This window comes from Ranitomeya variabilis, chromosome 6, assembly GCF_051348905.1.
Source record: "Ranitomeya variabilis isolate aRanVar5 chromosome 6, aRanVar5.hap1, whole genome shotgun sequence".
Taxonomy (NCBI): Eukaryota; Metazoa; Chordata; class Amphibia; order Anura; family Dendrobatidae; genus Ranitomeya; species Ranitomeya variabilis.
In genome coordinates, this window is record NC_135237.1 from 352,895,831 (window position 1) to 353,040,009 (window position 144,179).

Here is a 144,179-nt window from a genome sequence, read left to right on the forward strand (position 1 = left end):
TGAACTGTAAAGATAATGGTGCAAAATATGGGAGTCAAACAGAGCAACAGAATTAAGAGGGAGTTCTAGAGAAAAAGAACACTTATCAGTCTGATGAGGACTTGCTTGAAAGGTCGTCTTCTCCAACGTAGGCGCCGAGAAACAGCGGCACTTGTCGTCCCTCTGTTGTCCGCTGAGTAGTCTCTAGTAGCCCACTGCCTGGGGAACCTGTAGCACAGCTCAATGGTTCCAGGCATGGAGCAGTGAAGGTAACCGCCCCCGAACTCTTCTTGTGTTCCACCTCCTTACAGGTGCATTATACCCTATGAGGGGGGTGCATTATACCCTATGAGGGGGGTGCATTATGCCCTATGAAGGGGCTGCATTATACCCTATGAGGGGGCTACATTATATTCTATGAGGGGGCTGCATTATGCTATATGAGGGCTGCATTATATTCTATGAGGCATGAAGGTGTAAACATTATGTTTTGGGGGTATTTCTCTGCTAAGAGCACAGGATTACTTCACCGCTTCAATGGGAAAATGAATGGAGCCATGTACCGTAAATCCTGAGTGACAATCTCCTTCCCTCCGCCAGGACATTACAAATGGGTCGTGGCTGGATCTTCCAGCAAGACAATGACCCAAAACATACAGCCAAGGCAGCAAATGATTGGCTCAAAAAGAAGCACATTAAGGTCATGGAGCAGCCTAGCCAATCTCCAGACCTTAATCCCATAGAAAACTTATGGAGGGAGTTGAAGCTCCGAATTGCCAAGTGACAGCCTCAAAATGTTAATGATTTAGAGACGATGCAAAGAGGAGTGGACCAAAATTCCTCCTGACACTGAGTCCTGACATGTGCGCAAACCTCATCATCAACCACAAAAAATCATCTGACTGCTGTGCTTACCAACAACATTTTTCCACCAAGTATTAAGTATTGTTTGCTAGAGGGATCAAATACTCATGTCTCACTGCAAAATGCAAATAAATTGATATAATTTATACAATGTGATTTTCTGGATTTTATTTTTGATATTCCATCTCTCAATGTTAAAATTAACCTACCCTTAAAATTATAGACTGTTCATGTCTTTTTCAGTGGGCAAACATACAAAATCAGCAAGGGATCAAATACTTATTTCCCCCACTGTATCTCTAATGTCTCCACTAAAAACATTCCATCTTTTCTCTCTGATTTTGGGGAGGTGTTCTCTGAAAAGGGGTGTCAAGAACTGCCTCCCCATTGTCCTGTGAACTTGCTTCCAGGTGCAAAGTTGCTCAAGACAAATTTTATAATCTGTCAGGTCCTGAGAGACAGGCCATGATATACTATATAGAGAGTCTTACCAAGGGACATCTTAGATCCTCATCATCGCCTGTTTCAGTGTGGTTTTTCTTTGCTAAAAAGAAACATGTGGGCCTACGTCCCTGTTTAGGATATGTGCGTACGTTGCGTATTTGCTTGCAGAAATTTCTGCAAGGTTTCTGCATCTCTTGGCAGAAAAATGCAGCTGAAAATAAGCACGTTTTTTATGTGTTGTTTCATGCGTTTTTGTAAATCCATAGAGCTAAATAAAGATATATTATTAAAAAAAAGAAAAGAATTGTGATGTCATTGCCTAGTTCAACCTTTTCAGACAGATACCCTCATTAATATTAAATAAAGACAGACACACACACCAGCCTATGTAGGAGCATTAACAAAATTAACCTACATATGCTGTAACCAAAAAGCAACTGTCAGAAATCTTCGTGAAATGCAATATCTGTTTATTTTTCAAAAAATTTAAAAAAATTATGTGGGCTCCCGCATAACTTTACAGTAATAACCAGCTGAGTGCTGATGTTAATATTCTGGGAAGTAGAAAATTGCCAAAGGTTCCCAGGCTATTAATATCAGCTCACAGCTGTTTGTTTAGTCTTTTCTGGCTAGTTTACAGGAGAACCCCAGATAAAAATTAACATGGGGTCCCCCTTTAAAATCGAACCAGCAAAGGCTAGGCAGACAGCTGCGGGCTGATATTAATAGCCTGGGAAGGGGCAATGGATATTGGCATCCCCCAAGGCTAAAAAATCTGCTCTCAGCCACCCCAGAAATGGCGCATCTTCCCACTTGCCCTGTAGTGGTGACAAGTGGGGTTCATATTTCTGGGGTTGATGTCATCTTGGTATTGTCAGGTGACATCAAACCCACAGGTTAGTAATGCAGAGGCGTCTATGAATCACCTATCTATTAGTAATCATATAGTTACACACCCCCTGAAGAAGTGTGTACAAAACACGCGTCGGGGTGGAGGGACACAGCATCGAATCCACACATTCAGTAAGTCATTAAGGAGAGATTTTTGCAAATTTGGAATTATTCATGTATTAGCCATGTTGGTGATCATTGATAGAGGCATATCAGGCGTGATAAGAATAAGGACATAAATTGACCAAGCTGATTCACAAGTTGCTCTGATATATAGCCTAACTATACAAGAAGGTTATGTGGACATATCAGCTAAGGGGCTGTAGGGATTCGTTTGGTTTTTTTTCTCTCAGTGACTTTCTGTAATGCTATATAGCAAAAGAATATTCGATTTAATGTGTATAATGGATTCTTTAGCCAGGTGTCTCTCACATCTGAGGTCTTGATTTGTATTTTAACTTTTTGATTTACTTTAAGAAATTTGCAATAAAAATAGTATTTTAATTATATTTGTGATTATATGTGCTTTTTCCGTTCACTTCCCTTATTATAGTGAGCAGAGTGTTTGTCCTATAGTTACATGGTAAATAAAGACACCGCTAGAAAAAAGTCCTTTATTTGAAATAATCACACAGACTCGTTTATTGAATCTAAATTTACCATATTTACTGAATGCCTAATCCCTGACGCCCTTGTCTCCTGCAAACAAACAAAATATAATAAACTAACATATAATACTATCCTATACTATTTACCGAGTGTCCCATGGCGATCTCACGTGTAGAACAGTCACATCTGGAGATGTGACCGCTCTACCCAACCTCTGGCGATACACTGACAGAAGGTGATTGCTCCCGCAGTGTATCCCCGCCGTGAGAGTTCACCAGAATTCATCAGCTTTGGTGCTCTCACCTAAGACACTACTGCTGTGTGAGAACTTTCCTGTCACGATCCTTGTTTGGATCTGTGGCAGATCTGGCCTCTCAGATTAATTTTTTTTTCCTTTCAGGCTATTGGAGTTTAATGCAGTTTTTCCCTGGTGGCCGCTTTTGTAATTACATTGCTGCCTAGTCTGCTGATGTGAGTGATGACTACTCCCACCTTTCATCAAAAGGTCACCTGATGCAACAGCTGACTGTTGGTTATACGGGTCCTTCTGGAGACCAACCCAGCTGGAGAAGGAGCTTGTTGAGTGCTGTGCTCTCCTTACTCTGCTGTGCAGTGCATTGCAGCAGAGAAAGCTAAGTGTTGTGTTTATTGTTGCTTTGTCCTTTTGTTGTCTGTAACTTTCTCCTGTGTTGTATTAGTGCAGCGGTGGGACCAGTGCTCTCACCTGCCAGTTCCCTACTTAGGGATATGAGCAGGGCAAGTGAGGGATTAGGTATCCTGCTCGGCGATGGGGTGAAAGAACCCATATAGGGATGATTGTAAGAGCAGGGCACATCCTCAGGTGAGTGCAGGAGGTGTCCAAGTCCCCGTTCCCTACTGACAGGGCCCACCATTGTTAAAGTGTCCCCGGTATACCCTTGTATGTTTCGCAGTTTTGTGACCGACCTCTCGTTGGGTCGGGTCACACTAGGACAATCACTTCGTGACATTATAACCAACCATCCCATTTTTTCTGGTGAGCCATGGCTCAAATGCAGGCCTTTGCCCAACTACTTGAGACCCTCACTGAGGAGTTTAAGGTGCAGTGTGGTGAGGTGGTGCAGACGCTGCAGCAGTTGGTGGGGTTTTGGGCTTCAGCCCAGGTGCAGTTTCAACCAGAACCCAAAATATCTCTTCCTGACAGGTTCTCTGGAGGGAGAGATACATTTTTGCTTTTTCATGAAGCCTATAAATTGTACTTCAGGTTCCGCCCTCGTTCATCAGGGAGTGAGGAACAGCGTGTGAGGATTATAATCTCCCTTCTTAAGGGTGATCCCCAATCCTGGGCTTTCTCCTTGCCAGCCGGTTCTCCATCTTTACGGTCGGTGGATGAGTTTTTTGCGGCATTGGAGCTTGTGTATGGGGATCCAGATGGCGTCTCCCTGGCAGAATCCCAAATGTGTAAAATCAAGCAGGGGGGTTGGCTGGCTGAGGAGTACTGCTTAGAGTTCAGGAGGTGGGCCACTGACACACAGTGGAGTGACCCTGCCCTTAGGAGCCATTTTAGGCAGCGTCTGTCTCCAAGGTTGCAGGATTCTTTTGTGCAGTACGCCGCCCCCAGGTCATTGGAGGCCACCATGTCCCTTGCCATCAGGGTAGATAGACGCTTGATGGAGAGACATACACCAAATGTGTCCCCTGTAGTCCTTGCTAGTGAGGGGGACACACCTGAGCAGGTGGACGAACCCATGCAGGTGGGAGGAATTGGTTCCCAAATGGGGTTGCCTGTGGTTCTCTGTGGTGTGGGGGCATGTTTTTACTGTGGGAAGACTGGTCATTTCATCAGTGTCTGCCCAGCTCATGGCCAAAATACCTGTACTACCTAAGAAGTCGCATCCCCCTGGTCGTGTGGAGGGAGATGACCAGGGAGTGTATATTTCCTCCATTGCTTCCCCTCAGTATACCTTGTCTGCTGAAGTGGTAGTTGGCGGGGTAACTGAGTGTATACCGGTGCTTGTGAACAGTGAAGCAGGTGTCATTCTGGTGGATGCTCATTTTGTCCAGACCCATGACCTGAGGTGTAGGACACTAGCTAAACCCCTAAGCGTCCAGGCCATTGACTCTGTACCACTCAGCCAGGGGTGGGTGGCCCAAGGCTGAACTGGATGGACAAATGTCTTTTTTCGGCCTTGCTAACTATGTTATTATATACACCTGCGTATAGGGACTCGTCATGAGGCATTTCTATCGTGCTATGTCTTGGGGGGTAGCCAACACCCATTGTTTTAGGACTCCCTTGGCTGAAAAAACACAACCCGGTCATAGATTGGCGGTCAAGGGAAGTGGTCAGCTGGGATCAGTCTTGTGAGGGCTGCTGCCTGGGGCTACTGTCTCTGCTGTCCTTCTACAACCCACTCCTTCTTCTCCAGTGGGGGCAGCAGAGGTGCTGCCAGGGAGTACGTGCAGGACTCAACCCTCACCACAAGCTAACCCTGAGTGTCGGAGTCCTCTTAGGAGGAGGGGTCAGGGGAGGGTGGTGGTTCCCTCTGAGCATTGTGGGGGTGTGAGGGTGGTGACACAGGGGGCACCTCTGTTGTCAATTCCTCAAAGAATTTACCGTCTTGTGGCAAACGTATGCATGGAATTAAACGTTCAGATCCGGACCTGTGTGTGAATGAGTATGTATGGGTGTCCACCAAAAACATCAGGTAGAAGTGTGCAACTGGGACCTGGAGCTCCAGGGTGATTGGGCCATATATCGAATGTCAGCCATTTTTAGCCCAGGGACTTTTCAGTTGGAGATACTTCCAGTTATGCATTTCCATACCTCATTCCCCAGGTCGGCACTCGGGAGATTTGTGGCGCCTCCGGAGCCTACGTTGTTGGCATTACCATCACGCCGCATTTGCTATAAACCTGAGGGTCAGGTGACTGCCGAGTTGAACTCTGGTGGATAGAAGCATCCTCACCGTAGGTTGTTGTCTGGTGAGCTCCAGTGTTGAGAGTCCAGAGGCCCCTCATTGAAAGGGGGGTACTGTCACGATCCTTGTTTGGATCTGTGGCAGATCTGGCCTCTCAGATTAAAACTTTTTTTCCTTGCAGGCTATCGGGGGTTTGCAGTAATGCAGTTTTTTCCTGGTGGCCGCTGGTGTAATTACATTGCTGCCTAGTCAGCTGATGTGAGTGGTGACCACTCCCACCTTTCTTGAAAAGGTCACCTGATGCATCAGCTGACTGTTGGTTATACAGGTCCTTCTGGAGACCAACCAAGCTTGAGAAGGTGCTTGCTGAGTCCTGTGGTTCTTCAGCTGAATACTGACATCTGGTACCTTACTCTACTGTGTGGTACATTGCAGCAGAGAAAGCTAACTGTGGTGTTTATTGTTGCTTTGTCCCTTTTCTTGTCTGTAACTTTCCCCTGTGTTATATTAGTGCAGCGGTGGGACCAGTGCTCTCAGCTGCAAGTTCCCTACTTAGGGATAGGAGCAGAGCAAGTGAGGGATTAGATATCCTGCTTGGCAACGTGGTGAAAGAACCGGTAACATGTAATCTTCGTTCATCCCAAGACCTCCTACTCTCCTCCACACTTATTCATTCCTCACACAATCGCCTCCAAGATTTCTCCCGAATATCCCCCATCCTCTGGAATTCCATGCCTCAACACGTCCGATTATCCACCACCCTCGGATCCTTCAGACGGAACCTGAAAACCCATCTCTTCAGGAAAGCATACAGCCTACAATAACCGAGCCGCCGCCTCACCACCGCCAGAGCCACCGCCGCCGCCTCACCCCTACCTTCTGTCTCTTTCCCACTATCCCATAGAATGTAAGTCCGCAAAGACAGGGTCCTCCCCCCTCTGTACCAGTGTGTCACTGTAAACCTGTTTACTGTAAATGATATCTATAACTCTGTATGTAACCCCTTTCTCATGTACAGCACCATGGAATTAATGGTGCTATATAAATAAATAATAATAATAATAATAATAATAATATAGGGACGATAGTAAGAGCAGGGCACATCCTCAGGTGAGTGCAGGAGGTGTCCAATTCCCCATTCCCTACTGACAGGGCCCACCGTTGTTAAAGTGTCCCCGGTGTACCCTTGTGTGTTTTGTCATTTTTTGACCGACCTCTCGTTGGGTCGGATCGGGTCACGATAGGATAGTCACTTTGTGACATTTCCCACGCAGTGGTGCTGTAAGTGAAAGCACTGGAGCTGATCAGCTGATGAACTCTGTTGCACTCTCACGGCGGCTCAGTGATACACTGCGGGAGCGATCACCTCCTGTCAGTCTATCGGCGGCGGCCGGGTGAGATCGACGTGGGACACTTGGTTTTAAATGGACTATGGCGGAAAGGTGAGTATATGTTGGTTTATTATTTTTGATTGTTTGCAGGAGACACAGGCATCGGGGATTAGGCGTTCGGTGAGTATGTATTTTGTATGTGAATATGTAAATATTTAGATTTTTTTTTTACAATTAAACACAGGCGCCGGATGATGACACTCTTCTCCCATCATCGGCTCATTCTGTCTCTGTTATATGTGACAAAACACGTAGCCAGATGGGAGTACACACGTTGCATGGCTACACAGACACACACAGACAGACACACAGACAGATACATGCACATATTCTCCACCCACACACAGAGACACACACACATATTCTCTGCCCACACACTCTTCCTCCTTCTGACATCATTTTCCTTTGACAAATCACAGCGTTTTTTATAGCAAATCTGCAGCAAATATGCAAACCTTTTTACAACTGCATTTTTGCTGCTGATTTGACTGACTCAGTTGAAGTCAATGAGTCAAAAATGCTGCAAAAACACAAAAAGAATTAACATGCTGCAGAAAATAAAACACTGCAAATACGGATGGAAATTTACTGATCGTGTGCACAACACTTCAGGATAGTCATTGAATTACCTTGCTTTAGTATTCCATTGCGTTTTTGGAGCATTTACACCCATAAAAAAATGCTGTGAAAACACATAAAAAACGCATCGTGTGCACATAGCCATAGACTTTCGTGAGTTAAACTGGATTAATATCCGGGACCCAAATACCCTCCCACTCATTCCTGATTTCTTCAGATTATTGCGGCAAAATGGTTCTCCAACTTGGATCTCAGGGGAGCCTATGATCTGTTTAGGATTCAGGAGGGGGATGAGTGGAAGATGGTTTTTAACACCCCAGAAGGGTATTATGAAAATGTTGTCATGCCTTTTGGTTTGACTAATGCTCCTGCAGTGTTCCAACATTTTGTTAATGACATATTCTGTCACCTTGTGGGTAGATTTGTAGTAGTGCATCTTGACGATATTTTGATCTATTCACCCGATCTCAAGTCTCATCGGGTACATGTCAGGCAAGTGTTACAGGATTGACAGAATAATAAATTGTTAAGTTGCAGAAATGTGTATTCGCCAACCAGGAGGTTAAGTCCTTAGGTTTCCTGGTGTCAGCAGCAGGTTTCCGCATGGATCCTGATAAGGTCTGAGCGGTCCTGGAATGGAACCTCCCAGAAAATCAGAAACCATTACAACACTTTTTGAGGTTTTCAAGCTATTATCGCTAATGTATCCAAAACTTCAAACCCCTTACTGACATGACTAGAAAAGTTACTGACTTCTCGAGGTGGTCCGGCAGCGCTTGGCAGGCATTTTCTTCTTTGAAGAGATGTTTTTCCACTGCACCAGTACTCATACAACCCGATGCTTCTCAAACATTTATTTGGGAGGTTAATGCTTCGGAGGTGGGGATCATGGCTGTATTGCCTCAAGGGTCATTGCCTAGTAAACGGCATCCATGTGCCTTCATCTCTAAAAAGTTGTCATCGTCCGAAAGAAACTATGATGTAGGCAATAGGGAACTTTTGGCCATTAAGTTGGCATTTGATGAATGGCATCATTTTAAGGAGGGGGCAGCTCATCCGGTCACAGATTGATCATAAATACTTGATATACTTAGAATCTGCAAAATGTCTAAATCCCAGGACCTCGCCCCCATTAGAAGAAGCTACGGCGAAACAGCGCTTGTCGGGCGCCGGGGATCCGCACCTGCTCGCTACCACCCGCGTCAGGCACCATTGTATTTCCATCCACATCACAGGTAAATTAACCATTCGTAGGAACTTTCCTTTATCAGATTGTCTATAGTGGGTTTACTTTCTAGTGTGTTAGCAATGTATTTTGCACTACTGGATATATATATATATATATACACTCACTGAGCTAGTAAAATACCACCTATATGGGATACTCCCTACATTGGTAATATACTGGTTAAATTTTAATGGACAATTATATATGAGTATTGTGTGCCTATTTGTGCCGCCCTTTACCTTTATATCGCCATCTATTCAACTATACGTGATATTTTGGGGTTAATTCCACTTTGGTAACCCCTAGTGGTATGGTGCAGGTCCGTTTCCCCTAATTTTCTCTGGTGGTAAAACCTCTCCCCCCCTGCCTTCTTTTCTCCACCGTTTGGTGTACTGTAGTGTACTGTTTTAATTATTGTTAATAAACATATTACTTTTTAACATTACCCCACTCTCTTCACTTCGTTTTTTCTTTGTGATGCTTTCACAAATGAATATGTGAGTTAATCACATTGCATTTGCAGAGCCCCTGATGTACCTAAGCAGTAGAAAAACCCCACAAGTGACCCCATATTGGAAAGACCCCCCAAGGAACTTAACTAGATGTGTTGTGAGAACTTTGAACCCCCAAGTGTTTCACTACAGTTTATAATGCAGAGCCTTGAAATTAAATAAAAATAATGCCCCCTCCCTGCGTTATGCTTCCCTATACCGCCAGAACACTGCGATCATCTTTGATCGCAGTGTGCCGGGGGTTAATGTGCCAGGAGTGGTCCGTGACCGCTCCTGGCACATAGTGCCAGACGTCAGCTGCGATAGTCAGCTAACACCAGGCCGCGATCGGCCGCGCTTGCCCACAATCAAGGCACCCAGTGCCATAGACAGCAAGACAACCCCAAAACATCTTTGAATTTCAACCATATTTGACTGTAGGTACTGTGTTCTTTTCTTTGTAGGCCTCATTCCATTTTCGGTAAAGAGTAGAATGATGTGCTTTAACAAAAAGGTCTATCTTGGTCTCATCTGTCCACCAGACGCTTTCCCGGAAGGATTTTGGCTTATGTAAGTATATTATGGCAAACTTCAGTCTAGCTTTTATGTCTCTGTGTCAGCAGTGGGGACCTACTTGGTCTCCTTCCATAGTGTTTCATATAATTTAATTGTCAATGAATAGTTTGCGCTGACCCTCAATCTGCAGAATAGCTTGAATTTATTTAGAACTTGATTAGGGCTGCTTATACACCATCCGGACTATCCTGCGTTGCAACCTTTCATCAATTATTCTCTGCCGTCCACATCCAGGGAGATTAGGTACAGTTCCATGGGTTGTAAACGTCTTGATTATCTTGTGCACCATGGACAAAGGAACATCAAGATCTCTGCAGATGGATTTATTACTTTGAAATTGTTGATATTTTTCAACATTTTTGGTTCTCAAGTCCTCAGACAATGCAAAGATTAAGTCAATTTCTTCCCTTTTTATCTGGTTTCAGGTGTGATTTTTACATTGCTCACACCTGTTGCTTGCCACAGGTGAGTTTGAACGAGCATCACATGCTTGAAACAAAGTTGCTTACCCACAGTTTTGGAAAGGTGCCAACAATTTGGTCCAGCCCATTTGGGGGTTTTATGTGAGATTATGTTCAATTTGCCTTTTTTCCTCTGTATTTTTTGTGTTGTTCCAATACACACAAAGGAAATAAGTATGTGTATAACAAAACATATATAATTGCAATAATTTTCTAGGAGACATATTTCATTTTATGGAACAATTTTAAGGGTACCAACACTTTCGGCCATGACTGTATTTATCAGTGACCATAAGAAATTGTACAATTGCTCACTTCTCAGATCAATACTACAGCTAATTTAAAGTTATCTATATAAAATCACTATATCACAAAACATCAGGTCAATCCAAATCATTTAGGTAGTGAAGATTGATGAGCATCATTAGAAGTCAGAGTGAATAATGTGCTAATGTCCTTAGCAGGTTTTGTCCATGGCTATATATCAGTAAGGTTTTCTAATGGTATAATATTAAACAATATGCCAATTTATTGGCAGAATATTGGCTGTGCTGCTGTATTGGGGCCATTGATTTTGCGTTTAGTTGTGTTCTCTTATCATATATTCCATAAACTTTCTATACAGAAAGTTTTACGGTTTCAGAAAAAGGGGAACAAGGTAGTATGCCCACTGGACTCATGGACCGATGTGAGAGAATTAATTCTTAATGCAATATGGCATGTCAGTGCTATATAAATAATGGATAATAACAAAATAAATAAGTACAAGATACAGTCGCTGGTTAATGTGGGCATATGCAGAGCGCTAGAAAGCAACGCTGACAAATTTAGACCATTCTTTGCTACCCACAATTATTTTTCTTGTTCTTTATCCTGGGAACTGGATAAGGCAATCTGATATCTGCATGAATAATACAGTACAAGAGGTTTTGACACAAACTAAACAAAAGAAACACTACCCACCAACTTGTTAATTTATTGATTGGTTGCTAAGCCAAATTCCTTTGAAACTAGGGGCCAATTCCGTACCTAGATTTGATATTCTAACCATGGTATGAAAACTAAACTGCTTTTAATCAACTAACTTTGTCATACCACTAGCAGATACATTCCTTCTTGGGATAATGTGCCCCATGCAGGTATATTTGTCCCCCATCCAGGTATATACAGTTGTGCTCAAAAGTTTACATACCCCGGCAGAATTTTTGCTTTCTTGGCCTTTTTTCAGAGAATATGAATGATAGCACCAAAACTTTTTCTCCACTCATTTTTTAGTGGTTGGGTGAAGCCATTTATTGTCAAACTACTGTGTTTTCTATTTTTAAATCATAATGACAACACAAAACATCCAAATGACCACGATCAAAAGTTCACATACCCCATGTCTTAATACCGTGTATTGCCCCCTCTAACATCAATGACCGCTTGAAATCTTTTGTGGTAGTTGTAGATAAGGTTCTTTATTTTCTCAGATGATCAGTGGTTGGGTGAAGCCATTTATTGTCAAATAACTGTTTTCTCTTTTTAAATCATAATGACAATCCAAAACAGCCAAATGGCCCTGATCAAAAATTCACATACCCTGGTGATTTCGGCCTGATAACCTGCACAGAAGTTGACACAAATGGGTTTGAATGGCTACTAAAGGTAAAGGTACTGTTACACTAAACGACTTACCAACGATCACGACCAGCAATACGACCTGGCCATGATCATTGGTAAGTCGTTGTGTGGTCACTGGGGAGCTGTCACACAGACAGCTCTCTCCAGCGACCAACGATCAGGGGAACGACTTCAGCATCAATGAAACTGTCTTCAACGATGCCGAAGTCCCCCTGCAGCACCCGGGTAACCAGGGTAAACAGCGGGTTACTAAGTGCAGGGCCGCGCTTAGTAACCCGATATTTACCTGGTTACCATTGTAAAAGTTTAAAAAAACCACTACATACTCACATTGTGATGTCTGTCACATCCCCCGCCGTCAGCTTCCCGCACTGGCTGTGTCAGCGCCGGCCGTAAAGCAGAGCACAGCGGTGACGTCACCGCTGTGCTCTTCTTTACGGCCGGCACTGACAGTCAGTGCGGGAAGCTGACGGCGGGGGACATGACAGACATCGGAATGTGAGTATGTAGTGTTTTTTTTTTTTTTACTTTTACAATGGTAACCAGGGTAAATATCGGGTTACTAAGAGCGGCCCTGCGCTTAGTAACCCGATGTTTACCCTGGTTACAAGTGAACACATCGCTTGATCGGCGTCACACACGCCGATCCAGCGATGACAGCGGGTGATCAGCGACCAAAAAAAGGTCCTGATCATTCCCTACGACCAACGATCTCCCAGCAGGGGCCTGATCGTTGGTCGCTGTCACACATAACGAGATCGTTAGCGGGATCGTTGCTACGTCACAAAAAAGCGTGACGTTGCAACGATATCGTTAACAAAATCGTTATGTGTGAAGGTACCTTTACATCCTCACTTGTGACCTGTTTGCTTTTAATCAGTGTGTGTGCATAAAAGCTGAGTGAGTTTCTGGGATCCAGACAGACTCTTGCATCTTTCATTCAGTCACTGACGTTTCTGGATTGTGAGTCATGGGGAAAGCAAAAGAATTGACAACGGATCTATGGGAAAAGGTAGTTGAACTGTATAAAACAGGAAAGGGATACAAAAAGATATCAAAGGAATTGATAATGCCAGTCAGCAGCTTTCAAACTGTGATTAACAAATGGAAAATCAGGGGCTCTGTAAAAACAAACCCACGGTCAGGTAGACCAACAAAAATGTCATCCACAAATGCAAGGAAAATTGTTCAGGATTAGTGTTGAGCGATACCTTCCGATATGCAAAGGTATTGGTATCGGATTGGATCGGCCGATATCCAAAAAATATCGGATATCGCCGATACCGATACCCAATACCAATGCATATCAATGGGACACAAAATATCGGAATGGTTCCCAGGGTCTGAAGGAGAAGAAACTCTCCTTCAGGCCCTGGGATCCATATTCATGTATAAAATAAAGAATAAAAATAAAAAATATTGATATACTCACCCCTCCGACGGCCCAGGTTCTCACCGGTCCAAGCGTCTGCCTCCGTTCCTAAGAATGCAGAGTGAAGGACCTTCAATGACGTCGCGGCTTGTGATTGGTCGCGTGACCGCTCATGTGACCGCTCACGCGACCAATCACAAGCCACGACGTCATCGAAGGTCCTTCACTCCCTGCATTCTTAGGAACGGAGGCACCGCTAAGAGCCAGGGTCCGCCGGAGGGGTGAGTATATCAATATTTTTTATTTTTATTATTTATTTTTTACATGAATATGGATCCCAGGGCCTGAAGGAGAGTCTCCTCTCCTCCAGACCCTGGGAACCATACGCACCGCACACTTCCAAATCCGATTTCCGATATCGCAAAAATATCGGAACTCGGTATCGGAATTCCGATGCAGCAAATATCGGCCGATACCCGATATTTGCAGTATCGGAATGCTCAACACTATTCAGGATACAAAGAAAGACCTACAAATAACATCAGCTGAAATACAGGACTCTCTGAAAACTAGCAAAGTGGCTGTTTCAAGATGCACAATAAGGAGACACTTGAAGAAAAATAGGATGCATGGTCAAGTTGCCAGAAGAAAGCCATTACTGCGCAAATGCCACAAAGTATCTCGCTTACAATACGCAAAACAGCACAGAGACAAGCCTCAAAACTTCTGTAATTTGGAGTGATGAGACCAAAATTGAACTTTTTGGCTACAACCATAAACTTTACATGTGGAGAGAGGTCAACAAGGCCTATGATGAAAGGAACACCATTTCTAGTGTAAAGCACAGAGGTGGATCACTGATGTCTGGGGGATGTGTGAGCTACAAAGGAACAGGAAACTTGGTCAAAGTTGAAGGAAAGATAAATGCAGCACATTATCAGCAAATACTGGAGGCAAATTTGCACTTATCAGCCTGGAAGCTGCGCATGGGATGTACTTGGACGTTCCAACATGACAACAATCCAAAACACAAGGCCAAGTTGACCTGTCATTGGCTACAGAAGAACAAAGTGAAAGTTCTGGAGTGGCCATGTCAGTCTCCTGACCTCAATATCATTGATCCAATCTGGGGAGATCTCAAGCATGAAGTTCATGCTAGACAGCCCAAGAATTTACAGGAACTGGAGGATTTTTGTCAAGAAGAGTGGGCAGCTTTACCACCTGAGAAAATAAAGAACTTCATCCACAACTACCACATAAGACTTCAAGCTGTCATAGATGTTAGAGGGGGCAATACAAGGTATTAAGAAATGGGGTATGTGAACTTTTTATCAGGGTCATTTGGATGGTTTGGATTGTCATTATGTTTTAAAAAGAGAAAACACAGTAGTTTGACAATAAATGGCTTCACCCAATCACTAACCATGAGTGGAAAAAAAGTTTTGGTGTTAATATTCATATTTACTGAAAAAAGGCCAAGAAAGCAAACAGTCTGTGGGGGTATGTAAACTTTTGAGCACAACTGTAGTGAGCAGCGACTGTAACCATGCTCTCATCACTGACTGACAGCCAACTCAGTACTGATAAGCTGCTGAGTCACTGTCAGTCAGTGCTGGGACGTATTTACAACTGCCACTCACTGTGTACTGAACAATGACTGAAGCTCTGCCTCTGTGAATGAAAGTCCGAGGTTGCTTGATGGAATAAAATTAATTTCCTCGTGGTAGTTGGATTTTTAGTGTGGCAGCCACACAACGTCAGAATGCTAATAAACTGCAGATTAACCCTATATCTGCAGATTATGAGTGGTTTTTTTTTTTGCCACACATGTTCACTTTAACCCCTTAGCGACTGCTGATGCGCATTAAAATGGCAGTCATCAAGGGTACTTATTCCCTCATTGCCATTTTAAAATGATGATGGGGAATAGCACCTCCAAGCGGCGGCGATTCCCGAGGGTGTCAGCTGTACATGACAGCTGACACCCTGCAGTATTAGACCCGGACGGTTTTGTGACCAATTGGGGACGATTAACCCAATAAATACCGCAGTCAATCACAACAGCGGTATTTATGTTGTTGCAAGGGGGTCACAAGACTGCCTTAGTAACCATCGGATCCTCACCATGAGAATCAATGATTAACATGGTACCCTGAGGTCATGTGATCACCCGAGGGTACAGTTGCCTATGAGATTATGAGATTCAGCAATAAGTTGAGTGTCTCATGCACAGTCAGTGATGCACTGACAGTCTCATACACTGCAGTACTTGAGTACAGCAGTGTATGATACAAATGATCAAACTGAAAATTATATATGTCCCACAGTAGGATTAAGTAAAAAAACTTAAATAAAACATGTAAAAAAGTAAACAAAAAAAAACACAAAAAAAGTGCACACAAATCACTAAAATATGTTACGCCACTAAAAACGCAGTGTTTGTTATAAAGAAAAAATAAACAAAAAAAAGTACATATACAGTGCCTTGCGAAAGTATTCGGCCCCCTGGAACTTTTCCACCTTTTCCCACATATCATACTTCAAACATAGAGATAACAATTGTAAATTTTTTATGAAGAATCAACAACAAGTGGAACACAATTGTGAAGTTGAATGAAATGTATTGCTTTTTTAAAAATTTTTGTGGAAATTCAAAAACTGAAAAGTTGGCGTGCAATATTATTCGGCCCCTTTAACTTAATACTTTGTTGCACCACCTTTTGCTGCGATTACAGCTTCAAGTCGCTTGGGGTATGTCTCTATCAGTTTTGTACATCGAGAGACTGAAATTCTTGCCCATTCTTCCTTGGCAAACAGCTCGAGCTCAGTGAGGTTTGATGGAGATCGTTCGTGAACAGCAGTTTTCAGCTCTTTCCACAGATTCTCGATTGGATTGAGGTCTGGACTTTGACTTGGCCATTCTAACACCTGGATACGTTTATTTGTGAACCATTCCATTGTAGATTTTGCTTTATGTTTGGGATCATTGTCTTGTTGGAAGACAAATCTCCATCCCAGTCTCAGGTCTTTTGCAGACTCCAACAAGTTTTCTTCAAGAATGATCCTGTATTTGGCTCCATCCATCTTCCCATCAATTTTAACCTTCTTCCCTGTCCCTGCTTAAGAAAAGCAGGCCTAAACCATGATGCTGCCACCACCATGTTTGACATTGGGGATGGTGTGTTCAGGGTGATGAGCTGTGTTGCCTTTAAGCCAAACATATCGTTTGGCATTGTTGCCAGAAAGTTTGATTTTGGTTTCATCTGACCAAAGCACCTTCTTCCACATGTTTGGTGTGTCTCCCAGGTGGCTTGCTGCAAACTTTAAACCACACTTTTTATGGATATTTTTTAGAAATGGCTTTCTTCTTGCCACTCTTCCATAAAAGCCACATTTGTGCAGTGTATGACTGTTTTTTGTCCTATGGACAGACTGTCCCACCTCAGCTGTAGATCTCTGCAGTTCATCCAGTGTGATCATGGGCCTCTCTGATCAGTCTTCTCCTTGTTTGAGATGAAAGTTTAGAGGGACGGCCAGGTCTTGGTAGATTTGCAGTGGTATGATACAGTGGTATGATACTCCTTCCATTTCAATATGATCACTTGCACAGTGCTCCTTGGGATGTTTAAAGTTTTGGAAATCATTTTGTATCAAAACTTCCCCACAACAGTATCACGGACCTGCATGTTGTGTTCCTTGGTCTTCATGATGCTCTCTGTGCTTCAAACAGAACCCTGAGACTATCACAGAGCAGGTGCATTTATACAGAGACTTGATAACACACAGATGGATTATATTTATCATCATTAGACATTTAGGACAACATTGGATCATTCAGAGATCCACAATGAACTTCTGGAGTGGGTTTGCTGCACTGAAAGTAAAGGGGCCGAATAATATTGCACGCCCCACTTTTCAGTTTTTGAATTTCCACAAAAATTTAAAATAACCAATAAATTTTTTTCAACTTCACAATTGTGTTCCACTTGTTGTTGATTCTTCACCAAAAAATTGCATTTGGTATCTTTATGTTTGAAGCATGATATGTGGGAAAAGGTTGAAAAGTTTCAGGGGGCCGAATACTTTCGCAAGGCACTGCAATTGGTTTCGCCGGATTGACCCGCTCTATAAAATTGGAATGTTATTTATTCCATTTGGCGAACACCGTAACAAAAATGATAAAAAACATGCCAAAAATGTCGCTTTTTCATCATACTAACTCACAAAACCGTGAATAAAAAGTGATCAAAAAGTCATATAGAAAATTGTATAAATGAAAACGCTACACCATCCTGAAAAAAGAAGCCCTAATATGGCTCATTCTGCAAAAAAATTAAAAAAAGTTACAGCACTCAGAATATGACGATGCAAAAACAAGTTCATTTTTGTAAAATATTGTTTTTAGTCTGTAAAAAGACCAAAGCATAAAAAAAAAATAATTGGAGCTAAAGTAAAGTTATTGTGAAAAAAGTTAATTGTTAATTTTTTCATTCCGTATTGCTTTAGTTTCTGTGAAGCACTGGAAGGGTTAACCACTTTACCCCTGATAGTGGTTTGCACGGTAATGACCGGGTCAATTTTTACAATTCTGACCATTGTCACTTTATGAGGTAACAACTCTGGAATGCTTCAACAGGTCCTGGTGATTCTGAGATACTTTTATTGGTGACATATTGTACTTCATGATAGTGGTAAAATTTATTCAGTATGACTTGCGTTTTTTGTAATGAAAATTTGGCACATTCTGCAATTTTCCAATTTTGAATTTTCATTCCCTTAAATCACAGAGATATGTCACACAAAATAGTTAATAAATAACATTTCCCATATATCTACTTTACATCAGCACAATTTTGGAACCAATTTTTTTTTTCCTTAGGAAGTTATAAGGGTTAAAAATTGACCAGCGATTTTTCATTTTACCAACAAAATTTACAAAACTATTTTTTTAGGGACCACATCACATTTGAAGTCACTTTGAGGGGTTTATATGACAGAAGATGCCCAAAAGTGACACCATTCTAAAGACTGCACCCTCAAGGTGCTCAAAACCACATTCAAGAAGTTTATTAACCCTTCAGGTGCTTCACAGGAATATTTTGAAAAAAAAAAATTAGAATTAGTACAAAGTTTAATAAGACAAAAACAAAGGGCATTCAAAATCTTGAAAATGAGAATACTGAAATAGCATTTCAGGAGTATAAAGATCTAAATAAAAAAAGTAAAAAAGAAATTAAGCTGACAAAGTTTTCTACAGAGAAACAGATCGCCAATGACATTAAAATAAATCCCACATTTTTTATAAATACATCAATGCCAAAATGAAAAACAATAGATAGTATCGGTTCCTTAAAAGATGACAACAAGATAATCACAGAGGACAAAGAAAAGGCTGAGATATTAAACAGGCACTTTTCATCCATGTTCACCAATGAACTGTCTGTTACAGGGATCATACAACAAGGCAAAAATCAAAATTCACAACCTGATATAACTAGTTTAACACAAAAGAAGTGCATTTACGTCTGAGCAATTTAAACATTGACAAGTCCCCCGGCCCAGATGGCATTCATCCATGGATACTGAGGGAATTGAGCTCAATAATTGACAGACTACTGTATCTCATATTCTTAGACTCTCTTGTAACAAGCGTGGTACCACAAGATTGGCTCACGTGGTACCAATATTCAAGAAAGGTAAGAAGGTGGATCCGGGCAACTGCTGTCCAGTAAGCCTGACATCAGTAGTGTGCAAAATTTTTCAAGGTATTATAAGAGATGACCTGCAGAAATATATTGCAGAGAATAATATAATAACTGACAACCAGCATGGATTCATGAAAAATAAGTCGTGTCTAACTAACATGTGGAGTTTCTATGAGGAGGTGAGTGTGAATCTGGATGTAGGTAATGCAGCTGATGTGATTTATCAGAACTTTGCAAAGGCATTTTATACAGTTCCACATAACAGACTAATACTTAAGCTACAGAAGCAAGGACTGGGGGAAACTATATGCAGATGGGTAAGAAATTGGCTAAATGACCAGAAACAAAAACTTGTCATAAATGGTACGTTCTCTAAATGAGATAAATTCAGCAGTGGGGTACCACAGGGATCTGCGTTAGGACCGATTCTTTTTAACCTCTTTATTAATGACTTTGTGGATGGGATTAAGAGTAAAGTGTCAGTCTTTGCTGATGACACCAAACTATGTAGGATATTAAAATCTGACCGTGACATTACAATAATGCAAAATGATCTGAATAGGATGACTGAAAGGGCAAACACTTGGCAAATGAGATTTAATATAGATAAATGTAAAGTAATGCACCTAGGACAGAGTAATCCTATTGCTGCATACACATTAAATTGAAGTATACTCAGGACTACAGATCAAGACAAGGACTTGGGTATTCTGGTTGCAAGTAAGCTGAGCAGCAGTACTCAATGTCAAGCAGCAGCTGCAAAAGCAAACAATATTTTAGGATGTATAAAAAGAAAGAGAAAATCCCACGATCCCAACATATTCTTACTTGGTGAGGCCACATCTAGAATATGGGATCCAGTTTTGGGCTTCACATTTTAAAAATGATATTCAGAAGTTAGAATCAGTTCAACGACGGGCAACTAGATTATTGCAAGGGATGGAAGGCCTCTCATATGAGGAGAGGTTGGAAAAGTTGGGCTTGTTTAGCTTAGAAAAAAGACATCTCAGAGAGAATCTCATTTACATGTATAAATATATACGTGTGGCCAGTACAAAACACTGGCACATGACTTGTTCCTTCCAAGGACTGTCCTGAGGACTAAGGTGCACTTATTACGGGTGGAAGAAAGGCAATTCCGACAGCTAAACAGGAAAGGGTTCTTTGCAGTTAGAGCAGTCAGACTGTGGAATGCCTTACCACAGGAGGAAGTAATGGCAGACACTATAACAGCTTTTGAAAAAGGGCTAGACGATTTCCATGATACACATAACATTGCAGGATATAGCTAGATTAGTGGCGTAATTTACAATTGGTGGAGAAAGGTTGAACTTGATGGACCTAGGTCTTTATTCAACCTACGTAACTATAACTTTTTTCACAAAAAATTTGATTCAGATCCAATTTTTTTATTTTGACAAGGGTAACAGGAAATAAATTGACCCCAAAATTTGTTGTGCAATTTCTCCTGAGTACGCCGATATCCGATATGAGGGAGAAAACCACTGTTTGGGCACACGATAGAGCTTGGAAGGGAAGGAGCGCCATTTGACTTTTTGAATGCAAAATCTTCTGGCACAATTGTGGATGCCATGTCCCATTTGGAGAGCCCCTGATGTGCCAAAACAGTGGAAACCCCCCACAAGTGACCCGATTTTAGAAACTAGACCCCTCCAGGAATGTATTTACATGCATGGTGAGCACCTTGAACTCCCAGGTGCTTCACAGGAGTTTATAAGGTTGAGCCATCAAACACATTTTCCTCAAAAAAATATTGTTATAGCCCCAAATTTTTAATCTTTCTAAGGGCTAATAGGAATTTTTTTTTACAACAAACTGAGGTCCATTTTTTCCTGATTGCACCAATATCCTACATGTAATCGGGAAATATTTTTGACACACAGTGCTAAGCTCAGAAGGCAAGGAGAGCCACATTTTACTGTTATGGTTTGCAGGTGCTATGACCCACTGCGAGAGCCCATGAGGTGCCAGAACAGCAGAACCCCCCTCATAAGTTACTCCATTTTACAAACTACACCTCTCAATAAATTCATCAAGGGGTACAGTGATCATATTGACACCATGGGTGTGTCACAGAATTTTATACCATTAGGCATGGAAGAAAAAATAACTACAGTACTACTTAGCCATACGGAGAGACTCGGGAGGAACGGAGAGCTATTTGCCTCCTGGAGCGCAGACTTTCGAGTTGGTGGACTCCATATTCAGAGCCCCTAATTGCTAGAAGAGCAGAATCCCCCCTCAAGTTACCTAATTTGGGAAACTGTACCCCTTGGGGATTTTATCTACAGGTGTAGTGCTGATTTTGACTCCATGGGTATTTTCCAGAAACAAGTAGCAATGAATGTTGTTGAGTGAAAATTAGTGTTGAGCATTCCGATACTGCAAGTATCGGGTATCGGCCGATATTTGCTGTATCGGAATTCCGATACCGAGATCCGATACTTTTGTGGTATCGGGTATCGGTATCGAAACAACATTAATGTAAAAATGTGTAAAAGAGAGAATTAAAATAAAAAATATTGCTATACTCACCTCTCCGACGCAGCCTGCACCTTACCGAGGGAAGCGGCAGCGTTCTTTGTTTAAAATTCGCGCTTTTCTTTCCTTACGTGAAGTCCCGGCTTTGTGATTGGTTGCGTCGCAGTCACATGGGCGACGCAACCAATCACAGCAAGCCGTGACGTAATTTCAGGTCCTTAAGGATATAAAAATTACGTCCCGGCTTTGTGATTGGTTGCGTCGCAGTCACATGGGCGACGCAACCAATCACAAGCCGTGACGTCACGGGAGGCTGGACACGTGTGCATTTTAAAATGCGCGCTTGTCCAGCCTCCCGTGACGTCCCGGCTTGTGATTGGTTGCGTCGCGATCAACCAATTGGTTGACCGCGAAGCAACCAATCACAAGCCGGGACGTCACGGGAGGTTGGACAAGCGCGCATTTTAAAATGCGCGCGTGTCCAGCCTCCCGGCTTGTGATTGGTTGACCGCGACGCAACCAATCACAAAGCCGGGACGTAATTTTAAAATCCTGAAGGACCTGAAATTACGTCACGGCTTGCTGTGATTGGTTGCGTCCCGGCCACATGGGCGGCACGCGACCAATCACAAGCCGGGACTTCACGTAAAGGAAAGAAAAGCACGAATTTTAAACAAAGAACGCTGCCGCTTCCCTCGGTAAGGTGCAGGCTGCGTCGGAGAGGTGAGTATAGCAATATTTTTTATTTTAATTCTTTATTTTACACATTAATATGGATCCCAGGGCCTGAAGGAGAGTTTCCTCTCCTTCAGACCCTGGGAACCATCAGGGATACCGTCCGATACATGAGTCCCATTGACTTGTATTGGTATCGGGTATCGGTATCGGATTGGATCCGATACTTTGCCGGTATCGGCCGATACTTTCCGATACCGATACTTTCAAGTATCGGACGGTATCGCTCAACACTAGTGAAAATTGCAAACTGCCGTTGTAGTGACCGGTACGCTGCAGTGACCAGTTTGCTGTAATGACCAGTACTTTGCAATCACCAGTACGCTATGCCAAACATGTGCTTCTGGAGGCATGCCCCCGTAAGTTAATAGGGCTCTCATTGTTTCAGAAGTGCAAAACGTGGACTCAATATGTGGTTTAGGTACACTGTGGGGCTCAGAAGGGAGGGAGAGCCCCCTATATTTCCATTAGCAGATGACGGACCTGAGTGGGGGCTCTACGCTGACCGCTTACTTTGAGGTTTCCATCTAAATCTCTGAGTGACGTGATTCAGATGAAACCCCCGAGAGATCTGTTTACTATAATCAGGCTGCAGAGTTACTCTGGACTCCGTCTGGCCTCTGTTCAGCAGTCTCCTTCTGTTCAGAAGTGCACAAAATTGTGGCCTACGGCACATTTTTGCAATCCTAAAAAGACGGACTTACTGTGATCTTTGTAGGACAAAGAACATGGAAGAGTGCAGATTGAACAGCACCTGTTGATTCAATGGGGATATTACAACACGAGGTGGGGGGATTAGTGTTATGATCTGGTGGCCTAAGAGCAGCATGAGACGTACTCTGGAGAAGGTGGTACCTGTACTGACCGCAGACCCTGAACTTAACACCGCAACTAGAAGTAGCCGTGGAATGTACCTATCACTCCCTAGACATCTCGACACAGCCAGAGGACTAATTACCCCTAGAGATAGAAAAGGGAAAACTATCTTGCCTCAGAGAAAATTCCCAAAGGATAGACAGCCCCCCACAAATATTGACTGTGAGAGGAGAGGGAAAAAACATACACAGACTGAAATCAGAATTTAGCAAAGGAGGCCACTTCTAGCTAAATAGAAAGGATAGGACAGAGTACTATGCGGTCAGTATTAAAACACTAGAAAATATCCACCACAGAAAATACAAAATCTCCACAGCTAACTAAAGATATGGAGGGTATATCTGCATCTCCAGAGATACCAGCTTGGCTAAACAAATCCTTATACAGACCAAGCTGGACAAGACAAAAACATGGAAAAGAACTGAACAATAAGGCCACAGCATGTGGACAGCAAAAATCAAGGCCAGAACTTATCTTTGTTGAAATGAACAGCAAAGCAGGAGAGCAGGCAGGGATGTGAATCCTCCAGGAACAATGGACAACTGGCACTGACTAAAAGGTCAAGCAAGGCTAAATAGCCCAGTCAGGATTGCAAAAACTTGACACACCTGATGAATGCTGCGATCCAGAGACAGCAGCACTACCACTTATAACCACCGGAGGGAGCCCAAGAGCAGAATTCACAACAGATTAGCCTCTCACCTGGGAATGTTGTGCACCCTGCACAACCTCGGTAGCGGGCGTCTCCGTATGCTCCTGCTGTGTTGCTCCGGGACGGCTCCAGAGCTATGCTTCCGGATCTGGTCATGTGGGCACAAGATCCGGTCACGTGATACCACTTCACAGGATGTTTCGCCACATTAGGTCCTGTTGCCTGGAGATGCTCTTTACAGCCCCATGCTGCTCCAGCCAAAATCCCTCAAGAGAAATGTCAACGTTGTAAAAATATATATATGTGGTCAAGTTTAGGAGCGCTATGGCTATAGAACACACTGCAATGGATTGGTGGCGAACAACCTTTTATTAGACCACTACGCATTTCAGGGGGATTTACAGACAGTGGAGGAAGTGACACATTAAAAAGGGGTAGTAACCAATAAGATGAAAGCATTCATTAATGACAATTAACCCTTTGTATACCAGCGGTCAGCTCTCAGAAGTGCAATGATTAAAACCAAAAGTTCACACAAATGTACAATGTATATAAAATATAGTGATAAAATCATAAAATATGGGGTCTAAAAATAATTACATTTCAAAGTAATTACGGTACATTTCAAAATAATTCCACCACCTAATCACCTACAAACTGTTTTTTACAAAATATTTATCAAACACTATCTAAAAATGCTAAAAATAAATTATGCCGTGTAGTACTGATGAGCGAATATACTCGTTACTCGAGATTTCTCGAGCATGCTCGGGGGTCCTCCGAGTATTTTTTAGTGCTCGGAGATTTAGTTTTTCTTGCCGCAGCTGAATGATTTACATCTGTTAGCCATCATAAGTACATGTGGGGAAATCATTCAGCTGCGTCAAGAAAAACGAAATCTCCGAACACTAAAAAATACTCGGAGGACCCCCGAGCATGCTCGAGAAATCTCGAGTAATGAGTATATTCGCTCATCACTAATGCCGTGACATGTAAAATAAAAAATATAAATATTTCCTCCGTGTTTCCAAAAACACAACAAAAATGTAAATTCATCCCTTTTAGTATCTGCAATATGACAAGGAAATACACATTCAGTCCTTTCCTTCTATCCTTTTCTGATCATTGCCCTAGAGTGCATTTATTTTATATCCGTACAACTGTTTCTTAGCCACATTCTCAATAGTTAAATTCAAACCCTCAAGACTCAAAGTACCCAATTTAAAGAACCAAAAATTTTCTTTCATTATCAAGTTGCTTTAATGATTCGGAACCGTAACAAGCAACCTGATCTACAGTATAATTATAAGTCTTATTTTGGATCTTTTTAATGGAAAGTGAAAAAATGTTTGGACACACTAAGTTGTTGAAACCCATTACGTATATTATGATGATGCTTGTTTAATCTAGCATGCATTGTCTGAATAGTGCGACCCACATATTGTAGGCCGCACGTGCATTGTAAAAGATATACAACATAAGTGGACTGACAGTCCACCCTACAATTGATGTTGAAGCTCTCCCCAGTTTTGTGTGAGCTGAAAGAGGTGGCTCCACCAACAATTGTGCTACAGCATTTTGGGGTGTTGCAGGTATAACAGCCCAAATTACCATTCATGGGTTTTTCCTTTGAATTTTTTGATTCCAAATAAATATTGCTAGGTGCCACCATACTCCGCAAATTGCGGTTTCTTCTGTAGACAATATTCGGCTTGTTGGGCCAATGGTTTGAAAGAATTGGGTCAGCCTGTAAAATGAATCAATACCTACTTAACAACCTTGAAATACTTGCTCAAGGTTCGTTGTAAGTGGTTACCATACTCCATTCCCTAGATTTTGTTTCATTGGTCTTATTAGCAGAAAGGATTTTTGCAATGCAAGAATCTTGTGTAAGAGGTTGAGTTCTCTTATAGGCATCTATTAATAACTAAGGATATCATTTTTGCAGGACCCTCTGCCTAAGAATTCCCGATTCCTTTACAAAATCCTGATCATCTGTACAATTTTACGAACGCTCCAATGCTGACCATATGGAATATTCTTAATCCATCTGGGGAGGTGCCCACTAACTAACCTGAGATAACTGTTCACAACAACAGGCTTGAAATATGTTGATGTGGACAACCTCCCCAGATCATCTACTTTTATAAGGAGGTCAAGAAATTGAATGGATGTGTTTGACATGGATGCTGTGAAAGATAAGCCCCATGGATTCCTATTTAGTTCATTAACAAAATCAAGGGCCGTAGTTTCAGGGCCATTCCAAATCAAAATCAAATCATCTACAAAATGACAGTAGAAATTAATATGGCCAAATGCCAGAGGGGACTGCGTGATGAAAACAGACTCAAAAAAGCCCACATACAGGTTAGTGTAACTTGGGGCGAATTTCGTCCCCATCGCGTAGCCCCTGACCTGCCTATATACTGTGCCATCAAAAGTAAAGATGTTATTGTTTAAGATCAAACTAATAGCTGTTAAAATAAAATTCCTTTGTTCCTCTGGCATGGATATATCAGTACCTGGAAAATGATCAACTGGTTGCATACCCAATTCATGGGTGATGTTCCTATACAGTGATGCCACATCTAAAGTTAGCAATAAACAATTACTCTGAGGGGGCAGATCTCTTACTAATTTGATCAATTCAAAAGAATCTTTCAAATAGGAGCCCAAATTCTGTACAAACTTTTGAAGAAATAGATCTATATAATGTGATAAGCTGGCAGTTATCGAGTTTATGCCCGAGATGATGGGACTGCCAGGGGGATTGGTTGCGTTCTTATGCAACTTAGGAAGGAAATAAAAGAAGGGTGTTCTATAATGGGGGGATATCCTAAAATGTTTTCTCATTTTTGTTCAGTATCTCTTTATATTTCAAATGAATTAATATAGAAGGGTCTGAACCTAACTTTTGGTAATAATTCTGATCACCCAAACTTCGCTTACCCTCATTCAAATACCAGATCCTATCTATTATCACAACCTCATCCCCCTTATCTGCACTTTTTTTTATAATCTCTTTATTCTCCCTCAGGGATGTTATTGCTTTCCTTTCATCCGCTTTAAGGTTATCCACTTTTTTACAATGTTCAATGGAGCGCAAATTTTTTAATACTAACTGTTGGAAGGTTTCAACATGAGCACCTTTATGGTGTCGGGGATAAAAATTACTTGAAGTCCCCTTCACCGCTACATGTGCAAATTGAATGTCAGTCGGTCACGGATTGTTTCCACCACCATCTTCTACAGTTAGAGAAGGAGTTGGACTAGTCTTAGGAAATTTCCGCAGCAATTCCGCAACTCCTGCCATGGGTATATCGCATGCGGAATTGGCATGAGTATTCCCGCTAAACACTAGCGTTTTGCAAGCATAATTAGCTTGCAGAATGCTAGCGTTTTCCAAGCGATCTGTAGCATCGCTTGGAAAACTGTTTGACAGGTTGGTCACACTTGTCAAACATAGTGTTTGAAAAGTGTGACCAACTTTTTACTATTGATGCTGCCTATGCAGCATCAATAGTAAAAAGATCTAATGTTAAAAATAATTTAAAAAATAAAATGGTTATTCTCACCTTCTGACGGCCCCCGATCTCCTCAGTGGTGCACGCAGCGGATGGGATGTTGTGTGCGAAGGTCCTGGGATGACATCATGGTCACGTGACCGCGACGTCATCCCAGGTCCTTCGCACACAGCATCCTTGGGAACGGAAGCCGCCGTGCACCGCTGAGAGGCGGGAGGACTTCGGGGGCCATCAGAAGGTGAGTATATCACGATTTTTTATTTTAATTCTTTTTTTTTTAACAATTATATGGTTCCCAGGGCCTGGAGGAGAGTCTCCTCTCCTCCACCCTGGGTACCATCCGCACATGACCTGCTTACTTCCTGCATGGTGGGCATAGCCCCATGCAGGAAGTAAGCGGATCAATGCATTCCTATGTGTGCGGAATCCCCGCAGTTCCGCAAATTAATGAACATGCTGCGTTTTTTTCCAGAATTCGTTTCCGCTCAGGAAAAAAATGCAGCATGTGCATACAAAATGCGGATTGCATTCTTTTAATAGGATGCTTAATGTGAGCATTTTATTTGCGGTTTTATCGCGTTTTTATAGCGAAAAAACGTGAAAAAAACGCGAAAAATCTGGAATGTGTGCACACAGCCTTACTCCTATCTTCTATGATAAAATGACATTTAATCATAATCTTCCTGAAGTACAATTTAAAAGTATTTAACATAGAATTAGGACAAAATGAAAGACCCCTTTTCAGGAGGGAAATTTCTCCACTATTCAACTCATAGATGGAAAGATTAAAAATACCAGTTGAATCAATATTAGTGTTTTCTTTATTTCTTATCCCTATTAAATTGCTTTCGTGTTTTTTTGGGTCTGGTTGCCTTCTTGAGCTACGTTTATGAGAGGTTCTTCCACTTCCTCTACACCCCCGACCAGGGCCGGCGTCAGCACCCGGCGCACCCGGGCAAGTGCCAGGGCCCTGGCGAGACGGGGGGGCCCACTCACGCTGTCAGAGATCCATCTGGCCGTTCAATTTGTGCTGGCACAAGCATCTTCTCACTGTCAGTGCAGGGCCAGGCACATAGGGGTTAAGAAGGCAGCCAGCGTGACACAGTTTGTGGGCGGAGAGAGCACATTCTCCTGCTCTGCTCTCCCGCCCGCCCCTCGCTGGCTGCACTCACTCACTGACTGCTGAAGTTATCAGAGTCAGGCAGCCTGATTCCGGAGGAGCTCCTAACCGCCCTGAGTGAGTGCGATGTATCGCTGTATTCTGACAGTCTGGGTGACCTGGGGCGGCCACAGCTGATATACTGTATATTATATACTTCAGCAGCCGCCCAGGCCCCCAGCACCTGTCCTGTATATGTATATACTGTATCTATACAGCCTGTATGACAGTATATATAATATATATACAGGACAGGTGCTGGGGGCCTGGGCTGCGCGGCTGTTGAAATATATATACACTGCACAGTACCATCACTGCCCTGTATATAATCACTGCACAGTACCATCACTGCCCTGTATATATACCGTGCACAGTACCATCACTGCCCTGTATATATACACTGCACAGTACCGCTCATCCTGTCCTGTATATATACACTGAACAGTACCGCTCCTCCTGTCCTGTATATATACACTGCACAGTACCATCACTCCCCTGTATATATACACTGCACAGTACCACTCCTCCTGTCCTGTATATACACTGCACAGTACTACTCCTCCTGTCCTGTATATATAAACTGCACAGTACCCCTCCTCCTGTCCTGTATATATACACTGAACATTACCGCTCCTCCTGTCCTGTATATATACACTGCACAGTACCATCACTCCCCTGTATATATACACTGCACAGTACCGCTCCTCGTGTCCTGTATATATACACTGCACAGTACCACTCATCCTGTCCTGTGTATATATACACGGCACAGTACCACTCCTCCTGTCCTGTGTATATATACACTGCACAGTACCGCTCCTCCTGTCCTGTATATATACACTGCACAGTACCGCTCCTCGTGTCCTGTATATATACACTGCACAGTACCACTCCTCCTGTCCTGTATATATACACTGAACAGTACCGCTCCTCGTGTCCTGTATATATACACTGCACAGTACCACATCTCCTGTCCTGTATATATACACTGCACAGTACCTCTCCCCTGTATATATACACCGCACAGTACCACTCCTCCTGTCCTGTATATATACACTGCACACTACCGCTCCTCCTGTCCTGTATATATAAACTGCACAGTACCACTCCTCCTGTCCTGTATATATACACTGCACAGTACCTCTCCCCTGTATATATACACCGCACAGTACCACTCCTCCTGTCCTGTATATATACACTGCACAGTACCTCTCCCTTGTATATATACACCGCACAGTACCTCTCCCCTATATATATACACCGCACAGTACCTCTCCTCTGTATATATACACCGCACAGTACCTCTCCCCTGTATATATACACTGCACAGTACCTCTCCCCTGTATATATACACTGCACAGTACCACTCCCCTGTATATATACACCGCACAGTACCACTCCTCCTGTCCTGTATATATACACTGCACAGTACCACTCCTCCTGTCCTGTATATATACACTGCACAGTACCTCTCCCTTGTATATATACACCGCACAGTACCTCTCCCCTATATATATACACCGCACAGTACCTCTCCTCTGTATATATACACCGCACAGTACCTCTCCCCTGTATATATACACTGCACAGTACCACTCCCCTGTATATATACACTGCACACTACCGCTCCTCCTGTCCTGTATATATAAACTGCACAGTACCACTCCTCCTGTCCTGTATATATACACTGCACAGTACCACTCCCCTGTATATATACACTGCACAGTACCACTCCTCCTGTCCTGTATATATACACTGCACAGTACCTCTCCCTTGTATATATACACCGCACAGTACCTCTCCCCTATATATATATACACCGCACAGTACCTCTCCTCTGTATATATACACCGCACAGTACCTCTCCTCTGTATATATACACTGCACAGTACCACTCCCCTGTATATATACACTGCACAGTACCGCTCCTCGTGTCCTGTATATATACACTGCAGAATTTACAATAGCTATCACTCATGTAAGAAGTGAAATCTGGCATTGTACTATAGCTATATTTCTCTGCTGTATCTGGGCATCATGAATCGTGGTATGTGTTAAAGGGGGGGGCCACTGAGACTCTTTCGCCCGGGGCCCTCAAAAACCTGGAGCCGGCCCTGCCCCCGACATTTCGTCTTTTTCTTTTCGGGTGTCGTCCTGGAACCACCCAAAAAAACCAAGTAATTTTCTGATCCTTCAAGCTGTTACCCAATCTATTTTTTGAACATAAAACATTAGGAGACAGTGTTGATTCAAATACAACATTTACCTGTTCTTGTAGCGGCAAAGTTAAGTCAAGTGAAGAAGATTAATTTTTTAGAGGTGGTGAAATGGTGGTGTGTTCTATATTGGCTGAACTATTTTTCACACTGATCTCAGAAACCAAACTGACCTGTGGTGAAGATTGTGTTTCTATTATTGCATCCAAATTTGTGTGACTTTGGTCTACTGGTGATTCTGTATCATTTGCCGTTTTCGTAATGGTGTCTAACATGAATTTCAGTGGTTGTGAATCTAGTACAACAATTTAAGATATTGTTACAGGGTGAACTGTTAAAAAAGAAAAATCTGTTTGCTTTCTTGAGTGGAAGGGATAAGTGTGAAATCCTTCAACCCAAAATCCAGAGAAGAATTAGTATTCGGGAAAGAAGCTGACTATCTAAATTGGGAAGTGCAACTTGTGAATTAGTTAATGTGAATGAAGTGTTTTTTGTGATTATCTTCATGGGTAAGCTATTGCTACTAATATTCTTCTTCCCTGACCCTACATTGATATTATTGACTGTGTCTGACTTCTTAAATTTCAACACTTTTTTTAAATGTCCTTGTAAAGATTTATGTTTTTCATATATCTCCCTTTGTTCACTAGTTTTTAAAGAGTTAACGGAATTCTTGGGGCTCAACCTCTTATTTTCAATTATATTCATCTCAGAAACTTCCGTTTGATTTGATATTGAGGGGATTACAATCTCCATGGGTTCTTCAGGGACTGCCATCTCCCTCTTATCAAGTGTGAATTTAGCTGCTTTTTCTGATGATCTCATCCTCAAATCTTTGTAACCTTGATTTTAGATAATCGTCTGATTCACGTATTTCAGAAATTTACATGGAAGCCCCAGAGTAAGCGCTCAGTGCAGAGTGCAGAACAAATGTGCGCCGAGCCTTACTGCGATCTTTAGGAGGCAGAATGAAAAAAATCAATGTCATGTGAATAATTGGTTTTATTTATTTTTTACGCCATTCCTCGTGCGGTATAAGTGATTAGGCGACATTATTCTTTGGGTCTGTGCGATTGCAGCGATACCAGATTTATATTGGGTTTTTATGATTGACAGCTGTCACACACTAAAAGACTCTTTTTATTGCAAAAAATAGTTTTTGCATCACCACATTTTGAGAGCTATAATTTTTCCATATTTTGTCCCTCTGAGTCATGTGAGGTCTTGTTTTTTGCGGGATGAGTTGATGTTTTTATTGGTATCATTTTCGGGCACATGACAATTTTTGATCGCTTTCTATTCCAATTTTTGTGAGGCAGAATGAACAACAAACAGCATGTCAGGACTCTGAACATTTTTATTACCTTTTGTGCACTACTGCCCTTTTCCAAGATGGCGTCTTTTGTCTCATGTGCACTGTGTCTTCCTTCTATAAAACTCCACCCCAGCCTTCAGTCTGTGCTAGAGTATTCTGCCTTGCATCCAGCTCCTGACCCTGTTGACTCCCTAGCTGTATACCTGCTCCTGTGAACCTGTGTGGTGATCCTGCTACTCTGCTCTGAGTTCCTGCTGCATACACCAGTTTCCAGTAATCCTCCTTCATCTGCTGCTCGTGTTTACTTCAATCTGCATTTGCTGGACATGTAAGCTGTTGCTGCTCTGCAAAGACCTGAGACTATTACCCAGGCCTCCCTGGTTGTGCTAAGATATTATTTGAACTGCCTTATAAGCATAGCTATCTGTGTTTGGACTAAAACAAGGACTTATTCGTGTCAAGTATCCTCAAGAATAATTGTGCTTCATAGACTTTCTGCGTGATTGCATTTTCCTCTGAAGTTCCCTATAGACTGTTTAAGCTGCGTTTAATATTTACACCAAGTGTTGTGGACTTGAGTTTCTCTCTGCACCTGTTTGAATCACCGTGTGATAATATAGACTTTACCACTTATAAAACTGTGTCCTGTAGTTGTCTTGTTCCATGCAAAGAGTCTCCTGAGTTATCCCCTATAATTATTACACAGCAATTCAGGAATTTCTTTTTTGCGGTGGGGGTTTATGCCATTCCGTGTGTGGTAAAATTGATAAGGCAGTTTTATACTTCGGGTCAGTATGATTACAGCAATACCGCATTTATATATATTTTTTATACAGTAAAAACTATTTTATAGAAAAAATAATTATTTTTGAATCACTTTATTCTGAGAGCTATAACTTTTTTATTTTTATCCCCTGATGGAGCTGTATGGTGGCTTGTTTTTTGTGGGACAAGATGACGTTTTCAGTGGTACTATGTTTACTCATATACAGTACACTCCCTGACAGAAGTTATGTCGCTTATCCGTGTTATGAAAATAAAAGCTTATAACATGACGTTAAATTCATCCATTGGTTGTATAAATTATTCTTTTGAAAGCTGAAACCCTCCGAAATGTGGTTTAGGTTAAGAAAATAAATTGGCATCAATGCAGAAATATTGATCACTTAATGAACACAGAATAGTCAGATTTTGGCAAGACAAAAGTTTTGTCGCCCATAGAAAGTAATGTGATATTCAAACAAATAATTAACTTAAAATACAAATATATGTTGCATAACATTGGTGAATGAAGTTGTGGTGCTATTAGAGTCATATTTAATATTTTGTGTGACTTCCATGAGCTTGAAGGACTGGATCCATGCGGTTCAACAATGATTCATACAATTTATTAATGAAGTCATCAGGAATAGCAAAGAATGCAGAAAACTTTTGTCTTGCCAAAATCTGACCATTCTGTGTTCATTAAGTGATCAATATTTCTGCATTGATGCCAATTTATTTTCTTAACCTAAACCACATTTCGGAGGGTTTCAGCTTTCAAAAGAATAATTTATAAAACCAATGGATGAATTTAACGTCAGGTTATAAGCTTTTATTTACATAACATGGATATACCACATAACTTCTGTCAGGGAGTGTATATTCCTTTTTGGCATGGTTTATTCCACTTTTTATTCAGCAGTATGATGATAAAGCATTGTTTTTTGGGACACTTTTATAGGTCGGGTCGTTGCGGACACGGCGATACCAAATATGTGTACTTTTATTGTTTTGTGTTTTTTTTCATACAAAACTGTATTTATAGATAGAATATCTTTTGATTTTTTAATTATTATTTTTGTTTTTTAAAATATTTTTACACTTATTTTTTTAAAAAATTTCATTTTTTTCTAACTTTTTTACTTTGTCCCACTATGGGACAATCATTTTCTGCAGTCTGATCCCTTCTACAGCATGGGGATGCAGCAGCATCCCCATGTTGTAGAAACTGTCAGCTCTGCACTGACAGACAAATTTGCTGATCATGCACTGGGCATGATCAGCAAGTTTCCTAGGTCTGATAACCCGGATATTGTCATGACGACATTGGGTCACCATGGCAACGATCGGAACCCTGCATCACGCCGCTGGGTCTCCGATCCAAAGGCTGAGGGGTTGCCGGCCTTCTACCGGTTTCCAGAATGCTGCGATTGTGTTTGATCACAGCATTTCAGGGGTTAAAGTGCCGGGAACAGTCTGTGACCGCTCCTGGCACTTAGTGCCGGGTGTCAGCTGTCAGAATCAGCCCCGGTGTGTGGGCGATCTCGCGGACATAATTATCCGGCCCTGGTTAAATGCCTAGGCCCAGGGCACATGGACGGATTATTACGTCTGATGTCAGAAAGGGTTTAACAAACTTCTTGAATGCGGTTTTGAGTATTTAGGTATTTTCTGTCATATAGGTCCCCCAAAGTCACTTCAAATGTGATGTGGTCCCTAAAAAATAGTTTTGTAAATTTTGTTTGAAAAATGAGAAATTGCTAATCAACTTTTAACCCTTCTATTTTCCTAATAAAAAAATTATCTTTCAAAAATGATGCAGATGTAATGTATATGTTACTGTAAAAGTCAGAAGGACGGTAAAACCTAGGATTTACCAGTCAATCTGGACATTCACCAAGGCCGTCAGTAAAAGCTCAAAATGAAAAGTAAAATTGGACTTTTACCGGTGAAGTCTTGGTAAATGTTAACATTTCTCAACAGCGTTGGTAAAAGTCAGATGTATTCCATATAAACGAACGATTTTGGACTTTTACCTGGGCGGTTTGGTAAATCTTTACATTTACCAGCATGTGTTGGTAAAAGTAACTTTGAGTCACAGAATTCTGACTCTGACCAGCAGATGATGGTGGTAAAAGTTTACTAAACGCAATTTCTGACTCTGATGAAGGCCTTAATCGTTAGAAATATTTTTATTCTTCAAAATGCAAATGCAAATGAACAAAGACAAATAGGAAAATGCAAATAGAAAACATTTATGCTGCAAAATACTTCTCAAAAATGATAAATTAACGCAAATACAAGAATAACGCAACTTCGGTGGCTTACACTTTTTATTACACCCTTCTCAGCTACATTTACCAAGAAGCCGTGGTAAATGTGCACATTTACCAACTGCGCTTGGTTAAAGTCAGATGTTCCATCTTCACACCAGATATTTCTGACTTTTACCAACGCTGTTGAGAAATGTTAACATTTACCAAGACTTCACCGGTAAAAGTCCAATTTTACTTTTCATTTTGAGCTTTTACCGCCGGCCTCGGTGAATGTCAAGATTGACCGGTAAATCCTAGGTTTTACCGCCCTTCTGACTTTTACAGTAACATATACATGTAGAAAATGTTAATTAATAACTACAGCTCTGGTAAAAATTAAGAGACCACCACATCAAAACCCTGTCATGGACAGCCTAATCTCCAGACCTGAACCCCATTGAAAACCTCTGGAATGTAATCAAGAGGATGATGGATAGTCACAAGCCATCAAACAAAGAAGAACTTCTTACATTTTTGCGCCAGAAGCAGTGTGAAACACTGGTGGAAAGCATGCCAAGACGCATGAAAGCTGTGATCAGAAATCAATATTTTGTGGAATAACCATGATTTTTAAACTCTTCCTGAGTTAAAACATTAGTATTGTTGTTTCTAAATGATTATGAACTTGGTTTCTTTGCATTATTTGAGGTCTGAAAGCACTGGGGTTTTTTATTTTGACCATTTCTCCTTTTCAGAAAAAAAATACTAAATGTATTGCTTGGAAATTCGGAGACATGTTGTCACAAGTTTAATGAATACATGAACAATTTACATTTTACTCAAAATATACCTATAATGAGAAAAATCAGACAAACTGAACATTTTGCAGTGGTCTCTTAATTTTTGCCAGAGCTGTATTTTGTGTGACATAACTTTGTGATTTAAAGGCATAAGAATTAAAAGTTATTAAAAGTCATATTGAACAAATGTTACAAGTATTATGAAGGACAACATGTCACAAGAAAACAGTCTCAGAATCACTGGGATCTGTTGAAGCATTCAAGAGTTATTATTATCACATAAATATGCAAATTGCCTCTTCAAAGAAAAGGAGGACTTGAACTCTATAGTGCCACCTGTTAGAAGTAGCGATCCTACAAGTCACAATCAACCCTTTAACGAGTCTTGTAATATGACTTAGGATATAATTATTATTGTTATTATTATTATTAATTTATATAGCACTATTGATTCCATGGTGCTGTACATGAGAAAAGGGGTTACGTACAGAGTTATAGATATCGTTTACAGTAAACAAATTTACAATGACAGACTGGTACAGAGTGGAGAGGACCCTGTCCTTGCGGACTTACATTCTACAGAATAAAGTAATATCACATAAAGTGACAGTCAGATTTAAAAAATTTGGCCTGGTCATTAAGGTCAAATTGTCTCGGTCAATGAGGGGTTAAGGTACATTCAAACTTATTTTTGAGATGTGTACTGTGAAATATGAACCTATCTGCTGTGAAAAAAGCTACAGCATGCTGTTGTCTGGTCTGTTTTACCAGCCAAACTGCGCTATATAAATAGCAGAGGGCACCTAATAATAATAATAATAATAATCTTTATTTATATAGCGCCAACATATTCCGCAGCGCTTTACAGTTTAACAGTTTCAAACACAACAGTCATAGGTAACAATGTTAACAATACAGCAATAAAGCAAAATAAGACGACCCTGCTCGTGAGAGCTTACAATCTACAATGAGGTGGGGAGATACAAAGTACAGGTGTGTATTTACAATGATGTATTTACAATGATGGTCCAGCCATCTTCAGGGGGTGGGGGGTAGGTGAGATAGTGAATGGGCTACACACACACACACAAACATAAAATGACTGATTAGGGAACGCGATAGGCCGCTCTGAACAAATGAGTTTTGAGTGAGCGCCTAAAGCTATGCAAGTTGTGGATGGTCCTAATATCTTGGGGTAGAGCATTCCAGAGGATTGGCGCAGCACGGGAGAAGTCTTGGAGTCGGGAGTGGGAGGTACGGATTAGTGCAGAGGTTAGTCGAAAGTCGTTTGCAGAGCGCAGAGGTCGGTTAGGCCGATAGACAGAAATGAGGGAGGAGATGTAAGGGGGTGCCGCACTGTGGAGAGCTTTGTGGGTGAGAACAAGTACTTTGAATTGTATCCTGTAATGAATGGGCAGCCAGTGTAATGACTGGCGAAGAGCGGACACGTCCGAGTAACGATTAGCCAGATGGACGACCCTGGCTGCTGCATTAAGGATAGACTGGAGAGGGGAAAGTCGCGTGAGGGGGAGGCCAATTAAAAGAGAGTTACAGTAGTCCAGACGGGAGTGGATTAGGGCGACAGTGAGAGTTTTTGTTGTCTCCATGGTGAGAAAAGGGCGGATTCTAGAGATGTTCTTTAGGTGTAAGCGGCACGAGCGGGCAAGAGATTGTATGTGGGAGGTGAAGGAGAGATCGGAGTCAAACATGACACCCAGACAGCGTGCCTGCTGCCGGGGTGTTATTATGGTGCCACCCACGGAGAGGGAAATGTCAGATTTAGGGAGGTTAGTAGAAGGCGGGAGCAGAAGAAGTTCAGTTTTGGAGAGGTTGAGCTTCAGATAGAGAGCGGACATGATGTTAGAGACTGCAGACAGACAGTCAGTGGCGTTCTGTAGTACAGCGGGGGTAAGGTCAGGGGCTGATGTGTATAGTTGTGTGTCATCAGCATAAAGATGGTACTGAAAGCCAAATCTGCTGATGGTCTGTCCAATTGGGGCCGTGTAGAGGGAGAAGAGAAGGGGGCCAAGGACTGAGCCCTGAGGTACCCCGACAGTGAGAGGAAGAGGAGATGAAGTGGAGCCGGAGAACAGAACACTGAAGGAGCGTTCAGAAAGATAGGAAGAGAACCAGGAGAGAGCAGTGTTCTTAATGCCTAGTGACTGGAGCCTAGAGAGTAGGAGAGGGTGGTCAACAGTGTCGAAAGCTGCAGAAAGATCGAGGAGAATGAGCAGAGAGTGGTCACCGTTACATTTTGCTGTCAGAAGGTCATTGGTCACCTTGATGAGTGCAGTTTCTGTTGAATGTAGGGGGCGGAACCCGGACTGTGAAGGGTCTAGGAGGGAATGAGTGGAGAGGTAACGGGTAAGGCGGGAGTAGACTAGGCGCTCCAGGAGTTTTGAGATGAAGGGTAGATTGGAGACCGGTCTGTAGTTGTTTGCACATGATGGGTCAAGGGTGGGTTTTTTTAGTAATGGAGTAATGATAGAGTGTTTGAAGGAGGAGGGGAAAATGCCAGAGGAGAGGGAGAGATTAAAGATTGCAGTTAGGTGAGTTGTGACGACTGGAGAGAGAGACTGGAGGAGGTGTGAGGGAATGGGGTCGGTGGTGCATGTAGTCGGACGAGAAGAGGAGAGGAGCTTGGAGACTTCTTCTTCTGTGATGGGATCGAATGTGGAGAGTGAGCCAGGGGAGATGCAGGGAGGAATGGGAGTCATTGCACTTGGTGTCTGGGAGCGGATTTCCTGATGGATGTTATCTATTTTCTCTATAAAGTGGGAGGCCAGGTCATCAGCACAAATGTCTGTGATAGGGTCTTGTGCTTTTGGCCTGAGGAGGGAGTGAAATGTGTCAAAAAGTTTCTTGGGGTTGTTGGATAGTGAGGAGATCAGGGTGGTGAAGTAGGTCTGTTTGGCAAGGTGAAGGGCAGAGTTATAGGTCCTTAACATAAATTTGAAGTGCAAGAAGTCTTCTGGGGTGCGAGTTTTCCTCCATAAGCGTTCAGCACCCATCCACTATGTGGATAAGCACAGGGGGCTACACACAGAGCCAGTCAATTTCTAAATTTTTGGACATAACTGGCACAAGTTTTAGGCTACATAAATATACCATAAAAAAGAATAGTAAATACACTTGCCCCCTGACCCACAATAACTAGAATAACCAGTGATAACCCTTAAATAAATACTTATTTGTTATTGTTCACAATATAACTTCTATAATGTCTCAGAATGCAAAGATGCTCTCAAGGTAAAACAGTTTGGGGAGTACTGATCTAGTGATAGAGAATGCTTAACTGGTGGAGAAAGGTTGAACTTCAAAGACCTGTGTCTTTTTTCAAACTATATAGCTTTGTAACTACAGTATATCTTGTTAGAAATGTGGTCCAGTACATTTTGAGAAGTCTCACTAACATACAAAGGCACTTGATCACATAGACTATAATTGAAGATTCACATGTAAAAATCTACCTGGTGCTTTGCTAGAGTCCCTGATGTTGTGGTTAGACTTGAGCTTTAGGTGGACACCAGGTACCACTCCAGGATAGACCCCGGAGCTGCAGCAGCTGATCCCAAAAGGAAAGGGAGGCAGGGATGAACTGTGAGAGTCAGACCAGCCAGGAACTGATTCACAGAATGGATAGATGCAGTTCGGCTGGTTGACACGATGGATACTAGACCTGGTACAGGCACGGCAGGTTCTGGAACACAGTTCAAACTTCAGGTGCAGGATGTAGGTGCTAGTTCAGACTGGACAGGAGTGGAAGGAACAAGTTACAGATGGGAACAAGGTTGGTCAGGATAAGGTACAGACAGGACAAGTATGAGGTCAGGTTTGGACAGGACCAGGTATAGGTAGGACAGATAAAGGAACCTTACACCTAAGTAGGAAGTGTACACACTAGACACTAATGTTGCTTTGGAACCTCCCTACAGGGGAAAGTGCCTTAAGTACTTGATGTCTCTTAACTATTGGCTGGGGACATTTTCTGTAGTGCGTGCTGCTCCTTTAATAAGCGGGGAGACTATGCACCCTTATCAAACTCTCTGGAAACCTGCACACCATGCATATGTCTTGCTAGAAGAAGCTGCAGCAGGGACTGAAACAGTGCTGCTGTGGCAGTGAGCACGTTGGTGTCCCTGCCGGGAGGAGGAAAGTGGGTTGTGCAGTGATGTTGGCGCTGACATTACACATTGTATGCATGGCTATGTGACCCATTTAGAATTCTAGAGGAATTGTTATCTTGGGGTTTTATAGAGGGGGCCTATGTCTGCATGAACTATATGATCTTTTAGATTAAGGGGTGCCAGAAACAGGATAGCAAAGGTTGCTTAACCCCTTAAGCCCCGAGGGTGGTTTGCACGTTAATGACCGGACCAATTTTTACAATTCTGACCACTGTCCCTTTATGAGGTTATAACTCTGGAACGCTTCAACGGATCTTGGCGATTCTGACACTGTTTTCTCGTGAGATATTGTACTTCATGCTAGTGGTAAAATTTATTCGATATAACTTGCGTTTATTTGTGAAAAAAAACGGAAATTTGGCGAAAATGTTTAAAATTTCACAATTTTCCAACTTTGAATTTTTATGCCCTTAAATCACAGAGATATGTCATGCAAAATACTTAATAAGTAACATTTCCCACATGTCTACTTTACATCAGCACAATTTTGGAACCAAAATTTTTTTTTTGTTAGGGAGTTATAAGGGTTAAAAGTTGACCAGAAATTTCTCATTTTTACAACACCATTTTTTTTTATGGACCACATCTCATTTGAAGTCATTTTGAGGGGTCTATATGATAGAAAATACCCAAGTGTAACACCATTCTAAATACTGCACCCCTAAAGGTGCTCAAAACCACTTTCAAGAAGTTTATTAACCCTTTAGGTGTTTCCCAGGATTTTTTGGAATGTTTAAATAAAATAAAAATGAACATTTAACTTTTTTTCACACAAAATTTATTTCAGCTCCAATTTTACCAAGGGAAACAGGAGAAAATGGACCCCAAAAGTTGTTGTACAATTTGTCCTGAGTACGCTGATACCCCATATGTGGGGGTAAACCACTGTTTTGGCGCATGGCAGAGCTCGGAAGGAAAGGAGCGCCATTTGACTTTTCAATGCAAAATTGACTGGAATTTATATGGGACACCATGTTGCATTTGGAGAGCCCCTGATATGCCTAAACATTGAAACCCCCCACAAGTGACACCATTTTGGAAAGTAGACCCCTTAAGGAACTTATCTAGATGTGTGGTGAGCACTTTGACCCACCAAGTGCTTCACAGAAGTTTATAATGCAGAGCCGTAAAAATAAAAAATCATATTTTTTCACAAAAATGATCTTTTCACCCCCAATTTTTTATTTTCCCAAGGGTAAGAGAAGAAATTGGACCCCAAAAATTGTTGTGCAATTTGTCCTGAGTACGCTGATACCCCATATGTCGGTGTAAACCATTGTTTGGGTGCATGGCAGAGCTCGGAAGGGAAGGAGCGCCATTTGACTTTTCAATGCAAAATTGACTGGAATTGAGATGGGACGCCATGTTGCGTTTGGAGAGCCCCTGATGTGCCTAAACATTGAAACCCCCCACAAGTGACACCATTTTGGAAAGTAGACCCCTTAAGGAACTTATCTAGATGTGTGGTGAGCACTTTGACCCAACAAGTGCTTCACAGAAGTTTATAATGCAGAGCCGTAAAAATACAAAATCATATTTTTTCACAAAAATTATATTTTCGCCCCCAATTTTTTATTTTCCCAAGGGTAAGAGAAGAAATTAGACCACAAAAGTTGTTGTGCAATTTGTCCTGAGTACAACGATACCCCATATGTGGGGGTAAACCACTGTTTGGGCGCATAGCAGAGCTCGGAAGGGAAGGAGCGTTATTTGACTTTTCAATGCAAAATTGACTGGAATTGAGATGGGACACCATGTCGTGTTTGGAGAGCCCCTGATGTGCCTAAACATTAAAACCCCCCACAAGTGACACCATTTTGGAAAGTAGACCCCCTAAGGAACTTATCTAGATGTGTTTTGAGAGCTTTGAACCCCCAAGTGTTTCACTACAGTTTATAACGCAGAGCCGTGAAAATAAGAATTTTTTTTTTCCACAAAAATAATTTTTTAGCCCCCAGTTTTTTATTTTCCCAAGGGTAACAGGAGAAATTGGACCCCAAAAGTTGTTGTCCAATTTGTCCTGAGTACGCTAATACCCCATATGTGGGGGGGAACCACTGTTTGGGCGCATGGCAGAGCTCAGAAGGGAAGGAGCGCCATTTGGAATGCAGACTTAGATGGATTGGTCTGCAGGCGTCACGTTGCATTTGCAGAGCCCCTGATGTACCCAAACAGTACAACCCCCCCACAAGTGACCCCATATTAGAAACTAGGCCTCCCAAGGAACTTATCTAGATGTGTTGTGAGAACTTTGAACCCCCAAGTGTTTCACTACAGTTTACACTCACCGGCCACTTTATTAGGTACACCATGCTAGTAACGGGTTGGACCCCCTTTTGCCTTCAGAACTGCCTCAATTCTTCGTGGCATAGATTCAACAAGGTGCTGGAAGCATTCCTCAGAGATTTTGGTCCATATTGACATGATGGCATCACACAGTTGCCGCAGATTTGTCGGCTGCACATCCCAAAGATGCTCCATACAAGGCAGGATGGATCCATGCTTTCATGTTGTTTACGCCAAATTCTGACCCTACCATCCAAATGTCGCAGCAGAAATCGAGACTCATCAGACCAAGCAACGTTTTTCCAATCTTCTACTGTCCAATTTCGATGAGCTTGTACAAATTGTAGCCTCAGTTTCCTGTTCTTAGCTGAAAGGAGTGGTACCCGGTGTGGTCTTCTGCTGCTGTAGCCCATCTGCCTCAAAGTTCAATGCACTGTGCATTCAGAGATGCTCTTAGGCCTACCTTGGTTGTAACGGGTGGCGATTTGAGTCACTGTTGCCTTTCTATCAGCTCGAACCAGTCTGCCCATTCTCCTCTGACCTCTGGCATCAACAAGGCATTTCCGCCCACAGAACTGCCGCTCACTGGATTTTTTTTCTTTTTCGGGCCATTCTCTGTAAACCCTAGAGATGGTTGTGCGTGAAAATCCCAGTAGATCAGCAGTTTCTGAAATACTCAGACCAGCCTGTTGTGAAATTGGATTTTGGGCTCCCCCGGTGGCCACTGGTGGAATTGAACTTGTGTGCATCATCCCCTCTGTTCACCTGTTCCCATCAGGATGTGGGAGTCGCTATTTAACCTTGCTCCTCTGTCACTTCCATGCCGGTCAACATTGTAATCAGAAGCCTTTCTGTGCATGTTCCTGCTACCAGACAACTTCCAGCTAAGTCGGACTTTTGTCCTTGTTTGTTTTTTGCATTTTGTTCCAGTTCACAGCTGCAGTTTCGTTTCTGTGTCTGGAAAGCTCTTGTGATCTGAAATTGCCACTCTGATGTTATGAGTTAATACTAGAGTCTTAAAGTAATTTCAGGATGGTGTATTGATAGGGTTTTCAGCTGACCATGAAAGTACCCTTTCTGTCTTCCTGCTATCTAGTAAGCGGACCTCGATTTTGCTAAACCTATTTTCATACTACGTTTGTCATTTTCATCTTAAATCACCGCCAATATATGTGGGGGCCTCTGTCTGCCTTTCGGGGAAATTTCTCTAGAGGTGAGCCAGGACTATATTTTCCTCTGCCAGGATTAGTTAGTCCTCCGGCCGGCGCTGGGCGTCTAGGGATAAAACGCAGGCTACGCTACCCGGCTACTGTTAGTTGTGCGGCAGGTTTAGTTCATGGTCAGTTTAAGTTTCCATCCTTCCAAGAGCTAGTTCCTATGTATGCTGGGCTATGTTCTCTTGCCATTGAGAACCATAACAGTTTGACCGGCCCACAAAGGGTTAAATTAATTGGCAGAGAAAGGAGAGAAAAAAGAAGTCTGCTGAAAAATTTTTTTTTTTTTTTTTTCCTTCAGTTCTGAGTGTGCTTTCAATTGAATCACTTGCAAGTCTGCCTATATTGCAGCCTTCCTCTCTCTCTCTCCTTCTAATCCTGGAATGGCTCTGTGTTCACCTGTTTAAAATGGATATTCAGAGTTTAGCTGCAGGTTTGAATAATCTCACCACGAAAGTTCAAAATTTACAAGATTTTGTTGTTCATGTTCCTATATCTGAACCTAGAATTCCTTTGCCTGAATTTTTCTCGGGGAATAGATCTTGCTTTCAAAATTTCAAAAATAATTGCAAGTTGTTTTTGTCCCTGAAATCTCGCTCTGCTGGAGATCCTGCTCAGCAGGTCAGGATTGTGATTTCCTTGCTCCGGGGCGACCCTCAAGATTGGGCTTTTGCATTGGCTCCAGGGGATCAATGTGGATGCGTTTTTTCTGGCCTTGGGGTTGCTTTATGAGGAACCTCATTTAGAGCTTCAGGCGGAAAAAGCCTTGATGTCCCTATCTCAGGGGCAAGATGAAGTTGAAATATACTGCCAAAAATTCCGTAAATGGTCTGTGCTTACTCAGTGGAATGAGTGCGCCCTGGCGGCGAATTTCAGAGAGGGTCTCTCTGATGCCGTTAAGGATGTTATGGTGGGGTTCCCTGTGCCTGCGGGTCTGAATGAGTCCATGACAATGGCTATCCAGATCGATAGATGTCTGCGGGAGCGCAAACCTGTGCACCATTTGGCGGTGTCTACTGAGAAGACGCCAGAGAATATGCAATGTGATAGAATTCTGTCCAGAAGCGAACGGCAGAATTTTAGACGAAAAAATGGGTTGTGCTTTTATTGTGGTGATTCAACTCATGTTATATCAGCATGCTCTAAGCGTACTAAGAAGCTTGATAAGTCAGTTTCAATTGGCACTTTTCAGTCTAAGTTAATTATTTCTGTGACCCTGATTTGTTCTTTATCATCTATTACCGCGGATGCCTATGTCGACTCTGGCGCCGCTTTGAGTCTTATGGATTGGTCCTTTGCCAAACGCTGTGGGTATGATTTAGAGCCTCTTGAAACTCCTATACCTCTGAAGGGGATTGACTCCACCCCATTGGCTAGTAATAAACCACAATACTGGACACAAGTAACTATGCGAATTAATCCGGATCATCAGGAAATTATTAGCTTTCTTGTGCTGTATAATCTACATGATGTGTTGGTGCTTGGATTGCCATGGCTGCAATCTAATAACCCAGTCCTCGACTGGAACGCTATGTCTGTGTTAAGCTGGGGATGTAAGGGGATGCATGGGGACGTACCTTTGGTTTCCATTTCGTCATCTATTCCCTCTGAGATTCCTGAATTCTTGTCTGACTATCGTGACGTTTTTGAAGAACCTAAGCTTGGTTCATTACCTCCGCACCGGGAGTGCGATTGTGCCATAGATTTGATTCCGGGTAGTAAATACCCTAAGGGTCGTTTATTTAATCTGTCTGTGCCTGAACATGCTGCTATGCGAGAATATATAAAGGAGTCCTTGGAAAAGGGACATATTCGTCCTTCGTCATCTCCCTTAGGAGCCGGTTTTTTCTTTGTGTCTAAGAAAGATGGCTCTTTGAGGCCGTGTATTGATTATCGGCTTTTGAATAAAATCACGGTTAAATATCAATATCCGTTGCCACTGCTGACTGATTTGTTTGCTCGCATAAAGGGGGCCAAGTGGTTCTCTAAGATAGATCTCCGTGGGGCGTATAATTTGGTGCGAATTAAGCAGGGGGATGAGTGGAAAACCGCATTTAATACGCCCGAGGGCCACTTTGAGTATTTGGTGATGCCTTTTGGCCTTTCAAATGCCCCTTCAGTCTTTCAGTCCTTTATGCATGACATTTTCCGTGATTATTTGGATAAATTTATGATCGTGTATCTGGATGATATTCTGATTTTTTCGGATGACTGGGACTCTCATGTCCAGCAGGTCAGGAGGGTTTTTCAGGTTTTGCGGTCTAATTCCTTGTGTGTGAAGGGTTCTAAGTGCGTTTTTGGGGTTCAAAAGATTTCCTTCTTGGGATACATTTTTTCCCCCTCTTCCATCGAGATGGATCCTGTCAAGGTTCGGGCTATTTGTGATTGGACGCAACCCTCTTCTCTTAAGAGTCTTCAGAAATTTTTGGGCTTTGCTAACTTTTATCGTCGATTTATTGCTGGTTTTTCTGATGTTGTTAAACCATTGACTGATTTGACTAAGAAGGGTGCTGATGTTGCTGATTGGTCCCCTGCTGCTGTGGAGGCCTTTCGGGAGCTTAAGCGCCGCTTTTCTTCCGCCCCTGTGTTGCGTCAGCCTGATGTTGCTCTTCCTTTTCAGGTTGAGGTCGACGCTTCTGAAATCGGAGCTGGGGCTGTTTTGTCGCAAAGAAGTTCCGACTGCTCCGTGATGAAACCTTGTGCTTTTTTTTCTCGTAAATTTTCGCCCGCCGAGCGGAATTATGATATTGGGAATCGGGAGCTTTTGGCCATGAAGTGGGCTTTTGAGGAGTGGCGTCATTGGCTTGAGGGGGCTAGACATCAGGTGGTGGTATTGACCGACCACAAAAATTTAATTTATCTTGAGTCCGCCAGACGCCTGAATCCTAGACAGGCGCGCTGGTCGTTGTTTTTCTCTCGGTTTAATTTTGTGGTGTCATACCTACCGGGTTCTAAGAATGTTAAGGCGGATGCCCTTTCTAGGAGTTTTGAGCCTGACTCCCCTGGTAATTCTGAACCTACAGGTATCCTTAAGGATGGAGTGATATTGTCTGCCGTTTCTCCAGACCTGCGGCGGGCCTTGCAGGATTTTCAGGCGTATAGACCTGATCGTTGCCCACCTGGTAGACTGTTTGTTCCTGATGATTGGACCAGTAAAGTCATTTCTGAGGTTCATTCTTCTGCGTTGGCAGGTCATCCTGGAATCTTTGGTACCAGGGATTTGGTGGCAAGGTCCTTCTGGTGGCCTTCCCTGTCACGAGATGTACGAGGCTTTGTGCAGTCTTGTGACGTTTGTGCTCGGGCCAAGCCTTGTTGTTCTCGGGCTAGTGGATTGTTGTTGCCCTTGCCTATCCCGAAGAGGCCTTGGACGCACATCTCGATGGATTTTATTTCGGATCTTCCTGTTTCTCAGAAGATGTCTGTCATCTGGGTGGTGTGTGACCGTTTCTCTAAGATGGTCCATTTGGTTCCCCTGCCTAAGTTGCCTTCTTCTTCCGAGTTGGTTCCTCTGTTTTTTCAAAATGTGGTTCGTTTGCATGGTATTCCGGAGAATATCGTTTCTGACAGAGGAACCCAATTCGTGTCTAGATTTTGGCGGGCATTCTGTGCTAGGATGGGCATAGATTTGTCTTTCTCGTCTGCTTTCCATCCTCAGACTAATGGCCAGACCGAGCGGACGAATCAGACTTTGGAGACATATTTGAGGTGTTTTGTGTCTGCAGATCAGGATGATTGGGTTGCTTTTTTGCCTTTAGCGGAGTTTGCCCTCAATAATCGGGCCAGCTCTGCCACCTTGGTGTCTCCTTTTTTCTGTAATTCGGGGTTTCATCCTCGATTTTCCTCCGGTCAGGTGGAATCTTCGGATTGTCCTGGAGTGGATGCTGTGGTGGAGAGGTTGCATCAGATTTGGGGGCAGGTGGTGGACAATTTGAAGTTGTCCCAGGAGAAGACTCAGCTTTTTGCCAACCGCCGGCGTCGGGTTGGTCCTCGGCTTTTTGTCGGGGACTTGGTGTGGTTGTCTTCTCGTTTTGTCCCTATGAGGGTTTCTTCTCCTAAGTTTAAGCCTCGGTTCATCGGCCCGTACAAGATATTGGAGATTCTTAACCCTGTGTCCTTCCGTTTGGACCTCCCTGCATCTTTTTCTATTCATAATGTTTTTCATCGGTCATTGTTGCGCAGGTATGAGGTACCGGTTGTGCCTTCCGTTGAGCCTCCTGCTCCGGTGTTGGTTGAGGGCGAGTTGGAGTACGTTGTGGAAAAAATCTTGGACTCCCGTGTTTCCAGACGGAAACTCCAGTATCTGGTCAAATGGAAGGGATACGGTCAGGAGGATAATTCTTGGGTGACTGCCTCTGATGTTCATGCCTCCGATCTGGTCCGTGCCTTTCATAGGGCTCATCCTGATCGCCCTGGTGGTTCTGGTGAGGGTTCGGTGCCCCCTCCTTGAGGGGGGGGTACTGTTGTGAAATTGGATTTTGGGCTCCCCCGGTGGCCACTGGTGGAATTGAACTTGTGTGCATCATCCCCTCTGTTCACCTGTTCCCATCAGGATGTGGGAGTCGCTATTTAACCTTGCTCCTCTGTCACTTCCATGCCAGTCAACATTGTAATCAGAAGCCTTTCTGTGCATGTTCCTGCTACCAGACAACTTACAGCTAAGTCGGACTTTTGTCCTTGTTTGTTTTTTGCATTTTGTTCCAGTTCACAGCTGCAGTTTCGTTTCTGTGTCTGGAAAGCTCTTGTGATCTGAAATTGCCACTCTGATGTTATGAGTTAATACTAGAGTCTTAAAGTAATTTCAGGATGGTGTATTGATAGGGTTTTCAGCTGACCATGAAAGTACCCTTTCTGTCTTCCTGCTATCTAGTAAGCGGACCTCGATTTTGCTAAACCTATTTTCATACTACGTTTGTCATTTTCATCTTAAATCACCGCCAATATATGTGGGGGCCTCTGTCTGCCTTTCGGGGAAATTTCTCTAGAGGTGAGCCAGGACTATATTTTCCTCTGCCAGGATTAGTTAGTCCTCCGGCCGGCGCTGGGCGTCTAGGGATAAAACGCAGGCTACGCTACCCGGCTACTGTTAGTTGTGCGGCAGGTTTAGTTCATGGTCAGTTTAAGTTTCCATCCTTCCAAGAGCTAGTTCCTATGTATGCTGGGCTATGTTCTCTTGCCATTGAGAACCATAACACCAGCCCTTCTGGCACCAACAACCATGCCACGTTCAAAGGCACTCAAATCACCTTTCTTCCCCATACTGATGCTCGGTTTGAACTGCAGGAGATTGTCTTGACCATGTCTACATGCCTAAATGCACTGAGTTGCCGCCATGTGATTGGCTGATTAGAAATTAAGTGTTAACAAGAAGTTGGACAGGTGTACCTAATAAAGTGGCCAGTGAGTGTATAACGCAGAGCCGTGAAAATAAAAATTCTTTTTTTTTCACAAAAATGATTTTTTAGCCCCCAGTTTTGTATTTTCACAAGGGTAATAGGATAAATTGGACTCCAAAAGTTGTTCTCCAATTTTTCCTGAGTACGCTGATACCCCATATGTGGGGGGAACCACTGTTTGGGCGCATGGCAGAGCTCGGAAGGGAAGGAGTGCCATTTGGAATGCAGACTTAGATGGATTGGTCTGCAGGTGTCACATTGCATTTGCAGAGCCCCTGATGTGTTATGATCTGGTGGCCTAAGAGCAGCATGAGACGTATTCTGGAGAAGGTGGTACCTGTACTGACCGCAGACCCTGAACCTAACACCGCAACTAGAAGTAGCCGTGGAATGTACCCAGCGCTCCCTAGACATCTCGACACAGCCGGAGGACTAATTACCCCTAGAGACAGAAAAGGGAAAACTATCTTGCCTCAGAGAAAATCCCCAAAGGATAGACAGCCCCCCACAAATATTGACTGTGAGAGGAGAGGGAAAAAACATACACAGACTGAAATCAGAATTTAGCAAAGGAGGCCACTTCTAGCTAAATAGAAAGGATAGGACAGAGTACTATGCGGTCAGTATTAAAACACTAGAAAATATCCACCACAGAAAATACAAAATCTCCACAGCTAACTAAAGATATGGAGGGTATATCTGCATCTCCAGAGATACCAGCTTGGCTAAACAAATCCTTATACAGACCAAGCTGGACAAGACAAAAACATGGAAAAGAACTGAACAATAAGGCCACAGCATATGGACAGCAAAAATCAAGGCCATAACTTATCTTGTTGAAATGAACTGCAAAGCAGAAGAGACCAGGCAGGGATGTGAATCCTCCAGGAACAATGGACAACTGGCACTGACTAAAGGGTGAAGCAAGACTAAATAGCCCAGTCAAAATTGCAAAAAGTGAACACACCTGATAAATGCTGCGATTCAGAGACAGCAGCGCTACCACTTACAACCACCGGAGGGAGCCCTGTCATGAATCCCCAATGGCTAGGGATAGCACAGGACAAGCAAAGTACAAATAAATAACGGACGAGCTCTAGGGTGATGGAACCTGGGCTGACCGCTGCCCTACGCCTGACAAACGCAACTAGAGATAGCCAGGGAGCGTGCCTACGTTGGTTCTAGACGCCACGCACCAGCCTAAGAGCTAACTAGTACTGCAGAGAAAATAAAGACCTCACTTGCCTCCAGAAGAATGAACCCCAAAAGATATAGTTGCCCCCTCACATGTATTGACGGTGAAATGAGAGGAAGGCACACACATAGAGATGATATATATAGATTTAGCAAATTGAGGCCCGCTGTAAACTAGAAAGCAGAACGATACAAAAGGGGACTGAGCGGTCAGCAAAAAACCCTAATCAAAAAAACCATCCTGAGATTACAAGAACCCATGTGCCAACTCATGGCACATGGGGAGAACCTCAGTCCACTAGAGCTACCAGCTAGCATAGAGACATAATAAGCAAGCTGGACAAAAAACCAAACAACTGAAAATCAGCACTTAGCTTATCCTGAAAGATCTGGGAGCAGGTAGGCAGGAACCAAACAGAGCACATCTGAATACATTGATACCGGCAAGGAAATGACAGAAAGGCCAGGTAAAATAGGAAACACCCAGCCTCTGATGGACAGGTGGAAACCAAAGGCCGCAACCCACCAAAGTCACCCAGTACCAGCAGTAACCACCAGAGGGAGCCCACAAACAGAATCCACAACAGTACCCCCCCCCCTTGAGGAGGGGTCACCGAACCCTCACGAGAACCCCCAGGGCGATCAGGGTGAGCTCTATGGAAGGCGCGAACCAAATCAGTCGCATGAACATCGGAGGCGATCACCCAGGAATTATCCTCCTGACCATAACCCTTCCACTTAACCAAATACTGGAGTTTGCGTCTGGAAACACGAGAATCCAAGATCTTCTCAACAGCATACTCCAATTCTCCCTCCACCAGCACCGGAGCAGGAGGCTCAACCGAAGGAACAACGGGCACCTCATACCTCCGCAACAACGACCGATGGAACACATTATGAATAGCAAACGATGCTGGGAGATCCAAACGAAAAGATACAGGGTTAAGAATCTCCGAGATCCTATAAGGACCGATGAACCGAGGCTTGAACTTAGGAGAAGAGACCTTCATAGGGACAAAACGAGAAGACAACCACACCAAATCCCCAACAAGAAGTCGGGGACCCACGCGGCGACGGCGATTAGCAAACTGCTGAGTCTTCTCCTGAGATAACTTCAAATTGTCCACCACCTGATTCCAAATCTGATGTAGCCTGTCCACCACCATGTCCACTCCAGGACAATCCGAAGACTCCACCTGACCAGAGGAAAAACGAGGATGAAACCCCGAATTACAAAAAAAAGGAGAGACCAACGTGGCAGAACTAGCCCGATTATTAAGAGCAAATTCGGCCAGTGGCAAAAAAGCAACCCAGTCATCCTGGTCAGCAGAAACAAAACACCTCAAATAAGTTTCCAAGGTCTGATTAGTTCGCTCCGTCTGGCCATTCGTCTGAGGATGGAATGCAGACGAGAAAGACAAATCAATGCCCATCTTGGCACAAAACGTCCGCCAAAATCTAGACACAAACTGGGATCCCCTGTCAGAAACGATATTCTCCGGAATCCCATGCAAACGAACCACGTTCTGAAAAAATAAAGGGACCAACTCAGAGGAGGAAGGCAACTTAGGCAAGGGCACCAAATGAACCGACGATAAAAATTAGCAAACCCCAAGAACTTCTGTAGGCTCTTAACAGATGTAGGTTGTGTCCAGTCACAAATTGCCTGAACCTTAACGGGATCCATCTCAATAGTAGAAGGAGAAAAAATGTACCCCAAAAAAGAAATCTTCTGGACTCCGAAGAGACACTTTGAGCCCTTCACAAACAGAGAATTGGCCCGCAGAACCTGAAACACCTTCCTGACCTGTAGAACATGAGACTCCCAGTCATCAGAAAACACCAAAATATCATCCAAATACACAATCATAAACTTATCCAGATATTCACGGAAAATATTGTGCATAAAGGACTGAAAGACTGACGGAGCATTGGAGAGTCCAAAAGGCATTACCAAATACTCAAAATGGCCCTCAGGCATATTAAATGCGGTTTTCCACTCATCACCTTGTTTTATCCGCACCAGATTATACGCACCGCGAAGATCTATCTTAGTGAACCACCTAGCCCCCTTAATGCGAGCAAACAAGTCAGTCAATAATGGCAATGGATACTGATATTTGACTGTAATCTTATTCAGAAGGCGATAATCTATACAAGGCCTCAGGGAACCATCTTTTTTTGCCACGAAAAAAAAAACCTGCTCCCAGAGGGGACGAAGATGGACGAATATGTCCCTTTTCCAAGGACTCCTTAATATAATTCCGCATAGCAGTATGCTCTGGCAGTGACAGATTAAATAAACGACCCTTAGGGAACTTACTGCCAGGAATCAATTCTATAGCACAGTCACAATCTCTATGAGGAGGGAGCGAATTGAGCCTAGGCTCCTCAAAAACATCCCTATAGTCAGACAAAAACTCAGGGATCTCAGAAGGAGTAGATGAAGCGATAGAAATCGGAGGTGCATCATCATGAACCCCCTGACATCCCCAGCTTAACACAGACATTGTTTTCCAGTCCAGGACAGGATTATGAGTTTGTAACCATGGCAGACCCAGCACTAGTACATCATGTAAATTATACAGTACAAGGAAGCGAATCACCTCCTGATGAACGGGAGTCATGCGCATGGTCACTTGTGTCCAATACTGCGGTTTATTCATAGCCAATGGTGTAGAGTCAATTCCCTTCAGAGGAATAGGGACTTCCAGAGGCTCCAGACTAAAACCGCAGCGTTTAGCAAATGACCAATCCATAAGACTCAGGGCAGCGCCCGAATCCACATAGGCATCAACGGAAATGGAAGACAGTGAAAAAATCAGAGTCACAGACAAAATGAACTTAGGCTGCAGAGTACCAATGGCAAAAGATTTATCAAGCTTTTTTGTGCGTTTAGAGCATGCTGATATAACATGAGCTGAATCACCACAATAAAAACACAATCCATTTTTCCGCCTATAATTTTGCCGTTCACTTCTGGACTGAATTCTATCACATTGCATAGTCTCAGGTGCCTGTTCAGAAGACACCGCCAACTGGTGCACGGGTTTGCGCTCCCGCAAACGCCGATCAATCTGAATGGCCATAGCCATAGACTCATTCAGACCTGTAGGCGTAGGGAACCCCACCATAATATCCTTAATGGCCTCAGAAAGACCATTTCTGAAGTTTGCAGCCAGGGCGCACTCATTCCACTGAGTAAGCACCGACCATTTCCGAAATTTTTGACAATATATTTCCGCTTCATCATGCCCCTGAGAGAGGGCTAATAAAGCCTTTTCAGCCTGAATCTCCAGGTTGGGTTCCTCATAGAGCAATCCCAATGCCAGAAAAAACGCATCCACACTGAGCAATGCAGGATCCCCTGGTGCCAATGCAAATGCCCAATTCTGAGGGTCGCCCCGCAGGAAAGATATTACAATCCTGACCTGTTGAGCAGGGTCTCCAGAGGAGCGAGATTTTAAAGAAAGAAACAATTTACAATTGTTCCTGAAATTCAGGAAGGTAGATCTATCTCCAGAGAAGAACTCTGGAATAGGAATTCTAGGTTCAGACATGGGAGTGTGAACAACAAAATCCTGTATGTTTTGAACTTTTGCCGCGAGATTACTCAGGCTGGAAGCCAAACTCTGGACATCCATGTTAAACAGCTAGGATCAGAGCCATTCAAGGGTTAAGAGGAGGTAAGAAGCAGCTAGACAGCAATTAAGGGCTAGGCAGCAAAACTCTGAAGGGGAAAAAAAAAAAAAAAATTTCCCTTAAACACTTCTTTTTCTCCTGCTTCAGCCCAAACAATTAACACTTTGTGGGCCGGCTATACTGTCATGAATCCCCAATGGCTAGGGATAGCACAGGACAAGCAAAGTACAAATAAATAACGGACGAGCTCTAGGGCGATGGAACCTGGGCTGACCGCTGCCCTACGCCTGACAAACGCAACTAGAGATAGCCAGGGAGCGTGCCTACGTTGGTTCTAGACGCCACGCACCAGCCTAAGAGCTAACTAGTACTGCAGAGAAAATAAAGACCTCACTTGCCTCCAGAGGAATGAACCCCAAAAGATATAGTTGCCCCCTCACACGTATTGACGGTGAAATGAGAGGAAGGCACACACATAGAGATGATATATATAGATTTAGCAAATTGAGGCCCGCTGTAAACTAGAAAGCAGAACGATACAAAAGGGGACTGAGCGGTCAGCAAAAAACCCTAATCAAAAAAACCATCCTGAGATTACAAGAACCCATGTGCCAACTCATGGCACATGGGGAGAACCTCAGTCCACTAGAGCTACCAGCTAGCATAGAGACATAATAAGCAAGCTGGACAAAAAACCAAACAACTGAAAATCAGCACTTAGCTTATCCTGAAAGATCTGGGAGCAGGTAGGCAGGAACCAAACAGAGCACATCTGAATACATTGATACCGGCAAGGAAATGACAGAAAGGCCAGGTAAAATAGGAAACACCCAGCCTCTGATGGACAGGTGGAAACCAAAGGCCGCAACCCACCAAAGTCACCCAGTACCAGCAGTAACCACCAGAGGGAGCCCACAAACAGAATCCACAACAGAGCCCAAGAGCAGAATTCACAACACTGATGTACCCAAACAGTATAACCCCCCCACAAGTGACAACATTTTGGAAACTAGACCCCCAAGGAACTTATCTAGATGTGTTGTGAGAACTTTGAACCCCCAAGTGTTTCACTACAGTTTATAACGCAGAGCCGTGAAAATAAAAATTATTTTTTCACAAAAATGATTTTTAGCCACCCAAATTTTTATTTTCCCAAGGATAACAAGAGAACTTGGACCCCAAAAGTTGTTGTCCAATTTGTCCTGAGTACGCTGATGCCCCATATGTTGGGGTAAACCCCTGTTTCGGCGCATGGCAGAGCTCGGAAGGGAAGGAGCGCCATTTGGAATGCAGACTTAGATGGATTGGTCTGCAGGCATCATGTTGTATTTGCAGAGCCCCTGATGTACCCAAACAGTACAACCCCCCCACAAGTGACCCCATATTGGAAACTAGACCTCCCAAGGAACTTATTTAGATGTGTTGTGAGAACTTTGAACCCCCAAGTGTTTCACTACAGTTTATAACGCAGAGCCGTGAAAATAAAAATTCCTTTTTTTTTCACAAAAATGATTTTTTAGCCCCCAGTTTTGTATTTTCACAAGGGTAACAGGATAAATTGGACCCCAAAAGTTGTTGTCCAATTTTTCCTGAGTACGCTGATACCCCATATGTGGGGGGAACCACTGTTTGGGCGCATGGCAGAGCTCGGAAGGGAAGGAGCGCCATTTGGAATGCAGACTTAGATGGATTGGTCTGCAGGTGTCACGTTGCATTTGCAGAGCCCCTGATGTACCCAAACAGTACAACCCCCCCCACAAGTGACAACATTTTGGAAACTAGACCCCCCAAGGAACTTATCTAGATGTGTTGTGAGAACTTTGAACCCCCAAGTGTTTCACTACAGTTTATAACGCAGAACCATGAAAATAATCTTTTTTTTTTTTTCACAAAAATGATTTTTAGCCCCCAAAAATTTTATTTTCCCAAGGACAACAAGAGAACTTGGACCCCAAAAGTTGTTGTCCAATTTGTCCCGAGTACGCTGATGCCCCATATGTTGGGGTAAACCCCTGTTTGGGCGCACGGGAGAGCTCGGAAGGGAAGGAGCACTGTTTTACTTTTTCAACGAAGAACTGTCTGGAATTGAGATCGGACGCCATGTCACATTTGGAGAGCCCCTGATGTGCCTGAACAGTGGAAACTCCCCAATTCTACCTGAAACTCTAATCCAAACACACCCCTAACCCTAATCCCAACTGTAACCCTAACTACACCCCTAACCCTGACACACCCCTAATTCTAATCCCAACCCTAATCCCAACCGTAAATGTAATCCAAACCCTAACCCTAACTTTCGCCCCAAACCTAACCCTAACTTTAGCCCCAACCCTAACCCTAACTTTAGCCCCAACCCTATCCCTAACTTTATCCCCAACCCTAACTTTAGCTCTAACCCTAGCCCCAACCGTAGCCCTAACCCTAACCCTAACCCTAGCCCTAACCCTAGCCCTAACTCTAACCCTAACCCTAGCCCTAATGGGAAAATGGAAATAAATACATTTTTTTTTAATTTTATTATTTTTCCCTAACTAAGGGGGTGATGAAGGGGGGTTTGATTTACTTTTATAGCATTTTTTATATCGGATTTTTATGATTGGCAGCTGTCACGCACTAAAAGACACTTTTTATAGCAAAAAAGTTTTTGCGTCTCCACATTTTGAGACCTATAATTTTTCCGCATTTTGGTCTACAGAGTCATGTGAGGTCTTGTTTTTTGCGGGACGAGTTGACGTTTTTATTGGTAACATTTTCGGACATGTGACAGTTTTTGATCACTTTTTATTCCGATTTTTGTGAGGCAGAATGACCAAAAACCAGCTATTCATGAATTTCTTTTGGGGGAGGTGTTTATACCGTTCCACGTTTGGTAAAATTGAAAAAGCAGTTTTATTCGTCGGGTCAGTACAATAACAGCGATATCTCATTTATATCATTTTTTTATGTTTTGGCGCTTTTATACGATAAAAGCTATTTTATAGAAAAAATAATTATTTTGGCATTGCTTTATTCTGAGGACTATAACTTTTTTATTTTTTTGCTTATGATGCTGTATCATGGCTCGTTTTTTGAGGGACAAGATGGCGTTTTCAGCGGTACCATGGTTATTTATATCCGTCTTTTTGATCGCGTGTTATTCCACTTTTTGTTCGGCGATATGATAGTAAAGCGTTGTTTTTTGGCTCGTTTTTTTTTTTTGTTCCTTACGGTGTTCACTGAAGGGGTTAACCAGTGGGACAGTGTTATAGGTTGGGTCGTTATGGACGCGGCGATACTAAATATGTGTACTTTTATTGTTTTGTTGTTTTTTTTTAGATAAAGAAATGTATTTAACTTTTTTACTTTGTCCCAGGGGGGGACATCACAGATCGCTGATCTGACAGTTTGCATAGCACTCTATCAGATCGGCGATCTCACTCACATCTCTGCAGGCTTACCAGCGCCTGCACGGCACCCAGAAGTACTCCCTGCAGGACCCGGATGCAGCCCCGCGGCCATTTTGGATCCGGAGACTGCAGGGAGGAGACGCTCGGTACAAGGTGAGTACATCGCTTTGTACCGAGTGTCTCAGGGAAGCACGCAGGGAGCCCCCTCCCTGCGCGATGCTTCCCTGTACCGCCGGTACACTGCGATCATGTTTGATCGCGGTGTGCCAGGGGTTAATGTGCCGGGGGCGGTCCGTGACCGCTCCTGGCACATAGTGCCCGATGTCAGCTGCGATAGGCAGCTGACACCCGGCCGCGATCGGCCGCGCTCCCCCCGTGAGCGCGGCCGATCGCTATGACGTACTATCCCGTCGGTGGGAATTAAGGCCCACCCCACCTCGACGGGATAGTACGTCATATGGGATTAAGGGGTTAAATTCATAGACTTTAGGATAACCCTTGTGAAGGATAACCCAGTGTCTGGATTGGGCTAGAAAAATATTTAGTCCTCAGTGGTTGATACCTTTTAATGGCTAACTGAAAAGATGGTAACAAATTGCAAGCTTTTGAGACTACACAGGTCTCTTCATCAGGCTAAGACTCAAAGAAATTCTGAAGAATCACATATTTATGCATATGCATATGCATATGCATATTTATGGAGGATACCAGAATGTACCACATCTTTATGGAAGAATAAATATGTGATTCTTCAGAATTTGTATTAGTCTATGCCTGATGAAGAGACCTGTGTAGTCTCGAAAGCTTGCAATTTGTTACCATCTTTTCAGTTAGCCATTAAAAGGTATCAACCACTGAGGACTATCTGCTGGCTAACACGGTACCAAGATATATATCTTTCCTGTATCAAAATGGATTGGGCTAGTGATCACATGTTTACATTTTTCTAAAGTTGGGGTAACCTCTTTCTTAAAACTTGATTGCCAACTCATTTAATCTGCTCATTTGTGCAGTATCATCTATCACAATACACCTAACATGCTGGTTGTCAGAAATGGGTAAACATTTGATTATTGATTTGGGGTGAAAACTGGTGAAATTGTACTAGTCAGTATCTTTAACATACAGCTCAATGGAGAGAATGCCAAGTTCTTCCTTGATAACCAAGGTATCAAGGAAACATATTGTAAGTATCACAATGTACTGTATATAGCAAATTGAAGTTCAGACCAAATAAAATTCAGACTATTATGAAATTCCTTGATGCAGTCCTATGAACCTCCCCATTGACAAAACACATCATCATCAAAAAATTTTTTCCATAGATGGACATTATGTTTGAACGAGAAGTTGGGCTATATATATGTTTCTTCAAGAGAAAGCATAAAACAGTTTGCATATGTGGGTGGCCACATTGAACCCCATCTCGGTCTCCTGTATCTGCAGATAGAATGTGTCCTGTAAAAGAAAAAATGAGATTTGATCACTTACTAAGAATGCTTCATTAATTTATTTTTATCTACACAGTAACTACAAAATTTGCTCTCACAAATTCCCTTTTTGTAAGTAGATTTGTGACCATAAGCTATGCTATCCTTTTAAAAGAGACCTTGGCATTCTAGTTGCTGTCTGTTTGGTCTCCTCCATCAGTCAACTAACCCAGTAGTTAGAGGCATTGGAGTAACTACAGCAATAGCATTAGTATCAGCTGCTTTGGGCCCCAGAGGCAGGAAAAAAATGATATTTTGTTGTGTGGTTCTGCTATGCATTAGTTTTCTACATGAATGTTGTGATTTTCTTGCAGTTCTCTTTTGAAGCACTTCCCCACCCTCATTGATATCTTACAGTACTTGTCCCTAGGGGTATGTTAATACATTGCAGATTAGTAGTGGATTTCATTGCAGAAGTTTTTGCAACAGTCCCATCCATCTGAAACAAACCCATTTTAAAGAATGGAACTGAGGTTAAGTTGCAAAAACTTCTACAAATTGGCAGCACGGAAATGCAATCTAATGGTGATCACCAACATTCCATACATCCTAGCAGTTACATTATGTCTCACACATGTAATCCTTAATGTAAAAAACGTAGTATTGGACTCTAATCATAATATTATTTTCAAATCATTATGCATTCCAGTCATCCATTTCATGTCCATGTTCTTTTTCAAGTTAAGCCCATTAAAGTGTACCCCAAAGGACAGAATATGGCATTAGTTTCACTAAAGGGAACTAGATGTGTTACAGATTCACTTGAAGTAAGTTTGCGTGATAGATTCCATAACTCGCATAGACAGTGTAATAGAGTGCAGGGTAGAGTATGTCACCACGGAACAGACAAACCAACTGTTGCGGGGGGTTAATTAACAGGGGCAATATTCTCCTCGCAGGGAGAAAACAGTAGAATATAAACTGATAAAATAACGGTGCAAAATATATGGGAAGCAGTATAAGTTCCCAGACAGTCAAACAGTATAACAGTAGTAAACGGAATCTCTTGGGAAAAACACTTATCAGTCTGATGAGGACTTGCTTGTAGGGTCGTCTTCCCCAAAAGTAGGCGCCAAGAAACAGCAGCACTTGTCGTTACTCTGTTATCCGTGGGCTGTGTAGTCTCTAGGAACACGCAACCTGGGGTTTAAGGGGTTACTGTGGTGAGCAGAGGGGATGCTAGACAAACGGGGTCCCCTGTGCTTTGAGTCTTTTGCTTCAACAGTGCAGCCTATCCCAGGAGAATGATGCTCAGTCTATTATTGGGTCTCCCAACAGGAATCGGGGCTCTGCACTAATACCGTGGGTACTAGGGGCCACTGTCACTGCACGGGTCACTGTTTCTGCATGGGTTACTGTCTCTGCATGGGCGTCAGGGCGCACCTCTCCAGTCACAGCAGAGTCCGCTTTCACGTACTCACAAGATGCAGTCTTTCTGGACAATCTTCCTGTCTCAGTCCTCCGACTGGGAGCTCCCTCTCTCTTCCGAAGAGCGCAGCTGCGTGCTGTTCTGTCCGCTGTATCCGCTGCTCTCCCCTCTGCGTCCGCCGCTCTCTCCACTGCACACGATGCTCTCTCTCCAGTACATGCTGCTCTAGCCCTGGAACGTGAGCCTTTTTCCTCTCTCAGCCCGGCTTCCTTCCTGTCCTGGTCTCTAAGTCTGCCCCCAGGGAAACCTGCTGCAGCTAAGTGGTTCCAGGCACGGAGCAGAGAAGGTAACCCCCTTACAACTTTACTAGGCAAAACTATGTACCTGATTGGCCACCTGTGCATTCAATAACTGCATGGAACCAGTGATGTCATTTGTGGGGGCGATGCTGGTCTCTACACTCCTGGTATTTTCACAACACAACCTGTTCTCGCCTTGTTACTGCTGATCTGAGCCGGTAACAGAGTGGGCGCTGTCATTGTGCACATCGCACAGTGCACCTCGTGCTAGGACTAGGCCGGCCTCTGAAACAAACGTCACTGATGGCACTTGTTTCAGGGAGGGCACATTGGGGTGGCAGTCACTGTAGCCTCTGCCCCTTTAGGGTAGGTGCACACAGTCAGTAAACTCTGCGGGTTGGATGCTGCGTACTTCCTCAGCGTCCAACCCACAGCCTTCAGATGTTACAGTATAGTGGATGGGATTTCAAGAAAACCCATGCCCACTATGCATGCATCGACAGCCGCAGCTTCCCTGCGGAGATGGCCATGTGGCGCGTCTCTCCAGACCGCAGCATGTCAATTTATCTTGCAGAGACTCACAGTCTCCACAAGATAAATATCATCCGTACAATGTACTGGGTGCGGTGATTACACATGGTTCAATGAACACATGCGGAATCACCTGCGTTCAAAAGCCGGAGGCGGACATGTGCTGCGTCCAAAGCGCTGCCTATTACTGACCTTGTGCACATACACAGTGATGCTTCATTTGACTATCCTAGCATGCACTGGGCTTTCAAAACAAAGCATCATCAAAAAGGAAGTGAAAAAAGAGCAATTATAGTGTAGATAGGGAAGGATACGGATTTTTTAATTCAAGTATATTAGAAAATAGTTTAGATTATGACATTGAATAGATAGGGATAATGGATGAAAATTACTTTAGACTTCGACCGACCCCTTTAAGTTCATTTGTAAATACTTTGGATAAAATGAAGTATAGTTTATTTTTATTGGTTGCCTATTTGCACATTAATTTTATGGAAGTTATACAAAAGAAAGTATAAAACAATCGCCTTGATACTCTCACACCAATTTATTAATGCATAGCCTATTAGAATATCAAATCTTTTACCTTCTACTGCAATAAGTCTGTAATATACTGGCTTTTCTCACAAATATTACATCTTTTCCAGTATTTTGGTTGCCATGTAATGCAGACATGCTTTGTCACAGTTTACCATTACCCTGCTGGTTCAGGTATCAAAGCACGGTTAAATCTGCCAGACATACACTGCTTGTGATGCCCCAGAGATCATCCTCATCCTGAGAGGTAAAACACTGGCAGGAATGAATGGAGTGCAACATAATCACGTCTTTGTTGTTCTGACCAGTCTATTAAATGACGACATTGCATTCACAGGTCTCCAGAATGACAGGCATATGGCACGTATAAATAAATGAAAAGGCTGCTGATACAATTACGCTTAAAAGTCTGAACTGTGTACCTGGTAACATTTGGTAAGCTGCTGCAGGTTGTCTGTTCCCTGATCAGTCACCAGATGAAGTCTTCATCAATTTTCAAATCAAGCATTCATTGAAATTCATTATTAAAATATTTAAAAAAGGTTGAAGATCTTAAACAAGTACACTCAAGATATTCTAGGTCTGTATTTATAATTGCAAAGTTTTGCAAGTATGAAGTGGAAAAAAATAGTTGTATGATAAAAGTAATATCCATTACTGAAAACTAAATACATAGAAAAAACTTAAAATATTTACACAGTATAATTTCAACATATTCTGCAGCGCTTTTCAATTATAATATACAGTATTTGTAAAATGACAAATAATAAATAACTGAACAATGGGAAAGTACAGGTCCTTCTCAAAAAATTAGCATATAGTGTTAAATTTCATTATTTACCATAATGTAATGATTACAATTAAACTTTCATATATTATAGATTCATTATCCACCAACTGTCAAGAAGGCCATCATTGACACCCTCAAGCAAGAGGGTAAGACCCAGAAAGAAATTTCTCAACAAATAGGCTGTTCCCAGAGTGCTGTATCAAGGCACCTTAATGGTAAGTCTGTTGGAAGGAAACAATGTGGCAGAAAACGCTGTACAACGAGAAGAGGTGACCGGACCCTGAGGAAGATTGTGGAGAAGGACCGATTCCAGACCTTGGGGAACCTGAGGAAGCAGTGGACTGAGTCTGGTGTGGAAACATCCAGAGCCACCGTGCACAGGCGTGTGCAGGAAATGGGCTACAGGTGCCGCATTCCCCAGGTAAAGCCACTTTTGAACCATAAACAGCGGCAGAAGCGCCTGACCTGGGCTACAGAGAAGCAGCACTGGACTGTTGCTAAGTGGTCCCAAGTACTTTTTTCTGATGAAAGCAAATTTTGCATGTCATTCGGAAATCAAGGTGCCAGAGTCTGGAGGAAGACTGGGGAGAAGGAAATGCCAAAATGCCTGAAGTCCAGTGTCAAGTACCCAGTCAGTGATGGTGTGGGGTGCCATGTCAGCTGCTGGTGTTGGTCCACTGTGTTTCATCAAGGGCAGGGTCAATGCAGCTAGCTATCAGGAGATTTTGGAGCACTTCATGCTTCCTGGCACCTGCTCACAGTGCCAAAACCACTTTTAAATGGTTTACTGACCATGGTATTACTGTGCTCAATTGGCCTGCCAACTCTCCTGACCTGAACCCCATAGAGAATCTGTGGGATATTGTGAAGAGAAAGTTGAGAGACGCAAGACCCAACACTCTGGATGAGCTTAAGGCCGCTATTGAAGCATCCTGGGCCTCCATAACATCTCAGCAGTGTCACAGGCTGATTGCCTCCATGCCACGCCGCATTGAAGCAGTCATTTCTGCCAAAGGATTCCCGACCAAGTATTGTGTGCATAACTGAACATTATTATTTGATGGTTTTTTTGTTTGTTATTAAAAAACACTTTTATTTGATTGGACGGGTGAAATATGCTAATTTATTGAGACAGGTTTTTTGGGTTATCAGGAGTTGTAGGCCAAAATCATCAGTATTAAAACAATAAAAGACCTGACAAATTTCAGTTGGTGGATAATGAATCTATAATATATGAAAGTTTAATTGTAATCATTACATTATGGTAAATAATGAAATTTAACACTATATGCTAATTTTTTGAGAAGGACCAGGCTTTTACACACATTGACATTTGACATTTCGGACACGGCAATGTGTATTGTGCATCATGAAGCCTGAGAAATAATGCTGGGGGAATATAAGCAATGTGCATTTTTAATTTAAAACCCAATTATGTGTTCTCCCTGCATAGAGAGGTGTCTGACAGTGGCTTACTCTCCTATCTCTGTACATGCAAGTGTATGGGATAGATAGCTGTCACCAAAACAGATTTTGGACGACAAATTGCGCTCCCCTATCAGACACAATGTTAAGAGGGATCCCAAGCAACCTTAAAATATGAGAAATAAACAGCCTGGTGAGTGTCTCTGCATTACCTAATCCTGACAAAGGAACAAAATGAGCTTGTTTGCTGAATCGGCCAACCACCCAAATAATAGTTTTCCCATCAGACAGAGCCAAATCCGTGAAGAAATCCATAGACAGATGATTCTGGAGTGGCCCCCAAACGCAGGGCAGCGGGGTAATCGGTACCGGGTCTCTCGGTTCTGGGGATGTCACGGTGGCCTGACCCGGTCCGTGGCCCTGCTAAGGGGCGCCCAATTAAAGATGTAGGTGCAGGTGTAGGTCGCAGTAAATGACGAGGACACAGGGTTGCAGTCTCTTTACCTCTTTACTGAAGGCTTCGGCATCCGCAATCCAGAGCACTGTTAACAGGGCTGGCTGAGACAGGCCGGTCCGAAGGCACATCCAGAGTTTTCTTTGCAGGTGGAAATCAGTAGCCTACCTACTAACGCCTGGGTGTTGTAGTACTTCCCTGCTGAGCACCACGGGATAGTCCTCACAACTGTCGTGTATGTTTCTGTTCTTTCTCTCCGTCCCCCAGATGATATGGCTAGGACGCACCCGTATTACAGGGTAGGCCTGGAGTTATTTTATAGGGACCCTAGAGACGCCCCTCTCCCACAATTGCCTCCGTTGTCTTCATTAGGTGTAAAAGGTGAGACAGCCAACCTAAAGTTAACTGCCATGCCATAGTTCAAAGTAATGCGTAGAGTCTATTACTTCCTCGGCGTTCCGGCCGCCGGCTACGCGCCTCAGAAGGATGTTGCCGATCTCGGGGCACGACTCCTTCTGGTTCTGTCTCCTTGTGCTGTGATCCCGTTTCTCACTTCTCCACAATATACTTCGCTTCGTGTCCTTTCTTAGGAGACTGCCGCTATAAGGTACAGGCACGGCTCCGTAATGATCTGTCTGTGTTAGGCCACTGTCAGGATCCCACCCCTGACAAGCCCTCTCTCAAACTCTCCCCAACTGCTTTCTCCCTCACTTCCTATCCAACCCCCAGTTTTACCCATGTGTGAGGAGTGGCCTAGTGGATAGGACCTTTTGCTCCCCCTGGTAGCCGGAGTGTGAAGTGTAATGTGTGACTGTGATACCTGGCAAGGTGAACGCTTTTAGTGCAATCAGACGTACCATCACTCCCGCTGGTGGAAGAATGACGGTACTGCAACGACCAGACTCTGGGGCGCGGCACTCCCCCCATTAAATCCAGTACTCCCGGACTGGGAAAAGAAGAACAACAATACATGTTAGTAAAAGACATACAAAATTTTCAAAATGCTATGAACAAGTAAATGCTATAAACCAGTAAATATAACAGTGCTTCCCTTTATGGGAGGTGAGGACACTTGAACGTTGCGAAAGTCTTGGTCATGCACAGTTCATGACTCCCAGTTCAGTGGGTGTAACTTTGAAACAGCAGAGATCCCAGGTAAACAAAAGGATCCCTTTTGAAAGCTTTGGAGCAATTAACTGTCCATTACTCCATTGTCCATTTTTAAACCTGTAACAAAGATATTTACATAAACATTTTCAACCCAAATAGCAGCTATCGTTAATATTTCCAAGTTTTGTAGTGAAGTGGAGTTTGATTCTTGGTGCTACGTGTAGACCTCCGCAGTGCAGGGGTTGCTATTGGCCTAACAGGGCCCGCTGCGCTTGCTATTGCTTGTGTCATGCACTGTCTTCTAGCTACACTTCTAGTGAGTCTGGGTAGCACTGGCATGCTGGAGCTCTCAGGGCTACTGCTACTAATGGTGGGCATGGCAGATTCACGGATAGCAGAGGGAGGACTTGCCGGTTCAACTGTTGGCATGGCATCCTCTGGTGGGGTCTGCTGTGATTGCGGGTCCAGATGATCTGGCACCACATTTAGTTCTGGCGGTTTCAGTTGACGAAACCTTAAGACAGGTACCACGATGGCCTGATTTATTTGAGTCCAAGACTGGGGAAAATTGCCGACAACAGTGTGTATCATCTTCTCCTCTTCTACAGGTGGAGAGGTCCCTGGATCTGTTTCCCTCTCTCTCAACTTGTCAGGGCATATTTTAAGGTGGTCTCTGGATATTGCCATTGAGGTTTCCCCTCCATCTTTGCTGATGAGACAGACCTTCGTATTGTCAAAATCGGATGGCAGGATGGTATACGGTTCCGCTTCCCATTGGTCGTCAAGCTTGTGTAATCTCCTCTTCCGTTTGAGTACTTGCTCACCGGGTGACAAGGGAATCGCAGGAGCATGCTGGTTGTAGTCCCTTTCTTGTTTTTGTCTGGCTTGGGCTAGACTTCTTTCCACGCATTCCTGTATTTGACGGTACCTTTGCTGCCTTTCTGTATCCCAATCTGCATCTGGCGAGGTATCTTCGGGGGTTAGGACCCCCATGTCCAGATCAACAGGTAACTTGCTAGACCTTCCTCGCATCAGGTACGCTGGAGTGCAGTTGGTGGAGTTCACTGGGATGTGGTTGTACATGTTTACCAAGTCAGGCAACTTTGTTGGCCACAAGTTCCGTTCCTCCACAGGCAAGGTCTTCAGTAAGTCGATCACCACTTGGTTCATCTTCTCACACATCCCGTTGGTTTGTGGATGGTACGGTGTAGTCCTGATCTTCTTACACCTGTACAGATTGCAGAACTCCTGGAACACTTCCGCTTCAAATGCTGGCCCCTGATCGGTCAGTACCTTCTCCGGGTACCCATGTGGTCTACAGAAGTACTGCTGGAAGGTTTTGGCGGCCATCCTGGCCATTAGATCTTTGACAGACATGACTACCAGGAATCTAGAGTAGTGATCCACGATGGTAAGAGCGTAGATATAGCCTGACCGGCTAGGTGTTAGCTTCACATGATCTAGCGCGACCAGATCGAGCGGCCATCTGGTGATGATAGGCTGCAAGGGAGCCTGCTGGCTGTCACGGTCCTTCCTGCGTAGGCTACATGGGCCACACTCTCGACACCACTTCTCGATGGCTTTCTTCATGTCAATCCAGTAGAACCTCCCACAGAGTAGCCTCTCCAACTTCCTCCATCCAAAGTGTCCTGCCCCATCGTGGTACGCTCCCAGAACCATTGGCACATCTTGCCTTGGGACCACTATCTGCCATACCAATTTATGAGTGCATGGGTCGATGCTTCTCCGGCACAGCTTACCATCGTGAATAAACAGTTTGCCTCTCCCCTTCGACAGCTGTTGTGTCTCTTGTGGATCATCCAGGCCAGGATGCAAACCTGCCTGCGTCAGAAGCTCTTTCACCCGACGGACCGCGGGGTCACCATCCTGGGTCTCTGCCCATCCGTGATGGGGCAGGGGATTCAGCGTGGCGTCCTGCTTATTCTTGCGCCTGTTCTCCACATGATGGTTACACTGGGTGGCCTTGGAGCGATGGAAAGCGGGCAGCTCTACCTCTTCAAGTGCCTCCGGGTCTTCCCCCGTTTCTGGCAAGTTGGGCATCCGGGACAATGCATCGGCATTCGCATTCTTGTGCCCTGCCCGGTACTTGATGGTGAAGTCGTAATTGGACAGCCGGGCCATCCACCGCTGTTCCAAGGCACCGAGTTTTGCTGTGTCCAAATGCGTTAGTGGATTATTATCCATGAAGATGGTGAATTTTGCTGAGGTCAGGTAGTGCTTGAACCGCTCCGTCACTGCCCAAACGATGGCGAGGAATTCCAGCTTAAAGGAACTGTAGTTGTCAGTGTTCCTTTCAGTGGGACGCAGTTTCCTGCTGGCGTAAGCGATTACCCTCTCCTTGCCTTTCTGGACCTGGGACAACACGGCTCCCAGCCCCACGTTGCTGGCATCCGTATACAGCACAAACGGTTGGTCATATTCAGGGTAGGCCAGTACCTCTTCTCCCGTCAGCGCCAACTTTAAGCAAGTGAACAATCCTTCCAGTCCATCATTCCAATCAAATGGGGTATTCTTACCCTTGGTTTTCTTGGATTGGCCCACCAACAGGTCTTGCAATGGCGCGGCCTTCTTGGTGAAGTCCTTGATAAACCTCCTGTAGTAGCCTACCAACCCGAGGAACTGCCGGACTTCATGGAGGTTGCCGGGCTTCGGCCAGTCTTTGATCACAGTGACCTTGTCAGGGTCTGGGGCCACCCCTTTGGCACTCACTACATGGCCCAGGTACTGCACCTTGGGTTTTAGCAGATGGTATTTGGACGGTTTTACCTTTAGGCCAAAGTTGGACAGGGCTTCGAACATCTCGGCCAGGTGCTTCAGATGGTCCTCATAAGTCTTGGAAAAGACGATGACGTTGTCCAGGTATAGCAACATGGTTTCAAAGTTCTTGTGCCCTACACAGCACTCCATCATCCTCTGGAACGTTCCCGGGGCATTGCACAATCCGAAGGCCATGTAGTTGAACTCGCAGAGACCCATCGGCGTCGTGAAGGCCGTCTTTTACTTGTCCGCCTCTGCCACGGGAACCTGCCAGTACCCACTGATGAGATCCAAGGTAGAGAAGTAGTTAGCAGATTTTAAAGCATCCAAGGACTCCTCTATCCTGGGCAGTGGGTATGCATCCTTATGTGTAATACGATTTAGCTGCCTATAATCAACACGCACATCCTCATTGTGCCATCTTTCTTCCTAACGAGGACTAACGGAGCTGCCCAGGGGCCACGAGTAATGTCTGTGTCCTCCCAATAACGTTTATAAAAGATGTAAGTCATGGTCGTCACCTGAGAACCAGTGTCCAACAAAGCGCTCATGGGGATACCGTCGATCACAATGGGAAGAAAAGGTCACCCTCCAATGTATTTGGTCCTCCAATTTTGCGGGCCTGATCGTCCTACTCCTGGGGGTTGGCCCTCTGTCCCAGGGGTTGCTCGTTTAAATGACAGTACCTTGCAAGATGGCCCACCTGGTGGCAGCGGCGGCAGATAGGTTGTCCGTCCCGATGGATGCCTCTGGTCGGCAGAATCCTCCTCTGTCGTGCCAGGGAACATCCTCCTGTCTGGAAGCCAGCTGGATCCTCTCCTTGGGGGCCTCCTGTAGGGACTGTACGGTCCGGGCTAGGGCAGCAACGCTCTTGGTCAGCTCTTGCATCTGGAGGCATAGTCCTGCAGGGGAATCATCTTCCAGGATCTGGGCATCGGCCTCAGCGGAAACTTGAGCATCTGGCACCACCTCCTGGTGGTACGTGAGAGCTTGACGCCTGGGAAGTACTGCACGGCTGGGCTGTTGTTCCTGTAGCGCCTGGATGGCTTTATCCTTGAATTGCGCGAAAGTCAGTTCTGGATTCTGCATGGCCAGGAAGTGCAGTTGGGCCCTTTGGTGACTGCACAGGAGCCCCTCGACGAACCGCTCTTTCAGGAGTTTATCCTAATCTTGCATGCTGTTTGGGTCATTCTGCTTGATGGCCCGCAGTGCCTCCTGGAGATTAAAGGCATAGTCCCGTAAGCTATCCTGTGGCCTCTGCTTGCACCCATAAAACGTCAATTTAATTTCTGTAGCGGTGCGGGTGTCAAAGGTGGTCTTAAGCTTTGCAAAGACCTGCTGCGCAGTTCTCTTATCCGCGGCGGGCCAGGACTTCACTTCTCTCAGAGCCGCTCCAAAGAGTTGGCCTGTTATCATATGAACTTTCTGAGGCTCTGTCAGGGGATAAAACTCAAGCAGGCTGCAGATCCCCTCTTTAAAGTCAGTTAATGTATGTGATTCTCCAGAATATCACGGGAGCCAGGCTGCTCTAGGTAGGTACGGCATGGAGAAGGGCATTATGGCTGCCGTAGTTGTGGCAGTATCCGGCTGGCTGCTGGGGGCGGCAAGCTCTGCGGGACCCAGTAATGGTACAAGGCCTGCGGCTGCACCGACTGCGGAGCTCGGAGGTGCCTCTAAGTCTGCGCCTGCGACCGCCGCCTCCGCTCTTCCGGGATCAGACATGGCCGTTCCTCCCCTCCGTATAATGCACCGCATAGTTATTCATACAGTATAATACATCCCATAGTCCATACAAAATAATGCATCCCATTGTTATTCATACAATATAATGCACTCCATAGTACATACAGTATAATGCACCCCATAGTCCATACACTATAATGCATCCCATAGTCCATACAGTATAATGCACCACATAGTTATTCATACAGTATAATACATCCCATAGTCCATACAAAATAATGCACCCATAGTTAGTCATACAATATCATGCACTCCATAGTCCATACAGTATAATGCACCCCTTAGTCCATACACTATAATGCATCCCATTGTCCAAAGAGTGTAATGCACCCCATAGTCCATACAGTATAATGCATCCCATAGTCCATACAGTATAATGCACCCCATAGGCCCCATCAATCCCATAGGTAGGCGCGTTTCGAACCTTGCATACCGCTAAGTTCAAAATGCATCTGCCCATAGAACTCTTCCCACATTGGGGGCTTGTGACTTTTATGCTGTATGGATTACTTATTTTAAAGAATGTTCCTAATAAAATGTGAAAGTTTTTAACAGACTGCCTGAGCTGGATTACCTATTGGATTGATTGATTTTCCTGCTGCACTGCAGTTTCCATGCTCGGAGTCCTGGATACTTGGATGGGTGAGCTGACTTTCTTGCTTCTTCCTATGACATAGTCCCCACAGTCCATACAGTATAATTCATCCTATATTCCATACATTATAATGCACCCCATATTCTATACAGTATAATTCATGCCATAGGCTATACAGTATAATGCATTCCATAATTATCCATACAGTATAATGCACCCCATAGTCCATACAGTATAATGCACCCCATAGTTATTTATACAGTGTAACACACCCCATAGTCCATACAGTATAATGCATCACATAGTCCTCAATGCAGTTTTATGGCCATCACAATGTTCTAAAAAAATAATAAAATACAATACCCACCTCTCCTCCTGGTTCCCTGCTGCACCGGTCTCCGCAGCTTGTCTTCTGAAAAATCGAAAATCTCAGCATAAAGGGCCCCATATAATGACATAATTGTACTGAGATGTCAGATACCAAGGAAGAATGATGGGAGAGGAAGAGTCAGCTGACGCTCCCTTCTCCATCATTGCTTTCAACTGTATTGGCAGATGCCGATACAGTTGAACTTGCGGGGTCTCATGGCTCATAGGCCCCATAGTGGTCCTGCAGCTATGCAGGGAGATCATGTCTCCCTGCTCTGCTGCAGATTTTAACTGTATCGGTGCCTAGCTACAGGTGGGTACCTCAGAGCGCGCGGCCTGGGGCCGCCGCACCCTCTGTCCGCCGGTAGCTAAGCTACTGATAAGGGAGCAAGAAAAAAACTTAAAAAATAACACAGAACATATGGCCAAAAAAGATAAAACACCTTTATTAAACAGATATGGTAGATGGTGGCACTACTGAAGAAGAATGCCCGCACTCACATATAAAATATACAAAACATAATAGAAGATAACAGTAGGTCAAGGACCACATAGGTAGGAAAATAATAGTGTGTACATCATGTTGCAAGTAACATTACAAAAGAATGCCGTTAATGTCAAGTAAATTTTGATTGATATGATCAGGGGACCAAGCACAATCAAGCCAATGATAACTGTAATGAAATCAAGCCATAAAAGTGGACACCCGCTGCTGGAATGCATAAACTGTTCTGTGAAGATGCCAGATCATACAGGTGGCAGAGTAATGGCTGTGAAATTGCCAAAAAGTACACAATAGCAGATAGATTGGTTAGAATATAACAAGTATCAACAAGAGACACTGGATGTTTTTATGGCTACTATTTTGGGTAGACATGGCATATTGATCAGTTGTTATTGCCTTTTGTTAGGGTAACTATGGTAACAATTATCTTTCTTTGTTTTAAAACCGGGAAAATGATTTAAATGTTTATATTTCTTTATTATTTTTTAAAACTTTTTTTTCAACTTATATTTTAGTCTTGATAGTAGACTTTAACCTGTGATCGTTTGATGACTTAACTATATACTGCAGTGTTGCAGTATACAGTATAAATTGTGGTCTCTTGATGCTCAGTTTATAGGAGGCATATATAAGAGTACCAAAATGGGAGCGATGGCAACCTTAAGCAGCCCATCGAGTGCCATGAGAATCCATAGGCGCCCCTCTATTGTAATATGGGGTTCTTGTGGATGCCATTGAAGGCACATATCATCGACAGCGCCATTTAAATGCCAGCATCTAAATAAAGGGAATTTATCATCAGAAAATTACCTCTTGTTAAACGGTTTTGTATATATATTACTGTCAGTGTGTGTGTGTGGCACCCCAGGAGTTCGGGTACCACAGTAGTACTGCCTTCCTCTCGGGGAGGGTAGTGCTCTGCCTGGAAACAAAAGGGATTTCTTTGGAAGGTAACCACACACACAACACCTTCTGAATCTAGGCCAGGAGGGGGAGCTCAAAACCCTGTTTTAGGGGAACTTCCTGGATATCCATCCTGGTCTGGAGGAGGAGTCTAGTCAGTCGAGTTGAGTGGGGTCGGAGAGTGGACAGAGACAGGAGAAGAGCACAGTGAGAAGGAAGGAAGGCTCAGAGGGGAACTACTACCGGGCAACCTCAGAGACAGAGCTCAGAGGCTGAACACCGTGAGCCCGAGGTCGTGGGAGAATATAAGTCGCACGACAGAACCAGAGAGCAAAGAACTATACATAAATTGCCCGTATTAAGCCTGCGGTACAGCAGCATTTCGGAGCCTGGAGTCACCGTGCAGAGACCCCAGAAGGAACAGCTCAAGCTGCCTACCATACAGGTACTGTCCCAGGACAGGAAAGAATGAGGACCTTGTTAGGATACTTCAGGCAGCAAGGGACTAATAGTGAGCGCCAAGTGGAAGGCTCCCAACCTGACCTGCGAAGGGGATTTCTTGTTTCCGGGCTGCCTGGACTCCTTCTGTACCTGTTGCCGGTGCCCTGGACTGTGGCCTGCTACCAACAGTAAACCAGGTAAAGACTGCAACCCTGAGTCCTCTGTTATTTGCCGGCAACACATCATCCCTGCCATATACCTTGGGAGCCCTGGGGACTCCACTACACCTGTGGGAAGCATCACCATCCAGCCGCCATACCATCACCCCAGAGGACCCCTTTAAGCAGCGTCGGTCCCTACTGACCGAGAACCACAGGTGGCATCACGAAAATAGACTTTCACGATACCCCTTAAAAAAACATTCCCTTTTAATTGAGTCCCAGGGCCACGGACCGGATCGCAGCCACCATGACATCCCCTTTAAGAGCGACCTGGTACCGAGTACCCCACTGCCCTGGTGGGTGATCCATGTGCATGTATGGTGTGAGCTCAGGAGATGTGCGTGATGGCAGCTATTTAAAGGGTTCTCTAAAAATGTAATAAAATTACCCCTGTAAAGTAGTTCAAACAATAGCACATCCTAGTCATCTGTCAGGACCGGATGCAGTTTAACTACACAAAGAAGAGAACTCTTTTTCCAGACCATTTGAGCAAAAAGCATTTTTTCTTCAGCCTCAGCCCCCTGTGCTCAGTCAGCTGAGGAGATTTATTTCTTATCTTGTCACACACATCTCCAGCAACACTGTATGTGTGTTTACAATACTGGTCTTCTGACAGTTCATACACAGGTCTTTGGAGCTGTGTTTCTTCAGACTGCAGTCTGTCCTGACAAGTGACTAGGATGGGCTGCCGTTTGAATTACGTGATGGGGGAGGAGTATTTTATTACATTTTTTTGAGAACCCTTTTAAATAGCAGAAATCGTAGTTAACACTGATTGCTATGTTTTACAGACAGCATGTGTGTTGTGGATTCTGTTTGTGGGCTCCCTCTGGTGGTTACTGCTGGTACTGGGTGACTTTGGTGGGTTGCGGCCTTTGGTTTCCACCTGTCCATTAGAGGCTGGGTGTTTCCTATTTTACCTGGCCTTTCTGTCATTTCCTTGCCGGCTATCAATGTATTCAGATGTGCTCTGTTTTGTTCCTGCCTACCTGCTCCCAGATCTTTCAGGATAAGCTAAGTGCTGATTTTCAGTTGTTTGGTTTTTTGTCCAGCTTGCTTATTATGTCTCTATGCTAGCTGGTAGCTCTAGTGGACTGAGGTTCTCCCCATGTGCCATGAGTTGGCACATGGGTTCTTGTAATCTCAGGATGGTTTTTTGATTAGGGTTTTTTGCTGACCGCTCAGACCCCTTTTGTATCGTTCTGCTTTCTAGTTTACAGCGGGCCTCAATTTGCTAAACCTATATATATCATCTCTATGTGTGTGCCTTCCTCTCATTTCACCGTCAATACATGTGGGGGGCAACTATACCTTTTGGGGTTCGTTCCTCTGGAGGCAAGTGAGGTCTTTATTTTCTCTGCAGTACTAGTTAGCTCTTAGGCTGGTGCGTGGCATCTAGAACCAACGTAGGCACGCTCCCTGGCTATCTCTAGTTGCGTTTGTCAGGCGTAGGGCAGCGGTCAGCCCAGGTTCCATCACCCTAGAGCTCGTCCGTTATATATTTGTACCTTGCTTGTCCTGTGCTATCCCTAGCCATTGGGATTCATGACAGTATAGCCGGCCCACAAGGTGTTAATTGTTTGGGCTGAAGCAGGAGAAAAAGAAGTGTTTAAGGGAAATTTTTTTTTTTTTTTTTTTCCCTTCAGAGTTTTGCTGCCTAGCCCTTAATTGCTGTCTAGCTGCTTCTTACCTCCTCTTAACCCTTGAATGGCTCTGATCTTAGCTGTTTAACATGGATGTCCAGAGTTTGGCTTCCAGCCTGAGTAATCTCGCGGCAAAAGTTCAAAACATACAGGATTTTGTTGTTCACACTCCCATGTCTGAACCTAGAATTCCTATTCCAGAGTTCTTCTCTGGAGATAGATCTACCTTCCTGAATTTCAGGAACAATTGTAAATTGTTTCTTTCTTTAAAATCTCGCTCCTCTGGAGACCCTGCTCAACAGGTCAGGATTGTAATATCTTTCCTGCGGGGCGACCCTCAGAATTGGGCATTTGCATTGGCACCAGGGGATCCTGCATTGCTCAGTGTGGATGCATTTTTTCTGGCATTGGGATTGCTCTATGAGGAACCCAACCTGGAGATTCAGGCTGAAAAGGCTTTGTTAGCCCTCTCTCAGGGGCATGATGAAGCGGAAATATATTGTCAAAAATTTCGGAAATGGTCGGTGCTTACTCAGTGGAATGAGTGCGCCCTGGCTGCAAACTTCAGAAATGGTCTTTCTGAGGCCATTAAGGATATTATGGTGGGGTTCCCTACACCTACAGGTCTGAATGAGTCTATGGCTATGGCCATACAGATTGATCGGCGTTTGCGGGAGCGCAAACCCGTGCACCAGTTGGCGGTGTCTTCTGAACAGGCACCTGAGACTATGCAATGTGATAGAATTCAGTCCAGAAGTGAACGGCAAAATTATAGGCGGAAAAATGGATTGTGTTTTTATTGTGGTGATTCAGCTCATGTTATATCAGCATGCTCTAAACGCACAAAAAAGCTTGATAAATCTTTTGCCATTGGTACTCTGCAGCCTAAGTTCATTTTGTCTGTGACTCTGATTTTTTCACTGTCTTCCATTTCCGTTGATGCCTATGTGGATTCGGGCGCTGCCCTGAGTCTTATGGATTGGTCATTTGCTAAACGCTGCGGTTTTAGTCTGGAGCCTCTGGAAGTTCCTATTCCTCTGAAGGGAATTGACTCTACACCATTGGCTATGAATAAACCGCAGTATTGGACACAAGTGACCATGCGCATGACTCCCGTTCATCAGGAGGTGATTCGCTTCCTTGTACTGTATACTTTACATGATGTACTAGTGCTGGGGCTGCCATGGTTACAAACTCATAATCCTGTCCTGGACTGGAAAACAATGTCTGTGTTAAGCTGGGGATGTCAGGGGGTTCATGATCATGCACCTCCGATTTCAATCGCTTCATCTACTCCTTCTGAGATCCCTGAGTTTTTGTCTGACTATAGGGATGTTTTTGAGGAGCCTAAGCTCAATTCGCTCCCTCCTCATAGAGATTGTGACTGTGCTATAGAATTGATTCCTGGCAGTAAGTTCCCTAAGGGTCGTTTATTTAATCTGTCACTGCCAGAGCAGACTGCTATGCGGAATTATATTAAGGAGTCCTTGGAAAAGGGACATATTCGTCCATCTTCGTCCCCTCTGGGAGCAGGTTTTTTTTTCGTGGCAAAAAAAGATGGTTCCCTGAGGCCCTGTATAGATTATCGCCTTCTGAATAAGATTACAGTCAAATATCAGTATCCATTGCCATTATTGACTGACTTGTTTGCTCGCATTAAGGGGGCTAGGTGGTTCACTAAGATAGATCTTCGCGGTGCGTATAATCTGGTGCGGATAAAACAAGGTGATGAGTGGAAAACCGCATTTAATACGCCTGAGGGCCATTTTGAGTATTTGGTAATGCCTTTTGGACTCTCCAATGCTCCGTCAGTCTTTCAGTCCTTTATGCACAATATTTTCCGTGAATATCCGGATAAGTTTATGATTGTGTATTTGGATGATATTTTGGTGTTTTCTGATGACTGGGAGTCTCATGTTCTACAGGTCAGGAAGGTGTTTCAGGTTCTGCGGGCCAATTCTCTGTTTGTGAAGGGCTCAAAGTGTCTCTTCGGAGTCCAGAAGATTTCTTTTTTGGGGTACATTTTTTCTCCTTCTACTATTGAGATGGATCCCGTCAAGGTTCAGGCAATTTGTGACTGGACACAACCTACATCTGTTAAGAGCCTACAGAAGTTCTTGGGGTTTGCTAATTTTTATCGTCGGTTCATTGCAAATTTTTCCAGTATTGTTAAACCTTTGACTGATTTGACTAAAAAGGGTGCTGATGTTGCTAATTGGTCTCCTGCGGCCGTGGGGGCCTTTCAGGAACTTAAGCGCCGGTTTTCTTCTGCTCCTGTGTTGTGTCAACCAGATGTTTCACTTCCTTTTCAGGTTGAGGTTGATGCTTCCGAGATTGGAGCGGGGGCGGTTTTGTCACAGAGAAGTTCTGATGGCTCGGTGATGAAGCCATGTGCATTCTTCTCTAGAAAATTCTCGCCCGCCGAGCACAATTATGATGTGGGTAATCGGGAGCTTTTGGCCATGAAGTGGGCATTTGAGGAGTGGCGTCATTGGCTTGAGGGTGCTAAACATCGTGTGGTGGTCTTGACTGATCACAAGAATCTCATTTACCTTGAGTCTGCCAGGCGTTTGAATCCTAGACAGGCTCGTTGGTCGTTGTTTTTTTCTCGTTTCAATTTCGTGGTTTCATACCTGCCAGGTTCAAAGAATGTGAAGGCAGATGCTCTTTCCAGGAGTTTTGTGCCTGACTCTCCTGGAGACTCTGGGCCCACTGGTATCCTTAGGGATGGGGTAATATTGTCCGCCGTATCCCCAGACTTGCGACGTGCATTGCAGGAGTTTCAGGTGGATAAACCGGATCGTTGTCCACCAGAAAGACTGTTTGTTCCGGATGATTGGACCAGTAGAGTCATCTCCGAGGTCCATTCTTCTGTGTTGGCTGGTCATCCTGGAATATTTGGTACTAGAGACTTGGTGGCCAGGTCTTTTTGGTGGCCTTCCTTGTCTAGGGATGTGCGTACCTTTGTGCAGTCTTGTGAAGTGTGTGCTCGAGCTAAGCCTTGCTGTTCTCGGGCCAGTGGGTTGTTGTTATCCTTGCCCATCCCGAAGAGGCCTTGGACGCACATTTCCATGGATTTTATTTCTGATCTCCCGGTTTCACAGAAAATGTCCGTTATCTGGGTTGTGTGTGACCGCTTTTCTAAGATGGTTCATTTGGTGCCCTTGCCTAAGTTGCCTTCCTCCTCTGAGTTGGTCCCTTTATTTTTTCAGAACGTGGTTCGTTTGCATGGGATTCCGGAGAATATCGTTTCTGACAGGGGATCCCAGTTTGTGTCTAGATTTTGGCGGACATTTTGTGCCAAGATGGGCATTGATTTGTCTTTCTCGTCTGCATTCCATCCTCAGACGAATGGCCAGACGGAGCGAACTAATCAGACCTTGGAAACTTATTTGAGGTGTTTTGTTTCTGCTGACCAAGATGACTGGGTTGCTTTTTTGCCACTGGCCGAATTTGCTCTTAATAATTGGGCTAGTTCTGCCACGTTGGTCTCTCCTTTTTTTTGTAATTCGGGGTTTCATCCTCGTTTTTCCTCTGGTCAGGTGGAGTCTTCGGATTGTCCTGGAGTGGACGTGGTGGTGGACAGGCTACATCAAATTTGGAATCAGGTGGTGGACAATTTGAAGTTATCTCAGGAGAAGACTCAGCAGTTTGCTAATCGCCGTCGCCGCGTGGGTCCCCGACTTCTTGTTGGGGATTTGGTGTGGTTGTCTTCTCGTTTTGTCCCTATGAAGGTCTCTTCTCCTAAGTTCAAGCCTCGGTTCATCGGTCCTTATAGGATCTCGGAGATTCTTAACCCTGTATCTTTTCGTTTGGATCTCCCAGCATCATTTGCTATTCATAATGTGTTCCATCGGTCGTTGTTGCGGAGGTATGAGGTGCCCGTTGTTCCTTCGGTTGAGCCTCCTGCTCCGGTGCTGGTGAAGGGAGAATTGGAGTATGTTGTTGAGAAGATCTTGGATTCTCGTGTTTCCAGACGCAAACTCCAGTATTTGGTTAAGTGGAAGGGTTATGGTCAGGAGGATAATTCCTGGGTGGTCGCCTCCGATGTTCATGCGACTGATTTGGTCCGCGCCTTCCATAGAGCTCACCCTGATCGCCCTGGGGGTTCTCGTGAGGGTTCGGTGACCCCTCCTCAAGGGGGGGGTACTGTTGTGGATTCTGTTTGTGGGCTCCCTCTGGTGGTTACTGCTGGTACTGGGTGACTTTGGTGGGTTGCGGCCTTTGGTTTCCACCTGTCCATTAGAGGCTGGGTGTTTCCTATTTTACCTGGCCTTTCTGTCATTTCCTTGCCGGCTATCAATGTATTCAGATGTGCTCTGTTTTGTTCCTGCCTACCTGCTCCCAGATCTTTCAGGATAAGCTAAGTGCTGATTTTCAGTTGTTTGGTTTTTTGTCCAGCTTGCTTATTATGTCTCTATGCTAGCTGGTAGCTCTAGTGGACTGAGGTTCTCCCCATGTGCCATGAGTTGGCACATGGGTTCTTGTAATCTCAGGATGGTTTTTTGATTAGGGTTTTTTGCTGACCGCTCAGACCCCTTTTGTATCGTTCTGCTTTCTAGTTTACAGCGGGCCTCAATTTGCTAAACCTATATATATCATCTCTATGTGTGTGCCTTCCTCTCATTTCACCGTCAATACATGTGGGGGGCAACTATACCTTTTGGGGTTCGTTCCTCTGGAGGCAAGTGAGGTCTTTATTTTCTCTGCAGTACTAGTTAGCTCTTAGGCTGGTGCGTGGCGTCTAGAACCAACGTAGGCACGCTCCCTGGCTATCTCTAGTTGCGTTTGTCAGGCGTAGGGCAGCGGTCAGCCCAGGTTCCATCACCCTAGAGCTCGTCCGTTATATATTTGTACCTTGCTTGTCCTGTGCTATCCCTAGCCATTGGGATTCATGACACATGTGCCTGTAAAGGAGCAGGCACAGATCCTGAGCCCGTTCCATACACACATACCCTGTAGTGTAGTGATACATAGTTACATAGTTATTAAGGTTGAAGGAAGACTGTAAGTCCATCTAGTTCAACCCATAGCCTAACCTAACATGCCCTAACATGTTGATCCAGGGGAAGGCAAAAAAAACCCATGTGGCAAAGAGTAACTCCACCATGGGGAAAAAAATTCCTTCCCGACTCCACATACGGCAATCAGACTAGTTCCCTGGATCAACGCCTTATCAAGGAATCTAGTGTATATACCCTGTAACATTATACTTTTCCAGAAAGGTATGGGCGAGCACTAAAATGCTCGGGTGCTTGTTGCTCAGATCGAGCAAATTGGAATGCTCGGGGGCTCGACCCGAGCAACGAGCCCAATGTAAGTCTATGGGAAACTCAAGCATTTTACCACAGCCCCCCCGGGGGTCTTTAGAGGGACTAGAAATTGCGGAAATCGATGGGAACAGTGCTCAAATGACATGGGAACAGCAGCAGGAAGACCCATGGAAGCATTTATAACTCCCAGGTCACTGCTGTGAACAATGTTGTCTCTTACGCCACTTTTACAGACTCACAATAAAACATACAAAAACTAAACCAAAATTGATTTTCCAGGGAAATATGTTAAGGAACATCCTCTCCAGGGTATTGAATTGTATATAAGGCAAAATAAATAACCAAAAACAAAAATGCTCCTCCACATCTTGGGCTATGTTCACACATAGTGTTTTTGATGCATTTTTAACTTTAGCATTGCTTTCAATTTCAACCAAGACAAATGCATTCACTGGGAAATGTCATTTTAACATTTTGCAACCTTATCTGGCCATGTGGTGTGTGACACATCATCAGACTCATCCTGTTTCATTTATGAAGGAGGGACTCTGAAAGTCACAAAGCCTATTTTTATAGGGCCATCAGGTGGCCTTTACTATTCTTAAAGGGAGAGCAGTCGGCCCTCACTATTCTTAAAGATCCATCAGACGGCTATGCTTTGTTGTTCCTATTATTAAACTTTGGGTCTCCTATACTGTTATGGTGTATGCAGTGAGTGGCAGGACTGACAACAATAGGACGTACCCCAATACCCCTTTGAAGAAACAGACAAGTGGGCCTCCTGAAAACAACGTTCCCATTCTTAGGAAGTGGGTCTCCCACACTGTTTGTCTATGCAGTGAATGCAAGAACTGCCAAAAATTTAGACGCACCCCAATACCCCTTTGAAGAGACATACAGGAGGGCCTCCTGAAAACAATGTTTCCATACTTAGGAAGTGGGTCTCCCATACTGCTTTCCTATGCAGAGAATGCAAGAGCTGCCAAAAATTTAGACGCACCCTAATACCCCATAGAAGAGATGTACAGGAGGGCCTAACAAAAACAATGTTCACATTATTGGGAAGTGGGTCTCCCATACTGCTTTCCTATACAGAAAATTCAAGAGCTGCCAAAAATTTAGACGCACCCCAATACCCAAAATGCAAGAGCTGCCAAAAATTTAGACGCACCCTAATACCCCTTAGAAGAGACGTACAGGAGGGCCTAATGAAAACAATGTTCACATTATTGGGAAGTGGGTCTTCCATACTGTTTGCTTATGCAGTGAATGCAAGAGCTGCCAAAATTTAGACGCACCCCAATACCCCTTGGAAGAGACGTGGAGGAGGGCCTCATAAAACAATTTTCATATTATTAGGAAGCGTGTCTCCCATACTGTTTGCCTATGCAGAGAATGCAGGGGCTGCCAAAAATTGGGATGCATCCCAATACTCCTTGGAAGAGACGTGGAGGAGGGCCTCATAAAGCAATGTTCTGTAGTGTGGCTACGGGTCGCATAGTCGATGGGAGATATGTGTCACAGAGACGGCTTGTCTCTGTGATGTAGCCCGCAGTGTTTCTCTAGTGCAGGGGTGAGGAATCTATTTTCTGCCAAGGGTCATTTGGATATTTATACCATCCTCCGCCCACAAAGTACATCCTGACTGTGGAACTGGTGTCAGGAAGTAATCTTTCACTGCATGCCCTTCAGTGTTCAGTAGTGATCACGGCATGTGTGTGCTAACAGAGCAAGAAGAAATTAATGAGCTTGTGGCAATCTTAATACAGCTCCCTACCCAAGAATGCGGTCCCTGGGAATCTGCCTACGGGGCCTGATAAAAGGTCATCGAGGGCAGTAAATGGCCCTGGGGCCTGAGGTTCCCCACCCCTGCTCTAGTGCATGAAAGCACGAAGAGGTTCGTTTGTTGTACATGGGTCCGGGCTGTGAATAGCTATGAGAGATGGGTGGGTCTGGCTACACACATACCTCACCTCTGGGTGTGGTTAAAGCCTATATACTATAATAGAGGCTGTTGTTTGGCACATGGTCTGTGTGTTGGGAGGGAGAAGGCCTCCTGTGTGTGAGAGGCTCCAGACCGAGCCTGAAGTACTGGACATTATCCCAGCCCATGTGCCCACAGGCCTGGAGGAGCAGAGCCCTGATATGGACATTTATACCTTTTTTTTGCCTGAGCTAAAGTCTATTTATTTTCTGTTTGTGCTTCTGGGGTTTATGAAGAAATAAACCCAAATGAACTTTTAAAGAAACATGCCTCCTGTTTTAGTCCCGACGAACCTTAGCGAGTACAACCCCTACAATTGGTGGAAAATGTGGACATCGTTCCCAGCAGAGATGTAAGACTGTTACAGGAAGAACTGCATGTCCTGGGTCAAGTCTGTCGCAAGACAGCAAGCATCGCCAGACAAAATGGAGGACCTGCTGAAACACCTGGTCCAATCGCAGCAGCAGCAAGAAACAAACAGGCTGTTGTTACAACAGATCCAACAGAGCCTGCAGGAGCAGCGGCAGCAGATGCAGCTTCAGGTGACTGCCATTCAGGGCAGGATGAGCACCCCAACACCAGGTCCGGCTGATGACGCCCTTGTTCGGAAGGCAGTAAGATGGGCTTTGCAGAAAATGACTCCCTGGGATGATGTTGAGGCTGAAGAACCTGCAGTGGAGAATTGCATTATTGAAGCTGAAGAATCTGCAGTGGAGAATTGCAGTGTTGAGGCTGAAGAACCTGTAGTGGAGAATTTCAGTGTGGAGGCTGAAGAACCTGCAGAGGAGAATTGCAATATTGAAGCTGAAGAACCTGCAGTGGAGAATTGCAGTGATGAGGCTGAAGAACCTGCAGTGGAGAATTTCAGTGTGGAGGCTGAAGAACCTGCAGTGGAGAATTGCATTGTTGAAGCTGAACAATGTGCAGTGGAGAACTGCATTGTTGAAGCTGAAGAATCTACAATGGAGAATTGCAATATTGAGGCTTTCCCGACGGTGTTTGAAAGGGTCACAGAGTGTGAGAAACTCCCGCCAGAGCAGTGGACAGGGGTACTGGTGCCATACTTGATGGAGAAACCCCAGAAAGCATACTATGATTTAGCTTTGCAGGACGCTAAAGAATACGGCAAGTTAAAACAGAGATTCTTGCACACTTGGGGGTAAAAATGACTCTCAGGGCACAAGCAGGTTCACCATTGGGCATATCACCGGGACAAACCACTGCACTCCCAAATGTTTGACCTGTTGCACCTGGTCCAGAAGTGGCTGCAGCCAGAGTCCTCTATGCCTGCGCAGATGGTAGAACGGGTGGTGATGGACTGGTTTCTGCACTCCCTGCTGAGGCCCGCACAGACTTGGGTTGCCCAGGGTGATCCCCGGAATGCCGATGATCGGACTGGTCGGACTGGTCAAGAGATACCAGGGGATGGAAGGTTCTGTGGGAAAGCAGCCCACTCAATAATAGGGGTCCCAATAGGGGGCAGAGGCCCCAAAAGGGGTGGCGCTCCCAAGGTCCAATAGGGCGGGGAGGTGATGCCCAAGGTTCCTACGAGTGATGCTATTTGCTGGATGTGCCATGGGCCAGGACATATAGCCACCCATTGTCCCCTGACCACCGAGCAGATGGTCTGTATCATGAGACACCATAGTTCATATTATGCATATCCAGCCTGCAGTGTGAACTCTTCACCCAACGAGGGGCCTTAGAGGAGGGCCTTATGAAAAAATGTTCCCATTATTAGGAAGTGGGTCTCCCATAGTGTTTGCCTATGCAGTAAATGAAAGGGCTGCCAAAATATTTTGAAGCACTCCAATGCCCCTTGGAAGAGACGTGGAGGAGGGCCTCATTAAAAAAACATGTTCCCATTAGAAAGGAACGGGTCTCCTACACTTGTAATGCCTATGCCCTAATTGTGTGGGCTGAAAAACATTTACCCCTGTGGGGTATACATGAACATACTGTATAAAAAAAATTGTTACGGGCATCATAAACACCTTTTAAAAAAATGATGTAGGTGTTGCATCACGGACCATGGTCACCCTGGTGATAAAGTGATGGTGGATGATGAGGAGAAGGAGGAGGACATCAAAAAATAGCCAAAATCAGGAAGAGTAACACATGTGTGGGTGTGAAGGGGCGCATGAGAATAGACCTCCTAGAAAAAGACACTAGATTTGAGTTTGTTACGCTGCAATCAATCGGTGGTGTTGAGAAGTCTGGCCCAATCCAGCCCTTGTTCATTTTTTAAGAGTCAGCCTGTCAGCATTTTCAGTTGACAGGCGGATGCGCTTATCAGTTATAATTCCACCAGTGGCACTGAAAACCCGCTCTGACAAAAAGCTAGCAGCAGGGCAGGCCAGGACCTCCAAGGCGTAGAGAGCCAGTTCATGCCACATGTCCAACTTGGATACCCAATAATTATAAGGCACAGAGGAATCACGGAGGACGTTGGTACAGTCAGTTAGGTACTCCCTCAGCATCTTCTCAAACTTTGCAGTCCTTGTGAGAGTACCCCGAGCCTTAGGGCCTGTGCGATGGGAGGGTCTGAGAAAACTCTCCCAGAACTTTGACAGTGTTCCCCTGCCTCTGCTGGATTAAACTTGTGTCTCTCTCGCCTGTACTCCTTGGTTGTCCAAAGAACTGTGACTTCCGTCACCAGCGTTTTCAGATAGGAATTTGTTTAATAATTCCACAACAAAGGCCTTCTGGTACTGCCCCATTTTAGTAGACCTGTCCACCTTGGGAATAAGAGATAGAAAGTCCTCCTTGTAGCATGGGTCTAGAAGTATCACCAACTGGTAATGACTGTCACCCAAAATTTTGAGAACGCGAGGGTCGCGGTCAAGGCAGCGTAACTTAAACTCAGCCATGCGTGCCAGACTGCTAACAGGCAAGACTTCCGTGTCCTCACCAAGAGGATGACTGACCATGTACAGGTGGTACCATCTATAGCACATTAAACTAGCTCCAGCTCCTCCTCCTCCTCTGCCTCATTGTCACCCAATCCACATTGGGATGAGATGAGGCTGGGCTGTGTGTAATCACCCTGTAGGGTTCCTTGCTCCATCTCATCGTGCTCCGCTGCAATGCATCATCTTTGATTGTGAGCAGAGAGCATTTCAGTAGACAGAGAAGTGGGATGGTGATGCTAATTATGGCATCATCGCTGCTCACCATCTTGGTGGAGTCCTCAAAGTTTTGGAGGATGGTACATATGTCTGACATCCATGTCCACTCCTGAGGTCTTATGTGTGAAGTCTGAAATAAATACCGATGGCCTTGTTGATGCTAGTAGTCAACAACTGCCCTCTTCTGCTCACAAATCCTTCCCAACATCTGCAGTGTAGAGTTCCAATGAGAACGTGAGGGTCGCGGTCAAGGCAGCGTAACATAAACTCAGCCATGCGTGCCAGACTGCTAACAGGCAAGACTTCCGTGTCCTCACCAAGAGGATGACTGACCATGTTCTCCTCCTCCTCCTCATCGTCCCTGTCCTCAGGCCATCCAAGCTGAACAGATGGTATGACAGATGTACAGGTGGTACCATCTATAGCACATTAAACTAGCTCTAGTTCTTCCTCCTCCTTCTCCTCTTCCTCATTGCCACCCAATCCACATTGGGATGAGATGAGGCTGGGCTGTGTGTAATCACCCTGTAGGGTTCCTTGCTCCATCTCATCGTGCTCCGCTGCAATGCATCATCTTTGATTGTGAGCAGAGAGCATTTCAGTAGACAGAGAAGTGGGATGGTGATGCTAATTATGGCGTCATCGCTGCTCACCATCTTGGTGGAGTCCTCAAAGTTTTGGAGGATGGTACATATGTCTGACATCCATGTCCACTCCTGAGGTCTTATGTGTGAAGTCTGAAATGAATACCGATGGCCTTGTTGATGCTAGTAGTCAACAACTGCCCTCTTCTGCTCACAAATCCTTCCCAACATCTGCAGTGTAGAGTTCCAATGCGTGGGGACATCACACACCAGTCGGTGAACCGAAAGCTGCAAACGCTGCTGAAGCACGGCAAGGGCAGCGTAAGCTGTAGCTGATTTTCTAAAATGGGCACATAGGCGGTGCCCTATGATAAGTAGATCCGGCAGCTCCGGGTAGGTTTTGAGAAACCGCTGAACCATGAGGTTAAGCACATGGGCCTGTCATGATATGTGTGTGATCTCACCTTGCCTCAGAGCCGCCACCAGGTTACGGCCATTGTCACACACAACCATACCTGGCTGTAGGTTTAGTGGTGTCAGCCAAAGATCTGCCTGCTCTTTCAGAGCTCTCCACAACTCTTCGTGTGGTTTGTCATCTAAGCATATTAAATTCAGCATGGCTTGTTGCTACTTGGCTGAAGCAGTGCTTCCAGCTTGTGATTGATGTGGTCATTTCAGAAAAGGAGGCTGAAGAGGAGGAGGTGCAGGAGCTGTAGACTGTGGGGGCAACCCTGATTGACCAAGGGCTCGCAAACCTCGGCGTCGGGAGGATGTGTTCCATCCCAAGATCTGACCACTATGTTAACCCAGTGTGTCGTCAGCGAGATGTACCATCCCTGCCCACAAGCACTTGTCCAGGTGTCCATGGTTAGGTGGACTTTCCCAGTAACTGCATTGTTGAGGGACGGCTAATGTTGTGGGACACGTGCTTGTGTAATACGGGGACGGCACACCGGGAGAAATAGTGGCAGCTGGGGACCAAGTACTGAGGGACGGCTGCCGTCATCAGATTGCGAAAAGCTTCCATCTCTACGAGCCTAAAAGGCAACATTTCAAATGCAAGCAGTCACGAAATGTGTGAATTTAGTAGCATGGCCTGTGGGGCGTTGGCTGCATATTTGCGCTTGTGTTCCAAGGACAGGGGTATGGACAACTGAACACTGCACTGGGACAAGGACGTGGACGTGCTTGCTGATGGTGCTAGTTGAGTGTGTGCAACAACTAGTGCAGGGCAGGATGCATCTTTGCATGCACCATGGACAAGAGAATGGCTTGCATGCACAACAGCAGAAGAAGCAGTGGTGTCATCCGCAGACACTGTTCCTGAACCCTGGGGTTCGGCCCACAAAGTCGGGTGCTTTGCTGCCATGTGCCTGATCATGCTCGTGGTGGTCAGGCTGGTTGTTTTGCTACCCCTGCTGATGCTGGCCTGGCAGGTGGTGCAAATGGCCTTTTTGGGGTTATCAGCAGAGTCTTTAAAAAACAACCACACTTGGGAAGACCTAACAGTTGTACTGGCAACTTCTGTCGTGTTGGTGTTATGGGGAATGGTTGCCCGCCTTCTGTCTGCATCCACAACACTGCTTCTTCCTGCCTGTTGGGGTGCTATGCCTCCCTCTCCCTCTGTGCTACTGTCCTTGTTCTGCATGTCCTCCTGCCAGGTTGGGTCAGTTACACCATCTCGTCTTTCACTTCCGCACCCTGGTCCTCCTCCTTGCTTTCTGACAATTGTGTCTCATCATTATCCACCACTTGTGACACTTTCCCCCCGTTGCCTTCATGTGAGCGTGGCTGCTCAAATATTTGGGCATCGCTACATGCGATCTCCTCTTGCCCCGCATCAAGTAGACCGGGCGAGAGGCACAAATCTCTAAATGGAAAAGTAAACAGCTCTTCGGAGTGTCCAAGTGTGGGATCAGTTGTCTCCGGGCACTCGGCATGGTGGGAGGAAGGCGGATCAGGGTGAGGAATATGCAGTCCAGACTCACAGCTACTGAGACTTGACTATGTGGAAGACAGGGTGGTGGTGGTGGTGGCAAAGTGACTGGAAGCAATTTCCACTATCCAACTAACAACCTTCTGACATTGTTCTGGGTTCAATAGTGGCGTGCTCTGCAGTCCCCTAGTTCTTGGGACAGGAGGGTTGGGCGCTTGCCCACTGCCTCGGCCTATGCATGCACCATCACGTTCAGTTCCCTGCCCCTTGCCACATGCCTTGTCAATTTAAATGGAGGACAATATTTTCCACGTTCACTACAAATGGCTGACTTTGGAGCGAACTTATATGTGATCCGCGTGACAGACAAACCCCTTTTTAAAATAGCTGGTCTGTAGGTAACTTTTTTTTCAACAAACTGGTGTCAATAACTTGGCCAAGACACTGCAACAAAATATAACAGTAGCCCAGAAATGGCCGAATTTTCAGCGCAATGAGATAAAGTAGCGCCTTATTCACAGATAGTGGTGTGCTGCATCCTTTTTTGGACTACTTCATTCAAGGTTTGGTACATGCCTATGGAAGCTCTTTTGCACCCAGATTCTTTCAATGCTGAATGTGCTGCTCTATTTTTCTATTTCTTGGCCTGTAGGTAACTATTTTTTTTCAACAAACTGGTGTCAATAACTTGGCTAAGACTCTGTAACAAAATTTAACGGTAGCCCAGAAATGGCAGAATTTTCAGCACTATGAGATGTGATCCGTGTGACGGACAAACCCATGTTTAAAATAGCTGGCCTGTAGGTAACTATTTTTTTTTCAGCAAACTGGTGTCAATAACTTGGCTAAGACACTGTAACAAAATTTAACAGTACGCCAGAAATGGCAGATTTTTCAGCGCAGTGAGATGTGATCCGTGTGACGGACAAACCCCTGTTTAAAATAGCTGGATTTTTATGCTGTAATAAGGAAAGGATGAAGCAGAAAAAGTGTTCTCTGGATTGATTTTTCAGCAAATAATCAGGATTCAGATAAAAAAAATATTCCTGGCCCCTGAGATACCAGGGGCTATTTCTACAAATATCTGTTATAGCAGCAGCAGACAGAACTGCAATGGATCCTCTTACTATATGCATTGCAGTCTGTCACATACACTGCCTGCCTGTCTAGCACTGATATCTATGCTGCTTTATTAGTCCTCAGAAGGACTGTTTGTTGAGAGGGATATGTGTATTAGATTTGGTACACCAACACTAAGTATGAAGCCAGCAAATCTCTCCCTAGATCAGCAGCAACTCTCCCTACACTGCCAGATTCCGGAGCAGACTGTGACTAGCAGGGCGGCACCAGGTCTGATATAGACCTGTTGACGCTGTGCCGCCAGCCAATCACTGTAATGCCACAACCAACATGGCTGCGGCATTACAGTGTGTGGCAGACAATCCCTGAATGTTCATGTTCTAAAGAGCCCCAAACATGCAGGGCGGTGACCCGAGGTCCCGCCGAGCAAACATGGAAATACTCAGCGAGCTTCAAGCATCACAAGCACTGCGAATTATGGCGTCATCGCTGCTCACCATCTTGTTGGAGTCCTCAAAGTTGTGGAGGATGGTACATATGTCTGACATCCATGTCCACTCCTGAGGTCTTATGTGTGAAGTCTGAAATGAATACCGATGGCCTTGTTGATGCTAGTAGTCAACAACTGCCCTCTTCTGCTCACAAATCCTTCCCAACATCTGCAGTGTAGAGTTCCAATGAGAACGCGAGGGTCGCGGTCAAGGCAGCGTAACATAAACTCAGCCATTTGTGCCAGACTGCTAACAGGCAAGACTTCTGTGTCCTCACCAAGAGGATGACTGACGATGTTCTCCTCCTCCTCCTCATCGTCCCTGTCCTCAGGCCATCCAAGCTGAACAGATGGTATGACAGATGTACAGGTAGTACCATCTATAGCACATTAAACTAGCAAGAGTTCTTCCTCCTCCTTCTCCTCCTCTTCCTCATTGTCACCCAATCCACATTGGGATGAGATGAGGCTGGGCTGTGTGTAATCACCCTGCAGGGTTCTTTGCTCCATCTCATCGTGCTCCGCTGCAATGCATCATCTTTGATTGTGAGCAGAGAGCATTTCAGTAGACAGAGAAGTGGGATGGTGATGCTAATTATGGCATCATCGCTGCTCACCATCTTGGTGGAGTCCTCAAAGTTTTGGAGGATGGTACATATGTCTGACATCCATGTCCACTCCTGAGGTCTTATATGTGAAGTCTGAAATGAATACCGATGGCCTTGTTGATGCTAGTAGTCAACAACTGCCCTCTTCTGCTCACAAATCCTTCCCAACATCTGCAGTGTAGAGTTCCAATGCGTGGGGACATCACACACCAGTCGGTGAACCGAAAGCTGCAAACGCTGCTGAAGCACGGCAAGGGCAGCGTAAGCTGTAGCTGATTTTCTAAAATGGGCACATAGGCGGTGCCCTATGATAAGTAGATCCGGCAGCTCCGGGTAGGTTTTGAGAAACCGCTGAACCATGAGGTTAAGCACATGGGCCTGGCATGATATGTGTGTGATCTCACCTTGCCTCAGAGCCGCCACCAGGTTACGGCCATTGTCACACACAACCATACCTGGCTGTAGGTTTAGTGGTGTCAGCCAAAGATCTGCCTGCTCTTTCAGAGCTCTCCACAACTCTTCGTGTGGTTTGTCATCTAAGCATATTAGATTCAGCATGGCTTGTTGCTACTTGGCTGAAGCAGTGCTTCCAGCTTGTGATTGATGTGGTCATTTCAGAAAAGGAGGCTGAAGAGGAGGAGGAGGAGGTGCAGGAGCTGTAGACTGTGGGGGCAACCCTGATTGACCAAGGGCTCGCAAACCTCGGTGTCGGGAGGATGTGTTCCATCCCAAGATCTGACCACTATGTTAACCCAGTGTGTCGTCAGCGAGATGTACCATCCCTGCCCACAAGCACTTGTCCACGTGTCCATGGTTAGGTGGACTTTCCCAGTAACTGCATTGTTGAGGGACGGCTAATGTTGTGGGACACGTGCTTGTGTAATATGGGGACGGCACACCGGGAGAAATAGTGGCAGCTGGGGACCAAGTACTGGGTGACGGCTGCCGCCATCAGATTGCGGAAAGCTTCCATCTTTACGAGCTTAAAAGGCAACATTTCAAATGCAAGCAGTCACGAAATGTGTGAATTTAGTAGCATGGCCTGTGGGGCGTTGGCTGCATATTTGCGCTTGTGTTCCAAGGACAGGGGTATGGACAACTGAACACTGCACTGGGACAAGGACGTGGACGTGCTTGCTGATGGTGCTAGTTGAGTGTGTGCAACGACTGGTGCAGGGCAGGATGCATCTTTGCATGCACCATGGACAAGGGAATGGCTTGCATGCACAACAGCAGAAGAAGCAGTGGTGTCATCCGCAGACACTGTTCCTGAACCCTGGGGTTCGGCCCACAAAGTCGGGTGCTTTGCTGCCATGTGCCTGATCATGCTCGTGGTGGTCAGGCTGGTTGTTTTGCTACCCCTGCTGATGCTGGCCTGGCAGGTGGTGCAAATGGCCTTTTTGGGGTTATCAGCAGAGTCTTTAAAAAACAACCACACTTGGGAAGACCTAACAGTTGTACTGGCAACTTCTGTCATGTTGGTGTTATGGGGAATGGTTGCCCGCCCTCTGTCTGCATCCACAACACTGCTTCTTCCTGCCTGTTGGGGTGCTATGCCTCCCTCTCCCTCTGTGCTACTGTTCTTGTTCTGCATGTCCCCCTGCCAGGTTGGGTCAGTTACACCATCTCGTCTTTCACTTCCGCACCCTGGTCCTCCTCCTTGCTTTCTGGCAATTGTGTCTCATCATTATCCACCACTTGTGACACTTTCCCCCCGTTGCCTTCATGTGAGTGTGGCTGCTCAAATATTTGGGCATCGCTACATGCGATCTCCTCCTGCCCCGCATCAAGTAGACCGGGCGAGAGGCACAAATCTCTAAATGGAAAAGTAAACAGCTCTTCGGAGTGTCCAAGTGTGGGATCAGTTGTCTCCGGGCACTCGGCATGGTGGGAGGAAGGCGGATCAGGGTGAGGAATATGCAGTCCAGACTCACAGCTACTGAGACTTGACTATGTGGAAGACAGGGTGGTGGTGGTGGTGGCAAAGTGACTGGAAGCAATTTCCACTATCCAACTAACAACCTTCTGACATTGTTCTGGGTTCAATAGTGGCGTGCTCTGCAGTCCCCTAGTTCTTGGGACAGGAGGGTTGGGCGCTTGCCCACTGCCTCGGCCTATGCATGCACCATCACGTTCAGTTCCCTGCCCCTTGCCACATGCCTTGCCAATTTAAATGGAGGACAATATTTTCCATGTTCACTACAAATGGCTGACTTTGGAGCGAACTTATATGTGATCCGCGTGACAGACAAACCCCTTTTTAAAATAGCTGGTCTGTAGGTAACTTTTTTTTAAACAAACTGGTGTCAATAACTTGGCCAAGACACTGCAACAAAATATAACAGTAGCCCAGAAATGGCAGAATTTTCAGCGCAATGAGATAAAGTAGCTCCTTATTCACAGATAGTCGTGTGCTGCTTCCCTTTTTGGACTACTTCATTCAAGGTTTGGTACATGCCTATGGAAGCTCTTTTGCACCCAGATTCTTTCAATGCTGAATGTGCTGCTCTATTTTTCTATTTCTTGGCCTGTAGGTAACTATTTTTTTTCAACAAACTGGTGTCAATAACTTGGATAAGACTCTGTAACAAAATTTAACGGTAGCCCAGAAATGGCAGAATTTTCAGCACTATGAGATGTGATCCGTGTGACGGACAAACCCATGTTTAAAATAGCTGGCCTGTAGGTAACTATTTTTTTTTTCAGCAAACTGGTGTCAATAACTTGGCTAAGACACTGTAACAAAATTTAACAGTAGGCCAGAAATGGCAGATTTTCAGCGCAGTGAGATGTGATCCGTGTGACGGACAAACCCCTGTTTAAAATAGCTGGATTTTTATGCTGTAATAAGGAAAGGATGAAGCAGAAAAAGTGTTCTCTGGATTGATTTTTCAGCAAATAATCAGGATTCAGATAAAAAAATATTCCTGGCCCCTGATACCAGGGGCTATTTCTACAAATATCTGTTATAGCAGCAGCAGACAGAACTGCAATGGATCCTCTTACTATATGCATTGCAGTCTGTCACATACACTGCCTGCCTGTCTAGCACTGATATCTATGCTGCTTTATTAGTCCTCAGAAGGACTGTTTGTTGAGAGATATGTGTATTAGATTTGGTACACCAACACTAAGTATGAAGCCAGCAAATCTCTCCCTAGATCAGCAGCAACTCTCCCTACACTGCCAGATTCCGGAGCAGACTGTGACTAGCAGGGCGGCACCAGGTCTGATATAGACCTGTTGACGCTGTGCCGCCAGCCAATCACTGTAATGCTACAACCAACATGGCTGCGGCATTACAGTGTGTGGCAGACAATCCCTGAATGTTCATTCATATTCTAAAGAGCCCCAAACATGCAGGGCGGTGACCCGAGGTCCCGCCGAGCAAACATGGAAATACTCAGCGAGCTCCAAGCATCACAAGCACTGCGATGCTCGGACGAGCACCAAGTAGTGGCAAGTATGCTTGCTCATCACTACCTGACTGTGATGTAAATGCAAAGGGATTAAATAAAGTCAATGTCTGACATAATTCCTTAAACTGCTTCTGGATTGACAATAGACTTTAACCATCTAGGCAGTCCTCTCTTGTTCCTGCACAGAAATTCTAAAACATCAGTGCATTCTAAACAGCTTTCACTAGATTATAAAGTTGTAGGAGAGGGATGCTGGCCTTCACATTCAGCCATACTTCTCAAAGAGAAGATAAACATTATTTATTGCCATGTTCACCTCTTCAATCTCTGTATACACAGTGCTGAACCAGAACTGTGTACCGTATTTTGCAGACTATAAGACGTACATTTCTCCCCCAAAAATTTGGAGGAAAGTGGAGATTGAGTCTCATAGTCCAGATGTATCTATAGTTCAGCTGTGGGGTTGAGGGGGGGAGGAACGATGGAGCAACAGGTCACAGGAGGCAGGAGCCTGTGGCTGCAGCTTACTTGTGTGCCCGCTGTTAAATAAAATTAATATTCACTGCTCCCCATGCCCATAATCCCTCCCAACTCTGTTATGATCCTTAGTGGCTGAGGATCACAGATAGGACTAGCTAAGTTACTGAACATAGAACAAGCTCTAGGGAGGTGGTAACTGGACTGACCGCAAAACCTGATCCTAACCAAACACACTAAAGGTAGCCAGTGAACGTGCCTAAATTCCTGGATGTCTCGACGCAGCCTGAGAAACTTGCTACCCCTATAGAGAAAGCAAGACCTCACTTGCCTCAGAGAAATGACCCCAAAGATATAGGAAGCCCCCAACAAATAATAACAGTGAGGTAAGGGGAAAATACAAAACGTAGAAATGAAAACAGATTCAGCAAATGAGGCCCACTAATACTAGATAGCAGAAGACAGGCAGGGAACTGTGCGGTCAGTAAAAAACCCTATACAAAATATCCACGCTGAGAATTCAAGAACCCCCACACCAACTAACGGTGTGAGGGGAGAAACTCAGCCCCCTAGAGCTACCAGCAAGCAAGGAAATCACATATTAGCAAGCTGGACAAGGACAAACAAACAACCAAGAAACACATCGAACACTGACGAGCAAAAAATAACCAAACAGAAACCCAGCCTCTCTTGGCGAGACTGATAATGAAGGAATTCAGGAAAGATCAAAATAGCACTGAATACATCGACAGCAGGCAACAACTGATAGTCCAGGTGAGCTAAATAGGAAACCAGCTAACAGATAACGAGACAGCTGATCCAGCCTCAGACCTGCAGAATGACACAAAGAGCCACCAGAGGGAGCCCAAAGACAGCACTCACACAGTACCAATTGTGACCACAAGAGGGAGCCCAAAAACAGAGTTCACAACACAACTCTATGCGCTGAAGCCAGCCCCGAGAGGTGGGTGGCACTATGAGCAAGTGGAGAAGTAAATGTTGTAATGGTGATAAATTTGCAAATAAAGACCTTGGAGAAAAAGAGGTGTTTACCTAGCCTAATATGTAAGTGTACAAGTGAACTAAAACAGACTGCACTTTGCCCATTCGATGATTGCACTTTACCCAACTTTTGTTAGTGCACTATAAACAGCTGTGGAAAAAATATGTACAGCAGACAAGGGTTACAAGTGAGCTGGAATAGAGGAACAGATTGCACTTTGCCCATTCAATGACTGCACATTACCCAACTTAATACATGCACTTTGCCCAGCTGTGGAAGAATGTGTACAACAGACAAGGGTTAATAACAATCTGGATGTCTATACGGTATCTGAAAAATAAGATATTATTATAAGATCTGCAACGAAGAAATAGATATGTTTTAACCAGAACAAGAGAGATAACTAAGCAATGCTATAGGAGTGTTAAAATAGTCCATAGTCCTATTAGAGTCTTATGCGATGGTTCACAATCCTTTATGTGGCGGACCCCTTAGTGTCATAGATGAAAATGCTTATGAAGTCAGTTGTAGAACATGCATGTATTTCATGCAGTTTGCACAACAAGAAGCTGCCCTGGCTGGTGGCAAAGCTTCTGCTAAAATGCCGATGTGGCACGCATTAGTCAGATTAGCCAGGTCGGAAATCTGCTGTCTGGGTGCCGTTTTACCTTGCGTTGAGCTAGTGTGATGATGAGAGGCACTGGTTCGTCCTTCACGATGCAAGCGGCAGATGTGTCCGGCGGTCTGTTGTAGATCCTGGTCACCGAGAGCGGTCACTGCCTCCTCATGGTGAACGATGAATGGAGCAGGACCTGGCGTGATGTAGAGGATCACGTGGGACCGCGAGGTCTGGGCTGAATGTCGACAGGTACGGATAGCAAAAAGGACCAAGAAATTACTGAGAAGTGAATATTCATTCTCTTTAATAGTGGGCACACGATAGCTGCAGCCACCAGCTCCTGCTGCTGGACAATCACGTGTGTCCACTATTAAAGAAAATGGCCAACTCTATGCACTGAAGCCCCCGAGAGGTTGATGGGACTATGGGAGTGGAGAGCCATGAATATTCATTCTTTTTAATAACGGGCACAAGTGTAGCCACAACTGGTGGCATCCTGCTGCTGCTGGGCGATCATGTGTGTCTGCTACTAATGAAAATTAATATTCACTGCTCCCCACTCCCACAGTCCCAGGTGTGGAGAGCAGTGAATATTCCATCAGTTGTCCTCGGCATGAGGAATGCGCATGGCAGTGACATCATGCGCTGCTTACACGCTGAAATCAGCTGCCAGCATCATCAGAACAGGAAGTTGCGCTGTGAGGGAGCAGAGGGAAGGTGAGTAGAATAGGTTTTTTTTCTGCGTGCGGCGTGATAGGGGCCATATATACCAGGATGGGAAAATGGGCCATATGCACCAGGATGGGGATGTGGGCCATATGTACCACGATGGGGATGTGGACCATGTATACTAGGATGGAGATGTGGGCAATATATCAGGATGAGGATGGGGCCATGTGTACCAGGATAAGGATGGGGGCAACGTATACCTGGATGAGGAGCCATATATACCTGGATGGGGACATATATATCAGGATGGGAGGGGCATATATACCAGGATGGGAATCATATATACCAGGATGGGGGATATTAGTACAGAATTAGGAGAGATTATCCTATAACAGTGTCAGCAATAGACCATCCCTCATAACAGTGTGTCATGACCACATTTTTTGCTTCAATTTCTTTTCTATTTTCCTCCTCTAAAACCAAAGTTCATCTTATGGTCTGAAAAAGATGATATATAGATTAGGAAGCACTTACCCTGGTTTCTCCTCCAAACCCAGTGATCATATGAACAATGGATGCATTGAGGGAACAGGAGCTGTTGGGTCCTTGGAAAACCGGACATCTCTGCAATGCAGCCTGCAGGCTAAAATTACCTTGCACCTGGGGCTAATATACCAGCCCCAATTACAAGAGAAATCAGAAAAAAAAGAATGTATGAATATGTTAAAATTGCCCCACCCCAAAAAAAGGTCCTTTAAGACTTTCAGTGTGGGCTCAATGTATAGGGCCGCCATCAGAGCTTACTGCCCTTACTGCTGTATGGGGCCTGGTGAGCCGCAGTACAGAGGGGCCCACAGGTCTGGGGCCCCACTCGTGTGCTTCTGCTGATCGGGCCTCATCGTGCACTAAAAAAATGTGCACAGCGGCGCACATGTCGGCGGTGGGGCCCGGGAGCCTTTTTGGAGCTGTGCATGGCCGTCTAACCTAGTCGGCTGCACAGCTCCTGCTCGGCTGTAGCTAGAATGTATGGGCTCCTTTAAGGTCCTGACTACAGCCCATTAGTGATGAGCGAGTGTACTCGTTGCTCGGGTTTTCCGGAGCACGCTCGGGTGATCTCCGAGTATTTGTTAGTGTTCGGAGATTAAGTTTTCATCACCGCAGCTGAATGATTTACAGCTACTAGCCTGCTTGATTAGATGTGAGGATTCCCTAGCAACCAGGCAACCCCCATATGTACTCAGCCTGGCTAATAGCTGTAAATCATTCAGCAGAGGCGATGAAAACTTAATCTCCGAACACTAACAAATACTCGGAGATCACCCGAGCGTGCTCGGGAAAACCCGAGCAATGAGTACACTCGCTCATCACAACAGCTCATACATTCTAGCTGCTTCACTGCTGAAAACACTAGACACCCTGGGAACGACAGAGGTAAGTATAAAAAATTTTTTTGTTTTTTTAAATGGGTGAGGTGGGGGGAGTGAGACTGCACTGATGAAGTGTGTTTGAGGGGGTACTGCACATGATGAAATGATAGAGGGATAGGGGACTGTAAATGATGAAGTAATGTGGACTGCAAATGATGATGTGGGGGTAATGGGGACTGCAAATGATGATGTGGGGGTAATGGTGACTGCAAATGATGAAGTGTGAGTGATGGGGACTGCAAATGATGATGTGGGGTGATGGGGACTGCAAATGATGAAGTGGGGTTGATGGGGACTGCAAATGATGATGTGGGGTGATGGAGACTGCAAATGATGATGTGGGGGTGATGGGGACTGCAAATGATGTGGGGGTGATGGGGACTGCAAATGATGATGTTGGGGTGATGGGGACTGCAAATGATGATATGGGGACTGCAAATGATGATGTGGGGGTGATGGGGACTGGAAATGATGATGTGGGGGTGATGGAGACAGCAAATGAAGTGGGGGAGATGTGGACTGTAAATGATGATGTGGGGGTGATGCGGACTGCAAATGATGATGTGGGGGTGATGGGGACTGCAAATGATGATGTGGGCATGATGGGGACTGCAAATGATGACATGGGGCTGATGGGGACTGCAAATGATGATGTGGGGGTGATGGGGACTGCAAATTATGATGTGAGGTGAGGGTCGGGGATAGCAATTGAATTGAAGGTGGGGGTGGGGACAGAAAATGGTGAATTGAAGGTGGGGAGTGGGGAAAGCAAATAATGATGAATTTTGAGGGTGGGGGAGTAAATGATGTAGTGAATGTGAGGAAGAGCAGTTGATAATGAATAGAGTGTGGGAGGGAGGGAGAGAGTGAAGACATGACAATGAATTGAGGCAGAAGGGGCATGTAACTATAATGAATTGGGGTAAAGGTTAGAGCGGGAGGTACATAGTGGGGGCGTTAAGAATAAAGTGACTGGTAATGAATTGGGGGAAAGAGTAAAGGTGCTAATTAATTTATATATTAAATGGAGAAAGTGGCTATGTATAGATAATGAAAGCACAGTGGTGGGTTGCATAATAACCAATTACATATTAATGGTGGGTGCACGTCTGTATTCAGATGTGTAGTGTAGAAGAAAGGGAAAATGTGGGGAATGTGCTCTGGAAGCAGTGCTCTTGATAACTGTTATTTTATGCAGAGACGAGCCATGGCTGAAAGAAGTGATGGCGGTCTGTGCTGGATTAAAAAGAAGCGCAAAGATGAAGGACTTTAGCTAGAGACATCACTGGTGAGTCAGTGTGTTACTTGTACACTGACACTATACACTGTATACTGTATACAGAGCTCCTGTGTATAATGTCACTGGTGATCACTGTATTACCTGTACACTATATGCACTATATGCAGAGCTCCTGTGTATAATGTCACTAGTGATCACTGTATTACCTGTACACTTACACTATATACAGAGCTAATGTGTATAAAGTCACTTGTGATCACTGTATTACCTGTACACTATACGCACTATATGCAGAGCTCCTGTGTATAATTTCACTAGTGATCACTGTATTACCTGTACACTGACACTATATGCAGAGCTCCTGTGTGTAATGTCACTAGTGATCACTGTATTACCTGTACACTTACACTATATACAGAGCTCCTGTGTATAAAGTCACCTGTGATCACTGTATTACCTGTACACTATACACTATATGCAGAGCTCCTGTGTCTAATGTCACTAGTGATCACTGTATTACCTGTACACTAACAGTATATACAGAGCTCCTGTGTATAATGCCATCGGTGATCATCACTGTATTACCTGTACACAGACACTGCATACTAAGAACTGATCTCCTGTGTATAATGGCACTTATGGTGATAGTATTTTTTTTTTATTAATGATCAGTATTGTAGTATTCAGTCACAATGTGGTGGTAATATGTTGTCTGGACATGGTGTGGTGGTAATTATTTCTTGTATGTGGCATTATAGGTCACCATGTGGTGGCAATATAGTGTCTGGTCATGGTGTGGTGGAATTTTTCACTTGTATGTGGTATTATTAGTCATTTTAAAAATTGAAAAATAAACAAAAATATACCTAAATTGTTTTGCATATTTTAACAAATGTTTAATAGGTTAGAGTAGAGTAGGGCCCAGCCAAAAGAGTCCACCTTGTCGTCGTGGCAGATTAAAAAAAACTTTTGGCCAAAACAAAAGCTGCTGGCTATGTGTGGGATCTGGTGATGGGAACTGTTAATGTGTGATTGATGAGAAGTGAAGTTTTTCCAAGAGAGAGCAGTGGGACTATGGACAGTTCGAGGGGTGTAGGCGGGACTGGGGTAGAGCCTGGGTGGAGTTTCAAGGGGGCCCTGAAAATTTGGCCAGTATGGGGCCGCAAAATTCCTAGTGACAGCCCCGACAATGTATGATGAAATAAATGAAAAAATAGGAAAAACAAAATAGTAAAAAGTATTAAAAAAAAAACTAAACTAAAAAAGACAGACACAGTCAGTCTAAATTGCTTTTAGCAGTCCTTGGTAGTTGTGAAGTTTTATATATATATATATATATATATATATATATATATATATATACTGTATACCAATATATATATATATATATATATATATATATATATATATATATATATATATATATATATATTGTGACTGGTCTGTGGCCTTGGGCGTCCAGTAAAAGGGGGTTAATGAAAATGGAAATAAAGTCTAATGTAGTAATGTTTGTCACGCCACCTGTGGTATTCGGCCAGGGGTGGCCAACGCTGCTTAAAGGGGTCCTCTGGGGCTGATGCTTTTGCCGCTTAGATGGTATAGCTCCCCACAGGTAGAGCTTGGTCCCCAGGGCTCCCGGTGTAATTGGTAAGAGGGATGACGGTGGGGTGCAGGAATGAGGGTGCAGGAAATAATTGCAGGACACAGGAATAGCAGTTTCCTTTACCTTTTACTGGTAGAATTCAGGTACAGTCCAGGGTACAGGTAACAGGTGATGGTGTGGTCTGGGCAGCCTGGAAACAGCTTGGGATCCACTTAGCCAGGTGGGTTCGGAGGCCTTCCTTCTGTACTGTATATCTGACCCTTGCTGCCTGAAGCTCTGTACGAGTCCTCTCAGTGTCTGTATTCTCAACCTGTATGGCTGACAGCCTGAACCTTTCATGGGCACTGTCCTCTCTTTCTGGCAGCCCCAGGCTCCTGACTTGCTGTGGTGCTTATGTAGCGCCCCCACTGCCGCAGGGCCGAGGGGTACCCGGTACCGGGCCTTTGAGTCTCTGCTCTGGGGTTGTCACGGTGGCTAGACCCGGTCCGTGACCCGGCTGAGGGGCGTACAGTAATAGATGTGGATGATGGGGGTAGTGTAGTGCCGGCCGCAGTCAATAACGAGGACACCAGGTTGCAGTCTCTTTACCTCTTTACTGAAGGTCTCAAAGTCCTCAATCCGGAATACGGTTAACCAGGCTGCGCAAGTCCGGCCGGTCCGATGGCACCTCCAGAGTTCCCTTTGCAGGTGGAAATCTGTGCCTTCCTTCTAGCGCTATGTGTGTTGTGGTCCTCCCCTGCTGTGCTTACGGGATAGTCCCCACAACTGTTGTGTCTGTTTCTCGTGTTTCCTCACAACTCGATTAGATGATCTTCTGCTAATCTTCCGTCCCTCCCAGGTGTTATGGTTGGGACGCACCCGTATGACGGGTAGGCTCGGAGCTCTTCCGGGACCCTAGAGTCGCCCCTCTCCACAGGTTGCCCCCTATGTCTGCGTAGGTGATTTAGGTGAGACAGCCCGCCTGTGACTGACTGTCCTGCCGTTGGTTTGAAGTATGGCTTAGAGCTCTGTACCTCCTCGGCGTTCCGGCCGCCGGTTGTTTACGCCTCAGTAGGATGTTGCCTCGATCTTACAGCACGACTCCTACTGGTATTCTCCTTCTTGCTTTGATCTCGTTTCTCACTCAGCACAATAAATCTCGCTTCTTGTCCTTTCTTAGGGCACCGCCGCTATGAAGTGCAGGCGCGGTCCCGTAGCTTTCTCTCTGTTTGCCAGGCCTCTGTCAGGATCCCACCCCTGACAGGGACCCTACCGAATCTTCCCCTGCAACACCCTCTGCCACAAGGTGTTGCCTGGTTCCAACCCAGTCAGTGTTCTTCCTAACTTCCTGCCTGACCCCCAGTTTTACCAGTATGTGAGGAGTGGCCTAATGAATAGTACCCTTAGCTCCCCCTGGAGGCCCGACTGTGAAATGTATTGGTGTATGTGATACCTGGTCAGATGAACTCCTTCAGTGCCATCAGACGTACCATAGCCCCCCTTAGCGGCGGAGCCACAGTACTGCAACGACCAGGACTCTGGGGCGCTGCACTCCCCCCCGGTTAAATCCAGTACTCCTGGACTGGGAAGAAAACAACAATACATGTCAGCAAAAAGACATACAATTTTTGTGAGTGCAATAACAATAAGCATATTTGAACAGAGCTTCCCTTTATGGGAGGTGAGAACACTTGAACGTTACAAACATGGTAAAATACTTTTAAATAACTTACTATAAATAACTTTTCTTACCCAACCGGGTATTCTACTAAGTGCAAAATTTTTTAACATTAATTTAACATTGCCTTTAAGGATGTACACCCTGAATCCACTAAAGACCTTCTTATAACACATTATAAGGCTTAAGCAATTGTGCTACATTCTCCTACTTTATGTCTGCAGGACCGCCTGTCCTAACCGCTCCAGGCCTGCTGCCTCTCCTTTCTTTTACAGGACCGCTCCTTTCTGCCCGAGCCTACTGTCCTTTCACTATTATACACAGTATAGAACATGTTTTTCTTTCAGTTTGAGATCACTGAGCCATCTCTATATGGCTCCTAAGAGGACTCACCACTAACCCCTACGGGTTCACTTCCTGTCCTCATTCTCTAACACATCATTAAACATTTCTTACAATCAACTAGTTGGTTACATTTAACTTTCACATATCAACATCATCAATACTTTCTTTTTCAAGACATTATTGCCATTCAACCATCTTAAGGCAACACTGTTCATAAGTGCAGGATGTGAACATCCCCTTTAAGAGGGGACCAAGTCTCTATGAGGTAGTGCAACTTCTCAAGCTGCAAGTCCGTATGCAGCAAGGACTCCAGTGCAGGTTCCAAGAACCGTGTCTTCGCAAAGAGTCCGTCTTTTATGTAAAACCAGTAGAGAGCACCTTTAAGAAGGTGCAAACTATGTACAAGGAGTTTGTATCATGCATTGTTCATGATTCAGCAGTTCTGGATAACTTGTGCAAACGTAGAAAACAAACAAAAACAATAGGGATCCCGGGTCAACAAAGGGATCCCTTTAAGAATAACCCTAGACGGGTTTTAGCAGCAAAATAGCAGAGGAAAACAAGGAACTATTTACAGTCATTAAAGCATTTTTGCTTACTCATCTTGTGGCTGTGCAGGAGGTGGTCTTCTATCCCCGGCCGATGCAGCACCTGTGCTGGTAGTTGGTCTCTCAGGTGCCATCAGATCAGCCGGCGTCTGGATTTGAAGGCTAACCCTGCTTGCAAGCTCGGCGGCTGCTACAAGGCGGACGGTGGTGATAGTAACGAGATCTGTCAAATCTGGATCAATCGGGGTCACGGCAACAGGTGACGCTCCCTCAGGCTCACACCGGTGGACGTTCCGAGCGCACCATCCTTGTGCATTCCGGCGGCGAGTGTAGGTCTCCTGATCCCCCCTTTGCAATGGGTCACCATCTCGACTGCAGCAGGGAGTTTTTACGTTGTAGCTAGTAACGAAGACGTCAGTTGGTAGTCCTGGTTCCTGTATGGAGCCCCAACCCCTCTTCGGGTGGAAGGCTAGCACAGTCCCCCGCTTTACCACGTCGTTCCTGTTGTGCGCAGGCTTCCTGCGTTGCGTCTTCGGCATATCAGATTGCTCTGTTTCGTCTCGGTTTTTCCAGTGTTGGATTAGACATTGTTTATACTGTTCCCAAGTGAGCACAGCAAGGGTGAGGCTCTCCCCCGGAGCTCCATACGGCTCGTTCCAGGGGGTGTCCCACTGGAGGATCACCCCGTCTGGGCCCACATCTATGGGTTCCCCCATCTTGGTCGGTAGGGGAGGTACCAGCTTCCCCATCACGTCGGGGGTGAGGACCACCCGTTCCACCGTAAAGGCACGGTTATTGTTGCTGGGGTGAGGACCGGTCACAGGAGCAGGATCGGTCAGGGGAGCCGGATCGGTCGGGAGAGCAGAGTCGGCCAGGGGAGTAGGGGTGCCGTCCATACCTGCGCCTGATGTGATTCCACCGATGTCGATCGGTTCCATTGACGAGGACACTGGAATCGGCTGCAGCCAGGACCGCTGCTCATCCGGAGTGGCCTCCTGACATGGCTCCGCCCTCCATGGCTCCGTGGCTGGGATAGGTAGACTCGGCTCCTCCACTGGCGGCTCCCAGGAATTCAGGTCCTTCACGGGCGGTGGACGCGAGTCCGCCTCTGATGGGTGAGGGCAAGCTGGGATCGCCTCGCCGTTGCTCGGGCACTTGCTGCTCATCGTCGCTGTCTGGCATTCGGCGGCAACGCATGCACCTGGCTCCGCCATTTCTCCGAGGTCGAGCTCCTTCTTCACCTCGTTCCCGCCGTTGCAAATCAGGGGGCGGTTCTCCTCTGCTGCTGGGTAGGTCGTCCTCTCGCAGCAGGAGTCGGAGGGGGCGGTCGCTACTTCTGGCGCCACTTTGGTAGTCTCCTCCCATGGCACGCCCTTCTTCCTCTGTGCTCCCTGTGGCGCTCCAATGGCGGCGGCTTTTGGCGGGAACTTTTGGCAGTAAAGGGCAACACACAGTCTTTGCAATAAATCACAGTCCAAGTATAATAAATCACAGTTCCAAGGCACACATGACCTGATTCTTCAGGCTTAAGTAGATCCTGTTCGTGACGCCAAGTTGTAGCGCCCCCACTGCCGCAGGGCCGAGGGGTACCCGGTACCGGGCCTTTGAGTCTCTGCTCTGGGGTTGTCACGGTGGCTAGACCCGGTCCGTGACCCTGCTGAGGGGCGTACAGTAATAGATGTGGATGATGGGGGTAGTGTAGTGCCGGCCGCAGACAATAACGAGGACACCAGGTTGCAGTCTCTTTACCTCTTTACTGAAGGTCTCAAAGTCCTCAATCCGGAATACGGTTAACCAGGCTGCGCAAGTCCGGCCGGTCCGATGGCACCTCCAGAGTTCCCTTTGCAGGTGGAAATCTGTGCCTTCCTTCTAGCGCTATGTGTGTTGTGGTCCTCCCCTGCTGTGCTTACGGGATAGTCCCCACAACTGTTGTGTCTGTTTCTTGTGTTCCCTCACAACTCAATTAGATGATCTTCTGCTAATCTTCCGTCCCTCCCAGGTGTTATGGTTGGGACGCACCCGTATGACGGGTAGGCTCGGAGCTCTTCCGGGACCCTAGAGTCGCCCCTCTCCACAAGTTGCCCCCTATGTCTGCGTAGGTGATTTAGGTGAGACAGCCCGCCTGACAGGACTGACTGTCCTGCCGTTGGTTTGAAGTATGGCTTAGAGCTCTGTACCTCCTCGGCGTTCCGGCTGCCGGTTGTTTACGCCTCAGTAGGATGTTGCCTCGATCTTACAGCACGACTCCTACTGGTATTCTCCTTCTTGCTTTGATCTCGTTTCTCACTCAGCACAATAAATCTCGCTTCTTGTCCTTTCTTAGGGCACCGCCGCTATGAAGTGCAGGCGCGGTCCCGTAGCTTTCTCTCTGTTTGCCAGGCCTCTGTCAGGATCCCACCCCTGACAGGGACCCTACCGAATCTTCCCCTGCAACACCCTCTGCCACAAGGTGTTGCCTGGTTCAAACCCAGTCAGCGTTCTTCCTAACTTCCTGCCTGACCCCCAGTTTTACCAGTATGTGAGGAGTGGCCTAATAAATAGTACCCTTAGCTCCCCCTGGAGGCCCGACTGTGAAATGTATTGGTGTATGTGATACCTGGTCAGATGAACTCCTTCAGTGCCATCAGACGTACCATAGCCCCCCTTAGCGGCGGAGCCACAGTACTGCAACGACCAGGACTCTGGGGCGCTGCACTTACAGGTGTTAGATGGGGCAAGAGACTTGCAATCTCCTGCCCACCGGGTTCAATGGCTGGGTCTGCAATTCCCACACCACCATGGACCAAGGTGTCCGGTCTCTCTGCGCTTTCCTCTGGGGTGAGCCCACTCGCTGCTCCAGACCCCAGGCTCCTCTCCTTTGCCTCTTCTCCGCTCACTGCCTCTAACAGACTGTCTAACCCCCAGGCCAGAATTTATGGGGAAGTTCCCCTGAAACCGGGTTTAGTGCTCCCCCTTCTGGTCCAGAGTCAGGACGGTGTTGCATGTCGGTGTTACCTGATTAAGGGATCCCTCCTTGTTTCCAGGCATCACATCATCTCCCCCGTGCATCCGGACTCCTGGGGTGCCACAGCAGCGATATAACACACAGCAAGACCGTATTTTCTTTAACAAAAGTCCGTGCCTGGTTTATTATACCTCCATAAACCACAGTAGGGCATTTCAACATCACAGGACCGACATATAGTCCATTTCAGCTGTGGTTACATTCATACAGTTCATTATATGCATCAAAGGAACATAACAATCACCAACTTGCCTGTCAGGCACACATCAGTCAGTTCGAATAGCAGATTCTTCTCTGCCATTATAACCCCCTTGCTGGAGTTACCTTCCTGGAACTCCTGCTCCACACACTTACCTCCTGTCAGTCCTCTCTCCTGAAGAAGCTGCCGAACTAGGATCACCGTCCCTGTGACCAGTGCACTCCCGACAGTCCAGATCCTCAGACGGACGATAGCTCCCCCAAACACAGTGCCATCATTGACTCTGCAAACACGGCCTCTCTGTGTGCTGTTCAGGATGTCTGTCCCCACTTGGAACCGTCCAACACACGGGCCACCAGGTCCAAAGCCTCACCATGTGCTCTTCACAAAGTTAGCACCTCCAACATATAGGCCCTCCAGGACCTTACACCAATCAGGTCCATACACTCTCTCTAACATGTGACCATTCCTCAGTCACATTATATATCTGTAACCACACCCATAGGTGGGAGGTGTCTGTGGTTAGTCAGACCCGCCCAGCTCTCCGACTAACCCTGTAAGCCTCTCTTTGAAGCTACACAACAATACTTGTGGGACTACAGGTCCCAGAACAACATTACTTCAGGCTTACAGCGCAGAGTATCTCCTCTGCAACACATACTGGCCATTTACAATAATGCCGGACGTTGTCTCATCATCACAGTTATGCCTGTGACTGCCATGCATTCCCATGGCCTCAATACGCCTCCGTGCATATTCTGAGGAGAACATGCAGTGCCCCCTAGCTGTAACAGGGGTCTGATGAGCCCTGCGTTGCCCGGGTATATTAACTAACTGTGGTTAGTTATAACAAATTATAATGATTACTAGTTGGTGGCCCGATTCTAACGCATCGGGTATTCTAGAATATGTATGTCCACGTAGTATATTGCCCAGCCACGTAGTATATTGCCCAGCCACGTAGTATATTGCCCAGCCATATAGTATATTGCCCAGTGATGTAGTATGTATATTGCCCAGTGACGTAGTATATTGCCCAGTGATGTAGTATACAGCACAGAGCCACGTAGTAGATTGCACAGCCCATGTAGTATATTGCCCAGCCACGTAGTATATTGCCCAGCCACATAGTATATTGCCCAGTGACGTAGTATATATATTGCCCAGTGACGTAGTATACAGCACAGAGCCACATAGTATATTGCCAGTTACGTAGTATATTGTCCAGTTACGTAGTATATTGCCCAGTGACGTAGTATACAGCACAGAGCCACGTAGTATATTGGCCAGTCACGTAGTATATTGCCCAGCTACGTAGTATATTGCCCAGCCACGTATGACACAGGTTAAAAAAATAAAAAATAAACATATACTCACCTTCCGCAGGCGCGTTGTAGCTCTGTCGCCTGTGTGGGGTGCAGGCGGCAGCTTCCGGTCCCAGGGTGTGATGACGTAGTGGTCACGTAACCGTGTCGTGGTCACATGACCGTGACATCACGGCAGGTCCTTGTCGTGCAGGACCTGTGATGACGTCGCGGTCACATGACCGTGTAGCGTGTTGTGAATTCTGCTCTTGGGCTCCCTCCAGTGGTTGTTGGTGGTAGTGCAGTTGTCTTGGGGTTGTAGTCCTGGCAGGTGTTTCTGCTGATTGCAGCTCTATTAGGTATTTAGGTTTGCAGGATCCATGAGTCTGTGCCAGTTGTCCATTGTACTTGGAGGGATTGCATCTCTCTCTGGCTCCTCATGCCCTGCTGCAAATTCAGCTAAGATAAGTGTCTGGTTTTTTGTCTCTGTGCACACATGCAGTGTGCTTTGCAATTCAGTGCAATATATTGTGTTTTTGTCCAGCTTAGACTTTGTTTGGATTTTTCAGTCATGCTGGATTCTCAGGAGATGCAGATATACTTTCTATGTCTTTAGTTAGATGTGGAATATTTGTATTATCTGCTGTGGATATTTTTAGGATTTTAATACTGACCGCTTAGAATTCTGTCCTATCCTTTTCTATTTAGCTAGAAGTGCCTCTTTTGCTAAATCCTGTTTTTCTGCCTGCGTGTGTCTTTCCTCTTATACTCACAGTCAATATTTGTGGGGGGCTGCCTATCCTTTGGGGTTCTGCTCTGAGGCAAGATAGAATTCCCATTTCCATCTATAGGGGTATTTAGTCCTCCGGCTGTGTCGAGATGTCTAGGACGTGTTAGGTACATCCCACGGCTACTTCTAGTTGCGGTGTTAATTTAGGGTTTGCGGTCAGTACAGGTACCACCTACTCCTGAGAAAGTCTCTCATGCGGCTCCAAGGTCACCAGATCATAACAGTAGCGGTCACATGACCGTAACGTCACGGCAGGTCCTTTCCGCGCAGGCACGCAGGACTTGTAATGACGTCACGGTCACATGACCGTGACGTCATGGCAGGTCCTTCTGCCAGACCATCCTTGCCACCGGAATGTTCTGCTTGCATCGCGAGGAGCGGGAAAGGTGGCGTAGGTGAGTATATAATCATTTTTTTATTTTTTTTATTATTTTTGACATTAGATGTTTTTACTATTGATGCTGCATAGGCTGCGTCAATAGTAAAAAAACTTGGTCACACAGGGTTAATAGCAGCGGTAACGGAGTGCATTACCCGCGGCATAACGCGGTCCGTTACCGCCGTCATTAACCCTGTGTGAGCGGTGACCGGAGGGGTGTATGCGGGCGCCGGGCATTGAGTGCGGGGAGTAAGGAGCGGCCATTTTCTTCCGGACTGTGCGCGTCGCTGATTGGTCATGGGCGTTTTGCCACGACCAATCAGCGACTTGGATTCCATGACAGACAGAGGCCGCGACCAATGAATATCCGTGACAGACAGAAGGACAGAGAGACGGAAGTGACGCTTAGACAATTATATAGTAGATATTGCACATAAAAACATTTCATATCATTTGCAACACAGATTAACTAAATGATTACCAAAATATTGATAGTATTTTATTTTCAACTCATTCAAGAGCCTCTGGATAAACATCATTTTTGGTTTTTCCTTCCGGTGCAAAGATGAACAGCACCACACTTTTCTCCTTTAGACCTCATTCACACGTTATTTGGTCAGTATTTTTACCTCAGTATTTGTAAGCTAAAACTTGGACTAAAACAATCAGAGGCTTACAAATACTGAATGTGGCCTTATACACAGCCTCCACCTGCAGCGCCTCACTCTTCCCTATACACAGCCTCATATTGCAGCAGTACCTCACTTCTCTCATGTTCCCATCATGCCTCTCATTTTCCTCCTCACATTTCTCATTTTCCCTTTCACATCTTTCATTTTCCGCTCACTCCTCTAATTTTTCCAGACCGCAGACCGCAAATGTGAACGTAGACTTAAGTCCTCTTTTTCTCAGAAGAGGCAATTTGCATAGTAAATCTTTATTCTTTACATAGTGGAATGTGTTGAGAACAATAAAACCTAAGAATTATCAACATAAATCACAACTAATATCCTACGGAGGTCTGGAGTTGGAATGATGCTCAAAATCAAAGTGGAAAATGAAGTTACAGGCTGATCCGACTTCAGTGGAAATGCCTCAAGACAAGGAAATGATGCTCAGTAGTGTGTGGCCTCCACATGCCTGTGTGACCTCCCTACAACACCTGGGCATGCTCCTGATGAGGCGGTGGATGGTCTCCTGAGGGATATCCTCCCAGACCTGGACTAAAGCATCCGCCAATTCCTGGACAGTCTGTGGTGCAATGCGATGTTGGTGGATGGTGCGAGACATGATGTCCCAGATGTGTTCAATCGGATTCAGGTCTGGGGAACGGCTGGGCCAGTCCATAGCTTCAATGACTTCATCTTGCAATAACTGCTGATACACTCTAGCCACATGATGTCTGGCATTGTCCTGCATTAGGAGGAACCGAGGGCCAACTGCACCAGCATATGGTCTCACAAGGGGTCTGTGGATTTCATCTCAGTACCTAATGGCAGTCAGGCTACCTCTGGTGAGCACATTGAGGGCTGTGCGGCCCTCCAAAGAAATTCCACCCCACACCATTACTGACCCACAGCCAAACCGGTCATGCTGAAGGATGTTGCAGGCAGAAAATCGCTTTCCACAGCATCTCCAGACTCTGTCACATGTGCTCAGTGTGAACCTGCTTTCATCTGAGAAGAGCACAGGGCGCCAGTGGCAAATTTGCCAATCCTGGTGTTCTGTGGCAAGTGCCAAGCGTCCTGCATGGTGTTGGGTTGTGAGCACAACCCCCATCTGTGGACATTGGACACTCAGACCATCCTCATGGAGTCGGTCTCTAACTGTTTGTGCAGACACATGCACATTTGTGGCCTGCTGGAGGTCATTTTGCAGGGCTCTGGCAGTGCTCCTCCTGTTCCTCCTTGCATAAAGGCTGAGGTAACGGTCCTGCTGCTGGGTTGTTGCCCTCCTATGGCCCCTTCCACGTCTCCTGGTGTACTGGCCTGTCTCCTGGTAGCGCCTCCAGCCTCTGGACATTACGCTGACAGTCACAGCAAATATTCTTGCCACAGCTCACATTGATGTGCCATCCTGGATGAGTTGCACTACCTGAGCCACTTGTGTGGGTTGTAGAGTCCGTCTCATGCTACCACGAGTGTGAAAGCACTACCAACATTCAAAAGTGACCAAAACATCAGCCAAAAAGCATTGGTACTGAGATGTGGTCTGTGATCCCCACCTGCAGAACCACTCCTTTTTTGAGTGTGTCTTGATAATTGCCAATAATTTCCATCTGTTGTCTATTCCATTTGCACAACAGCATGTAAAATTGTTGTCAAACAATGTTGTTTCCTAAGTGGACAGTTTGATGTTTGATTTCATAGAAGTTTGATTTACTTGGAGTTATATTCTGTTGTTTAAGTGTTCCCTTTACTCTTTAAGTAGTGTATATATATATATATATATATATATATATATATATATATAGTAAAATTGGAACAGCACAATGCTCACCGGTGGGTGCCTAGCCTCCTGGGTTGAGTAGTCCACTCCTCCACCCAAATGTATACAAGTAGAACAAGAGAAGGCAGCAATCCAGATACTTTTCAAAGTGAAAAAAAGTGAGGTTTATTCAGCCCACATCTCTGTGCGACGTTTCGGCTCACACTGAGCCTTTTTCAAGCAGTGAGTGGTACCAACAACTTGTGATTTTATACGTATAATCTACAATCATTTGCATTTACATAATTGTTCATAAAATATTCCACATACATAAATATTGCACTGTGTACATATATATAATATAATCTGTGCCATCATTAAAGTGCATAGTGCCAACGTGCTAATATCATTATATGCCCCCATGTCTAATTTATAGCTCTCTTACTTTGCACATACTTCAGTTAATTTTTGTTATATGTCTGTTCTTAATATTTCATACTTATTGTACTTTCTTACCCTGCCGCCCACAGAGCACTCCACATGGAGGACGCCGACCGCTAATATCGGCGTTCCCTTGTTCCTACTGCGCATGTCTCAGCGTCATAACACTCTGTCATAGCCTGTGAGCCAATCCAGAGCCTCCTATACTGAATTCCACTTGCGCATGCGCTCTCGGCCTCCATCCTTGCCGAGGCACCATCTTGGATGTGGCATGCTACTAACTATATATGATACTACTAAATAACCAATACCAAAATACGTTGGCACTATGCACTTTAATGATGGCACAGATTATATTATATATATGTACACAGTGCAATATTTATGTATGTGGAATATTTTATGAACAATTATGTAAATGCAAATGATTGTAGATTATGAGTATAAAATCACAGTTGTTGGTACCACTCACTGCTTGAAAAAGGCTCAGTGTGAGCCGAAACGTCGCACAGAGATGTGGGCTGAATAAACCTCACTTTTTTCACTTTGAAAAGTATCTGGATTGCTGCCTTCTCTTGTTCTACTTGTATGTATATATGTATATATGTGTATATATATATATATATATATATATATATATATATATATATATATATATATCTATGAAAAAAGTAAAAAATTAGATGCACTTTTCTTATTCTTCTTTACGTTTTCCCCCTGATATCATAAAAAATGGAATATAAAATGCAAAACATCAAGGTTTCCCTCAGAACGCAGCTGATCAATGGTGGTCCCTGCCCGGGGACCTTTTATACCTGCTTGTTTTTTTAAAGGAACCATTGCAAAAAAATTCAGGATTGTCCAAGCAAAGAATCTCATTTAGATATGTGATAACTAAATTGAATGTTACCATCTTGAGATGCTTTAATATTTACAATACACTTGGATCACATTGTTGTAATAAGGACATAAATGTTTATTTATGCCATTCAAAAAGGTTCATAAAATGTCAAGCAAAAAATATTTGCTTTTCAAGTTCATGAAAGTGAACTTGGCATAAAAGTATTTTTTTAATCTGATTTTGGGGGGCTTTTACCATGAATTTACTACCAAGGTTAATAATATTTCTTTAAGTTTGTATTAATTGTGTAAATACAATAAACATGATACCTTGTTGGAAAGAGCACACTCATCACAGCAGATGAAAGAGTTCCCTGGAGTTGGGTTCCTGACAAATGGTGAAGTGTGCACATAAGCTTGTCACTGGGGGAAGGGCGTGTGAGGTGTCAAAATTCATGTGTCTGCAACAGCTGGAGAATGTGCAGCATAGTCTCTGTATAGACTATAGTGGAAAAAGACAGGAGTATGCAAGAAAGAATGTATTAAGTGAACAATGCAACTGATATTAGTATACATTTCATTCTGACATGTAATTGCATGCCATCCCATTACGCAGTTGCCAGGGACACTAATACAAAATATCTAATTTATTTTAAAATAATTATTGCGAGTCTGACAGGTAATATAGACGAATATGTATAGGGAAAACTACCATAATCTCAGATCACCTGCACTTTTTTCACACCAAATGAAGGATCAGAGCATGGTAAAAGGGAGAAAGTAAACATTTCCAAATATATCCTCATGGAATATTTCCTTAGGGAATATTTCTCCTCTCACTTGAGCCACACATAGTTTTTTCATTTAATATAACAGTCTGGGATGATGGATCTTCCATTGGCATGTAAAGGAGGCCTTACACTGACTTATCTTATATGCGTTCACATACGTCTTTAGGGTTTTTTTCAAAAGCTTTTCCAAGACGCACATGCCCAAGTTTGAGTTTCGTTAGAGAAAGGGGGAAATGGTGGTGTCTTAGTGATTTCTCATCTCCTGTGAGAACAAATAATTGAATATATTGAAATCGGATATGCCCAATCCTTTCACTCAACATTTTCCCTCTAGAGAGAATCGGGACACCCTCATACACCTTATTTTCAGTGATTCCCTCCCCCAAATTGGTGGGTTTGCTGTGTGTTTATGGGTTTTTAATGGGAAGAGAAGAGAAAAAAGCTCCCAGACAGCGCTACCTTATGGAGAACAAAAGTGTTTGGTATTTTAATACAAGTTGATTGAACCTTATTATCATCTGTCATGGGAGAGTTGGGAAATTAGCCTTTAACCCAATGTGTATGAGGGTCATAAAAAAATAACTACTGGTACTTTATTTTTATTTTAACAATTATGTTGGGGGAATTATGTTTTGGCTTATACTTATAAATAAAAAGATCAGGTTCTCCTACACTTATAAGTGCAGCCATTCTCAGTGGCTGGTGATGGACGAGTATGTGACCAGTCCTGCCCAATACTTTCCATTTTTCATTTGGAGGAAGCTAATGGACAATACTGCTCACATGTTTCTCCACCAACTGCAATTTTGCGACCGACTGAGCTGTGCAGTCTGTGAGGAAGGATGCTTTATCAAGTGTAGGAGGAGAGCATGTAATACTGTATATATTAGCGAAAGTCACAAAATCATGTCGCCAACACATTGGTTAAAACATACAAAGGCCAACCCCTTACCATCAAAGGAACTTAAAAAATCAGGTCTCCAACCACCAGTCTACGCTCCAAAGAAAAAGTCATATAGGATGTAGCTGCTCCTAAGTTTTTTTTTCTTTTCTGTAAACTAGTCAGGAAGAAGCTGACAATGGCTTTTCTTTATACTGACCTTAGCACATGAGTAGGTCTTTTTCTAAGTAGCCACTATTTGGCTGCTCCTACAGTGGACTGTGGCTCACTCTTCTTATGGGGCCACTGTGGTTGGTTGCTCATGATAAACCTTGAACAGAGCACACACAGATATATCTTTTGTATGCTACTCTGTGTTTTGAATCAACAATGTAAATATTTTGCTATACACAAACACCAATAAATATGCAAAGTAGCTAAAATAATTTTATTTGGTACATCCACAAGTATCCAGAAGTGCAAGCTGCACATATATTAACATTTTCCATGGTGTTTTTAAGACCAGTGCTACACACAAATTATTTGTAGTGCAACGGGCGTGATAAATCGTCAGTCTGTAACATGCTGTGGGGTGATAACTGAGAGAGACATTGGTCGCTTGCACCCTGACATGTTACATGAACATGAGGGTCCTTGCTGGGTATTTGGACTTGGAGAGCGCTACGCCTGTGCAGGTCACATGTAACCGATGTTGATAGTTTGCCAGGACCAGATGGTCTTTACTGATCGGCAGTTTGTTAACATTTACAAGTGCTTCTCACTAAATAAGAAAAGCATCAAAAGGTTATTTATTTCAGTTCTTCAATACAAAAAGTAAAACTCATATTATATAGTCATTACGAACAGAGTGATCTATTTCAAGTGTTTATTTCTGTTAATGTTGATGATTATGGCTTACAGCCAAAGGAAACCCAAAAGTTATTATCTCAGTAAATTAGAAAGTTTTATAACACCAGCTTGAAAAATTATTTTAAAATCCAAAATGTTGGCCTACTGAAATGTATGTTCAAGAAATGCACTCAAGACTTGGTTGGGTGTTGTGAATTCCGTTCTTGGGCTCCCTCCTGTGGTTATGAATGGTACTTTTGTGAGTTCTGCCCTTGGGCTCCCTCTGGTGGTTTCGAGTGGAACTGCTGCTCCTTGAGGTTCTGCAGCAGCTGCTTTCACTAATCAGCTCCACTGGCCTTGCTATGTAACTTGGCTCTGGTCTGTAGTCCTTGCCAGCTGTCAATGTCTCAGGGTGGATTCAGTTTTCTCCTTGGATATTTCTCATGGCCTGTCCATTTCAGCAAAAGATAAGTTCTTGCTAGTTCTTGTTAGTCCATCTGCTTTGGACTTTATTGCTCAGCTCAAGTCGTGTTTCTTTTTGTCCAGCTTGTCATTATGATATATTCAGGCTAGCTGGAAGCTCTGGGGAAGCAGATTTGCCCCTCCACACCGTGAGTCGGTGTGGAGATCATTTTGTAAACTCTGCGTGGATTTTTAGTTTTTAATACTGACCGCACAGTATCCTTTCCTATTTCTGTCTATCTAGATTAGAAATTGGCCTCCTTTGCTAAAATCTGTTTTCATTTCTGTGTATGTCTTTTCCCTCTCCACTCACAGTCAATATATGTGGGGGGCTATCTTTCCTTTGGGAATTTCTCTGAGGCAAGATAGTTTTCTGTTTCCATCTTAAGGGGTAGTTAGTTCTTAGGCCGTGACGAGGCGTCTAGGGAGAGTTAGGAACGTCCCACGGCTATTTCTAGTGTTGGTGTTAGGAGTAGGGTTTGCGGTCAGTAAAGTTACCACCTCCTCAGAGCTTGTCCCATGTTTCGTTTTACCCACCAGGTCATATCAGTGCTTCTCCGTAACCACCAGGTCATAACAGTACAGCTGGCCCACAATGTGTTGAATGCATCTCAAAAGAGGGAAAAGAAAGTTCTGAGCCATTTTTTTTCCTTTGCAGCTTGTTTTGTCTTTTTTTCCCCTTAATCTTTGGGTGGTTCCGGATTTTGGTGCTGATATGGAGGTTCAGGGTCTGTTCTCGCGTGTTGATCAGCTCGCTGCAAGGGTACAGAGTATCCAAGATTATGTTGTTCAGACTCCGGTTCTAGAGCCTAGAATTCTTATTCCTGATTTGTTTTCTGGGGATAGATCTAAGTTTCTGAACTTTAATAATAACTGCAGATTGTTTTTTGCTTTGAGACTTCGTTCCTCTGGTGACCCCATTCAGCAGGTGAAGATCGTCATTTCTCTGCTGCGTGGAGACCCGCAGGACTGGGCATTCTCCCTAGAGCCAGGGAATCCTGCATTGCTCAATGTAGACGCATTTTTTCAAGCACTCGGACTGCTGTATGACGAACCTAATTCTGTGGATCAGGCAGAAAAAATCTTGCTGGCTCTGTGACAGGGTCAGGAAGCAGCAGAAGTATACTGCCAGAAATTTAGAAAGTGGTCTGTGCTCACAAAATGGAATGAGGATGCCCTAGCAGCTATTTTCAGAAAGGGTCTTTCTGAAGCCCTTAAAGATGTTATGGTGGGGTTCCCCATACCTGCTGGTTTGAACGAATCAATGTCTCTGGCCATTCAGATTGATCGGCGCCTGCGCGAGCGTAAGGTTGTGCACCATATGGTGGTGTCCTCTGGGCTGAGTCCTGAGCCTATGCAATGTGATAGGATTTTGACTAGAGCAGAACGGCAGGAATTCAGACGTCAGAATGGGCTGTGTTTTTACTGTGGTGACTCTACTCATGCTATTTCTGATTGCCCGAAGCGTACTAAGAGGGTTGCTAGGTCTGTTACCATTAGTACTGTACAGCCTAAATTTCTCTTGTCTGTTACCCAGATTTGCTCATTGTCGTCCTTTTCTGTAATGGCATTTGTGGATTCTGGCGCTGCCCTGAACTTAATGGACTTAGAATTTGCCAAGCGCTGTGGTTTTTCCTTGGAGCCTTTGCAGAGTCCTATTCCCTTGAGGGGGATAGATGCTACACCATTGGCCAAGAATAAACCTCAGTACTGGACACAGTTGACCATGTACATGGCTCCAGCACATCAGGAAAATATTCGTTTTTTGGTGTTGCATAATTTGCATGATGTTGTTGTGCTGGGTTTTCCATGGTTGCAGCTACATAATCCGGTGCTGGATTGGAAATCTATGTCTGTGACTAGTTGGGGTTGCCAAGGGATGCATTGTGATATTCCTTTGATGTCAATTTCCTCTTCCCCCTCTTCTGAAGTTCCTGAGTTTTTGTCAGATTTCCAGGATATATTTGATGAGCCCAAGTCCAGTTCCCTACCTCCTCATAGGGACTGTGATTGTGCTATTAACTTGATTCCAGGCTGTAAGTTCCCTAAGGGTCGACTCTTCAATCTGTCTGTGCCAGAGCATGCCGCTATGCGGAGTTATGTAAAGGAGTCCTTAGAGAAGGGGCATATTCGCCCGTCTTCGTCACCGTTGGGAGCGGGGTTCTTTTTTGTTGCCAAGAAGGATGGCTCCTTGAGGCCCTGTATAGATTATCGCCTTCTCAATAAGATCACGGTCAAATTCCAGTACCCTTTACCTTTGCTTTCTGATTTGTTTGCTCGGATTAAGGGGGCTAGCTGGTTTACCAAGATCGACCTTCGAGGGGCGTATAATCTTGTTCGTATTAAACAGGGCGATGAATGGAAAACAGCATTTAATACGCCTGAAGGCCATTTTGAATATCTTGTGATGCCTTTCGGGCTCTCTAATGCTCCATCTGTGTTTCAGTCCTTTATGCATGATATTTTCCGGGATTATCTGGATAAATTCATGATTGTATATTTGGATGATATTTTGTTTTTTTCCGATGATTGGGAGTCTCATGTGAAGCAGGTCAGGATGGTATTTCAGATCCTTCGTGCTAATGCATTGTTTGTGAAGGGGTCTAAGTGCCTTTTTGGAGTTCAGAAGGTTTCTTTTTTGGGTTTCATTTTTTCTCCCTCGGCTATTGAAATGGACCCTGTTAAGGTCCAGGCCATTTATGATTGGACTCAACCCACATCTGTGAAGAGCCTTCAGAAATTTTTGGGCTTTGCTAATTTTTATCGCCGCTTCATTGCTAATTTTTCTAGTGTGGTTAAACCTCTGACCGATTTAACGAAGAAAGGTGGTGAATTGGTCCTCTGCGGCTGTGGAGGCCTTTCAGGAGCTTAAACGTCGGTTTACTTCTGCCCCTGTACTGCGTCAGCCAGATGTTTCTCTCCCTTTTCAGGTTGAGGTTGACGCTTCTGAGATTGGGGCAGGGTCCGTTTTGTCTCAGAGAAGTTCTGATGGCTCTTTGATGAAACCGTGTGCTTTCTTCTCCAGAAAGTTTTCGCCTGCTGAGCGTAATTATGATGTCGGCAATCGGGAATTATTGGCTATGAAGTGGGCATTTGAGGAGTGGCGACATTGGCTTGAGGGAGCTAAGCATCGCGTTGTGGTCTTGACCGACCATAAGAATCTGATTTACCTCGAGTCTGCCAAGCGGTTGAATCCTAGACAAGCTCGATGGTCTCTGTTTTTCTCCCGTTTTGATTTTGTGGTCTCATATCTTCCGGGATCTAAGAATGTGAAGGCTGATGCCCTTTCTAGGAGTTTTTTGCCTGATTCTCCGGGAGTCCTTGAGCCGGCTGGTATTCTCAAGGAGGGGGTGATTCTTTCTGCCATCTCCCCTGATTTGCGGCGGGTGCTTCAGGAGTTTCAGGCTGATAAACCTGACCACTGCCCAGTGGGGAAACTGTTTGTTCCTGATAGATGGACTAATAAGGTAATTTCTGAGATTCATTGTTCTGTATTGGCTGGTCATCCTGGGATTTTTGGTACCAGACATTTGGTTGCCAGGTCCTTTTGGTGGCCTTCCTTGTCGCGGGATGTGCGTTCTTTCGTGCAGTTCTGTGGGACCTGTGCCCGGGCCAAGCCCTGCTGTTCCCGTGCTAGTGGGTTGCTTTTGCCTTTGCCGGTCCCTGGGAGGCCTTGGACGCATATTTCCATTGATCTTATTTCTGATCTGCCTGTTTCTCAGAAGATGTCTGTCATCTGGGTGGTTTGTGACCGGTTTTCTAAGATGGTCCATTTGGTACCTTTGCCTAAGTTGCCTTCCTCCTCTGATTTGGTTCCATTGTTCTTTCAGCATGTGGTTCGTTTGCATGGCATTCCGGAGAATATTGTGTCTGGCAGAGGTTCCCAGTTCGTTTCTAGGTTTTGGCGGTCCTTTTGTGCTAGAATGGGCATTGATTTGTCTTTTTCGTCAGCATTTCATCCTCAGACAAATGGCCAAACGGAGCGAACCAATCAGACCTTGGAAACCTATTTGAGATGCTTTGTGTCTGCTGATCAGGATGATTGGGTGACCTTCTTGCCATTGGCCGAGTTTGCCCTTAATAATCGGGCTAGTTCGGCTACCTTGGTTTCGCCTTTTTTTTGTAACTTCGGTTTTCATCCTCGTTTTTCTTCGGGGCAGGTTGAGCCTTCGGACTGTCCTGGTGTGGATTCTGTGGTGGACAGGTTGCAGCTAGTGTTGAGCGATACCGTCCGATACTTGAAAGTATCGGTATCGGAAAGTATCGGCCGATACCGGCAAAGTATCGGATCTAATCCGATACCGATACCCGATACCAATACAAGTCAATGGGACTCAAGTATCGGACGGTATTCCTGATGGTTCCCAGGGTCTGAAGGAGAGGAAACTCTCCTTCAGGCCCTGGGATCCATATTAATGTGTAAAATAAAGAATTAAAATAAAAAATATTGCTATACTCACCTCTCCGACGCAGCCTGGACCTCACCGAGGGAACCGGCAGCATTCTGTGCTTAAAATGCGCGCTTTTACTTCCTTCCGTGACGTCACGGCTTGTGCCGCCCATGTGGCCGCGACGTGACCAATCACAGCAAGCCGTGATGTAATTTTCAGGTCCTGGATGCCTAATTCTAGGCATTCAGGATTTTAAAATTGCGTTCCGGCTTGTGTTTGGTCGCGTCGCGGTCACATGGGCGACGCGACCAATCACAAGCCGTGACGTCACGGGAGGCAGGAAACGCACGCATTTTAAAATTACGTCACGGCTTGTGATTGGTTGCGTGCCGCCCATGTGACCGCGACGCGACCAATCACAGCAAGCCGTGACGTAATTTCAGGTCCTGAATGCAGAAATAGGCATTCAGGACCTGAAATTACGTCACGGCTTGCTGTGATTGGTCGCGTCGCGGCCACATGGGCGGCACGCGACCAATCACAAGCCGTGACGTCACGGAAGGAAGTAAAAGCGCGCATTTTAAGCACAGAACGCTGCCGGCTCCCTCGGTGAGGTCCAGGCTGCGTCGGAGAGGTGAGTATAGCAATATTTTTTATTTTAATTCTTTATTTTACACATTAATGTTGTTTCGATACCGATACCGATACCACAAAAGTATCGGATCTCGGTATCGGAATTTCCGATACCCGCAAGTATCGGCCGATACCCGATACTTGCGGTATCGGAATGCTCAACACTAGTTGCAGTGGATTTGGACTCATGTGGTGGACAATTTAACGTTGTCTCAGGAAAAGGTTCAGCGTTTTGCTAACCGTCGTCGGTGCGTTGGTCCCCGGCTTCGTGTTGGGGATTTGGTCTGGTTGTCTTCTCGTCATGTTTCTATGAAAGTTTCTTCCCCTAAGTTCAAGCCTCGCTTTATTGGTCCTTATAAGATTTCTGAAATTATCAATCCTGTGTCTTTTCGTTTGGCCCTTCCAGCTTCTTTTTCCATTCATAATGTGTTCCATAGATCTTTGTTGCGGAGATATGTGGTGCCCATGGTCCCTTCCGTTGACCCTCCTGCTCCGGTGTTGGCTGAGGGGGAGTTGGAGTATGTGGTGGAGAAGATTTTGGATTCTCGTCTTTCGAGGCAGAAGCTTCAGTATCTGGTTAAGTGGAAGGGTTATGGCCAGGAGGATAATTCTTGGGTTTTTGCCTCCGATGTCCATGCTGCCGATTTGGTTCGTGCTTTTCATTTGGCTCGTCCTGATCGGCCTGGGGGCTCTGGTGAGGGTTCGGTGACCCCTCCTCAAGGGGGGGGGGTACTGTTGTGAATTCCATTCTTGGGCTCCCTCCTGTGGTTATGAATGGTACTTTTGTGAGTTCTGCCCTTGGGCTCCCTCTGGTGGTTTCGAGTGGAACTGCTGCTCCTTGAGGTTCTGCAGCAGCTGCTTTCACTAATCGGCTCCACTGGCCTTGCTATGTAACTTGGCTCTGGTCTGTAGTCCTTGCCAGCTGTCAATGTCTCAGGGTGGATTCAGTTTTCTCCTTGGATATTTCTCATGGCCTGTCCATTTCAGCAAAAGATAAGTTCTTGCTAGTTCTTGTTAGTCCATCTGCTTTGGACTTTATTGCTCAGCTCATGTCATGTTTCTTTTTGTCCAGCTTGTCATTATGATATATTCAGGCTAGCTGGAAGCTCTGGGGAAGCAGATTTGCCCCTCCACACCGTGAGTCGGTGTGGAGATCATTTTGTAAACTCTGCGTGGATTTTTAGTTTTTAATACTGACCGCACAGTATCCTTTCCTATTTCTGTCTATCTAGATTAGAAATTGGCCTCCTTTGCTAAAATCTGCTTTCATTTCTGTGTATGTCTTTTCCCTCTCCACTCACAGTCAATATATGTGGGGGGCTATCTTTCCTTTTGGGAATTTCTCTGAGGCAAGATAGTTTTCTGTTTCTATCTTAAGGGGTAGTTAGTTTTTAGGCCGTGACGAGGTGTCTAGGGAGAGTTAGGAACGTCCCACGGCTATTTCTAGTGTTGGTGTTAGGAGTTGGGTTTGCGGTCAGTAAAGTTACCACCTCCTCAGAGCTTGTCCCATGTTTCGTTTTACCCACCAGGTCATATCAGTGCTTCTCCGTAACCACCAGGTCATAACAGTTGGGGCTCCTTTTGCAGCAATTACTGCATCAATGCGGAGTGGAATGGAGGCGATCAGCCTGTGGCACTGTAAGCAGGTCCCGGGATGCAGTAATGCAGGGAATGCAGAGCAAGGGTTAACAGTAATGCAGTTTAATTATAACAATAGGGAAAACTCCTTGCAGGGAGACAAAAAGTAGTTAATAAAGGAAATTGTAATATAACCCAACAGTCTTGTTATGAACTTATCATGACTCCTATGTTCCTCAGCCGCATGTAGTCCGGTGGGGGTGGTAGTCCCAGCAACGGCCGGCACAGTGTCTTAAAGCATCACCAGTCCACTCATGAACAAGCTTCTTGTGGCAACGGGTGGTCTCCAATTTTGCCCGCTGAGCCCCTAGGCCACTGGTCTACAACCTTCCTGACATGGAGAGCCACATTCAGCTGTGAGAGAAGATTGTGAGCTACATCCAGCTCCTGCCTCCCTCACAGTGGTGAGATCCAGAGCCCCCTATTACCAGTATAATAACAGCCAAAACTTTTCCACAGAAGTCACACCAAGGTGGTATGTCAAGGGGTTCCACAATTCTCTTATTCAGAATTCTCCCACCACATCCAGCTTCAAGCACCTCCTCTCACAGTTAGTACCATCCTGTTCCCAGAGTACCATACTTATATTATCTGTAAACCCCTAAGACGAGTATATGTGCTTCCAGATCTGCCAGATCTGCTCTTCTGTGTGGGGCAACACACAGAAGTCATGATCTAGAGATCTACTCTTAATAGCTGTTTGGTACATCTGGTGTTAATGCACCAAGCTGGCAGACAGCCGTAAGCCACACATCACAGTCTCACGAGCCACATGTGGCTCCCGAGCTATAGGTTGGGGACGCCTGCCCTAGTCCATTAAATTGTGCAACAAAAGTGTGGGAAAGGGCTGCTGCAGAGGTCTCTGTTCTATGCATGCTCTGCTGCATGCCTGTGAAAGATGGGGAACACATCGGAGGATACGGCACCTGGCACCCGCTTCTCAATGCGAGCACATCGCGCTGCTTAGTGGAGCTCCCGATGCTCTGCACACTCACAAACTCTCGGGGGCCCTCGCGCAAGCTCTGCTGAGGCACAACTCCACACTGTCTCTCTTGCTGCGGAGCGCATCCACCCCCACTGATTCTTTTTCTGCCGGCAAGAAACTTCTCCCTTTTACCCGCACTTCCTGCTTCCTGCCTGGTCTTACCACGCCCTCGCTCACCAGGTCATGGGTCCTGTCTACTTACCCATTCCTTCCCCCCGGCAACATTGGATGCAGCCTCAACAGTTCCAGACTCGGCATCACAAAGGTACCCGCAGCCCGGTCTTCCACCTTACAGCACTGCAGAGGTGTTATGGAAGCCCAGGTTGCTTTGATAGCAGCCTCCAGGTCATCTGCATTGTTGGGTCTGGTGTCTCTCATCTTTAGTCAGATCCCTGGTTTGCCTTCCTGCGCAATCCCTACTAGTATTTACCCTGCTCTGCTCTTTGTTTTCTAGTGCCTGCCTCCTCCTCGGCTCCTGCCAGTTCTTGGATCCTGCATCACCTCCCTGACCCTGGGTCTACAGGACCTGTCCTGGTATTTCCATCCCTCTCTACCTACCCCACTTTCCTGTTAGCTCCCAGCCTGTACTCCTGGCACCCTGTGCTTGCTGTCTTCTCTCAGCCTTACACCTTGTTCTCTAGAGCCACCCTTTGGTACTCGCTGTTGAGATACTACTGAATCTGGGCCTGCCCCTAATGCTCCCTGTATAGGGGATGTCCTCCCTTGGCCAGCTTGCTCAGGGGGCTCTGGTGTTCCAACCCAGAGGGTCCACTCTAGGTGACATTTCCGTGGTGTTACATTTAGTCAGCCACCAATTGTACAAGTTCTCCCACTTAAAAAGATTAGAGCGGCCTGTAATTGACATCATAGGTAGACCACAACTATGAGAGTCAAAGTTGAGAAAACAAATCCAGAAAATCACCTTGTCTGATTTGGCAAGATTTATTTTGAAAATTATGATGGAAAATAAGTATTTGGTCACCTAAAAACGTACAAGATTTCTGGCTCTCACTCACAGACCTGTAACTACTTCTTTAATAGGCTCCTCTGTCCTCCACTCATTATCATTAGTAAGCACCTGTTTGAACTTGTTATCAGTATAAAAGACACCTGTCCACAACCTCAAACAGTCACACTCCAAACTCTACTATGGTGAACACCAAAGAGCTGTCGAAGGACACCAGAAACAAAATTGTAGCCCTGCACCAGGATGGGAAGACTGAATCTTCAATAGCCAAGCAGCTTGGTGTGATGAAATCAACTCTGAGAGCAAGAATAAAAAAATGGAAGACATACAAGGCCACTGATAATCTCTCTCAATCTGGGGCTCCACACAAGATCTCACCCCGTGGGGTTAAAATGATCACAAGAATGGTGAGCAAAAATCCCAGAACCACATGGGGGGACCTAGTGAATGACCTGCATAGAGCTGGGACCACTGTAACAAAGGCTACCACACTACGCCGCCAGGAACTCAGATCCTGCAGTGCCTGACATGTCCCCTTGCTTAAGCCAGTACATGTCTGAGCCCGTCTGAAGCTTGCTAGAGAGCATTTTGATTATCCAGAAGAGTATTGAGAGAATAGCATATTGTCTGATGAAACCAAAGTAGAACTATTTGGTAGAAACAAAACTTGTCATGTTTGGAGGAGACAGAAAGCTGAGTTGCAGCCAAAGAACACTATAACTACTGTGAAGCTTGGGGGTGCAACATCATGCTTTGGGGCTGTTTCTCTGCAGAGGGACCAGGACGACTGATTCGTGTACTTGAAAGAATGAATGGAGCCATATATCGTGAGTGAGATTTTAAGTGCTAACTGTTGTGAAATTGGATTTTGGGCTCCCCCGGTGGCCACTGGTGGAATTGAACTGGTGTGCATCATCCTCTCTGTTCACCTGTTTCCATCAGGATGTGAGAGTCGCTATTTAGCCTTGCTCCTCTGTCACTTCCATGCCGGTCAACATTGTAATCAGAAGCCTTTCTGTGCATGTTCCTGCTGCTAGACAACTCCCAGCTAAGTTGGACTTTTGTCCTTGTTTGTTTTTGCATTTTGTTCCAGTTCACAGCTGTAGTTTTCAGAGAGGGGATTGGGCTTTTGCATTGGCTCCAGGGGATCCTGCGTTGCTCAATGTGGATGCGTTTTTTCTGGCCTTGGGGTTGCTTTATGAGGAACCTCAGTTAGAACTTCAGGCGGAAAAGGCCTTGATGTCCCTATCTCAGGGGCAAGACGAAGCTGAAATATACTGCCAGAAATTCCGTAAATGGGCTGTGCTTACTCAGTGGAATGAGTGCGCCCTGGCGGCGAATTTCAGAGAGGGTCTCTCTGATGCCATTAAGGATGTTATGGTGGGGTTCCCTGTGCCTGCGGGTCTGAATGAGTCCATGACAATGGCTATCCAGATCGATAGGCGTCTGCGGGAGCGCAAACCTGTGCACCATTTGGCGGTGTCTACTGAGAAGACGCCAGAGAATATGCAATGTGATAGAATTCTGTCCAGAAGTGAACGGCAGAATTTTAGACGAAAAAATGGGTTGTGCTTCTATTGCGGTGATTCAACTCATGTTATATCAGCATGCTCTAAGCGTACTAAGAAGCTTGATAAGTCTGTTTCAATTGGCACTTTACAGTCTAAGTTTATTCTATCTGTGACCCTGATTTGTTCTTTATCATCTATTACTGCGGATGCCTATGTCGACTCTGGCGCCGCTTTGAGTCTTATGGATTGGTCCTTTGCCAAACGCTGTGGGTATGATTTGGAGCCTCTTGAAACTCCTATACCCCTGAAGGGGATTGACTCCACCCCATTGGCTAGCAATAAACCACAATACTGGACACAAGTAACTATGCGGATTAATCCGGATCACCAGGAGATTATTCGCTTTCTTGTGCTGTATAACCTACATGATGTGTTGGTGCTTGGATTGCCATGGCTGCAATCTCATAACCCAGTCCTTGACTGGAAAGCTATGTCTGTGTTAAGCTGGGGATGTAAGGGGACGCATGGGGACGTACCTGTGGTTTCCATTTCATCATCTATTCCCTCTGAGATTCCTGAATTCTTGACTGAATATCGTGACGTTTTTGAAGAACCTAAGCTTGGTTCATTACCTCCGCACCGGGAGTGCGATTGTGCCATAGATTTGATTCCGGGTAGTAAATACCCTAAGGGTCGTTTATTTAATCTGTCTGTGCCTGAACATGCTGCTATGCGAGAATATATAAAGGAGTCCTTGGAAAAGGGACATATTCGTCCTTCGTCATCTCCCTTAGGAGCCGGTTTTTTCTTTGTGGCTAAGAAAGATGGCTCTTTGAGGCCGTGCATTGATTATCGGCTTTTGAATAAAATCACGGTTAAATATCAATATCCGTTACCACTGCTGACTGATTTGTTTGCTCGCATAAAGGGGGCCAAGTGGTTCTCTAAGATAGATCTCCGTGGGGCGTATAATTTGGTGCGAATTAAGCAGGGGGATGAGTGGAAAACCGCATTTAATACGCCCGAGGGCCACTTTGTGTATTTGGTGATGCCTTTTGGTCTTTCAAATGCCCCTTCAGTCTTTCAGTCCTTTATGCATGACATTTTCCGTGATTATTTGGATAAATTTATGATTGTGTATCTGGATGATATTTTGATTTTTTCGGATGACTGGGACTCTCATGTCCAGCAGGTCAGGAGGGTTTTTCAGGTTTTGCGGTCTAATTCCTTGTGTGTGAAGGGTTCTAAGTGCGTTTTTGGGGTTCAAAAGATTTCCTTTTTGGGATATATTTTTTCCCCCTCTTCCATCGAGATGGATCCTGTCAAGGTTCAGGCTATTTGTGATTGGACGCAACCCTCTTCTCTTAAGAGTCTTCAGAAATTTTTGGGCTTTGCTAACTTTTATCGTCGATTTATTGCTGGTTTTTCTGATGTTGTTAAACCATTGACTGATTTGACTAAGAAGGGTGCTGATGTTGCTGATTGGTCCCCTGCTGCTGTGGAGGCCTTTCGGGAGCTTAAGCGCCGCTTTTCTTCCGCCCCTGTGTTGCGTCAGCCTGATGTTGCTCTTCCTTTTCAGGTTGAGGTCGACGCTTCTGAGATCGGAGCTGGGGCGGTTTTGTCGCAGAGAAGTTCCGATTGCTCCGTGATGAGACCTTGTGCTTTTTTCTCGCGTAAATTTTCGCCCGCCGAGCGGAATTATGATGTTGGGAATCGGGAGCTTTTGGCCATGAAGTGGGCTTTTGAGGAGTGGCGTCATTGGCTTGAGGGGGCTAGACATCAGGTGGTGGTATTGACTGACCACAAAAATCTAATTTATCTTGAGTCCGCCAGACGCCTGAATCCTAGACAGGCGCGCTGGTCGTTGTTTTTCTCTCGGTTTAATTTTGTGGTGTCCTACCTGCCGGGTTCTAAGAATGTTAAGGCGGATGCCCTTTCTAGGAGTTTTGAGCCTGACTCCCCTGGTAATTCTGAACCTACAGGTATCCTTAAGGATGGAGTGATATTGTCTGCCGTTTCTCCAGACCTGCGGCGGGCCTTGCAGGAGTTTCAGGCGGATAGACCTGATCGTTGCCCACCTGGTAGACTGTTTGTTCCTGATGATTGGACCAGTAAAGTCATTTCTGAGGTTCATTCTTCTGCGTTGGCAGGTCATCCTGGAATCTTTGGTACCAGGGATTTGGTGGCAAGGTCCTTCTGGTGGCCTTCCCTGTCTCGAGATGTGCGAGGCTTCGTGCAGTCTTGTGACGTTTGTGCTCGGGCCAAGCCTTGTTGTTCTCGGGCTAGTGGATTGTTGTTGCCCTTGCCTATCCCGAAGAGGCCCTGGACGCACATCTCGATGGATTTTATTTCGGATCTTCCTGTTTCTCAGAAGATGTCTGTCATCTGGGTGGTGTGTGATCGTTTCTCTAAGATGGTCCATTTGGTTCCCCTGCCTAAGTTGCCTTCTTCTTCCGAGTTGGTTCCTCTGTTTTTTCAAAATGTGGTCCGTTTGCATGGTATTCCGGAGAATATCGTTTCTGACAGAGGTACCCAATTCGTGTCTAGATTTTGGCGAGCATTCTGTGCTAGGATGGGCATAGATTTGTCTTTCTCGTCTGCTTTCCATCCTCAGACTAATGGCCAGACCGAGCGGACGAATCAGACCTTGGAGACATATTTGAGGTGTTTTGTGTCTGCAGATCAGGATGATTGGGTTGCTTTTTTGCCTTTAGCGGAGTTTGCCCTCAATAATCGGGCCAGCTCTGCCACCTTGGTGTCTCCCTTTTTCTGTAATTCGGGGTTTCATCCTCGATTTTCTTCTGGTCAGGTGGAATCTTCGGATTGTCCTGGAGTGGATGCTGTGGTGGAGAGGTTGCATCAGATTTGGGGGCAGGTAGTGGACAATTTGAAGTTGTCCCAGGAGAAGACTCAGCTTTTTGCCAACCGCCGGCGTCGGGTTGGTCCTCGGCTTTGTGTTGGGGACTTGGTGTGGTTGTCTTCTCGTTTTGTCCCTATGAGGGTTTCTTCTCCCAAGTTTAAGCCTCGGTTCATCGGCCCGTACAAGATATTGGAGATTCTTAACCCTGTGTCCTTCCGTTTGGACCTCCCTGCATCTTTTTCTATTCATAATGTTTTTCATCGGTCATTATTGCGCAGGTATGAGGTACCGGTTGTGCCTTCCGTTGAGCCTCCTGCTCCGGTGTTGGTTGAGGGCGAGTTGGAGTACGTTGTGGAAAAAATCTTGGACTCCCGTGTTTCCAGACGGAAACTCCAGTATCTGGTCAAATGGAAGGGATACGGTCAGGAGGATAATTCTTGGGTGACTGCCTCTGATGTTCATGCCTCCGATTTGGTCCGTGCCTTTCATAGGGCTCATCCTGATCGCCCTGGTGGTTCTGGTGAGGGTTCGGTGCCCCCTCCTTGAGGGGGGGGTACTGTTGTGAAATTGGATTTTGGGCTCCCCCGGTGGCCACTGGTGGAATTGAACTGGTGTGCATCATCCTCTCTGTTCACCTGTTTCCATCAGGATGTGGGAGTCGCTATTTAGCCTTGCTCCTCTGTCACTTCCATGCCGGTCAACATTGTAATCAGAAGCCTTTCTGTGCATGTTCCTGCTGCTAGACAACTCCCAGCTAAGTTGGACTTTTGTCCTTGTTTGTTTTTGCATTTTGTTCCAGTTCACAGCTGTAGTTTCGTTTCTGTGTCTGGAAAGCTCTTGTGATCTGAAATTGCCACTCTGATGTTATGAGTTAATACTAGAGTCTTAAAGTAATTTCAGGATGGTGTTTTGATAGGGTTTTCAGCTGACCATGAAAGTGCCCTTTCTGTCTTCCTGCTATCTAGTAAGCGGACCTCAATTTTGCTAAACCTATTTTCATACTACGTTTGTCATTTCATCTAAAATCACCGCCAATATTTGTGGGGGCCTCTGTCTGCCTTTCGGGGAAATTTCTCTAGAGGTGAGCCAGGACTATATTTTCCTCTGCCAGGATTAGTTAGTCCTCCGGCCGGCGCTGGGCGTCTAGGGATAAAACGCAGGCTACGCTACCCGGCTACTGTTAGTTGTGCGGCAGGTTTAGTTCATGGTCAGTTTAGTTTCCATCCTTCCAAGAGCTAGTTCTTATGTTTGCTGGGCTATGTTCTCTTGCCATTGAGAACCATAACAGCAAACCTCCTTCCATCAGCAAGAGCACTAAAGATGAAATGTGGATGGGTCTTTCAGCATGATAATGATCCCAAGCACACCGCCAGGGCAATGAAGAAGTGGCTTCGTAAGAAGCATATAAAGGTCCTGGAGTGGCCTAGCCAGTCTCCAGATCTCAACCCCATAGAAAACCTTTGGAGGGAGTTGGAAGTCCGTGTTGCCCAGCAACAGACCCAAAACATCACTGCTCTAGAGGAGATCTGAATGGAGGAATGGGCCAACATACCACCAACAGTGTGTGCCAACCTTGTGAAGGCTTACAGAAAACTATTCTATACAACACCAGACAACTTATATTATACCCATGTAGGTAAAATAACTCATCAGTAAATTATTTTTCAGGAGAAGAAATGAGTCAAAAAAGTTTACCAACAACATGTAGTTAAACTAAACAAATCTTTTTATTCAGTAACAAAACACATAACCATTAATGAATTACACGGGTCTCAAACAGTATTTTGTGAATTACACCAAAGTGTTTAAATATGACCCAGAGCGGAATGTGCGGGACCGAAACAATGAACACATTTACTCTATTTTTCAAGATATACCAGGTGATGTCACTGCTCTCAATTGCTGTGTGATAGGCTAAACATGCCATTAATCTTACTCATACAACAGCGGTACCTATATCTTATGTGCCCATAGTTCCTACATATATATAATTAAACAGTGGCAATAGTTACCCATGATTAAGTCCCAGTCACGTTCTGGCCTGCGTCACAGTTACCCCAACGCGCGTTTCGCGTGCTCGTAGTGTCGCTTCCTCAGGGGGCGTGGCTAAAGTGATGTATCAGTGCAGTATAAATAGTAAGCCGTTCCGGTCACATGACCGCCCGGCTACCTATCAGTGCCAAGTTGAAGTGCGCATGCGCACGGCGTCCCGTCGTCATACCGACCAAGTCTGTTGAAGAACCTCCCCCCATGATCACATGAGCGGGCTGGCGCCTAGCCACGCATCATGATCACACAGGACGGACGGCAAATCAAGACCGGAGGGAAGCCAGCATAGGACACGGTGCGTTATGTCAGCACATATATAATAAGTGCAAGAATTATATATTAAGCTGTGATTCTTATAAACATGTTCGTACCATTTATAAAATGTATATAAAAACCATTTAGGAAAAAGTGCTCATGTGCTTTTTTTAGATAATATCCCCAAAAACAACCCCAAGTAGCCAAATAATGGCTTACAGAAAACGTTTGACCTCTGTCATTGCCAACAAAGGATATATAACAAAATATCGAGATTAACTTTTGTTAATGACTAAATAGGTATTTTACACCATAATTTGCAAAATAAATCTTGCCAAATCAGACAAAGTGATTTTCTGGATTTGTTTTCTCGATTTTGACTCTCATAATTGTGGTCTACCTATGATGTCAATTACAGGTCTCACAGGAGCGCCATTACTCATAGGAGCTTATCCTACACCACGCGCTATGTAAGCTGATACCCTTTCCTTCACAGCAATCCGTCTGAGGAAGGTCTAAGTTATTGACCGAAACGTCATATGAATGAATTTTGGATTGCATCTGAATAAATCTTAATTGCAGACGATTTTTTTGAGTGCCGGAGTTTTTGATTATATGATTATGTGCACAATTGGTGGCTGACTAAATACTTTTTTTTACCCCTTTGGGAATTTATCTACAGGTGTAGTAACGATTTTGACTCCATGGGTGTTTCCCAGAAACAAGCAGTAGTGGATGTTGCTGACTGAAAATGGCAAACTGCCGCTGTAGTGACCAGTAGGTTGCAGTCACCAGTATGTTATACCCAGCCCATGGTTTTGGAGACATGCACCTATACATTACGCGGGCTCTCATTGCTTCAGAAAGGCCAGACATGTGGATGCTATATGTGGTTTAGACACACTGGGGCTCAGAAGGGAGGGGGCCTTTGGATTTGAGAGGGCAGAATTTGCTGACTTTGTTTTGGAGGGTGAGGAGCCATTTTGCTTTTCCAGAACCTTCTTGCTACCAGTAACTTGAAAGCCCCCTATATTTCCATTAACAGATGACAGACCTGAGTGGGGACTTGCTTTTTTTGTGGATTGAGTTGAAGCTTTAATTGGGAACATTTACATAACATTTGGGATCACATTTAACCGGCGCGCTACGCTGAGCACTTACTTTGTGGTTTCCATCTAAATCTCTGAGTTCCTTGATTCAGATGAAACCCAGAGGGATCCATTTACTATAATAAGGCAGCAGAGTTACTCTGGACTCAGTCTGGCCTCTATTCAGCATTGTCCTTCTTTTTGGAAGTGCACAAAACTGTCGCCGATGGCACTTTTATGCAATCCTAAAAAGTCGTACACCATCGAATCAATAACTTCCACAGTTCCTTCATCTGCCTCATTATATTGAATCTTACGCCGGAGGTTCCATTTGAATCACGTATTTCAGTGATTTGCACAGTAGCCCTAATAATAATAATAATAATTTTTATTTATATAGCGCCAACATATTTCGCAGCACTTTACAATTAAGCAGGGACATATACCGACAAATTCAATACAAGTTAAGACAATTTAAACAGTGACATTAGGAGTGAGGTCCCTGCTCGCAAGCTTACAATCTACAAGGAAATGGGGGGGACACAATAGGTGAAAAGTGCTTGTTATTTCAGGTCTGGCAATTATAATAAACTAGACTGTGGCCCGACTCTAATGCAACGGGTATTCTAGAATATGCATGTCCCCGTAGTATATGGACAATGATGATTCCAGAATTCACGGCAGACTGTGCCCGTCGCTGATTGGTCGAGGCAACCTTTATGACATCATCGTCGCCATGGCAACCATTATGACATCTATGTCGATACTGTGCCCGTCGCTGATTGGTCGAGGCGAAATCGAGGCAGACTGTGCCCGTCGCTGATTGGTCGAGGCAACCTTTATGACATCATCGTCGCCATGCTGTGCCCGTCGCTGATTGGTCGAGGCCTGGCGGCCTCGACCAATCAGAGACGCGGGATTTCCAGGACGGACAGATAGACAGACAGAAAAACCCTTAGACAATTATATATAGAGAGAGGGATTTTCATATAAAGCTGCATGATCCGGTCATCAGCCCGTGTGTTTAAGTGCAATAGTCAAGTACAAGTGCAGTTATGTGCATGGAGGGTGTGGAGACAGATGAATAGTAGGGTGCAGATTTAGAATAATATTTGGAAGGAGGGAACAGAGCAAAGTTAGTTTACTGACTAGTTGATGTGGTAGGCTTGTTTGAAGAGATGGGTTTTTAGAGCGCACTTGAGTAGGTCGGGGCTAGGTATCAGTCTGATTGTCTGGGAAAGTGCATTCCAGAGAGCTGGCGCAGCACGAGAGAAGTCTTGGAGACGGAGGTGCGAGGTTCGGATTACGGGGGTAATCCGGTGTAAGCCCTGGTGTAAGCGCTCAGCGCAGAGTGCAGAATAAATGTGCAAAGAGCCTTACTGCGATCTTTGGGATGCAGAATGAACAAATCAACAAGCAGGTGAAAAATTGATGTAATTTATTTTTTACGCCATTCCTCGTGCTGTATAAGCAATTAGATGCCTTTATTCTTCAGGTTGGTGTGATTACAGCAATACCAGATATATATCGGGTTTTATTTGTTTGGCTGCGGTCACGCACTAAAAGACACCTTTATTGCAAAAATAGCTTTTCCATCCCCATATTTCAAGAGCCATAATTTTTCCATGTTTCAGCCGACAGTCATGTTATGGCTTGTTTTTTGCCGGACGGTTTGATGTTTTTATTGGTGCCATTTTAGGGCACATGATATTTTTTGATCGCTTTCTATTCTGATTTTTGGGAGGCAGAATGAACAAAAACCAGCGATTCAGGAATTGTTTTTTGTTTTATATCGTTCTGTGTGTGGTAAAATTGATAAGGCAGCTTTATTCTTCGGGTCAATACGAATACAGCACTACCCCATTTATATATATTTTTTATGTCTTGACGCTTTTACACAATAAAAACTATTTTATTGAAAAAAAATAACTATTTTTGCATCCCTTTTTTAATGAGAGCTATAACTTTTTTATTTTTCTGCTGATAGACCTGTATGGTAGCTTGTTTTTTGAGGGACAAGATGATATTTTTAGCTGTACCATTTTTATTTACATTTGTCTTTTTGATCACTTTTTATTGCACTTTTCGTTCAGCGATATGATGGCAAAGCATTGTTTTTTAAGTTTTTTTTACCGTATATACTCGAGTATAAGCCGAGATTTTCAGCCCACTTTTTTGGGCTGAAATTGCCCCTCTCGGCTTATACTCGAGTCATACCAGGGGTCGGCAGGGGAGGGGGAGCGGGGGCTGTCTAAAAATACTCACCTAGTCCAGGCGCAGTCCCTGCTTCCCCGGCGCCGGCAGCAGCAGCTGCCAGCTTCAGCTTCTTCCTGTACTCAGCGGTCACATGGTCCCGCTCATTACAGTAAATGAATATTCGGCTCCACCTCCCATAGGGGTGGAGCTGCCTATTCATTACTGTAATCAGCGGGACCATGTGACCGCTGAGTACAGGATGAAGCGCTGCGGCGTCGGGGAAGCAGGATCTACACAGCGACAGGACCAGGTGAGTATACGGGGAGGGGAGCGCAGCGCTGCGCGATAGTCACCTGCTCCTCGTTCCGGGCGCCGATCTGTCTCCAGCAGTGACGCTGAGGTCAGAGGGCGCGGTGACGTGGTCAGTGCGCGCCCTCTGCTGAACGTCAGTGCTGGAGACAGATCGGCGCCCGGAACGAGGAGCAGGTGACTATTGAAAGTGCCGGGGGCCTGAGCGACGGAGAGGTGAGTATGTGATTTTTTTTATCGCAGCAAATGGGGCAAGTGTCTGTATGGAGCATCTATGGGGTCATAACGTTCCTGCAGCACTATATGGGGCCATAACGTTCCTGCAGCACTATATGGGGGCCATAACGTTCCTGCAGCACTATATGGGGCCATAACATTCCTGCAGCACTATATGGGGCCATAACATTCCTGCAGCACTATATGGGGCCATAATGTTCCTGCAGCACTATATGGGGCCATAACGTTCCTGCAGCACTATATGGGGCCATAACATTCCTGCAGCACTATATGGGGGCCATTACGTTCCTGCAGCACTATATGGGGCCATAACATTCCTGCAGCACTATATGGGGCCATAACATTCCTGCAGCACTATATGGGGCCATAACATTCCTGCAGCACTATATGGGGGCCATAACGTTCCTGCAGCACTATATGGGGCCATAACGTTCCTGCAGCACTATATGGGGCCATAACATTCCTGCAGCACTATATGGGGCCATAACATTCCTGCAGCACTATATGGGGGCCATAACGTTCCTGCAGCACTATATGGGGCCATAACGTTCCTGCACCACTATATGGGGCCATAACATTCCTGCAGCACTATATGGGGCCATAACGTTCCTGCAGCACTGTATGGGGCCATAACGTTCCTGCAGCACTATATGGGGCCATAACATTCCTGCAGCACTATATGGGGCCATAACATTCCTGCGGCACTATATGGGGCCATAACATTCCTGCGGCACTATATGGGGCCATAACATTCCTGCGGCACTATATGGGGCCATAACGTTCCTGCGGCACTATATGGGGCCATAACATTCCTGCAGCACTATATGGGGGCCATAACGTTCCTGCAGCACTATATGGGGCCATAACATTCCTGCAGCTCTATATGGGGCCATAACATTCCTGCAGCACTATATGGGGCCTTAACATTCCTGCAGCACTATATGGGGCCATAACGTTCCTGCAGCACTATATGGGGCCATAACATTCCTGCAGCACTATATGGGGCCATAACGTTTCTGCAGCACTGTATGGGGCCATAACGTTTCTGCAGCACTATATGGGGCCATAACGTTTCTGCAGCACTATATAGGGGCATAATGTTTGTGCAGCACTATATGGGGCAAGTTTCTGTATGGGGCCATAATTAACTTTTGTAGGGCACTACGGCATATGGGGCAAGTGTCTGTATGGAGCATCTTATAGGGCCATAATGTTTGTGCAGCACTATAAGGGGCAAATATCTTTATAGAGCATCTTATGGGGCCATAATCAGCATTTGTGCAGCATTATATTGGGCAAATGTGTCTATGGAGCATCTTATGGGGCCTTTATTAACCTTTATGCAGGATTATATGGGGCATATTTTAATATGGAACATCTTATGGGGCCATAATGAACAGTATGGAGCATTATATGGGGCTCCTGATTCAATATGGATATTCAAAGACACTTAACCTACTGATGTCTCAATTAATTTTACTTTTATTGGTATCTATTATTACTTTTGAAATTTACCGGTAGCTGCTGCATTTTTCACCCTAGGCTTATACTCGAGTCAATAAGTTTTCCCAGTTTTTTGTGGCAAAATTAGGGGGGTCGGCTTATACTCGGGTCGGCTTATACTCAAGTATATACGGTAATTTATTTTTAAGGTGTTCACTGAAGGGTTTAACTAGTGGGACAGTTTTATAGAGCGGGTTGTTACGGACTCGGCGATACCAAATATGTGTAATTTTTCTGTTTTTTTTTTTACATAGATGAGCGCACAGCAGAGGTTAGAAGGGAAAGAGCACCATTTGACTTTTTGAATGCAAAATTTGCTGGAACAATTGGCGGATGCCATGTCGCATTTGGGAGCCTCTGATGTGCCTAAACAGTGAAAATCCCCCACAATTGACACCACTTTGGAAACTAGACCCCTCAGGGAACTGATCTAGATGTGTTGTGAGCACATTAAACCCTCAGGTGCTTCATAGACGTTTATAACGTGGAGCCATAAAAATTAAAAAAAATTAAATTTCCCCCACAAAATATTGCATCTTCATAAGGTTAACAGGAGAAATTGCACCATACAATTTGTTGTGCAATTTCTCCTGAGTACGCCAATACCCAATATGAGGGAGAAAATTACTGTTTGGACACACGGCAGGGCTCGGAAGGAAAAGAGCATCATTTGACTTTTTGAATGTAAAATTTCCTGGAATCATTAGAGGACGTCAAGTCCCATTTGGAGAGCCCCTGATGTGCCTAAACAGAGGAAATCCCCCACAAACGGCACCATTTTGGAAATTAGACCCTTCAAGGAATGTATTTTGATGTGTGGTAAACACCTTGAACCCCTAGGTGCTTCACAGATGTTTACAACGTTGAGCTGTGAAAATACTAAAAATCACTAAAAATACTATACTACTAAATACTATAATACTAAAATACTAAAATCACATTTTCCTCACATAAATGTTATTTTAGCCCCAAATTTTGCATTTATAGAAGGGTAACAGGAGAAATTGCACCATAAAATTTGTAGTACAATTTCTCCTGAGTATGCCGATACCCTAAGTGAGGGAGCAATTTACTGTTTGAGCGCATGGCAGGGCTTGGAAAGGAAGAAGCGTCAACTGACTTTTTGCATGTAAAATTTCCTGGAATCATTAGAGGACGTCATGTCCCGTTTGGAGAGCTACTGATGTGCCAAAACAGTGGAAACCCCCAACAAGTGACCCCATTTTGGAAAATAGACCCCTCAAGGAATGTATTTAGATGCATGGTAAGGACCTTGAACCCCCAGGTGCTTCACAGACGTTTACAACGTTGAGCTGTAAAAATAATAACATCACAAATTTCCTCACAAACATGTTGTTTTAGCCCCAAGTTTTTAATTTTTCTAAGGGTAAATAGCAAATTTTTTTTTACAACAATCTAAGGTCTATTTTTTACGAAGTACGCCAATTCCCTACATGTAATCGGGAAATATTTTTCAGGCACAGTGCAAAGCTCAGAAGGCAAGGAGCGCCAGATTTAACTGTTATGGTTTGCAGTAGAATGACCCACTGGGAGAGCCCATGAGGTGCCAGAACAGCAGAAACACCCATAAGTGACCCCATTGTACAAACTACACCTCCCTTTGAATTTATTTAGGGGTGCAGTGATCATATTGACACCACGGGTGTGTAAGAATTTTATACCATTGAGCAGTGAAGAAAAAATAACTACATTTTTACCATCAAAATTTAGTTTTAGCCCCAGATTTTACATTTTCACACAAGAAGTGCATAAAAATGGCACCAAAATTTGTTCCACAATTTCTACTGAACGTGGCAATACCCTATATGTGGCTGTACACTACTACTTAGCCATAAGGAGAGACTTAGGAGGAACAGAGCGCTATTTGCCTCCTGGAGCGCAGCTTTTCCTAGGAGAGTTTGCGGACCTCATATACAGAGCTCTTAATTGCTTGAAGAGCAGAATCCCCTCTTAAGTGACCCCATTTTGGAAATTATACCCCTTTAAGAATTTATCTACAGGTGTATTGCTAATTTTGACTCCATGGGTATTTTCCAGAAACAAGCAGCAATGAATGTTGCCAAGTGAAAATTGCAAAATGCCGCTGTAGTGACCAGTACGCTGTAGTGACCAGTACGTTATGCCCAGCTCGTGCTTCTGGAGGCATGTACCCGTAAGTTAGGTGGGCTTTCATTGCTTTAGAAAAGCCAAATGTGGATGTTATATGTGGTTTAGGTACACTGTGGAGCTCAGAAGGGAGGGGGGCATTGGGAATTGGGAGCACAGAATTTGCTGAATTTATTTTGGATGATTATGGAGCCATTTCGCTTTTCCAGAGCCTTTGTGCTACCATTAACATATAAGACACCTCTATTTCAGTTAACAAATGACAGACCTGAGTGGGAACTTGCTTTTTTGTGGATTAAGTTGAAGCTTTTATTTGTAACATTTTACATAACGTTTGGGATCACATTTATCTGGTGCTCTACGCTGAGCACTTACATTGGGGTTTGCATCTAAATCTCTGAGTGATTGATTCAGATGAAACCCCTGAGGGATCCATTCACTCTAATGAGGCTGCAGAGTTACTCTGGACTCCATCTGGCCTCTGTTCATTAGAGTCCTTCTTTCAGAAGTACACAAAACTGTGGCTGACAGCACTGCCTTATTATAGGAAATCTTCCACCAGAGGTTCCATCTGAATCACGTATTTCAGAGATTTACACGGATAAATGTGCAAAGAGCCTTACTGCGATCTTTGGGAGGCAGAATGAAAAAATGAACAGTAGGTGAAGAATTGGTTTTATTTATTTTTTACACCGTTTCTCATGTTGTATAGGCTATTAGGCGACTTTATTCTTCGAGTCGGTGCGATTACAGTGATACCAGATTTCTATCGAGTTTTTATCTTTGGCTGCTGTCACACACTAAAAATCACTTTTTAATACAAAAATAGTTTTTGAATCACCACATTTTGAGAGCTATAATTTTCCATATTTTAGCCTACAGAGCCATGTGAGGGCTTGTTGCTTGCAAGTTGACATTTTTATTGGTACCATTTTTGGGCACATAACATTTTTTGATCGCTTTCTATTCTGATTTTTGGGAGGCAGAATGAACAAAAAACAGCAATTCAAGAATTTCTTCTTTTTGGGGGGGTTTATGCCATTTCGTGTGTGGTCAAATTGATAAGGCAGTGTGATGGTGTGATATGCTATGTGGGCATCATTTTGTGTATATTTCTATTTTACTTATTTTCATGGTGTTGAGTTGTTATTTGCCATCTGATATTCTCCCCACAGTCCTGTATTGTTATCTCTCCACAGGGTCAGTTAATAATGTTGTTTGCTAATATGCTAATGACATGTTGACCTAGCTTGTTGAAACAATGAGCCCCTGCGACCCACCCCCTAACCTGTGAATGGGGAGGTGAGACACAGACCAGTCTTGTTTGGAACTATGAATTGAAAACAGCACATCAGAGAGAGAAAGAAGGGAATATGGACTGTTATCCTCTGTGTTGGATTGTTGGATTTTTATCCTGTAACTGAACTGCATTTGTGTTCTGGAATATTTTATCCTTTGTGTGGTGGATTATATGGACCTTTTGTACTTTTGCCTAAATAAAGTTCTTGGAATTGTTCACTATTCTCTTGCTCTGTTGTTTGTGTGATACCGGAGCAGGACCCTGTGACAACTGGTGGCAAGCAGCAGGATCAACAGAGCATAATCTAATGGAGAACCACCCACAGAGTGAGTACAGAAATTGGACTGTATCCAGTTTACAGGAGAGAGCCAGAGTCCTGGGCCTGAACTACCAGGGACTGACTAAAGAGGCCTTAATTGATCTACTGGTGGGTGCTAACCAGACCACCTCCTCTAATATGTCTGAAGGACGAGCACTGGAGATGAGGACCCCCACTCCAAAAAGCCCGTGGGTGGTGTGGTATGAAGAAGAGATGGCAGTTCTGGGCCCAGGCGTCTCTCAGGAGTACAAGGAGGAGGCTACCCACCGGGCACAATGGAGACAAGAAGCAATGGAGCTTGAAAGAGAGAGTAACGCAATGTGGAATGTAAACCCAACGATCCGGGAGCCTGTACGGATCACCCGGACAGACTTTAAGCCATTTGATGAGGCTTCCGGAGATGTGGAGGGGTTCTTCAAGGACTTTGAGCAGCAGTGTGCTGTGATGGAGGTGCCCCACTCTGGCTGGATGCGTTTGTTAGTGGGACTCCTGAACAGTAGCCTGGCGGAGGCTTACCAAACCATTGACTCCCAGCAGAACCAGGATTATAACATTGTAAAGCAGACTATCCTGGATTACCATGCTATCACCCCAGACTCATATAGGGCCAGGTTCTGAGACCTCCCATGCACTTCGGGGGGATCGTTTAGGATGTATGCACATAAGATGTCCCAGGCATGTCGGAGATGGCTGGAAGCAGAAAACACCTTTACTGTGGAAGATGTTATACAGGCGTTCCTTATAGAACAATTTCTTGCCAAGTGCCCCACAGAGGTATGGGAATGGGTCCGGGAGCGCACGCCATGCACCGTGGATAGAGCTGCAGCCCTGGCTGATGAAGCCCTTACTATCCGACCGCAATGGAGGAGGCTTCTGGACAATGAACCACGGCCTTCGACCACGCCCCGTCCCCCTCCGATTATATCTGCCCCTCCACCCAGCCGCAGGCAGATGACAATCACAGCTCACAATCCTGGGCCCCAACAGTTCTGACCATGACCTGTAGGTATCACAGAGAGGAGATGTTACGGGTGTGGGCAACCTGGACATTTGCAGTCTGGCTGTCCCTCAAGGATTTGGAGGGAGCCCCACGCAGCTCCACCTCATCCAGTGCATCTTGTGCACTCCATCCCGCCTGAGGAAGAGCTACCACCACCCCCACCAGAGTGGACCACTGACCACAGCACCATAGATACTCCTCCTGGAGTGTACGGACTCCGGCCTTTGTCCATCAGAAATACACAGCAACGGCATTGCCTCCTGCAGGATGTCTTAATTGATGGATGCAAAGTGTCGGGATTTAGAGACATGGGGGCATTCCTGACTATCGCTGACCCCCGTGTGGTTCGACCCGAGGCAATTCACCAGGGCCCGGGAATTCCCATTGTCCTGGTGGGGGGTGTCCGCAAATATATACAGAGAGATTTGGTACGTTTGGATTTTGGTTTTGGAGAAAAACTGTGTTGGATTGGAGTTATGGGAGGACTTCCTGCAGATATCCTCCTTGGAAATGACATTGGGGAGTTGCAAATTCATTTTGTGGGAGCAGAAGGTCCGTGGGCCTCTCCTTATGAAAGAACAATCGGAGGGAGATATCGCAGATACCGTAACGCCCATCATTCCCTACGTTCTAGAGTTCAGAGACTGTCTCGCCCAGCTAGCTACCTTGACTAATGAACATCAGCGAACGGTCCAGTCCAGTCAAAAAGCCTGGTATGACCATAAAGCCAGGACCTGGGAATTTATGGACAAGTGCTCATCATTATTGCAACCCCTGCCACTGTACAAGGAACTATAAACAGTGAAGCAAAGTGAACTAAAGTGAGCAGGCCAGAGGTCTGTGTAGACCTAATGGTGTGCTCACTTATTATGAGGGGGGAGAGGTTGTGATGGTGTCATATGCTATGTGGGTATCATTTTGTGCATATTTCTATTTTACTTATCTTCATGGTGTTGAGTTGTTATTTGCCATCTGATATTCTGTAATATTACAGTCCTGTAATGCTATCTCTCCACAGGGTCAGTGAATAATGATGTTTGCTAATATGCTAATGACATGTTGACCTAGCTTGTTGAAACAATGAGCCCCTGCGACCCACCCCCCTAACCTGTGAATGGGGAGGTGAGACACAGACCAGTCTTGTTTGGAACTATGAAGTGAACACAGCACCTCAGAGAGAGAAAGAAGGGAATATGGACTGTTATCCTCTGTGCTGGATTGTTGGATTTTTATCCTGTAAATGAACTGCATTTGTGTTCTGGAATATTTTATCCTTTGTGTGGTGGATTATATGGACCTTTCGTACTTTTGCCTAAATAAAGTTCTTGGAATTGTTCACTATTCTCTTGCTCTGTTGTTTGTGTGATACCGGAGAAGGACCCTGTGCCAGGCAGTTTTATTCTTCAGGTCAGTACGATTACAGAGATACCGTATATACTCGAGTATAAGCCGAGATTTTCAGCCCAAATTTTTGGGCTGAAAGTGCCCCTCTCGGCTTATACTCGAGTCATGATCGGGGTCGGCGGGTGAGGGGGAGAGAGGACTGTCGCATACTCACCTAGTCCCGGCGCTCCCCCTGCCTGTCCCACGGTCTTCGGTGCCGCAGCTCAACCCCTGTTCAGCGGTCACGTGGGACCACTCATTAAAGTTATGAATATGGACTCCACTCCCATAGGGGTGGAGCCGCATATTCATTCCTCTAATCAGCGGTAACGGTGACCGCTGACAGAGGAAGAGGCTGCGGCACCCGGAGACCATCTGTCCGGGATCAGGAGCCAGGGACGCCGGAAGCAGGTGAGTATTACATAGTTACCTGTCCCCTTCCACACGCCGGGCGCCACTCCGTCTTCCTGTCCTCTTGCTCTGACTGTTCAGGTCAGAGGGCGCGATGACGTACTAGTGTGCGCGCCGCCCTCTGCCTGAACAGTCAGTGCAGAGAGATGCCGAGACGGGACGCTGAGGAGCTGCAAGCAAGAGAGGTGAGTATGTCATTTTTTTTTTAATTGCAGCAGCAGCAGTATTATAGATGGGGCACAGCTTTCTATGGCACATCTTCTGGGCAATAATGAACGGTGCAGGGCATTGTATATGGGGCACAGCTTTCTATGGCACATCTATGGGGCAATAATGAACGGTGCAGAGCATTGTATATGGGGCACAGCTTTCTATGGCACATCTATGGGGCAACAATGAACGGTGCAGAGCATTGTATATGGGGCACAGCTTTCTATGGCACATCTATGGGGCAACAATGAACGGTGCAGAGCATTGTATATGGGGCACAGCTTTCTATGGCACATCTATGGGGCAACAATGAACGGTGCAGAGCATTGTATATGGGGCACAGCTTTCTATGGCACATCTATGGGGCAACAATGAATGGTGCAGAGCATTGTATATGTGGCACAGCTTTCTATGGCACATCTATGGGACCATAATGAATGGTGCAGAGCATTATATATGGCACAGCTTTATGTGGAGCATCTATCGGGCCATAATGAATGGTGCAGAGCATTATATATGGCACAGCTTTATGTGGAGCATCTATGGGGCCATAATGAACGGTATGGAGCATCTATTTTTATTTTTGAAATTCACCGGTAGCTGCTGCATTTTCCACCCTAGGCTTATACTCGAGTCAATAAGTTTTCCCAGTTTTTTGTGGCAAAATTAGGGGAGTCGGCTTATACTCGGGTCGGCTTATACTCGAATATATACGGTACCTTAAATATATAGTTTTTTATGTTTTGGCGCTTTTACACAATAGCTAACTAGAAAAAACCCTATTAAAATATAACCTTTATTCCATGTAATAATAATAGAAACACACAATCAAGATACCCCCTCAGTATGAATGCCTCAATAGTCTGGGCTATGAGCTACTAGAGGGAAACAACCATTCACCTCCTCCAGTCTCTTAATATAGCTAATGTGATATCTACCTGATAAATACCCACCTCTGCTTACAAAGGTAAATGCAGAGGTAAGCCCATTCTAATACCTCATATAGAAAACCAATAGCACCCAAAATAAATTACTTAATATAAAGGTGACATAGTTGTGCTGACATACAGTAATGGATCGCCCCCAGAGTAGGGCAATGGGGTACTCGGCACCGGGTCCTGCGGTTTGGGGGATGTCACAGTGGCTGACCCGCTCCGTGGCCCTCAGGGGTGTCCAGTAAAAGAGTTTATATATGGGCAAGGTGCAGTAAAGAACGAGGAGACAGGTTTGCAGTCTTTTTCCTTGTTTACTGAAGACTTCAGATGGTATCCTCAGCCCAGAGCACCAGATGACAGGGCAGACAGAGTCCGGTCGGTCTGAAGGCAATTCCAGAGTCCCCTTATCCAGGTGGAAATCAGTAGCCTTCCTTCTAGCGCCTGTGTGTTGTAGTACCTCCCTGCTGAGCTTCTCGGTAAGGTCCTCACAACTCCTGTAGATGTTCTGGATGTTATTTCTTCCTCTCTGTCCCCCAGATGGTATGGATAGGACAAACCCGTATGACTGATGGCCTGAGGCTTGTTTATAGGGACCCTAGAGACGCCCCGACCCCCACAAGTTGCCACCGTGTCTTCTTAGGTATTAAGGTCGGGCAGCCAACTTGGAATTGACTGTCCTGCCAGTCTCTGGAGCAAGGCTTAGAGACAATTGCTCCCTCGGTGTTCCTGGCTACTGCGCCTCAGAAAGGAAGAAGGAATATAAACCAGCTCACCCGTGATGCATAAACCAATCTTCGGGAGCACGGACCGGCTGTGTCCAGGCGTATAGAATCCAAAAAAAGAAAAGAATGTCCAGCTTCACCGAATCCGTAAAAAAGAGTTTTCTTTATTCACAAACTTTAAGCATAGAGGATACAGACTTCAGCACGAGCCATATGGGTAAGAATCTCAACGCGTTTCTGGAGACTAAGCTCCCTTAATCATGGCAAACTCTTTTATACA